The sequence below is a fragment of the Lagopus leucura genome, unplaced genomic scaffold (assembly GCF_019238085.1).
Source record: "Lagopus leucura isolate 7727_CA_CO unplaced genomic scaffold, USGS_WTPT01 Super-Scaffold_100038, whole genome shotgun sequence".
Classification (NCBI taxonomy): domain Eukaryota; kingdom Metazoa; phylum Chordata; class Aves; order Galliformes; family Phasianidae; genus Lagopus; species Lagopus leucura.
Genome location: NW_024962287.1, coordinates 2,991,025 through 3,102,251, shown reverse-complemented (window position 1 = coordinate 3,102,251; position 111,227 = coordinate 2,991,025). Strand labels below are relative to the sequence as shown.

At 42.5% G+C, this 111,227-nt stretch overlaps 1 protein-coding gene across 1 annotated transcript; it reads left to right on the top strand.

Moving 5' to 3' along the window:
* Positions 1–9,156: 9,156 nt before the first annotated feature.
* On the top strand, positions 9,157–96,694 carry PKHD1 (PKHD1 ciliary IPT domain containing fibrocystin/polyductin). Its single transcript, XM_042883475.1, has 25 exons — positions 9,157–9,211; positions 15,235–15,447; positions 26,013–26,220; positions 27,283–27,440; positions 28,987–29,181; positions 30,173–30,298; positions 33,013–33,146; positions 39,802–39,914; positions 40,700–40,799; positions 41,389–41,523; positions 44,283–44,418; positions 45,999–46,245; positions 55,660–55,837; positions 56,317–56,512; positions 64,866–64,931; positions 66,980–67,099; positions 75,835–75,972; positions 84,864–84,977; positions 86,553–86,640; positions 88,452–88,606; positions 89,526–89,678; positions 90,042–90,920; positions 92,024–92,186; positions 94,468–94,619; positions 96,651–96,694. The coding sequence occupies exons 1-25, from the start codon at positions 9,157–9,159 to the stop codon at positions 96,692–96,694; spliced, it is 4,266 nt and encodes a 1,421-aa protein (XP_042739409.1).
* Positions 96,695–111,227: the final 14,533 nt, after the last annotated feature.

Below are 111,227 nucleotides of genomic sequence, written 5' to 3'. Positions count from 1 at the left end.
GTATTTTGATGGAGGGCAGTTAAAGCTCACCAGCTGCTGTGTTGTGCTATTAGAGTGCTTGTAATTCACAACAGTTCAGATCAAAAACTGAAGGTATGACGACTTATGGTCCCTTCTGTTTGTGACTTGTCTGCCAGCCCGTGTTGGAATGCAAACATATCTCTATTTTTTTTCCACTTGTTGCAGTTGCTGCTGCTGTTTGCGGGCCCTGGTAGTCACAAGCTGAGAAATGGGCACTCAGAGCTGGTGTTCCCAAGGTTGACATGCAGGCAACTCAGGGCTGGCTGACAGCAGCAGCCGCCAGCAATAGGAAGTGGAAAGAAATGTGCCTTAGAATGGAAAAACGAGGTGCAAGAGGAAAGCAGAGGATAGTGTGCTGAACTGCAAGGAGCCTGTGCATCTTCTGTTTTATACTACTGAAATATTATTTTATCATTAAATGAGTCACTCTTTGGGAGCTTTGATGGGAGGGGAGCTATTTTGCAGGCTTGGTTGTCAGAACGGGTTTCCTATGGAGAAATGTGAGGGTGCATCCTTCAACATTCTGGAGTCCAGTTTAAAAGTTCAGTTTGTGTTATACGTATGTCCTTGGGGAGGACACCAGAAGAGTCTCTTGCCTCAGCCTATCTACTGATCTTACTGAACTCTGCAGGAATACGGCAGCTTTGAGGTCTCGCTGAAAAAACTGATCCTGAACTGAATTGAATGTGGGGCTGGGAGCTGTACAGGGCCTTTATCATTAACTGAGAACTTTTTCAAGACAATGTGTGTCACCCTGAACCAACCATTCAGATCAGAATGGAGGCCTGGTTGTATTCAGAGTAGTCTTTGCCTAAATCACCCCTGTGTGTACAAAAGAAGGGTTTGAGGCAGCTCTGAGGATATATTTCTCACTTGTCCCAGGCTGGGATGGAGTGTGAAGCCACCACCTTGATGCCACAATCAGCTCCGGCCTCATCATTCAGAGCTTCTTTCATTCCAGTTCCTCTTTCTCCCATCCTGGCTTTCTGTCTGCCTGCCATTTGTCATGCTCCATGCTGCAAATGATAAAAGCACGGGAGGAAAGTGCCCACTGCTGGCCACTGGCAGGCAGCTTTCCTGGCTCTGCAGGCTCATTGTGCTTCGTTCAACACACAGGTGGGATGGGCACTCAGCCATCACTCCGGTGCTTGCAGCTGCTGCTGCCCTTCAGTCTTCTGTATAAGTGTTTAAATAACCATAGGTTGGATGCTGAGTGCCAAGCAGTGCAAAAGAACTGGAAAAAGAAGCAGTATTGAGTCCATGAAAAATCTAATGGGGAAGGATGTTTTTATCCTGCTCAGCTGTGGGCAGAAGAAGCTGGAATCTCTGCACAATGGAGATGTTTTAGATGTGGTCTTCAACAGATGAAGTGGCTGTCTCACTGTTTTGCCTTTAGAGTCTTAGGTGAGCCAGTATGTCCCAGCAGTCCTGAGAACATGCTCAGGGCAGCTGGACAAGAACAGTGTGATAAGTGAGGAGGATCCCCAAGATCACTGGGACAGACCAGAGCGCGGATTTCCAGAGCTGTGAGTCTGTTACCCACTCTGCTTGATGAGGAATGTACAGTTAGTCTGCGTGTATTTCAGTTTGTATTATTTGACCATGGGCTGCTTAATAGGACCTGGACTGGATGATCTTAGAGGTCTTTTCCAACCATAATCACACAATCACAGGATGGTTGGGTTGGAACGGACCTCAAGGATCATGAAGCTCCAACCCCCCACCACAGGCAGGGCCACCAACCTCCACGTTTAATACCAGCCCAGGCTGCCCAGGGCCCCATCCAACCTGGCCTTGAACACCTCCAGGGATGGACGGGGCATCACAGCCTCTCTGGGCAGCTGTGCCAGCACCTCACCACTCTCTCTGTAAAGAACTTCCCCCTGACATCCAACCTAAATCATCCCTCACTCAGCTTAAACCATTTCCCGTTGTCCTGCTGTTATCTACCCTTTCAAAGTGTTGATTCCCCTCCTGTTTGTAGGCTCCCTTTAGGTACTGAAGGCTGCAATGAGGTCACCCTGCAGCCTTCTTTCCTTCAGGCTGAACAAGCCCAGCTCCCTCAGCCTGTCTTCGTAGTGGAGGTGCTCCAATCCCCTGATCATCTCTGTGGCTCTCCTCTGGACCCTCTCCAACATCCATAGTGATTCTACATTTCTGTAACCACCATTTATCCAAGGCTGTAACGAGAGACTGCATTGTCCTCAAAGATTTTCTATAAATATTCTTTCATCTTAGGGAAGGCAGTGGGGCTACAAGAGAAGGGTCACCAAGTAAAAGCTTCAGCTGTCTGGTTTTCCTCCATTGGTCGGATGCCTTCCCTTGATTTCTGTGGAGCTGCTTTCCCAGTAGCCCCTCTACACTCTCTTCTGTGCTGTGGCAATTCTAAGTGCTTCGAGCAAAATCCCTTTTCTCCTTTCAGGCAGGTTCATAGAATCATAGAATGGTTTGAGTTGGAAGGGCCCCTTAAAGTCGCACTCCCTGCACTGAGCAGGGACACCCACAGCTCCATCAGTGCACATAGCTTATCCAGGCTGTCTGCAGGGATGGGGCACCACCACCTCTCTGGGCAACCTGTGCCACTGCCTCACTACTGTAACTGTAAACAACTTTTTCCTTTTATCCAATCTAAATCTCCCCTCTTTTAGTTTGAAACCATTTCCCTCATCTTATCACAGCAGGCCCTCCTAAAGAGTCTGTCCCCTTGTTTCTTACACCCCCCCTTCAGATACTGACTGGCCACTCTCAGCTCTCCCCAGCACTTTCTCTTCTCCAGGCTGCACAGCCCCAGCTCTCTCAGCCTGTCCTCATAGCAGAGGTGTTCCATCCCAGGGAGCATTCTGTGGTCTAGAATAGCCTAGCTAGAAAGAGGAACTATCATTAAAAGCAAACAACACTCTTGTTAGACAGCTACCGATCAGGTTACTAAGTCCACGGTGCTAGCAAGAATAACCTGCTGTATTCCTCAGACCCCTGTTCTCCCACTAGTGTTAACTGGGGCATCTGAGCGGCTTGGGAAGTACAGGGGGATGTCAGAGTGACTTCAAGCCATGTTCAGATGAATCCCACTGTTCCATAGCTGTGTCTTGCAGTGTTTTGCTAGTGTTGGTTGAGGTTGGGCCAGATAGGAATTTGTGGCATCTGCAATTCCGTGCTACAGCTGAGTTGATAAGCAGCGTGTCTGGAAAATGTGTGCCTTTCTTCCTCTGCTGTAGAATCATGGAATGGCATGGGTTGAAATGGACCACAGCGCTCATCCACTTCCAACATCTGCTGTGTGCAGGGTCACCAACCAGCAGACCAGGCTGCCCGGAGCCACATCCAGCCTGGCTCTGGACAGAGAAAAGACCTGTTCCTTGTTTTCTGCAGAACTGCTGCTTACAAATGTGAAGGTTTATCCACCTGGGGACCCGCAGACTGGAAGAGAACGAGCTCTGAACCTCTCCCTCTCTTTTCCCTCAGCCCGCCCTCCAGCTGTGCGGTCGCTGGGCCGAGGCTTCCAGCTGGCCCGCTGGCCGCCCGCCGCAAGATGGCGCCAACGTCACGGTGGAAGCGGGCAGGACGCTGCTGCTGGGCGCCGCCACCGCCGTGCTGCACCTGCTGCACCTCGGAGGGGGGGGGGGGGGGGGGGGGGGGGGGCGAGGGCGGGCTGTGCAAAGGGCCGGGGGAGAGTTTAATTCGTATGTATGTATGCAAATGGTATCGTTTATGCTGTTTGGATCCTGGAGCTGGTGGAAGGGTGTGGGAGTGCGCGGGGGGGGAACCCAGGGCAAGTTGCGGTAGGATGGGGGAAATGACTTCAAGCTAAAGGAGGGGAGATTTGAGCTGGATGTAAGGAACAAATTTCTATGATAAAGGTTGTGAAGTGCTGGCACAGGTTGCACAGAGAGGCGGTGGTGCCCCGTCCCTGCAGACAGCCCGGGGCAGGCTGGATGAGCACTGATGGAGCTGTGGGTGTCCCTGCTCAGTGGGGCAGGTGGCCTCGAAGGGTCCCTTCCTGCTCAAACCATTCTATAACACAGGATGCTCATCCCTAAAATTAAGCCCTGGTGGTGAAAGTTGTGGTGCACGTATTAAGTGAATGAGTTGTTGTGGTGCAGCTGCTTGCTCAAAGTTAAGCCTGTATGCAAGATTAAGCTGAAGTGAACCTTGACAACGGAAAGAGGCTTTAGGAGCTAGGACTACTCCACTGATAATAATAATTCAATACTGTAAGGATGTTAAAGGGACTGGTTTTCCACTGAGGTGATAGTGGAAAACACGTATCTGACAGCTATACAGGGATATTATTTTGAATGATCATTCTACAGAGATAATCTTTAACAGGTTTTATCCATACTGCATGAATATTTCCAATGAAGCTTGAACTTGATCAGTCTCGATTGCCAAGAACTGCTACACTGGGCATCGTTCCTGCTGAAAGCAAAGAAACAGGAACACCGAAAAATATACTAACAATTTATGATTGAATCATAGAATCATAGAATCATAGAATCACCAAGGTTGGAAAAGACCTTCAAGATCATTCAGTAAGGATGAAAAAGTAAGGAACGCTTTAGTATGATTTTTTTCCCTTCTCTGCCCCATTGAAGATGGTGAAGCTTGGTGTTGCAAGGTGCTTCTTAACCCCAGTGTGATTAGGGTGTGAAGTTGAAGAGATAGATCAGAGCTCAGATTTTCTGAGACTTTTGGCTGGCAATCCACATAGGAATTTGGGAGCTCATCCTCTGTCTTCTCTAAGAAGTGGGTCACAGCCTTGCAGCAGAAGCCTGTTGAGCTTTGGGCCTACTTGAAGGCAGATTTATCACTGAGATAGGGCTGGGGAAACCTTGTTTAAATACAGAATCAAGATATCCTGAGGTCTGTTTGGTGTGAGACCAAGCTGGAGTCATCTTTCCTTACCTTTCTTTAAGTTGCCCAGCTCTGGGGAGTTGTTTAGGTTCCTGTATTGATCTAGAGAAACACACATCACCAAAGACATGCTCATCTTAGCTACGATAGATATCCATCTTAAGAAGGATCTCAGTTAGGTGATCCCCTTAGAGTAACAACTCCTGAGTCTCTGAACTTGTCAAATAATTGCCGAGTTTCCCCAGCTGCAAAATGGGCATGACAATAAACCCCAGGCCTGCGGGCGAGTGTAGAAGCGCACTTTGATTGAAGCCTGAGCTGAAGTGTTTCTGTAGCTGGAGCTGGAGAATGGGATTAAATTGTAGTTCTGCTCCCTTTGGCTTTCTTGACTCAGCACCAGGCTTCCTGTGCACTCAACCTGAAACAGACTTTATGGATGAAAAAAGCCTGTAAAGCTACAGAGTCTGCTCTTTTGCAAAGACGCTGTTGCGTCCTACCCTCCAGGTGGTGTATCCAGCAAACACATCCCAAACATGTAGGCCCACTTCTGGAGATTTCTCATTTTTAAGACGCCACGAGGATTTCAGATACAGTTTGTGTAGGGTGACGTCACGATCGTTTCAACAGTGTAGAAATTGCTTAAAGATTGTTATAACAAGGACATCAGCTGCACGTGCATCCTTTGGGTGACCCTGCTTTGGCTTTATTAGCACCCAGACAAATGCATGTAGAGGTATTGGTAGTGACCAGATTGTCTTCACAGAAGATCTGGAGGCTAAAGCAATAGTTTTTAAGCATTTAGAATTAATGTAAGCAGCTGGATCCTGCCCACTACCATGAGGACCACCAGTTTCTGCCTCCCCTGTGACAAGCAGAGCATGGACACGTGATTATCAGCAGTGGAATGTTTAATATCCAGACTGCAAAACTGCTCAGACAGTACTGATTGGGGAAGAGATACAGGATAGACAGATTGTAGCTAACTAGTAAATTCAGCAGATTGCAGTTATTGTTGTGATCTCGGCATCACAAGTATGGTAATATTTATGATAACCCAGGACAGATGGAAATTTCCCTTACACAGAGTTTCCACTGGAGCAACTGATTTGTCTTTGGTGGGTTGATGCCTCAGACATATTACTACCTTTATCTGAAGTTTTAGTACTGAATAGGACAGCCTCGAGGGAATGCTGGAGACTGGAAAAGCTGGCTGTTCTTCCAGGGTTAGCTTGGCGGTGAGTTCTGGTGCGATGTTGCAGGTATTTTCTGGTGGGGTTGAAGGTCTCAGGCGTTCAGCAATACATTTGTTTTGCAGTGGCAACCTTGAGATGGCCAGCATTGTAGGAAAAAGGGAAAATGTTACTTCAGTCAATCATAGAATCATAGAATGGTTTGAGCTGGAAGGAACCCTTCAAGGCCATCTGTCCCTGCACTGAGCAGGGACACCCACAGCTCCATCAGTGCTCACAGCCCGTCCAGCCTGACCTTGGCTGTCTGCAGGGGCAGAGCACCCACTCTGGGCAATGGGTGCTGCATGCAGACCTGAGGAGGAAGGAAATACTGATTTTGCTTGACTTTTTCCTAGAGTTTGATGCTATTAGCAAAAAGCATCAAGTATTAGCTGATACATCTGCATGCATACATGTCAGATAAGTAGTGCTTCACTAGTTCTTCAGCTTCAGTGCTGATAAAGACTAGGTATGAATTCACTGAAAGATGGAATAACATCTTTCCTCTGTTTTTCTGTCCTTAAACCTATTTTAAAATCCCTTGTCCGTAGCCAAGGTTAGAAAATATTTTCTCTGTGGTGTTTTCTGTGCCATTTACTCAACCCATTTGGAATATGCATTGTGATAGTTTTTGCAGGCAGTTTCTAGTTCATATTTTCTTTTTTTAATCAGGCAGAGACATTACAATTAAAATACCGTAAAAGCGATTCTGGCAGTATTGCAATAAGCATGTTTTTTAATTAAAGAAAGAACATGGGATGTACAAATAGTACCAGCTAATGGGAAATTTCATCCAATGTATTTTTTAATTGAGATTTAAAAGGAAGAGTAGTTAGCCCTGTTTCTCCCTGCCGCTGTGATATTTTTCTGTGTTGTTACAGTGAGGTGCACCAAATCTGCAAGAATTACAGTCTCAGAACCTTAAAGTCTCTGTTGTTTTGATGGGAAAAAAAAAAATGCAAGGCATTAGTTCTTTAGAATGTTAGTGCCATTTTAGCAGGAATTCAATGTTATTCATTAGAATTCAAGCCACAGAGCTGGACGTTCCCCAGAGAAAGGATTTTAAGGCCCATCTGTAGCAACTTGAGGGGTTTTTTGGGTTCTTTCTCAGCTATAAACCCTGGTTTGTGTTTGGCCATGGGCTGCAGGTCTTCCTTTCCCGTTCTGTTTAGGATGGGATTATAGACAGCATGCACACCAGACTCCCAGGGCTCATGCTTGTTGGTGAAATAGATTTTTTTGCATCTTCAGTAGCTCCTGAGACTCCTCCAAGGTGTTGCGGGAGGAGCGGACTGGAAAAAAACTTGTTCTGAGCATGCTGGTCTGGGCTGAAAGCTGTTTTCTGCCATGGGAAAGGGGAATGTGTCCCTGTTGGAGAAGTAGATGGTGCTTCTAAGTATAAGATGGAAAGGTCCTGCATCTGTCTGCATCTGCCCTAGATGCTAAGCAGGCCCCCCCCCCAATGACATTGTCCCATTAATAGTTCCATCCTTACACACCCATATGTAGTACAGAAATATCCCATGCAGCAGGGATCTAAGCCTTTGGATGTGGCTCTGGGCAGCCTGGTCTGGTGGTTGGCACATAGCAGTGGGTTGAAACTAGATGATCATTGTGGTCCTTTTCAACCCAGGCCATTCTGATGGTTTTTAAAGCTCTTAAATGCAAATAAATATCTTCAAAGGCATAAGTGTGTATTGTAAGCACAGAAGTACTGATGAAGAGTAATGTGTAGCAGGGCACTGCATGAAGATTTCAATTTCACTGTATCTCCTCTTCTTCTGATGCCTTAACAAACTGTGCATTGAGATAGCTCTTCTGTGAGAACAGGCTTCCATTAAGAAGAACAAGTTCCAGCAGCAAATCAGTGATGTGTTTAAATGTAAGTGCCAGAAATCAGCTTGAGATAAGTGTGGGTGGAGTATAGCAAGTGGAAACACACTGGTCTGATGGTCACCCAGATAGACCATAATAATAATTCTACTCCCTACAACTGTTCTTTCCCTGATGTCCCCCTCTTTTGCTGAGGGTGGAGGACTCAACAGGTGTCCATCACCTGTAGACTTGAAATAAGAGCCTGAGGACTGATTTTTTTCTTGCATTTTCGTGCTTAGTGTGATGCCTTCTCAAGGCTTACATGACAGCTTAGTCATAAACTCACCAAGGTTGGAATAGACCTCCAAAATCACCCAGTCCAACCATCCGCCTAGCACCAGTTCTTCCCCACTAAGCCATGTCCCTTAGTGCCCACAGCTAAATGTTTCTTGAACACCTCCAGGGACAGTGAGTGACTTCACCACCTCTCAGGTCAGGCCATTCTATCTGAGAGCGCTCAAGCAGCTGCTGGTTCCTCACGCACGGACAGATGAAGGCCTCCATCTAACAAAGTGTTGGAATATGTGTTTATCTTTGTAGCATTATTGATGTTCTGGTGGAAAAACATAGCTGGTTTTGATCTGCACCTGTATATCACGAGAGTGAAGGAACCTATATAGGGAGGTTTGGTCTTGTGGTTCAGGCAGCCTTGGGATGGAGCCAGTAGGACAAACTTCTTCACATCTTGCTCGACACTGGTCCAGCTTGCAGTAAACTGTTATGGCTCATCCAAATGCCACGTGAGCCTGTCGACAGGTCTGTGAAATAGTCTGTTGTTCCCACTGAAGGCCTGTAAACTCTGTATTTCTCTTCCCATGCAGAGGAGGATCTATGTTTTGTGTTGTTGTTGCTTTTTTTTTTTTCTTTTTCTTGCAACAAGGATGCACCAGACGTAACATTTAAGGTCATACATAGTTCTTTACAGAGAGAGTGGTGAGGTGCTGGAACAGCTGCCCAGAGAGGCTGCGGATGCCCCATCCATCCCTGGAGGTGTTCAAGGCCAGGTTGGATGGGGCCCTGGGCAGCCTGGGCTGCTATGAAATGTGGAGGTTGGTGGCCCTGCACATGTGGAGGAGGGTTGGAGCTTCATGATCCTTGAGGTCCCTTCCAACCCAACCATTCTGTGATTCTGTGATGCTGTGATTCTGTGGTGCTGGGAGGGAGTAGTCCTCTTGAGGAGATGGCCTTTCAGCCAGCATATCCTCTTCTGCAGGGGTTTTCTGCTAATCGAAGTGGTACGACACACTCTTGACATGCAGGACAATTTTTCCGTCGTTATTTCCCTAACACTTTCTGTTACTGATTTAAAACAAATCTCTGGAGACTCTCCAGCACCTTCCTTACAATTTGCTTGCTTTAACGCTTCTGCAAATGCTGTGATAGCACATGCTGAGGTGTTGCCTCAAAAGCTAACGGTAAAGAAGCCCAACCTCCATGTAAAGATGCCTTTTGGAATGGGGACTTTGCTTCCCACCAAGTTCAGTAAATCCCTGGAGCATTCTGAATCTCAGCCTAAAAAATAATGAGAAAGTCAACGTCTCCCTTACGCGCTATGAAAATGTGAATAGTAGAAGAATTTTTTTTTTGGTAAGGACGTTTTTGAGAAGAGTTATAAACCCCCGTGTCTGAAAGCATGAATCAGTCTCTGTGTCACTGTGACACTCTGCGAGGCAAGGAGAAACTTGGACGTGGGACAGCCTTGTTCCAAGGTTAAGTGCTCTGGGTACCAGGATGGTGAATTTGACCCAACTTGGTACTGCATGAGCCAGCTGGGGCTGCGTGACAACTAAGTGGTGATACATTAACTTCCCACTTCCTACCATGTGTGCCTTCTACCATTTCCCAGTGAGTTCAGAAGATAAGACTCTTGGTACAACCATTGATACGCTGGTGGAGCACTTATTCACATGGCAGATAATGCTCCCCTTACCATTATTATTACTATTATTATTATATTACCATTTTTTGTTATTTGGTCCAGATGTTTCTCCCTTTCTCCGAGGCTGCCTCCAGTTTTTTCCTTGTTTTTTGCTTTTTTTCTTTCCCCTCCTCTTTTTCTTTTGAGTAAAGACAGATAAAGAAAGATTTCTTTTCCAGGCGGAGAGGTGGAGGCTAATTGCTGGGTTAATTGAGAAGAATGGTGCTTCTGATGTTCTCACAAAGTATCAAATAACCCCAACAGATTCCGCCCCCTCTCTCCCTCACTCCACCTAAAGAGACCCATTGAATTTGCACATTACTGTACAGAAGTGATTATGGCTTTAATTGTATTTATTTTGCTTGGCGGGGAGGCCATCATAACAGTAGTTGATTGATTTTTATAAAATCACCCTCAAGGTCATATGTAGGACTTTGCTTTCCCGTGCAGCCATAACAAACAATTTGAGGGTCACAGCCAAAGGCTCAGCTGAGCAATATTCTTCCTTTCTGCTTTCAGAGAAGGGGTCAAGTGCAATAAAAGAAGGAAGCATAACTTTTATTTTCTTTTAAAAAAGGGGAAGACAATCTTGTAAAGCAGCAGCTGTATATTTATTTTGACCTGATGAAAAGCAAAGAAGTATGGAGAGCTGAGTGTTGGAAGGACCGTGTATAAATTTTTGACACAGGTATTTGTAAGTTTGGCTGGAGTTTATTTTACATATTTTACACTTGGACTTGTTTAATGACTAAATGAATCCCTACTAATGTTTTCTTTTCCTTTGTCTGATATTGCTTTCTTTTTCTTTTTTTTTTTTTTTTAGATCTTCAGCAGTTGAATTTTTCTTTTTACACTTTTTTCCCATCAGTGCCTTGTGTTTTGTTCTGGAGGAGTTCAGAAGCTTCAGAAGCTGCATGAAGTTGTGGCCATCACTTGGAGCTGATGCACTCAGCTCCTGTGATTACACAGGGATCTGTCTGCTGCTGCTAAGGGACAGCCAAAGCATCCCATACAGCAAATCTCCTTTGGTGGTCACGATCTGACAAATCTTTGCCCCATTGCTAAGTGTGCTTTGGATTGTCATTGCACTTGGGGAAGGAGAATCTCAAGAGCCAGGCAACAGCTCCCAGCTTGAAATCCAGCTCTTTTTGTTCCAGCGCAACCAAATCTTCACCCAGAAAGGGAAAGCCAATAGGATGTGCCCCAGAAAGGGTCAGAACTGCAGGCCAAGCACAGCAGAATTAGTGCTTGCAACTGAGATGCTGCTACTGAGAAGTGCTGGAACAACACGTGTGCAGGGCCGTCACAGAGCGTCCAATTGCCAAGCTCACCAGACACCTGTAAATCCACAAAGGAGATAGAAAATATTTGAATAGATGCAGGGGCCCATTGCTCAGGATAGCTGACGTGTAGTGAGCCTAATGCTATGGAACAGTGGACTTCCTGAGGAAAGGAAAGAAAGGATTTAGAGGACTGTTCATTCGTGAGGAGCTGTATAAGGATGGGCAACTCTTGACATGCCAAAGCCACGCTGTACACAAAAGTGCCCATCAGAACCTCTAGAGCCAGGGTAGGTAGGGAAAAAGGAAGGTAAATCCCAGACCTTATGGGAAACAGGTATTTTCAAACAGCTGCCTTGGGATGTGCTGAAAAGGCTGCAGACAGGAAAGAACTCGGGAGTCTTACAGGAGGAGATGCTCCCCCATCTCTCCCATCCAACAGAGAGGATCTAGAAAGGGTTGTAGGAGGAATTGAATATTTCTAAGCTGCCTTATGGACAGCTTGAAAATTTTAAATGGACAGCGTGTGCCTGAAGCGTATGGAAACTTTTGGGAAGGTCATTTGAGGCAGAAGTGTGATTTTGCAATCAGAAGACAGGACAGCTCTGGCTACCAGCCTTCCCAGTTCAGTGGTGCAGCATAGCAACAATTAAAATATTCATTAAAAATCACACGAAGAGAAGTGGAAACAGAAATGACTATATTTCAGTGGGAATAGTGCATAGGAAGTCAATAAAGACCTTGGGGAAGATGTCTTTTTTATGTTAGGAATAAAATAAATCGCAGTGATTTATAGTTCCATTTCTCGATCGCAGTGATAAAATTATTAACGCTGCTGCTATAAGGCAAATATATTTAATAAATATTTCTGTTCTCAGCGTGGGAAGGAACAGGATGGTAAATTATATCACAAGAGGAAGATGGAACAGCAATCCATTTATTACCGAAGAAGATGTTAAATAGTATCTTTCAGGAATACACATTCTTTAAGCACCAGGGCCAGTTTTATTCTGGTAGAGGCATTCTGTGGTCTGTGAATATTAATTTCAGTGTACGTGGGAAAGTACAGAACAGAAAAGTTTCCCCTCAGAAAGGCGAAAAAATTTTAAATCATCTTCTAAGAAAATCACAAATTTGTTCAAATGTAGTTTTGTTCAAATGTAGTAGTGTGATCACCTGGAAGAAGTAAATCACCTGCAAGTAGATGGAGATCCATCACCGATCACATCTGTGAGTGCCATTCAAACTAAGCACAGATTTACACTGTGGAGTACACAGCTGGGCAGAAAGGAACAAAAACTGTGGGTACTCAGTAAGGGACTGCGTGAGAGAGAACTGTATCTATGAAAACCATCAGGAGCTGAGGTGGCCAAGGAAGCTGCTGAAATGAAGTAACAAAAGGAGGTCGTATAGTTTTTTGTGTGATGAGGAAGGTACAGAAGGTGGGGATAAAGAAGAATTGCCTCTGTGGAGACTACCAAGGAGAATAATAAAGAGATGGAAGGATTAAGAAATCTGGCTTCCCCATTTCAGGAGGAGTGTTCATAGAATCACAGAATAGCTTCGTTGGAAGGGACCTCAAGGATCATCAAGCTCCAACCCCCTGCTGCAGGAAGGCCACCAACCTCCATATCCAATACTAGACCAGGCTGCCCAGCCTGAGTGTTCAGGCTATGGGAGAGGATACAGATGATTCCTTGCAGCAAGAATCTTAGAAACTTTATAACCAGCCTGATCAAGGGCTGAGGTTTGATTTAATTGCTGTTTGCATGCTGACACCTTTGCAGGAAGTGCTGTTTTGTAGACCTCTCTGCAGTGCAACGCAGGAGGCCGTAAAGGCAACCGCTGTCTGAGAGCTCATCTGTGGTTGGAAATAAAACAGAAATTGTGACCAGTAAGGGAGATTAGCCACTGGAAAAAAAATGATCTTAGAAAATGGTAGAATGATGTCACCAATCACTTAATTGATTGTCTGCATTTCTGGAGGGCATCCAGCAGTCAAACACAGAGTCTCCGCTTCCTTCAGTTTGTCAGTAGTGTGATGTGCACAGACCAGCAGGAGGTAGGATCTAATGGTCCCTCCAGTCTGTGAATGCATACCATTTCAGCAGAGCACGCTTCTGTACTGCCAACACTTCATTTTTCTAGAAGTGTCAGGTGTACCTCAGAATAAGTCAGAAACCTTCCATCATTTTAAATGAAACAAGCTGAATTTCATGCTGCTGTATCAGTGTTTACTCAGTACAGTTTGTGAAAATACAACATGGCTGTAACAAAGCAAGCTTAACAGAAATGCATTTGTGTGTAGAAAAGTATGTCTAGGGAAACAGGCAGCTTATATACCAGGAATCTGGTGTTTGTGGGAGGAATCCCATGGTTCGTAGTGCTTATTTGCAAGAAAATGTGAGGTTTATCTCTTCTCTGCATGCCCTGTATAAACTTATCTGGAACCTACTTAAGTCTCCAAAGGAAATACTGAATGGGGAGCTCTTATTCAAATACTAGCTTTGTTGTGAGAGTGAGAAATTAAGCTCAACAATTAAAGCCCATCAATGCAAGAATAAATAGAGTATGGAGAATGTGCTCAGCAAGAGTGGATGCAATGGAATGGGAAAGGCAGAGAAGTGCTGTGCAGCTCCCATATCTCTGTGACTCGTAGTATCTTATGGGGAAGCCAACAGTTTGATGGGTATGAAGATCAACATTGAAGCTTGCTAACAACAGTAGGATTCTGGCCATGGTATGAGATTCCTTAACTGCTGCTTTGTAAAGGGAAAGATTGGGAGGCTCACAGACCCTTTGTAAGGAGATATGATGTGAGGCTTTGGGACAAGCTCCAGGGATGCATGGTTTGACCTAGGAAGACCTATCCCAACTGCAGAAGGATGAGTTGTCTGAGAGCCTACTCTGTGCAAATACACCGTAAAGATAGCAGAAGTGTCCTTTATAGGAGGGAAGCTGTGAAAGGATGTCAGAGTGAACTGCTCTGAAATGATAGACTGGGATTACCAGCTCACACCAGGCAAGAACAAAGGAGGCATTTGATAGAATGAAAAGAGACTTGAGTTGAAACCAAAGGATGAAAATGCCTTTTCATGTGTTGTGTAGTATGTAGACCACAGAATTCAAGGCTTCAAGAAGTTATTGAGATGAGTATTAAAAAGATTTGAAGGATCAGATATACATTACTGACAAAACCTGTCCAGTTTTACTAATAGACTGTACAAGGAAAATGTTGGCAGGAAGATGAGTGAAACCTTATGCTTTGGGGCAAAACTAACCTTTAATTAGGGATTCAAATGAGGCTTTTATGGAATGAGGAGATCTTTTCGCATCCAGCTAACAAGGAGAAGTTTCTTGTATTGTATTTGGAAGCATCTGGTTTTGAACAGCAACTGGAAGAGTTGAATTGAACTAAGCAAGTTGCCAATTCCTGTGTTCCTAAGCTTTGCTCTCGCCTCCCTCTGTCACAAGCAGTTTGTAATCTGCAAAGTAATCCACAAATTAAGTAATATTATCCCCTTCTAACAGTTAGAGAGTGAGTGAGTTAAGACTGGGAGTTTCCAAACTTAACTCCCTTGGACTGGAAGTGGAGAGACTTAGATATTTGCCCAGATTTAATGGTGGTTTTGCTCGGTCTAGAAAGATGCTGCCTGTGGCAGAAGTGAAAGACGGTCTAAGTTAACTAAGATCTTCATTACTAAAAGAGTTCTATAAAGAACTGATCAGTCCAAAGGGAGAAGGACTGACTACGGTTGGATTTTTGTAGGAAGCAGTATTGTTATCTTCATCCTTAATCTCATATCTTTAACCTCATTAGGATAGAAGCAATTTCGTCTCAGAAAGAGAAGCAGTTCCACTGCCCAGAGAGGTGGTGGAGTCACTGTCCCTGGAGGTATTTGAGAACTGCAGAGATATGGGCATGGTGGGAGTGGGATGAGGTTGGATTTGGGGACCTTTGGAGTCTTTACCAACTTCAGTGATTCTGCAGTTCTGTGATTCAATGATCATGACTGACCATGTGGTCAGTGGTTGCATTTTACTCTTCTGTTGTCTTCAGGTGGCAAACTCGTGTTTACTGGTCCAGGACCTGTGGAACTACATGCTCATTACATTCTGATATCTGATGGAGGAGAGCTCCGGGTGGGATCTTCCACAGCCCGTTTCCATCACAGAGCACGCATCTATCTCTATGGAAGCCTCCACTCCCCACCACTGTTTCCATATGGGGCCAAGTTCCTGGCAGTGAGAAATGGGACCCTTTCCATCCATGGTGAGTACATTTTTCCTTCTCTTTAAAAGTGCTGTATTTCCATAAGAGCTGCCATACTGGGAGCTGAGTCATTTTGAAAATTTCAGCCCAAAGAAGAAGCTAGATGGTATCAAGTATTGTTTGATTCCATGATTCTGTGGTTCTGTGATTCCAAGTAGTTATGAAACCTTAGCACTCACTTAGGTGCTTGAAAGAGGCCTGGATTTATGCATTTAAATGAAAGTATCCATCCCTTGGATGTTCATTTCTCTGCTGTGTATCGCATGGGTTTGCTCTGCTACCAGAATGGGATATCCTTTTCTCCTTATCTCTCTCCATAACAGTTAGGAAGTTTCCTTCTCTTGGGGCTGCCAATAGCAAGTACTCTACCAGGTAGGTCCTGTGCTAAAGCCAGTGACAAGCTTTGCCAGCTGGTATGGGAACACTGCTTCTCTTCACAGCAGCAGCAGCAGCAGCACAGAACTCCCAGCAGTGTGTTTTCCTGTTCTCCTCCATCCTCCAGCCGTGCTTCTTCCTGATCTCCTGGCATTCCACGCAGTCACACCTGTTCTGCACAGGTTGTGGTCACAAGTGACAAGCCCAGAGCTATGCAGAAGAACTGTGGCAGTGCTAAAAACTTCAGTCCTCTTCTTCATGCCCAGTCCTCTGCTATAACCACCATATTTACTCTGAAAGAAAACCCCACGGAGCAAAAGTGTGCATTCCTATCATGTAGAATAGACAAGGGGCCTAGAAGGACTGACACTGGCATGGGTTTGTGGATGAATACAGGTTCATATCATGGGGTAGAAGAATTTGGACACACAGATTTTTTTAAAGGGCTGTGAAAAACTGATATTAAATAGACATTTCTAGTTGCTGTAGTCAGGATGTGGAATTCAGGTCCCAACAGCATGAATTAGAGTATTAGTGAAATGCACACATTTAGCTCTCAACTAACGGGCTGTTTTTAAAGGCAGTGCATGTCTTAGAAAGGAGAAAGGGGAAAAAAAAGCCAACGTGTCTGAACGCCTCATCTCCCTCCCTTCTGTTCTTGCATGTCAACATTCATGTCAGTAGGCATCCGTATCCTCCAGCAGGGCTTGAACTTCCACCCTCCAGGCCCACGGGCAGAAATGTTGCCATCTGAGCGTTACTGACACGTATGGCTCTCAGTCAAAAAATAATGTAAGGCACCGAGGGGTACAATCTGAGCACACAGAGGGAGAGAGCCGTGCTGTGTGAGGTGATCCTGTCAGTGCCCAGCAGCTCAGGGAGGTCGGGTGAGGTTGGCTGTTGGAGGGCAGTCCTCCAGCAGATGCCTTTCTGAAGCAGAAGAGGGGAGTGGAAGCTGGGGGTGGCAGGGGATGCACCTGGACGTGTGTTGAAAGCCACACCGTGTGCTCTTGACCCTTTAGTTGAGTCACAGTAGGGCTGAAATATTTCGTGCTTGCCATTGGCTTAAATAATTTCAGTCAACTGGCTTTAGCAGAAGGGCAGAGTGTTTCTATCCCATTTCCTAGGGGGGCTCCGTGAAGAAGTGCTATTAGATCACCCAAGCTGAATTGACTGTCCTTTACTGGCCATTGAGTTTCACACAGTTATCCCAGCTTTGGGTTTGGTAACTCGCATTAGATTAAAGCATGCCTTCCAGAAAGGCTTGGTCTTTGTCTGAGGACGTCAAGGGAATCAGAAGCCAGCATTTTCTGTGGAAGCTTGTTCCAGGGGATTTGGTTAATCATCCATGTTTTTATTTTATTTTTTAAGAGACATATTAAGATGTCTGATTTGAATTTGCCTGGTAATGGTTTTCAGTATGTCGTTTTCTGTGTCTTCTTCTGCTAGCTTCAAGCATCCTTCTTAATTTGACCTCTGTAAGAAAGTCAGAACTTTGTCCTTACGTAGTCAGTGCACTACAAAAGCTTTGACTTCTCCATGCTGTTTTGCTGTCTAGCAATTTGGGAAAGAGAGCACAGTATCTCCTTGCTGCTGGGCTGCTTGTCCTGCTTCTCATTTCCCTTCTCAGCCTGCCCTATGCCTGGCTTTTGGGACTCCCCAGTGAGCAGCCCCCGCTGCTCTCTGCTCCCTGTGCCAATGCTCTGGCACCCGCCCAGCACAGCAGTGCTGCTGATGGCAGCTCCTCACATCCAGGCTGTGCCCTGTGCCCCTGGGCTGCCCCAAGCATTGTGGAGCAGAGCTCCATCCCCTTGCATGTCTTGCGGGGATTTACAGCTGCAGTGGGACCCCCCTGAGCTGCCCCAGCTCTGGGCTGAGCAGCCCCAGCTCTCACAGCCTCTCCTTCCCCTTATTGAACTGCAGGAGGTTCCTGCCTGCCCATTTCTCCAGCCTGTCCAGGTCCCTCTGCACAGCTGCATTTCCGACGATGTTTTACACCCTTGGTGTACCCTGCAGTGAACAGCTCAAAGACCAGCCACGAAGCCACTCCTAAGCTCTGCATGACATACTATCCCAGTGCCTGGCTGCAATTAAGATTGATTCTGACCATGTAATCCACAATTTAGCACTGAAGCAGTAGCAGCTCAGTAGAAAATAAGACCAAAAGAAGTGTATTCTTTTGCTGGCTTCACATTGCTCACATCAAACAGAAATACGTTGTTCTGGCTCCAATTTAGCACCAGTCTGGCCCGTGGTATAGAACAAACTGTTGAGCATGTCAGCCTCTTTCATATCACACGTGTATATGAAAGAAACTGACGTGCTCAGCAATGTATGTGATATATATATACATCTACACGTACACGTATGTTATCGCAGATCAAAATCGTTAAACAAGCAGGCTTTCAAATTCAGAGCTGTCGTGGTGAAGACAGGGCTGAGTGCATTTTAATTCCTGTTCTCCTTCAGACGGGGAAGTTTGGGGGATGCTCTGCAGCTATGGTTGAGTTCAGATTGTTTAGTAAGCGCTGTCAGCTTCTTACTTTGATATGTTAATATGACTCAGGGTTTCCCACAATCCCCTGGCGAGCAGCAGTCCTTTGCTCCGGTGGTTGTAGCAGACTGGGAAATTTCAGTGTTGCCTTTGGCTTTAGCCAACTCCCCTGCCAGTCAGATCGTGCCACCCATAAACTGCCTGTCAATCACACGTCAGGCTTACAGGGGGGTTCGGTCAGCTGGGGCAACTCCACTTTTTGACAATGTAATTATGGCCCTCGTATCCGCAGTAGGGGCCTGAGCGGAGCTGGGAGACTTTTATTGATTGTTCAGAAGGGAAATTTATCACTGTCTCCAGCTCTGTTCACACTTTATTCCCTCAGAAGTGCTTCTGACAAGCTTTGGGAGAGAAGTTCGCGTGGTGGCCTTGGCTGTTCTTGCACCTTTGTCCTTTCCAGGGAAACTGGGTTGCAGGCAGCAGCTGTGCTGAGCATTGGCAGGGATGGGGTGGGGATGCAGCGTAGGTGTGGATGTCAACTCTTTGAAAGGGGAGATAACAGCAGGACAAGGGGAAATGGTTTGAAGTTGAGAGAGGGAAGATTGAGGTTGGATGTCTGGGGGAAGTCCTTTCCTATGAGAGTGGTGAGGTGCTGGAACAGCTGCCCGGAGAGGCTGTGATGCCCCGTCCATCCCTGGAGGTGTTCAAGGCCAGGATGGGGCCCTGGGCAGCCTGGGCTGCTGTGAAATGTGGAGGTTGGTGGCCCTGCACATGGCAGAGGATTTAAGATTCATGATCCTTGAGGTCCCTTCCAACCCGGGCCATTCTGTGATTCTGTGATGTTGCATCAGTGGCTGAGGACATCTAACGTTTGTGATAGCTCAATTTCCTGTTCCCAACACTCTCATTGCCATGGGAGGCAAAAATGTTAAAGGTGTTTCCCATTCTGTTCCATTTCTTATCCCATGAGGTCATGATTGCACTGTGTGAAGCAGACTGTGCCTCATCCCAAAGAGTAGCATTCTTGCTATTTACCTAAAACCTTATCAGTACCAAGGTTGTGAAGATACGGGGCATGAATATATGAACCTGTTCTCTGCGTGTTGCCTAACAACATATTCCTCCCCAACTAGATGGAAGATGCTACGCTTTGGATTTGATAATATGCTGCATACACTTTGTTTAAAGCCTTAAGCCATCCCATGGCAGGGATTGGAACTGTGTGGGCTTTAAGGTCCCTTCCAACCCAACCATTATGTGATTCTATGACACTATGATTTCAGTCCCTTAAAGTCATTGGAAAGTCCTGCTGCAAAGATGCAAGTGGATGCTGCTGGTAGAAGATGGTAGTAGGTAATTCTTCACTTCTTAAATCTCGAGCTCCTTAAAACCAAAGAAATCTTAAGCATTTCCAGGATTATTTCAGACAAAAATTGTTTTTAATCAGTTGAGCTGATTATTCACTTTAATCACATTTAATCAATAATAAAACACAAAGCATCTGTGAGCTGTGCACTGTTCACCAGAGCCTGTTCATCCCTCAGGAAAGCAATCATTTAATCAAATGGTTCTTGTTTTTCCTCCATTAAGTATGGGTGTATCTGTGTTGAGTTTAAGAGATCATAGACAACATGAGAGAATTTGTTCAAATCCTCTTTCCCTTTCTGTGGTCACTTCCATGGGTTAGTTTTCCTCAGATGTTAGTTATTTCGTGTGGTTGCAGGAGGCTTTCTGCTTTCCAAAATAGCATTTTTCCTTTCAAGACGTTGATTCGCACATGATGCATTAAAGCAGATGGCTCCTGAACAGAAGGCTAAAGCTGCCTTGGATCCCCTGTGTTCACCGGGGGTAGGAGACTTCACTTAGGCACTTCCCATGGAGTAACTAATGTACAATGACTTCTGCCTTCACTTTCTTATTCATAAATGTAAGTTGACCGTTAGATTTTAAAGACCCAGTAGACGGGGGCTGGGGGGGAAAACAACAGATTGTGTAAAACTGAGTTCAGAGAGAGGTGCTGTGTCTTTCATAGCTTGCCTTTCATTCTAGCAGAAACACATCTCTCTTTAATTTAAACTTGAACCACACACTACATCTTTTAGTGCTAATCTTAAAGAAGAAGACAATGTGGGGATATGTGAAGGGGACTGAGAAATGGGCAGTGAGTATAACTTGTGTATAACTTGTGTTTTTTGCCAGAAGAAAGGGGAAGCTGTAGATTAGTGCAAATGTGGAATCTTTCTATGCCACGAAATAGTTGCATTTTTAAGACCTTTGAATGTAATGTTGAAACTTTCCCTCCAAATCTGCCTCTCAGTATTCAGCTGGAAGGAAGAAGAACAAACAAAACACATTCAAAATCCTGCAGGCATTGGCATTCAGCAGGACGAGGTCATTTTCAAGGGTATTTCCTACAGAAAAAAATCAGAATGCTATGCAGGACTCTGTGGATATGAAAGGAGATCTCTCTCTTCCAGAGCACAGATGATCCTTGCCTTTCAGAGCTGCATAGCAGGAAGTAAAACACGATCCTCTAACTGCAAAACAGAGTGAAACAGCTCTCCTTCTTCACTTCTAGATTCTGTTCACTTTACGTCCATTGCCTGGACTAGTCACTGCTAGGGATCCGGCAAGTGGAATGTTTTTAAAGAAAATCTTCATTAAGGCCAGAATAGGCTTCTTATATTGAAATGGGCTTCGTAGGGAGGTGATTGATGCCCCATGGCTGTCAGTGTGCAAGAGGCACTGGTACATTGCCCTCAGTAACGTGCTTTAACTTTTGGGTAGCCCTGAAGTGGTGGGGCAGTTGGGCTCGATGGTCTTTGTACATCCCTTCCAACTGAGTGATTCTATCCTGTGCTGTTCTGTTCTACTCCATTCCATCCCGTTCCACTCCATCTACCCTATCTTACCTGTCCTGTGATTCTTGACATGATTTCATCACTCCACGTCCCTAACTTAAAGATAGGTCCAACTGAAAGAAAGGTTCAACTTAAAGATAAAGTCCATAGGGAACTGTAGCAACACAGACCAAGGAGGCTTTCTGAAAAATATGTCCTATTCTTTTTAATGTAAGGAAGGTTTTATGTTATTTTTATGGCTTTAATTTTTATTAACTGTGAAGCAGCAACAACAGAAAGTCTCTTTTCTGGATCTCAAAATATTTTTTAAAAATCTGTTTCCTGAAGCAACTCTTCCCAATGGCTGCACTGCCATTTATTGCTTTGACATTTGGAAATTTCAGGAATGGCCAGGCTAAGTTTGAAAGGGCAGTTCAATTTGGATAAGGAAAAGTTTTTTAATATGAGGTTATGACAGTGGAGATGAAGCTGGATTCCTTAGGCAGTTTGACACCTGAAATGCTGCAGTAAATTGTCTTTTGCTGCCAAAGACTGTACTGTGGGTTTTGTTTTTTCTTTTTTTTTTTGCCTTTTTTTTTTTGGCTATAATTTATTGAATTATATTTTTACCTCCATCTCCTGCAACATTCCTTTGTTTGAGGAAAATGTGAACTGCCTGTTTCTTTTCACTTTATTCATGGAAATGGAAAGATCTTATTCTCATTTACACTACAGATCTGCACTGTAGCTGCAAGAGATTGACAGTCTGTCAGCACTATGACTTGTATAGTCATGGTAAGTAGATTGCGTGTCTGAGCCCTGCAATTCTTGTAAATTCCTTTTGTGGTATCACAAGACCTCATTAGCTCAACTTTAAAGCACCAGTAAACTGTCCAGAGGTGTAAAGAGCTCTCTAGTTTGTCACCACTACAGACAGTTTGTTTGTAACTAAGTTGATTGATTTGTGGTAGATGGAAGTGAAGATGAGATCCTGACCTGTGACACTGTAGGAGAAGGGCTCAGAACCTGCAGTCCCATGCAGTATGAGCAGGAAAAAATGATTGTTTGAAACATTTTAACTGCTTCTGGGAGAAATGCCATTGGTCTCATGGCAGGCTTAGGGATGGAGCCAGTCCTCATTTAAACTAATTTAAATAGTCTGTTTTCTACCAGTATGCCAATGCAGGATACAGCTTTGCCTGAATCTGGCTGGACCTCATATTGGTTGCTCTCAGGCTTGGTTAGGAGATTGGGTCCCTAGAATTAGGAGGTTTGCTCCTTGCATACCTAAAGTTGGGTGACAATGCCTGCCACAGGAAGTCTTGTTTCCTGGGCAGGAGCATCTGTTTTCCAATAAATCACAAGGCAGTGAGATCTAAGGTTTATAAATATCTACAGGGAGGTGAGAGGCAAATGGATGAGGCCAGGCTCTTGGTGTGTAGCGATAGGGCAAGGAGCAATGGCCTAAAACTTGAGCACAGGAGGTTCCGTACGAACAAGAAGAGCTTCTTTTCAATAAGGATGATGGAGCACTGGAACAGGCTGCCCAGAGAGGTGGTAGAGTCTTCTATGGAGACATTCCAGACCCATCTGGACTCCCAGCTGTGTGATCTACTGTAGGCAACTGCTTTAGCAGGGGGCTTGGACTTGATGACCTCTTCAGTTCCCTTCCAATTCCTGTGATTCTGTGTGAGATGCCTTCTGGTTGCCAGTGGCGTAAAGAACATGAGTGTGTTGTCTGTGGATGCAAACTGCAAGAGAATAAATGAGATGCAGAAGAGCAACTGTGCTGAATGTACTCCTGTGCCTGTACTAGCACAGAGACACGTTTACCTATATTTGGAATTATTGGAGATGAAAGTTGCAATGTTGCACTTTGGAATATGGAAGATAGAGAAGGAGGCTTAAGAAACATAATAATAAGTCAAATAAAAAAAAAAAAGAAGAAAAAATTTTGAATACGTTTAATACTCTTCCTTCTGGAGAAGAAGACTTGGAAAAAATCTCCTTAGTGATTTTTAATTCTGAGCCTGGGAATGGAAAAGCCTGAAGGAGACCTTTTCCATTGGAGTTCGTTTTGAATGCAGAACAGTGATTTGCACCAGCAGTATTTTTATAATGGTTGCTGTAGTATGTGTGTGACAGATGTATGCAATGGGAAGCAATTGTGTGTCTGGCCACAGATGCACACAGATGCACACAAATGCACACTAACACGTGAACATGAGCAAAATGTCCAGAACTAGAGAAAAAAATAGTCTGCTGCTCAACATGCAGATGGCTGCTGTCAGTTGTTGGTTTTTATGCAGGCCCTAAAAATTCACGAGGTTCACTCAATAAAAGAAGGTAAATGAATAACAATGATGGGACTGCTGCTAGTAAAAAGATGCATGTCAGCTGATGGCAAGAGCATTTCTCTGCACCAGCTATGCTTGCTCAAAAGGGCGATGTACAAAGTGCTGCTCTTTGTGCAGAGGGGAAAAAATGTGCTACCTTTTGTTTCTTAGAAACTTGCATTCTCTGTGTAGCGGCATAAATAGAGGGAGCTGATGAAAAAGGGATCCTCCAACAGTGTACAGCTCTCCTTGAATTGATGACTACTATACTGACTCCTCTTGCATGTGCCTAAGGTGCCACTAGAACTTTATGAAGGGTGGGATATGCACCTACCTGTATTTTCTCTGATATTCTCCTCTTATCTCGGGTGGTGATGGCATATAAGCACGAGTTTATTCTAAAAAATACACTGAAGCTATTTCAGTGTGATTGATTGGTAGGCCTCTTCTATGGAACATCCTCATCCAGTGCTTACAATCCCAGGATGTTTGGTGGAAGGGAGATGAGTGCTTTCCTCAAGATCATCAGAAGGGGTCATCAAGGAGGCACCTTTCAAAGCATCACAACTGTTTGACCAGACAGTGATCAGTGGCAAACAGAACAGCTGTTGTGCTGAAAGATGGCTATTTTTTCTCATTCGTCATCTTATTTGAGTTCACACATTCTCACCACTTTAAATGTCCTTTTTCACTGCTTTAAATATTCTACCTCTTCCCTTTGTATCAGTATCCTCCAAGTCTTTATACTGCATCAACACTGGACTGGAAGAAGGGATGTTTGGGAAATTTACTTAGCTGTAAGTGGAGAAATTCCAATTCTACTTTAAGAAAAAGGAAAAATAATCAACTAGAGATATCTCAGCTACGTTTAGATGTGTTTCATCTCGTTGACACACACAGCAGGTACTCAAAAATTCTTCAGGTTCACAGAGTATGAAGGCTTGATTCTATCTTCTCTCATTCTGCTGTGAATTCATTGACTTGGGGTGCTACCTGTTATTTCCACCTTCATTAAAGAAAGAGGAATTGGGACACTAGAGTGAAAGCAACCAGAACATGAAACAGGAAATGGAGAGAGAGAGAGAGAGAGAGAAGCTTGCTTAAAATAATTTGAAAATGACTTATTGGATGCAACCTCTACCCTTAGTGGTTTCTGGTGTTATTACTTTTCTATAGTACAACCAGGGAGGACAGTAACTTGCTGAGGGCTAAAGGTAAATTATGATCTATTGCAAAGGAGGGAAGGAAAAATATACTAAAGGAGAGTGTGTGAGGCTCACGCTTTCTCCCCTGATGGTGTTCAGTTGCTGGATCTCACTGGAACAATCCGCTCCAAAGCCCGCTAGGTAAGAGTTAAAGCAAACCTCATGAAACAAAGAAGGGAGGTTAAAATGTCCTGAAGTTTCATTGCTGGGTCTTGTTGTGCCCAAGTTTGGTAGAATGTCCAGTGAAGAGAAGGAGATTTGGGAATCTGTAGTTGTTACCTTTCTGTTGCCTTTCAAAGCTGACTTATGGCTGCTCATGCAAGGGGCTCTTCTTCACCCTGAAGTCCTACTGACTTGTGCACTCGTACTATGTGTCTGCTTTGCAGACTGCCTGTGGAGAAGGCTTTTCCCATGGAGGCCTGTGTGTGATCTCAGCTGGAAACAGATTGAGATACACTTCTAAGCAGTTGCAGAATCCTGTTCATCACATTATTTCATGCTGGGCCAATCAGATTGCCAATCTCCACCATAGCTACCAAGTGGAAAAAAAAGACAATCAGCACTTTTTTTTTGTTTGATTTTTTATTTTTATTTTGGTCAGCTGTTTGAAAGCAGGCTTGCTGCATGCCACACATATGAGCTGTGTGCTTCATTTTGCAGCCAACTGGTTGCACTGTATGACACAGTCAGATGGTTAAGGCAGGTTCTCAAGCAGTGAGCCCTTGCTTTGGGTTCTCCAGAGAGACAATGTGAAAATGACCTGGTGTTGCTAGCTGAGCCATCCTCAGTGAGTCTTGCAAGTTCTTAAAAGCAGAGGTAGTCATCTTTCACTATGCACTTCTGTGAATGCAAGTTATTTGTAGGCCCTGACTCGTTGCATCTCATTTTGGATACCTGACAGAGGAATCTGATAATTTGAAATAGTTTTTGTCCCTGCAAAAAGTGCTTTCCTCTGTTCTTTGTAATAGAAGGAGCTTTAGAAGTGTTTCTTGCCTTCAGATGGAATGAAACAACCTCAGCTCCGCAACCTTTTGAGCAGACTCCTTCCTAACATGTTTTTCTACTGTTCAGGACTGATAAAGACAAAAAGATATGAAATGAAGATACTGTTTGGAAAATGCAACATTTCTGATTCAAAAGAATGTGCACATATCATGTTTTATAGCATTACTCCCATCTCTCTGACACGGAGTCAAAGAGAAGTGAATAATCCAAGTGAAGCAGTGTTTTCTAAGAAGGCAAATCCTTTTTCTGTTTTGTTTTTATATATCTGTATATATATTGAGTTTTTCTTTTTCTTTTTTTTTTTTTCCAGGCTGGGTGCCCAAAGTCACTTTCACATACTTGAAGTCATCAGCTCTTGCTAACGACTTACGATTAGTGCTCCAGAAACCTGTTGATTGGGAACCTGGTGATGAAATTGTGGTGGGAAGGACAGGTCTTGGAGATGCACAGCAGCAAGAAGAAGTGGCCATTATTGAGTCTATCAATAACACTGAGCTCTACCTTAGGTCACCACTCAGGTATCTTTTCAAGGAGAAACGGGGTTTCAATAGCAAAAAGTGAAACCAGGAGAAAATATGGTCTAGGTGAGGATTTGCAGTTTCCTGTGGGACTTAGTAACTATATGTAAGTCCTTTTAACAGAAGCGGTCAGAGATATTTCAGTTCTTTGCTCACCTCAAAGCTAGCAGACATTAAATATTGAATGCATTCTCACTGGTGGCTCTAAGGGACATGATTTAGTGGGCAGTTTTGGTGGTAGGTGAGTGGTTGGACTGGATGATCTTAGAGGTCTTTTCCAAGCTTAATTATTCTATGATTCTATGTTTAAATCCTGTATCATAACCATGGACCTTTGTATCAGAAAACACCAATGGTTAGTTCAGTCCAGTGGCCTTAGCACAGAATGGGCTAAGAATTTTCCTGAAAAGTTATTTTCTTGAGTAATTGCTTTTTTTTTTTTTTTTTTTCCACAGAAAGTGTCTGATTTTGTTTTAAAAAAAAAAATCCTTCCCTTCTCTACTGAATTGCTTAAGTTAATTAACAAAATACTCAAAGTGAATTACTTCAGTTTGGAAATACTGCTTCTTTGTTTCTACTGAACATTAGTTTAGCTCTTTACGCTCTCTTCATTTTCTACACATGAAGGCTTTGGCCAAACTATACTTCTTGCATTGTAACTTGGAGTCCCAGTGTTGAAATATCTTCTCTATGTTGATGGCACCCTAATTCCAGTACCCATAAATGCCAATGGTATCATTTCTGTGTAAAAATATTTGGGGCTTGAGGAAGAAAATACTGACAGTATGTTTTCAGAAGATGAAGGAAATTCAAATGTTGAAATATTTTGGTGTATAAGTACCAAATGTAAAGAGAATTTGTGAACTTGTGAGACAAGATGAAAATAAATGTCAACCAAGGAAAAATATATCTAGCCCGTATATGCTGATGTAACAGATAGAGGTAATTCTTGATGTCAGCAGTGAGACAGGGGCTGAAGTTGGATTTGGATGCTTAGGGTCAACATCATTCCTGCCATCTGTCAGCTGCAGGTGCTTCTGTACTTTTGTTGTCTTTCCCTAGGTACTCCCACAACGTTGGAGAGGAAAGAGTGAATGGCCAGAGCCTGCCTTTGACTGCTGTGGTGGCACTGCTTAGCAGAAGGGTTGTTGTTCAAGGGAATGTCACGAAGGAGAGGATCTCCCACGTCAGAGAGTGTGCAGAAGCAGGTGGCACAAGAGGTGAGGAGGTCTTAAGAGGTACTCAAGAGTAAAATTTCTTCTCTAAAATCACACTGTGGTATCACTGTGCGTTAGAAATGCTTCTTAATAGAGTAAAGCGGAGACATATCGGTGCCAGGAAAACAGTTTTATCTTTCCAAACATCATTTGACATTGAAGTATGAAGTCTTGGGAGTTGAAGTGCATTTCATTGTAACATCTCAGATGTACTGTTTTTGCATTATTGTTTCAAGCCATCTTGGGAAAGACCCTTTAGTTTTGCCTGAGCCTAAGGGTACAGCAAAGAAAGTATCTTCTGAAAGCATACTTCAGTGTACATAATATATTAAATTTTTAATTGTGTTTACTATTTAGAAACTTTTAGAAGAAAGAAAAACAAAGCACCCTGATGCTTATTGTACTCTGTAGTGTAAAAAATTATGATGTTATTTGGGGATCCTGAGGAAAAAAAAACAGGTGACAGCGTCTTGTAGCATTTAGTAGCAGTGGTGAAACAATAGGTATCTCAATTCTCCTTTGGTTTTATGTTTGTAAGGCACAGTGAAGTTTGACGGATGGCTTCCTGATTTACACCTGCAGGTGAGGAAATGCAGTCCGACACAGCGATTATAATTTAAGGAGAGTTAGGTTATCTGGCAACCCAGGTATAAGGCTCCCTTTAAAAATAAAATGCCTTGGGCACTCAGACTGTGACACAAGACTTCATTTGATATCCAGCAGCCAACTGCTTATATTACTCATGGATTTATGGTCCATTTTGTGTGGAACTCATAAATATAGTCTCTGAAATGTGCTAACTGTTTGAGGTTTTTATTTGCATTAAAGTAGAGGAGGATTTCTCAGAGGAGTCACCAGAAGATGAGTGGGCAGTGTTTCTTGTGGTTAATTTACCGTCTTTAAAAGAAAAATGAGCATTGCTGAGTGTAAGCAGGACCGATTTACACATTCATAGCCTGAATCCCCCTGAACCAAAATATCCTGAGCACAGACCTGGGGAAAGGACACCTTTGAGGAATGTCGATTCCTTCCGCAGCCCTATCATCTCCTTTCCTTATCTTCTGTCTGTGGGTACGAATGTTTCCTCACATGTCTGTGGGGGCAGTTGGGAGGGAGAGGGTTTTAAAGAAATTTCAAAATGTTCTCATTTCAGCTCAGTTCAGTACAGCCGTGCCCAATCCCCTTTTCAGGAACCTCACCCAAGGTAAATCAATGTCAAATCCATCATCCCTGTGCGTAGGCCTATTTAAAATTGAACACAAGGAACTTTCCTAAGCATAAAACTAGCACAGCTTCCTGCTGGTTTTAATACACCTTCCTCTAAAAATGTCCAGACTCTGAGGTGAGAAACTGTGGAAGTACTTAGGGGAGTATCATGCAAGCTTGCCTGTGGCTGTTTGTCTTTGGGCATGTGTTTAAGATCGCTGCAGGAAACAGGAGTTCTCTGAGTCGGTGTGATGGGCCTCATGAGTTGCCTCAAAGGACTCTGCATGTCCCACTGTCACAGCAGATATGTAAAACTGATAGTTCCTACTGTGTTGTCTTGTAGGTGGCTCCAGGTGTCTGTACAAGCGAAGTGAGAGGCAGCTGGGGTCTCGGGACCTGGGAGCTGTTGTCATTGTGGAAGCCTTCCAGGGAGCAACGAGTCAGCTGCAAGTGGAGGGGGTCCAGTTCTACCACATGGGCCAAGCATTTTGGCAGCAACGCAGTGCCCTTACAGTTGCTGGCAATGCACAGATGGCAGGTGAGACAGCTGCTCTGGACATGAGCCCAAACAATCTCACAGATCCATCTTTCCAACTGGGAAAGATATTCTCAAAACCCTGCTTAGCTCTGGAGTCAGTTAACACCATAGGACTGTAAACGTGAGAAAAGTGAGAGAGCTTCACCTGTAGACTAAGACCAAGTAACACTTGATGGAGTCCTTTAAATTGTTTTGGTTCCTTTGTGGTTTTTGACAGCTCCTTTCTAAATAGTATTTCATTTTTATGGTACGTCTTCGAGTCGCTGTGCTGCTTCTAGTTCTGGAAATGAAAGCCATAATATACCATGAGTGAGTCCTGAGCTGACTCAGGGATGTTCCATAGCGTAAACCAATATTTAGTTATATCACCTGAAAGTTAAGGAACACTTGTTTTGACTGGGTGATTGGTAAGCACAAAATTAATCTCTGTGGAAGTGGCAACAAGGTCTCTGAAGACTGGTGGAGGTGGGAGCGAGTTAGATGGGCTCAAATGTTTGAAAGACTCTGGATTGGATCTTCCCCTTCAGTTAACTCACAGCTTTGTCTTCCCTATGCCAGCTTCATTATTTAATGATGATCTAGGCTTTCTGGTGTCAGAAGGCAGTTCTGGCTATGATCCTGAAGTACATTAAGGTGGTCATCATGCCTGGCTACCCAAGGTGGATAAGATACCCAGCCTTCTGCTACATTCTTCCTTTCATTCAGTCCCACTTCAATCCCCCAGTTACCTCAGCTCATAATGTAGCTCACTCACATGATCCTTTCATTTGGATCTTCTCCCCCCACATAACACGAGATGCCTCGAGTAACCTGTTTCTGTGCTTGGGGCCCCTCTCTTCTACTGCAGCTATTTCATCAATGCCCACTTGTTGGCAAAGATGAGCCAATTTCAGCTTCAACTGGTCAGTCTCATGGAAGCAAAAAGGATTAACTGCATAGCATCATAGGAGTAGGAGCTAATATTAAATTCTCCAACCTCTTTTCTTTCCAGACTCTTACATACATGGTTGCTGTTTTTTGGACTCCTTTGGCCAAGGGCTCCATCTGACTGGGATCTCAAACCTTAGTGTAGACAGTAATGTCTTCTTTAACATTTCAGGACATGGGCTTCTACTGGGTAAGTGAAGCAGGAAAGTATCTATCCTACATGTAATAGCAGCGTTTGCTTATGATCATTTCCTTGAAAATGTCTTTGGAGGAAAGGATCCTTAACTACACACTCATGATTTTAATCACATCTTCCACATTTTCTCTTATTAGTGAATCTGGAGTAAATCTCTCAGTCTTCTTCCTCATGCAACTCCTAGCAACTATTTCTGTTTGGCCATATTCTCTATGTTTGTTCAGATCAGTCTTCACTTGCTCTGTATCCTTTTATTTCACTGAATACAAATGGAAAGAAATTTCTTTTCAGGGAACTGGTGTATCTCTCTGTGGAAGAGCACCATTATGCAATATTTAAGACCCCAGTTCAGTGAGGCATTTAAGAGCATACTTACCTTTAACTCCAGTCATTTGACATCAAAGATAATGGAGTGAAAGCATATGTTAAAAGTTAAGCAGAGGATTTAGCACTTAAATAAATTGGAGCTTGGAGCAACAAAACTGTTAAACAACAAAATATTTCTCTGATCTAACTGTCAGGAGCCTCACTCGCAGCATCTTCCGCTGGGATCTCACGTTGCCTGAATCCCTAAAGATGCAGCATGAGTTTTGTTTTCTGTCAGGAACAGGATAAAAAATGATCAATTTCAGGAGAAAGAGAGGTTAAAAAAGAGCCTTCAGTCCTGATCCTGCAGTTCCACACACACACAGAGTCCCTATGCTCGATCCCATATATAAATATAATAGGATGTGATAGATCACGATTTAAACAGAAGAGACCCATAAAAGAAGAGCTACTGTACACATCTTGCAGAAGAGGAGAGCTGGTGCAGAGAGATGTGGTCACTCATCACACACAGCAGCTCTTGAGGCCGTGGGAAGCAGAATGAGATCTCCATCCTGCTGGGCTGCCATGGCTCCCTTGTGCTAGGACAGGACACACGTCTGACTGAAAGGACTCTGGGCTGAACATTTCCTCTGAAGTTTCAGCCTGAATACACCTTATCCCCAAGATGTCTTTAATGGCTTCACTGCCAGCAGCTCCAGAGGGTCTGATGGATGAATTTATGTATCATTTTGTTGCCTGTGAAGGAATATTTATTATAGCTGGCTGTTTGCAGCTCCAGAATTGGACTCCCTCAGTGATTTCATCTAAAACCCTTATTTTCAGGGGTTTTGCAAGACAGTCATAAAAAGTTGCTCTGGGCTTAGAATTAATTGACATACCAGGGCTCAGCTTGGAAGCCCAAACCTTTTTTGCCACCTCACAAAACTGTATGGCTTTCAAAAGGACTGCTTTAGGACCCTGCTTAGTAGTAGCATTGTTTGTAGTAAGCACAACCTGAAAAGGAAATATTTCCAAAATGGATGTTGTTCAAAAATGGAGAAATGTTCAGAAGACTGAGAAAGACTGAAAACGATTACTCCCTTCCCACAGCCAAAATCCCTAATGTACTTCTGTTGTTTACATTTAGGGTAGTAATGACTGGGATAAACCAGAGCAGGTAAAGTGAATCATTTCAGTTCAACAGAACAAAACTAAATAGATGTTATTTGCTCCTGATGTGGGTCAAGTAGAAATGACTCACTTTTTATTCTGCTTCCAGACCAGAGAGACATGTGCTGATGCGTCATTACTGGAAGTTGACCCGTACGTAGGACTGTCCACTATTCCCCATTGGGTGGCACGTTTCTTTGTGGTGTAGTTCAGATGGAAATGTGAATATTTTCCTTGCTGTGTCAGTACCGATGTGGTGCACGCTGTCACTGTGAGCTGTGTGATCACTGAGTGATCAACTTCTCCTTCTCACGTTTCACTTTTGTGGGTAGGGGACCTCCACTGATGTGTAGGGTAGCAGTGGTGCTTTTAGGGTCTGTTTAAATTTTTACTTATATACATATGGGGCAATGGATGGAGACACAGGAGAGATAACTTTTAATTTTAGCACTGCCAGAAGCATTGCCTGTGTGTCCACAAGTGGAATGACTTGGAATCTCTTTTTTTTTTCTTTTTTTTTTCCAAGCTGTAAAATATGATTTATCATACTCTTTTTATTCATTTTCTCCATAAACCTGGCTTAAAGCATGGCTGCAGTGATAATATATAAAACTTTATCAGGTATTTTCTGCAGCTCAAATTGTGGAATTGTGATCTTCGTTGCATTTTGGTAGAATATGACATTATTTCTTTCCCTGACTGTATCTGTCTGATTAGAATGCAAGTTCTTTTTTATTTTTTTTTAATATTTATGATGTTGGACAAATCTTGGTGAGATCATTAATGGAGTCGATATCAGTGTTGGCAGTTGGACTAGATAATCTTTGAAGAACCCTTCCAACAAAACTATTCTATTTTATCTTGCTTGTGGCCTTCTGACATTTCTGAAGCAGACAGCCATCCCCTTGCCATTGCTGGCTTTAGTCATGGCAGTCTCTGAATGTGTCACAGCCATTTTTTGCCATGTGTTAAACACAGATGCGACCATGACTTACCGAGGGACAGTCAAACAAAGCTGATTCTCAGGTGTACCATGCCAGCAAAGCAGGCAAGTTCTCTGATATATACTGTAGAGGGTGTCCAGGTATATATATTTTTCTCCATTTATTTATTATCGTAGAATGGTTGGGTTGGAAGGGAGCCTAAGGATCATCAAGCTCCAACCTCCCTGCCACAGGCAGGGCTGCCAACCTCCACATCTAATACTACTATTGTATTTTATTTTTAAGGAAGTGGCCTGGAGAAGGGGAACAGAATCAGAAACAACATAGTGATTGGCCTTTCTGCAACGGATGGTTTATCCAACATTGAGACTCTGTCACCAGCAGGGATCTACATCAGAGCTCCTGCCAACCACATTGAGGTAAGAGGTTCTGGTATAAAACATAGCATTTCTATTCAAAAATATCAGGAAAATATGGAACTTTTTACCTTACCTTCTCTTCAGCTCCCTGAGAGGAGGTTGTGGTAAGGTGGGGCTTGGCCTCTTCTCCCAGGTGACAGCAATAGGACGAGAGGGGATGGCCTCAAGTTTGCCAGGTGAGGGTCAGGTCGGATATTAGAAAAAAACTCCTCCCAGGAGGAGTGGTGATGCATTGGAAGAGGCTGCCCAGGGAGGTGATGGGGTCAGCATCCCTGGACGTGTATAGGGAGAGGGTAGGTGTAGTTCTAAGGGGCATGGTTAGCGGGCAACACTGGGGGTAGGTGGATGGTTGGACTGGATAATCTTTGTGGTCTCTTCCAACCTTAATGATTCCATGATTCTGTGATCATGCACACAATATTTGCTTCTTGTCTGAGCCTTCAAAAGCCATGCTTGTGGTGGGATACTGAAATGAACATATTACAAACTCAAGAATATTCATGAACAAGTTTATGGTTATTGAAAATTATGATGCATTTGATTTGAGTGTTTCTTTGTTTTTGTTTTTGTTTGTTTTTTTTTTTTTCTAGGATACTTTTTAAAGTTTTGTTTTATTTTATTATAATTTATTTTACTCTGTGATTCCTAGAAAAAAATGGGAAAAAATGTTTAGGAATAGATCCTCTCAATTTTTTTTTTCTACTACTGTCAATATAATGTCAATTTTAATGAACTGAAGATAAACATAGTAAAATTCAGCAATATCAAATGCAGCTTTGCCTGGTTTTAAAATGACAGCTTATGCAGAGCCTGAGATTTCCATTCCAGGGTGAGAAGAATGCTTTCCTTTTCCCACGAAAATGACATTGATTTTAAAAGCAAGTAAATTTCATTGGTCTAAATAGTGACAAAAGATTGAAATTTTAAGCAGCTTTCTAACAGCCTTCCCACCACAAAGCTGGGCTCTGTAAGTTTCTTTTCATTGTCTAATTCTGAGATGCTTTCTTTTAATATATGCATTTATTTTTTGTCTTGTTTCATGGAACAAAAAACCAAAATTTTTTTTCAGTGATTTCAAACCATTTTTGCTTTTCAACTGTTTCAAGTCTGGAATTTCATTGAAACTGACCTTTCTTACCACAGCTTCAGTTGTGACAAATGCACATTCTCATTAAAAAATATTTCTGACCTGTCCTGTTGCTAACCCACAGAAACTAAGCCAATTACTAAGCATCTGTGAAGACCCAATCGCCCCCTGGGCTTCTGTTCCAGGAGGAAAGGATTGCACCTAAATTTGAAGGTGAAAAAGACACCAACACATTTCCTACGTGAGTCTGAAGCCAGTAGTACTTAAGAAGAAGGAGAGGACTTTCCTGCAATTCCCTCGAGGGTGCATTTATCATTTTTGAGACCATCAAATATGGTTAAAAAAAATACAACGAGGCAGAATCACGTGAATTTCAGCTCCACTAAGCACAGTGCTGTGTTATCACGCACTGACTTTCCCTGGAGCTGTCTGTTGGATTGCCAGTGGCTCAGCTTTTGCAAAGGATTGCTGCAATTATCTTTGTGGGTACGTGTGAACCGACTGTAGTTGAGTTTTCAGCGCATTTGCTGAGCTCTCTCCACTCATGTGTCTTCTGAGATGTGCCCAAAGCTGCATCTGTTGGTGTGCAGCCCAACATCAGGGTTCAGCCTGCTCTCCAAAGCTCTGCTACTCGGGGCAGAACAGCAGATGGCCCTTGTAGGGTTGCTGATATGCCTCAATGTCAGCAGTTCCTCAGACTGGGCTATCTGAGGCCGTGCAGCAGCAACAGAGTTGGCTCTGAGGCAAACAGAAAGAAATTGCCCAGCTTGAAATTATTATTAGGAGTGCTTACTGTTCTACAATACGTATAGCATTCAGTAGAAGACATGGGAGCATGTGGAGGATGTGAGGTCTCATTGCAGCCTTGCAGTATTTGAAGAGAGCTTACAAACAGGAAGGGAATAACTTTTTACACACTCTGATAGTGATAGGACAAGGGGGAATGACTTTAAACTAAAAGGGGAGATTTAGGTTAGGTGTTAGGATGAAATTGTTGAATCAGAGGGCGTTGCTGCCCTGGCACTGCTGCCCAGAGCTGTGGTGTCCCATCCCTGGAGGTGCCCAAGGCCATGGATGGGCTGGTGGAGGCACCCAGCCCACAGCAGGGGTTGGAACTTCAAGAAGGATCCTTTCAAACAAATCCATTCTAGAATTCTTTGATTCTATGTGCATATTAAGAGAACCAGCCACAGTTTTTCCAATCAAAGCACTTTAGTCCAATGTGTGGTATGATACTTATGTATGATAATAGTATGATAATGATCACTAAATCCAAACAGTGCTGGTCCAGCACCAGGATCATGTTGTACACAGTTAGGCACTTTTTATCTGCTCAGATGGCTCACCGACTACATATTGCTTTTTGGATAGCTATAATTTTAACTAAACAGAGAGGTTCAAAGAATATAATGAGCAAAATTCATCCTCAAAGTGCCATGACGTAGAACAGAAACTTGCCTTCTATATTTCAGCGTTAGGATTTGGTTGTTTTGCTGTTTTATTTTATTTTATTTTATTTTATTTTATTTTATTTTATTTTATTTTATTTTATTTATTTCTCAGATTTTCATCTTTAAATTTCTGCTTTTAAAAGTACGGGCAAAGATTACAGCTACAGTAGACAGAGAGCTCTAGGTGCAGACTGCGTTACAGCCTCTGTGTGTGATGGGTTAAGCTTTCTGCAGTGAGTGGAATAATATTTTAATATCTGCTCAGTTTACTCCGGAGCCTAAATTTGCATTGGTGACTGAAGAACAGAAATTTACTTGAAAATCAGCGGTCTCCTAAATGGTGTTGAAATTGGGACACAGCAGTCACTCAAACCTGAGCCTACAAAGATGTTCGGAGACCCAATTCCCACAGGTTTCCATTTGGCTTAAGCTCTTAAGTGCATTTGTGAATCAGGGTGTTAGATAAAACTTCGTACTCATGCAGCATAAACGCAGAATGGTTATGACAAGATGAGCAATTTTATTTTTAAATAAAATATGGAAGCCCTGGTTGTCACTTTTGAGTGATGTAAGACAGTTTCATTAGCAAGCTGGTTTCTTGCCTTTTAAATGATCAGCAAGAGGAAAGGAAGATGCCCCTCTTTCATATTGGCTGTTTTGTCCCTGAAGAAAAATGGCAAAAAACAGCTTTTTATCTTCTGTTGGTTTTCTTGGGTCCAATGTTTTTGGACTTTTTGTAATAATTTTCTGTTCATAAACATTCAGTACCCTTAAATCTCAGCACCACTGTGCAGTGCTCAAGCAAAACCTGGGTGTAAGAGAGCAGCCTCCCTCTCCTTTCTTGCCATGACATTGAAGAGTCGGAAGCAGCTTACCAGAATGAGCAGGGCTGAGATCAACCTGTGCTTCTGTGTCAGAGTGGTGACCAATGGCCATGCTGGTATGTGTGATTTATTGCCCAGTGTTGCCCAACCCCACGTTCCCTACCGTATCAAAGAGGTGGGGCTGTATCTGTTTGGCACTGATTGTTTCCCACCATTTTGTTCTTACTTTTCTGAAGCCTTCTACAAATTATGTATATGTTGAAGCAAACCCATTGGGGATACTCCTTGCATCCAACCAGGCTCTTAAATTGGGGGGAGTGGTGCTGGGCATGCTCTCCGGAGCTTTTATGTCACTTTTAAGGTCAACAGTTTGAGCCCTGGTCATCTAAAAGAAATTCATGAAATATTTCCATTTGCAGGGCTGTACAGTTAAGAGACACTTTAAACGTCAGCCACTTATTTTACTGACTTGCAATTCATACCTCCAGGTATTTGGCATGCTCGGGGAGGTAATTTCTCTCTGGAATTTTGGTTGCATGGACATTCATAATATATTGACTTCCACAAAGAATTGATTTCCACACAAAATTCCCTCCTTGCCTAAAACCCCTGCCCTCCAGCCACTAGCTGGCTGAATAAATATGCAGTTTTTCCTTATGAATCATCTGCAGAACGCACGATTGGGGTCGCAAGTAAAAGATCCTGGAAATAATGTGACTGGACTGCAGAAGCATTTTGTTAAAGGAAAAGGGACTCTGGCTGCACTTTCGGAAAAAGCAGCAGTTTTACCAGGGGATGGAGAGATGTGCTTTGGTTATTGATATCTCTTTGCTGCTTGGCAGATGTCAGAAATCACGACTGCGGGGGGCACCCTTGGAAGGGTCAAGAAAAAGTAATTGGAATATGGAGGCTTCCACCTCTGGGTCATTGGGTTTGGCTTTGATTTGGGCCATCGGGGACCAAAAAGCCATTAATATTTTAGCACTGTCCAGTGACCTCTGAAGTCAGTGAGTGTCAGCTCTTCTTGCAAGAAGTTGCGAGAAAGCTCATCTTAGACTCCCCTTAGAGAACTAATTACCTCCAGAGAGCAATTAATGTTATCTAAGGGTAGGCAGGATGACCTGCCCTCCAGACATGCCTATGCCTTACTTAGTTCCTGGAAAGGAAGCATACATCTACCAGCCTGGACCTTCAGCATCAAATTTGAGCAACACATTTGAGACAGTTGAGAAGGATCATGCCCAGATGTGCGCATGAATGTGATTCTGTATGGGCACCATCCAAAAACAGCTCAGTTTGGGTACTGTCCAAAATGAAGCAGACAAGAGCAGGTTTCTGCCCTGGAGTAGAAATACTCCTAACTCCCTATGTCTCCCCCTGCAAAACTGACTTGCCACAGACTCTGCAAGTCAGAAGCTCCTAATCATAAGGCCAGGAAGGCCTTACGTTCTCTTCTTTTTTCATGTTTCACAATGAACGCAACTCCATAATTTCTTCATTAAGTGATATTAACAATAATTTATAACACATCTGAGAAGGTGAGGGACAGTGTATCCTTGTCTCTGCTTGGAGCAGAAGTAGGAGTCCAAAGTGCCCCTACACAACAGGGGTGCCCAGATTTGCGGCTGGAAAAAGGGAGTGTGAGTAATGGTCAAGACCCTGGAATGGACAGCTGTACAAAACTGATCCAGCCAACCACCTATATTAGAACCTGTGCCACCAAAAGGAACAGAGAAGGTGTTAGTAATGGAAGATTACTCACTGAAAGCCCTGAAGCACTCATCTGCCATCCAGACAATCTTCCTAGACAGGTTTGTTGCCTGCTGGGGACCCACATGTACAGTATCATGGCAGGGTTACCAAACATGGTTAAACCATTCCTCCTCTTTTATGAAGAGTTGAAGGAGGCTGCAACGAAGGAGATGAGAATTATCAGAATCATAGAATGATTTTCTTTCTTAGAGGAAGGGTCACCTTCCTCTAGAATAGGTTGCTCACAGCCCCATCCAGCCTGGGCTTGAGTGCCTCCAGGGAGGGGTTATCCACAGCCTGCCTGGAAGAAGAGACTTTATGTACCTCAGAAAGATATCGAAGGAATTGGGAGGGCAGGTGGTATTTTCCTCTACCTCCCAGTTGGAGACCCAAAAAGGAGATGAATGAGACACATGAACAATTAGCTGTGTGACTGGTGCCATGCTCAGGACTTTGAGTTCTGTGATCTCAGATGCACCTTTGAGAGACTGGGCTCTTAGGAGACGGAGAGCTTGTGGGTAAAAATTAAGGACCAGACCAGTGAAGGACATCTGGAGCCTGTTGATGAGGTCTTGCTTCAGCTACAAGAAGCATTGCTCTTGCAAGCTCTCATTCTGGTGAAGGATATGACTTCCCAGATGTCTGCCAGGAAAGCAACATGGCATGCTGTAAGCAATCCTGGAGACTGCTGGAGTGTGTTGAGGATAACATCCTGATCCAGATATTAGTCAAACAAACTGGAGGAGAAACATTACTGAACCTGGTGCTCACCTGTGCAGATGAGGTCGTTAATAGAAATTAAGATTGGAGGCAGTCTGGGCTGCAGCAACCATGCCCTTGTTGAGTTCATGATCTCGAGGAATATGGGCCTGGCAAAGAGCAGAGTCAGGAACTTGAAGTTCAGGAGGGCAAACTGTGGTTTATGGAATTAGTGGAAGAGATCTCCTGGGAAGCTGTGCTTAGGGACAAAGGAAGGGAACAGAGCTAAATGAAGTCACAGATCTGAATGAGTTTTACTGTTCAGACACTGGCATATCATGAAGATGTAGTTCTTTGGTTTATCTTGTCTTTTCAGAATCTCAGTTTTTCAGTGTCAGAATTACTTTAGGAGGCATAAGAAAGATGCAGACTTGGAATTATACCAATAAAATGAAGTAGTTATTCACCTTTCTTCCATGACGTGGCCTTCTTACTTAGAAAGGATTTTAAGAAGTCTTCCACACTGTTTTTGGGGTTTTTTTCTTACATACTTCTTGAAGAATTGTGGCAGTACCATTTTGCTGTCATGAGTTCCAGTTATTTGGCCAACCCTTGTTGCCTGATTGGAGAGCAGGTTTTTGTGGGACTGACCCAAGGAAAGAGCAAGAATGGAATGAGAGCATGAATACACAACAAGGTACCAGCTTCCGCCAACCAGATGTGCCGGAATTATCATTAACATCAACTGGGATTGGATTTTATTTATTCATTTATTTTTCTTTTCTTTTATTTAGCAGAGGTTTGTGGTAATTTTTTTCACAATTGTGTGTGTTTCTCTGCAGGGTAACACCGTGTGTGCTGCTGGATATGGGTATTTCTTTCATCTCTCTCCTGAGGGACCATCCAAAATGCCTCTCCTGTCCTTCAGTGAGAACACAGCCCACTCCTGCACCAGGTATTAGGGGACCTTTGGTTAAAGAAACTTTCCTTCTGTGCATGGTAATGCTAACTATAACTGCAGCAGTGAGCAGAAATGGCTTTGTCCCTTCCTTCAGGATTTTGTTATTGCTGGTAATTGTTTCTCAATTTTGCACCCTTGTAAGTGCTTTTTTTCTTCTTGTTGGCTCAGTAGTGGAGCAGAGCCCATGACAGACTGGTGTGTAGTTGAGCTATTTTTCAGGGTCTGACTGCAAGTGGTTTCCTAGTAGTTTCAATATATTCCATTCTTCTTCATTCACCACCTCCATTTGTTAACTTGCTGTGCTTTCCTGTGCTGGCAGCAAGCACCTCCATCTTACTCCCTTGTTTTAATGATCCTGACTTAGTTTATAGTGCCACGTTTAGCACATTTCTTCATCAAACATTTAACAGCAGAGCACAGAAGCTTGTACTCGTGTTGAAATTAAAGCTAATTTTGAAGCATTCCAGACAGTTTGAGCAGAGGAGGATGGCGTACAAGAGGACAGATACACAATTTCATTCTTACACTCTTTGACATGCGTTGCAGGCCAACAGTAGAGATATGATGCTGGCTTCCGTGGCTTGGAGGGGCATTTCTTACCTCCAGACGCTTTGTGCAATAGCAGCATGAATACTCAGCTTTTAGAGTTTATCTCTGATTAAGTAGGTTGAAATGGAGACTAAGTACAGGCCTAAAGATGATGTTTTATGTCCAGTAATGCATGCAAGGAAACTTTGTTTTCTTTTTTTGTTTTTTCCTTTGCTTTCTTTCCTAAACAGGCATGGGTTGCTTGTCTACCCAGAATATTTGCCAGACAGCCCAAACGGCCCCGTTCAGTTTGACAGCTTCACAGTTTGGAGCAGCCAAGGTGGAGCCCAGGTATGTTTGTCTCAGATGTCCTCCATGGTGCTCAGGAAATGCTACTTCATCTCTTTATCATCTCTGTAGTGATTTTGCCTTTTCAGGCTGCAGATAGGCCACAGCTGCTGTGGAACCTCTCGTACCTTTATGTCCTTGTCCCTCAGCTGGAGGCCCCTGTTTTGGTAATGGTTTGTGTGAGTTCTCCTTATAGTTCAGTGCAGACTCAGCATTACTGTTAATGACAGCCCTGTTGGCCTATCTAACCATCTAATCTACATTTGCCACTACAGGACAACCAAAAAGGTTCTCCCAGTGGATGTGAGGTAGTTACAGAATCACAGAATCCTTACAGTTGGGAGGAACCCATCAAAGCCATCTGTCCCACTCCGTGCACTGAGCAGGGACACCCACAGCTCCATCAGTGCTCACAGCCCATCCAGCCTGACCTTTTCCCCTGAAAATAAGGGAAAATTCTTAAATAAATACAAGATCAAAACTTTTATCATTTTGCACTCTCCTGTTTTTTTACTGTACTTTTAGAAAAACGTGGTTATAAACCACACTTTTTAAATTGTCCACTCTATTCCTCTATTATGTTTTTATACAGATTTTCAGTAGCAGCAACCTCAAACTCCAAAATTTCCGAATCTATGCTTGCACGGATTTTGGCATTGACATCATGGAAAGCCTGGGAAACACAGCTGTAGCTAATAGTGTTTTAGTTGGACACATTGGGCAAAAGGTAAGCACTGCAGTTGCACAAACTGTAAAATGGAAAAATAAAAGAGCAATCAGAAGAACAGCCCCTGTTTATGTAAAGTTTGGCTTTCAAATTGTCTGTAAGGAGAAATGAAGGCATAGATGCAGCTTCAGGATGAGTTTGAGAGACGTGCAGCTCAGCTTAGTGATTTGAAAATGGAGAATCATAGAATCACAGAATGGCCTGGGTTGCAAAGGCCCACAGTGCTCATCCAGTTCCAACCCCCTGCTGTGTGCAGGTCGCCAACCAGCAGACCAGGCTGCCCAGAGCCACATCCAGCCTGGCCTTGAATGCCTGCAGGGATGGGGCATCCACAGCCTCCTTGGGCAACCTGTTCCAGTGCCTCACCACCCTCTGGGCGAAAAACTTCCTCCTCATATCCAACCTAAACCTCCCCTGCCTCAGTTTAAAACCATTCCCCTTGCCCCATCACCATCCACCCTCACAAACAGCCGTTCCCCCTCCTGTTTATACTCTCCCTTCAAGCACTGGAAGGCCACAATGAGGTCCCCCTGGAGCCTTCTCTTGTCCAAGCTAAACAAGCCCAGTTCCCTCAGCCTTTCTTCATAGGAGAACGGTAGGTTTGATTTCTATTCTAGACAACATTCTGATTTCCTCTTCTCCCTCATACCATCCCTGGTTCACTGAGAACACACAGTGCTGCTTATTTACTTGAGAATGGTCAATGCCACCAGAATATAACAATTTTTAATGCAATAAATACAATCTTCTATTATTTCTGCAGGCAGCCAGACAAAGTCATTTGGGTGCTACCAGCTTGTTAACAGATTAATAACACAGATGATGATGAAATTTTAGCTACAGCTGGCCATGGCAGCTTGTTTGTGATTTTGAGGTCTTTTCTGCACTGCTTAGGTTGCTGCTGCTTTTTATGAATTTAATTTTCTTTCTGACCAAGCAGAAAAGAATTCTAAATGAGTTTTCTTCAGAACCTTGCAGAAGATATTTCTGCTGTAACTCTGTTGAAGCACATGGTTTGGACACAATCCTGGTCTCTCTTGTCCAGTCCTACAGTGGCTCAATGACACAATGGATTTCTCTCAGGGATGAAAGAGTGGTGTCTTTGTTTTTGCTTTGCAGGATCCACGGTAGAACTCTGATGCTGTACTTGTTAAGAGATTTAGAGGCGCTCAGCTGTGCCTTGTTTCTTCCCACACCCCAGGGGGGTGATTATCTTTGATTATCTCATGATAAGAGCCTCCTTGTCATAATTTACATCTTAATTTATGTAATTCTCCCTTTAATAATGATGTCTCTTTAATATCAATTAAAACTTTATGACACTAATTTAATGGGAACAGTGGATATTTCTCTCTGCTCCCCCAACAGTTTTTGAATGTGGTGCTTTAAACCAGTGGGCTCTGGAAATACCAGGGCATTTCAGTACTGGGGCTTTGATCATTTAACACATTATGAGCAGGGCCAGATCCAGGGTCTGTAGAAAGGGAAAAAGGGAAAGACTTCAAATAGCCTCTTGCATGCTTTCATAAAGAAACTCAGTGCTGGTGTGGGGCTCTTTGAGGAACAGCATCTCTTTTTGAAAACATGGTAGGTTTGAGATGTGATGCACACTAAGGGAAGAATTACCATCTCATACCCTTATTCTATATACTGATCATGAAAAACCATAGAAATGGTGGAAGAACAGGCAAGTACAAGCTAAAAACCTACAAATCTGATTTGTTACCAGCAGCAAGGTGATTTCTGTTTAGCAGTGATGTAGAAGGAGGTGGCACAAAGACCAGGACCACTACACCGGGTGTTTTGCTCTAAGAGAAGTGATGAAGACGCTGTCTCTTAATTAGACTAAAGATAACAACACCCCTTTGAAGTGACAAACTGTTTCTAAAAGTCTGTTCCGTTCTAAATTTTGCATTCTAGAGGATGCTTTCACACTGGACTGATTGCTCCCTTGATTCTCTGTCATAACTTCTGTGAGTTGTTTTCCTAAACTGTTTACTGGCCTCAGAAATGGCATCACATGCTCCTGACAGCTTTCTCCTCCAGAATACCCCCTGGCTTTAAATACTTCTTTCTTCCCAGCCTGTCTCTAGAATAAATGGACAGAGGATGCACTCACCCCCTCTGTCATGGACCACAGCCACCATGAAATCTAGTTTCTGTTTTATGTTCCTCATCACTTGTGGTTTTGCTCTTCCTTTTCACGTGTTATGCTTTTTCCTGTCTCTTGCTGATCTACTTAATTTCTTATTGTTCTGATACACCCTGAATTCAACCAGAGCTTTGAAGAGTGTCCAGCTTAAACTCTCCCCACCCCCGATCACAGGAAATATTCTGTGTCTCAGCAGTCAGATTTTTCTTGTAACATCAATTAGGATAATTGGCTTTATAAAGTATGGAAATCTCCTGCCTGATGGACAAACCAAGGTAAAGCCAAGGAGGCAGTACAGTGTATTCTCCCTTGAAAAGTCCAATTTTTCCTAGTAGCCAATAGCCTGACAGAGCAAACGAAGTCATTGCTGCCCTGAAAGAAACACTACTGCATACTATACTTGGTGAATTAGACTGATGTTATTTATTGAATTATTAGAAGTTGTGACACAATAGCTAATGCATGTCCTTCAAATAGCACACGCTACCCCAGAACCAGAGGCCTGAGTGCAGTCATCTTGTATCGCAGCTACTGCATGCTGAACTCATCAGGCTTGGGCATCCACATGTTGACTTGTTTCCCAGTGTTCTTCATTTCTTCATGGCAGGATAACACCTGCATGTCAGCAGGACTGAAAACTCCCAAAAGATTCCAGCTATTCATCTCCAACACAGCTTTTAGAAACTTTGATATGAGCACTTGCACAGCTATCAGGACCTGCTCGGGCTGTTACCAAGGGCAGGGTGAGTATAACTTGCACCCATTTAGCAGTGTTCGCACAGTTGTTGCATTTCAGATTAATCTATTTAGGAATTCTTAGCTTCCATAACCACTGATAGACGTTTCAGCTGAATCCTGGAACGAGTATTGTGCAATGACGAAGAATACCTGTTTGGTTTCAGCCATCTTATCACCATGTTTACCTGTAGGTAACTTATCCAGGACTAGGTTTTGGTTTGTATGTGTGTTTCCCCTATGTTTCAATGCAGTAGTTTTCAGAATCATTGCTCTCTAAGCTTCACTTCCTCAGTGGGGATACCAGCCTAACAGCTCTTGCTGTTGGAGGTGGGCCATAGGATGGTGATACGTAGCTGCAGGATGAATAATGTGCATGTTGTGCAGCACAGATGAACTGAGAAACTTTATCATGTGATGATATGCATAGCAACCATCCATCAATAATATTTAACCCTCCGCATTTTGCTGACTTTGCTGGACTGCTCTGCTTTATGTGCACTTAGGGTCAGGTTGCTAGTTATCCAAATTATCTGCCAGTGAAATAGCTTCATCATTTAGTTGGAACCACGTATCACGTGGTTTTTTGAGACAAAGGTAGCCTTATTTTTGAACTGATTTCATTTCCTCAATGGGACGTAGAAATGGGTTTTTACACTCTGACTTGTTGCTTCTTCATTTTGGGAGGTAACATTTCAAAAGTGAGGATTTTTTAATAGCTATGACACATCCTTGCAGAATTTTACCAAGCTACTACCTCAGGCCAGCCTAAACCTTAGGTGAATTTGCCTAAGATAACGTATGTAAACTAAGCATCCTTCTGAGCTTTGAAGAAGTACCCAAAGGCTCTTTGAAGAGCGTTCCAACTGCAATTACCTCTTAAATATATTTATATATAAACGTATACTGCCCTACAATAACATAAGAGAGAAAAAGACTTCAGGAGCCGAGATCAAAGGACAGGAGGAATAGTAAAATCTGACTCAGAGAAGCTACAACTGACAGTATGCTAGGTAAATAGTAACCAAATGAGGCACATGGACACTCCTGGCAAAACTGACCTGTTCTGGTTGATAGGACAATAATTTTCTGTCATTTCTGGAAATATTCATGTGTTCAGAACCTTTCTGTGCTTTAGCTCACATGAATATTTCTCCTTGCTGAATCTATCTGTATCAACAGTAGAGTAAACATACTCCAGCCACACTTTTCAGCCAAGGCTTTACTGTGCCTGGTGCTGTATATGAACGTGTTATTTACACGCATACATACGCAGCCCTTATCTCTGAATAACTTGTTTTATAAAGGGAGCAGAAAGGATGTGTAAGAATCACTGTTTTGGGGACACTAGCTTTTGGCACTTAGACTTACGAAGATATATTTGGAGTCACTCAGGAGACGCTGGTAGAGCAGCACCTGGATCAGACAACAGAATCCTGGCCAGAACATGGCAAGCATCTTTTTTGTTTCTCTAATCTATTTATCATTTTTCTCTTTTTGAACCAGTAGTCACACTTCCAAAGTGATGATAAAGCAAAGCTAATCTCTTTTTCTTCTGTGTTTCTAAACCGCTGTTTTCTCCTCGCAGGTGGGTTTACAGTGAGCCTTGAACATCTGACGTTCACCAACTCACCCTTCCAAGTGTCCTTCCCCTTTCCACATGCTGCCATTCTTGAGGATCTTGATGGCTCTGTCACTGGGAAGGAAGGAAGTCGTATTCTCCCTTTTACAGACATCCTTGTGGCTTCCTGCACAACCAGTGCCAATTTCAGCCAAGCTTTGGGTGGCAGTGTATGCAGCAAGGACCTTGTTTTCCACCGTATGTCTCTTTACTTGTAAGTAAGAAAGCTACATTTCAAAATTTGGCATGGACATCACTTGTTATGTTCTATATTGCATTATATATATATAGAAGGTGATTGCAGCGAGCGCAAAGTTGGTCTCTTCTCACTGGTGACAGGACGAGGGGAAATGGCCTCAAGTTGTGCCAGGGGAGGTTTAGGTTGGATGTCAGGAAACACTTCTTTACAGAAAGGATTGTTAAGCACTGCAATAGGTCCCCCAGGGAGGTGGTTGAGTCACCATCCCTGCATTTGATTAAAAACCATTTGGATGTGGTGCTCAGGGACATGATTTAGTGGTACGTTGTTACTTAGGGCGCTATGGTTAGGTCGTGGTTGGACTTGATGATCTTTAAGGTCTTTTCCAACCAGAGCAATTCTATGATTCTGTATTGACTTAAGATAGACTCTGCTGCTGTCTGCACGATCTCTTTGCTGAGGCTACTTGTTTTTGCCCAGACAGTTCCCATGGCATGGCTTGAGAGAGAGGATAGGACCATTTCCAATGGGCAATTTGGGTGTAGTCATCATGGCTTTGAGGAGGAGAACTCGCCTGTATGGACAACTACAGAGAGTATAAACATCCCTTGGCCTCCAGGCCAGAGAGCTCTCTTTTGTTTAATTGATTTACTAATTTAGAAATGGCCTGCTCATATTTAATTTGTTTTTCTGAGGTTCTCAGCAAGCTGCTCACCCCATGTTACCTTGGTTTTCCACCTATAATCTCATCCTGGAGACAGGACATCACATCATTCTTTGTACAGCATCACACTGACCTTTAAGTGGAGGTTGTGGTGTATTGCTATTCTGTTTTTCTTCAGCTTACCAGAGGGATATAAACGGGCATTTGTAGAACTGGGAATGTGGCTCAGTGTGGTCAGGGTGAAACTGATGGCTGAGCCTCAGCCACAATCAGAAATTTAGTGGGTGAGCTGGAAACATTGCCAAGATCTTCTGACCGCTGAAATATAAAATAGCCACAGATTATGAGAACACCGCCCCTGATGAGCAGATGCAGTCTTAAAATAACAAAAATGATTTTAATTTAATTAGAGTCTAAGTCATGGTCTGAATGTTTCCTCTTATGCTCACTGTGAGAGAGTTCCCCCCAAATTCCCAAAGAATGGGTGGTCATGAATAGATTCTTCAGCAGAATATTTCTGGTATCGTATTTCATTTCTGTGTTAGTTTCATGAAAAGCTGGGTTTGTGTATTATATTTTCTACTAAAACTAGATTCAGCGTTTTATTATTTCCCAGTCCCATCTCTCATACAATAAGTAGCCATATGGTACGGAATGTAGAATAACTTCATGATATATTTAGTTAAAAGACTTTCTGTCATTCTGTTCTGGCCTTGTCTTTCTTACCTACCTCAAAAGGTCTTTGTGGTCTTTCATTTTGCTTTTATTTGTTTTCTGTGAGGTAAATGTAGACAATTCACATCAGCAAACCTTATTAAGACTGACCCAGATCACAACATAAGCATATTTTTCGATATGATTATAGATTACCATCAATATTATGGCATCAGAAAGTGGTAGAAGGGAGATAGGAAATTCAAGAGTCAGCTTTTGTGATTGTGAGAGACAGAGCTTTATTGGCAACTAGATAATTGCTCTTCTGAATTAGATGAGATACTGGTTTACACTTGACTGTGATAACACCTCTGTTTATATCCTGAAATAAAAATAACATTTTTTTTTTGTCTTGGAACCCAAAGCATAAATGAATGAATCACTTTACAGATGAGAGCAACTGCAGTAAAACAGTCATGTAGCTCCCAGAGCTCATTCAGCACTCAAAAATTACTAGAATGATTTGGCAGGTGAACCAAAAACTCATATGAGCAAATTCCAATTGAGTCAAAGCCATACACACTTAGATATCATCCTGAAGTACATGTGGTCACCATGTGGGCACTAATGTGTCCTAGTGCAGGTAGTTCCTTTCTGCATCAAAAGGTAGTTGAGGAGCAAATGTAAATACGGGTTTGAGTCCTGATCTACACTTTATTTCCCTATAAATTTCTTCAGAGTTTTGGGTAAATCATATCAAGGGAATCAGGCACTTCTCAGCCAACCTTTCTTTCCTTTTATAATTATTCATGTGCATGAACTGAGAGTCAACCTAAGTCAAAGATAATCAGCAGTCTGGGTAGCAGAGATCAGCGTTAAGCCTGGAAGACAGAGCATCCTGTCTGTGCTGCTTCCAGATCCTCTTTCCTGAGCAGCTCCTACCAGCCAAGTCACTGTCATATTTAGGTGACTGTATGAACAGAAACAGCAGCTGTTCTGAGCAGTGAGTAAGGGATGCCTTGCTCCAAAAAGGAGTTGGTGGAGAAGCAAGGTGGAAAGTGAAAGGAGCTGGAAAGTCTGAAGGATGCAGGTCAGTTAGTGAACTATGACATGGCTGTGAAAGGAAGGAGAGGAGAGGAGGGGAGGGGAAAGGGAAAGGGAAAGGGAAAGGGAAAGGGAAAGGGAAAGGGAGAATTTTGTCCAGATGTATTTGAAGAGTGTTTGCAATAAAAAGGGAATTGTTTGGGATTAGTATAACAAAACATGACTGGGAGCAATTGGCAGCAGTTGAGCAGACAGAAGAAGAAAGATAGGCTGGGTGACAGGAAGGTTTTCCTAGCAATGCAGTCTCTTGGACTCCTCTCAGTAAAAGGATGAAAGTACTGTTGCTTGGATTTCTTTAGTTTCTGATGAGCAAAGAATTAAATGTAGCTCTGGAAGTAATCTTTCCACGGTGCTTTACCAGCCCAGGAGTACAAAAAACCTGTCAACTCTGCAGCCTGCTAGTTCCTGGTTGTGCTTCGTTAGGCTCCTAGTTGTTCCTCACCATTTGTGCAAAGTCCCTACAGCTGGGAAGATGGGGACTGTGAAAACCATGGATGAAAAAATGGGATGTGAGCCTCATAGTCCAGGCTTTAAGATTGGGAAACACATTTGTTGACCATCAGACTGAAGTGTCAACATAACAGCATCCTCACTTTGATATGAACTTACTCTGAGCAAGGAGATGATTTCAGGCAATAGCAATTAAATAATTGCTTGGTAGCTCTCTCTTGGTGCAGGTCTTTGTGCTCCTGGGTAAAAAGCGTGAGGGACTTGGTGTGTTTATTTGCTTCCCCCTGAGGACTGGATCCAGATCTAAAAATCTTAAAGTCTGAGGGAGGATTTTGCGGGAGAAGTCCTGGTATGGCAAGGTGGTTGGTCAGAGAACCAAACAGCATCTGATGGTCCTGTTTGGGAAGGAGTTTGGACCAGATGACCCCTCGGGATTCATCCCAAGTTCAACCATTCTGTGGTTTACTCACACAGGAGGGAGACGGCTTGGCACAGCGTAGTTACCATTATCTCAGCAGCCTCAAGCTCATTTCCTGACTTTGAGGACAGCCAGCAAGGCTTGGCCACAGCTGCATTATGCACCTTCTTAGCCTTCAAAAGATCAGGGAAGTTGTATCAGTGCTGCCTTTTAGCAAAGTTCCCATTTGGGATTTGTCTGGGGGAGGATCGGTTGACACAAGCCCAAAGCACGTCCAGTTACAGTGTGGTCAATTGAATGTAGGCACCCCACTGTCTGTCTGTCTATTCTGTTTAATTTACCAGGGTACAATAGCATGTTGGCACCATCTTTTCCACAAGATGTGTCTGGAAAATGTCTGAGTTTTTTATTTCATTTTATTTTTTGAGGAAAACCTTGGGAACCCATTTTTGTTGTTATAGAAAACAAGAATGTTAAGCAGTTGCTGACTCCCGTCTTAAATTACTGCACTCAACAACTTCCAGAGCAACAGGGATCCATTTCCAAATCTGCATTGCTGTAACAATGCCTTCTCCACGAAGTCCAGTTGAAAGTTAAACTAATGTGTCACTTAAACACTCTTTAAAGAGGGTTTTTATGTCTTTTAAAAATGTAATTGAAGCTTATAAAAGTCTTTATAAATTTATATGTGGGAAAGTTATTGAGTAATCTGAAGAACAGCTTATGCCATGGCACAGTGCAGCATGGCTGCAGGCTAGATACGGCTGCTCCAAATGCCACCGCTACCCATATTATGGAGAAAATATGAGTCTCTATTAATATTAAAACAAATTTTCATTAAAAAATTGTCATAACGTGATTAAGTGACTTTTAAAGTTTCTTCACATTATGCATAATTTTTACAAGAGGAGTGCATTAGAATAATCGGCAGCCACGCAGCACCTCGTGGCCAAGGGGATTCCAAACACTGCAACCTCGTGTACCAGGAGGAAGTTTGCCTCTTGTTCCCTTTCATTGGCTTTTCCCTTCTCCCTGTAGAAAGCTGGGTCTTGCTCAGCACCAGTCATGTCGTTTGAGCCTTTTATTGTTTCCCTCTTCTTCGTCTGCTGCAGAGGAAAAGATTGACTTCTTCTTTATAGCCTTAATTCTTAAATCTGGTCTAATATCCTCTCCTGTAGTGCATGCATTCAGTTGCTGCACACCCAGCCGTTGCTGATGGGTTAGACTGAAAAGAATAGCATACCCCCTACGTCTGGGTCTTTGAGTCTTGAAGAGAGTTCAAACAGTTACTCTCGTTTTGCTTTTCCTTTGATATTTACTTACTGTGGTGCCTCCAGATGAACACCCGCCTGCTGTGAAACACCCTGACTGTCACTGTTGTTTTTTACTCAATGTGTACGTGCTCAGTTGCTCTCTGGTAGTATAACCTCCCTGCATACATGATGGGATTCACACATGGGGCAGCATGAGTGCTCACTTGGCCTCATGGACTTTCTCAGTGGCATCACATAGAAGCAAATATTTAAGGGTTGGCTTTTGAGTGTTCAGTCCACAAGAGCATCAGCTGAGCTTCAGAGCTTCATCTGTGCCAGCTCACCAAAGAGAGATTTGCTTCCCAGTGCAGGACCTCTTGACATTTGTCTTACACCTTAGAGTATTTGCAATAAAGCTGTATCCTGTACAGGCTTATGAGTATGCAAGATGTGTCCTTGAGCCTAGCCCTCAGCTTGGCTATTGGCTCCAGTGTTCCTAGGTGCAGAGGGAGGTATTTAGCATCGAGGCAGAGTTTGATAGTCCTGTGCTTTCTTTGCCTTCAATGAAAAGCTATTTGGATGCTTCTTATGGGCTGAATAGATTCAGGCCACGTCTACCAGCTGGGCATGCTATCATAACCAAAGAATTATTAGTCCAAAAATTGCATTAATTTTTACAGGATTGAGTGGGCAATGAGAGTGCTGTAAAAACATGCTCCAAGTACATGCATCCAAATGTTAAGATTCTTGTTGGGTGCTTCAGAACTCCACCTGATGTGGGATAAGTGGAGTGACTAAGCTGCCATCTGCAGGTCTTTGCTGTGCTTACACTGCAGTTGTTTGAGCTGCTTGCTTACTGGCCATATTCCAGCTCAGAATGCATTCCTAATTTTAGTTCTGCTTAAAATACCAGCCTGTAAATTGTAGAAGCTGGGGAACTGATCCTAGAACAGGAATAAGTTAGGAAGACAGATGCAGGTAGCTTGAAAGCTACCTCGAAAGGTGCCCTCTTAGCTTGTCGTTCACAACCCTTCCAGTTGCTGACATCATCTTAGTTCTTCTGCACTGCAAAGTCTAAAGGCCTATCCCATAATAGCCGCTCAGGACTGGGGACAGCAATCTTGTTAGTTTCCTGAAGATCTCTGCCTACAAAAGCCCACTGATGATAAGGATTCACAGTACAAATCTGGCTTGAAGCAAGGTATTTCTCGACAAAGATACGTACATTTATTGAAAGCAGATGAAAATTCAGATTCTTGGCAATTGAAGTAAAATGTAAAGCAAAAGTAAAGTAAAGTAAAGTTCTTGGGCCTAGCATCAAACATGTAGAGGGTTTGCTGTGGCCATAATTTGGGATTAGCCTCCACTTGGCCAACAATAAATGGGACTGTTGCTATAAACATTTGGCGTCCTGTTTGAAGTGAGATGCTGTATTGTTTCCTGTTTTAGGAAAGGGATAATCATAAGGGATTATTACGCAGATCTATCAAACAGAAAGCAGTTAGAGCTGAGCACAGCGTCTGCCTTCGTACGCACGGATATGGACCCTTAGGATAAGAAAGCTAATGGTAAACATAAACAGGAGAGTTAATATTTGTTCTCCTTGATGTTGTGGATTGGTTTCACAAATCCTTGGAGGGCCATCTATGCCGAGCAGTTGTGCACAATGCACTTGAGCTGTATTACGTAACCGTTTATGTGATTACCATTGGTAAACTGTTGCTCAGACTGTAAAGTCTTATCTAGCAATCCTGCCATATTTCTAGAGAAAATTGCTCCTTAATTGAAACCTGCTTCTATATAAAAATACAGCCTTTTCAATGAGTCATCCTTTTTTTTTTTTTTTTTTTTTTTTTTTGCCTCTTACAGTTTGTGAAGGCTTCCAGCGGTTTAAAGTGAGGGTTAATTTTGCATTAAGACCATTGCCTCCTAGTTTCTTTCAAATAAAGCCAGAGGAAGTTCGGGGGAAGGCTCTTTCCTCTGATAATGAAGCTCTCCATGTTAATGATGCGTGCAGGCTCCCTCAGATCCTCTGAATTAGAAATACTTGTGTGTGCGAGCACTACTCTGCTCCATTAACATTAAGGAGAGGTAGATTGGTGGCTATTTAGGGCACAGTGAAATCGCTGGCTATTTAGGGCAAATGGAAATGGTGCTAATTGTGGCTGGTAATTCCATTAGTAAAGTACTTCCATTTTGGTGTCTGTTTGGCAGATAGGTGAACAAACAAGCACAATCCTTTCAAGGGGAGTGTAGTGTCAAGCTCATTATTTCCTTGTACGAATGTTCTGTGCAGAATTGCATTTTTCATGTTCCTTCCAATTTTTTTGGTGTGTGTGTTGACTCTATGTCAGGAGTGGAACGTGAAAAGCAAGAACGTGATGTGCCATGTCAAGAAAATCCCAGATGTTTCTGGCCATGAGATGCCAGGCAGTCTTTCTCTCCTGCTCCCTTTCCTTCCAGGTCGTGAACAAACTTCCCAGTGAAAGTCAGGGAACCCAGACTACCTTGCTATATGCATGGAAAGTGTTTTCTTGTGAAAAGTGGTTCAAGCAGTCTGATCAGGCTTTTCCAGCAATCATAGCATGGCTTGGGTTGGAAGGGACCCCAAGGATCATCAAGTTGCAGACCCCCATCAATGAAAAATAAAGAGCAAAATGGCAAGGATTTACATGGCACAGGGGACGTGTCAGACTCTGTCTCTTGCTGTGGCACTGTGTACCTTGGTAACTCGATAAGACAATGCTGATGTACAACATAGTTTAATGTTGCACCACACCATGTTTGGCGTGCTACTGCTGCTAAAAATGTACTCCTGAATACCTGTGCGGGTGCTGATAGCTGTGGCAGTAATGTGCTTGTTGTCATTTACTTGCTTAATTAGCAGCCTAATATCCTGGTCTAGCTAATGCCTATAAGAGGAGGTTTATTAGTAGTACGAAAGCAGTTTAAGCCTTATAAACTCCTTCCAGTCAGTTTCATTGGTCTGCCAATATCTTCTGGTTGAGTGATTCTTCGCTGATTCACACTTCCCCTGTTTACCACTGCTGTTTCTCAGCTGAATGTTTCTGGGTAATCAGAAAGCCCTTTGCCAACGTGACAGGCACCAGAATAGCAAAGCAAAATTGGAAATGATTTTAAAAGAGGAAAAAACAAAACAATCTGCAGGCAACCCACCTTCAAGGTGCTTGCTACTGTAATTATTGTCCCCTTAGAGAGGAGGAACAAAAGAGCCCCCAAAATTACAGATACAGTAAATCACAATAAGAGATGACATCTACTTCAGTGTTGTCTGTCTTGAGAAAGAGGCCTGCATCCAGTCTGGAACACTGAGTAACGTTCTGAGATACCTCGTTTTGGTATAGTACTCTGAGAATGAGAAATACTCCTTCAGATATGCTAAAAGGATTTTTTATTTTTAGCTCGGTGTCAGCTCAAATGCCAAAACGAAGTGGACTAAAGGTGAAACGGCCAACTTGCCTTGATTCTGCAGCAGCATTTGATTCATTCATAAATCTGCTGCGTTCATCATGGCAGACTCACGGCCCCAAGGTATCTTGGCAAGCCAGCGAGGCTTCTCCACAGCTGAGAATGAGATCTGAAGTCCTGGGACATTTATCTCTAGCAATTCCCTTTGCACAAAATGTAGAAGAGGCAGGTACGACCTTAGTTCAGTGCCTAAAATTAAGAGCTAAAATTCCAGCTGCTGTTATGTCACTCTTCCTACATCTTTCACACATCGCATGGACCTGGGTGTTGTGTACATTTTGACTGAAACAATATTTTAGCACCTTCAGTCTTGAAGATTAATCATCACTTTTCTGTTGACATTTAATGGAAGTGGCATGATTCTCTTACAGAATAAGACTGTCCAGGTTGCTTTACGTGTCAACAGGGCCCTCTGTGGTGTCTTCTATGGTATGAAAACACAAAGACATTCTCAGTCTTAATTCCAGAGCTAAAGCAGTAGCACAGTGTAGCCAACCAGAGCATAATTTCAGCCATAGTTTCCCTCAGTTTCGAGAGCTGTTGCAGAAATGCAAGATGTTGAGGACTAGAATATAGGTCCTTGTATTGAAGCAGTTTCTAATCAGATGATGAATCAAATGTGGATATTCAATGTCTGAATATCAAAAGGGTTAAATGCCTTTCATCTTTATCACAGAATCATTCAGGTTAGAAAAGACCTCCAAGATCACCAAGCCCAACCCCAGCCCACTGACCACGTCTCTCAGTGTCACATCTCCACAGTTCTGAAACATCTCCAAGGTGACCCCACCACCTCCCTGGCAGCTGTGCCACTGCATCACCGCTCTTCTAAGGAGCAATGTTCCCTGATATCCAACCTTATCCTTTCCTTTGTGTAGTTCGTTGGTTTCAACAAGCCAGTTCCTGAAAGCTGCGTGTTCTGTATTTTTAGGCATTACGATACACAACCTGGCATCTTGGGGAAATTAGCAGTCTTCCTAATAAGAATCTCAAAAAATCAAGGTCAGTTTAGCATAATTTGAAAAAAAAGTCCATGTGCAGGAAAATGGTGGAGTTTGCCCCTGAAGAGAAAGCACTGTAAAATTTTTGCCATACTCAAGACTGGTAGTTATGCTCATTTCAGCCTCAATTCATGATATTATTAATACTGCTGATGGATACTACTATCATTGATAGTGTTGAGTTTTTTCCTCTGAGTAATTCAAGCATGGAAAGTACTAGTGAAAAACAGAAACAGTGTTAAGTTCTCATCTGGATGCTGAGAGAAAGCGTATACTTACTACAGTATTCAAATAAAAATTAAACTGTAAAGGTTTATTGTTGTAAATTAAAATGTAAAGGTTGCAAAATGACAAAGATGAGTAACAAAAAGGGATTATATTCTATTTTTCCTCCAGAAGAGAGGCTCCAGAGACTCCCTACAATTTAACTGTGATTGACAGTAGGAATAAGACAACCACAGTCAATTATGTCCCTGACACTCTCTCAGACCTGCATGGCTGGATGTGTCTGCTCCTGGATAAAGAGACCTACACACTGACATTTGACAGCCCTTCGGTCATCAAGCAGCTCCAGGTAACACAACATTTTTTGTAATTTCTACATTATATTTAAACAAGATAATCGTGCATTCTTCTTTCTGGGTGGGCAGAGAGAAAATCTCTTTACATTTGTAAGCAGAGCTCAAATACGGTGACCTAACTCTGAAGCCCTCAGAAGTAACCTGGAGTAGGAATAAGGTTTTGAATGTAGTAGATTAAAGTGTGGTGTGAAGAAATTAACAGAATTCATATTATCTTAAAACATCACAAAGCATAGTTTTCTGAAGGTATTATTCCTCTGTATCTTTTAAGGTGACAAAGGGAGATGATTTTATCTGCATTCATCATTACCTCCTGCTTAATTTTACCTACTCAGTTCCAGAGATCTCAATACGTATTGCTCAGAAAAGTCTTTTGCCCATGTGGAACACCATCCCCTTTATTCCTCTTATACTACAATCTGTAGAACTCTAATCACAGAGACAGACATGTTTATTTTGGCTCTTCCTCTAGTATTCAGTCACATTTAGCAACTTCACAACTGGAAATTACTTGCTGGTGGAACACAAGGATCTTCCTGCCCAGCCTGAGGTTGTGGTGTCCTGTGGGAAAAGGACTGGACAGCCACTCCAATCTCTGCCTTCCTATGGTCATCACAGGAGCTGTGACTGGTATCTCGACAGCACACTGAGGAAGCTAACCTACTTGGGTAAGTATGATGGCAGAGCTGAATCTTTTCAGTTAAAGCCACTGGACGCTATGGAGCCTTAGCCATTAGGTTTTGCAGTGGCCTTTCAGTAAGTGAGCAGTCCTTCAGTAAGACCAGTGAAATGGGTAAGTGTGTGCACATCAGGTCAGTATCCATCTGTTCTAACAACAACTGGAATGTGTCATTAACAGTGCCTGATGTGGCATCAGTTGAATTTCAATTGGTCTTCTGGAGTGGAAAAAGCATTAAATTCCACTAATGATCTCTGGTGACAGCTGGTCCCATATCACACATATCATTTATAAACCAGGTGCAGTTTATCCAGGATGGAGCCCACTGAAGGCAAAAGGATTTCGCTGTGTGAGGCTTTTTCCTGTGATTGTAAACTTTCAAAAGCAACACAAACTTTTGAGTGTCACATTTGTACATTGGATCATGAAATGTGGTGGTCTCTCCTTCAGAAAGTTCAGGTATTTGATGATATTTAATGGAATTGCCAGCATCTTCAAATTTAATTTATTCTTTTATAATGCAAACAGTTTCCATAACTCCTGTTCTCAAGTCACTTTTTTTAAAAAGGTCTAAGTTCTGTATGTGGAAGGAAAAATAATGATGGTTGCAATCAATAATTGCAGAATCTGGAATCACAAAGGCACTTGAGTGAAGTGGAGTTCACTTCATGAAGCACAGCTTCTTGATCATCATACAGGAAAACTGAAGTATCAAGATGGCTGAAATTCACAGGAACAGAACATTTTGTCACTGATCTGATGAATTTCTTTCATAAATTGTTCTTGGTTTATACTGTTGAGATGGCGTGCAAATGACTTTCTCTTGTGGGGTCTATAGGGAAACACAGCTGGAATGAAGGCAGGTAATCCTCTAAGCTTGGTCTTTAGTGTCAATGAAATAATTCAGTGTACATTTCAAGAGACGTGAAGAGGCCTATCCCTTAACATCAGTTTGAAGGCTCACACTAGCTGCATCTATCTCTGGTCCTGAGGCCAACTGGCACCGCACAGCTTGTGTCCATACAGCTTAACATTTTCTCTCTTAAAACAGGCTGGATGCACCCAGGCTTCAAATTAGGAAAGATCCCTGTCCTGTGCTAACTCTCAAATCATAATGGCCACCATCTGGGAAAGTGCATTGGTCTGGGCCAAAGCTCTGCCAGGAGCTTGGCCAGCAATATAACCTTATAGAATACAGGGAGCCAGCTCTTAGTTCCATAACTTGGCTTTATTTAGTCTGCTAGTACAGCTGTTGAGCCTAACTCTGGTCCAAAATCATGTTAGATATCCACTACAAAACAAACAAACAAACAAAAAAATCTTTGTTTTGTTTTAATTGTTTCAGTTTTCTAACAGCACAGATTCGTTCTTTCAAATATGAAAGTCAACCACATTCAGTTTGGGTATCTTGAGCTGCACTTTCATAAACAGAGCAGCATGGGAAAGCTCAGAAGATATTTATTGACCTCTTACAATTGCTGGGGAAAGGGATGGGCTTGAGAAGACCAGGAAAAAATGATCAGGCCAGCACATATCACTTTTGCATGTTGGATACATTCTTGTTCCTCATCTGCTTTCCTTTCATTTGATTCATTTGATATGAAGAGCTCAATGCTGTTTCTCATTTTGATATACAGAGAAACAATCAGAATACACCAAGGAAAATTTATGGTAATGCCTAACATGTATAAGTCATGCAATGAACATTTTCAGCTTTGGCTAGCACTGAGATCAATAATTCAGTGTTGGGTAACTAATACCTACCGCTGTTGGTAGAGTAAAAGTGTGAAAGAAAGTGTGTGGATTCCTAGCCCTGGTGTGCTGTTTAATTTCTCTCCTAATCTCGTGTGTGCAGGATGAGGGTGAGGATAATTAGCCATCAGAGCAGCCTCGTGGCATGTGGCATTCCGATCACTCAAGGTCCTTAGATGATGGTCAGGCGTCCTTTCAGAGAGGTGTGCTCCAGCTCTGTGAGAAGCTATTAGAATCCTCGTGGGCTGGGATTCGTGCTCCATAGGAGGTTGGAGAAGTCGACCACAGTCCCTTCTGGCACTGGTATCCTACAAGGTCCACGCAGCGACCTGGAGAGGACAGCACTTGGGGCTCTGGCCTTCAGAACGCTTTCCCACCCCGCTCTGCGAGCTGTTTTTATTTTTTAGTTACATTTAACTATATGAAATAATTGGCCAGCTAATTAATCCCGTTTACAAGCTTTGTCGGATTCTTCAGCTGTCAGTCATGCCCGAGCCCGCGGCCGGCGTTTAGTCTCAGCTCCCTCCTTCATGTGACTTGGTCTCCATGGCTACAGGCTGCATCTGCTGACACCCCACTCTCTATTTACTGCTTAATTAAGAATTTCACGCTCAGCCCTTATCTGCTGCTAAGAACAAGAACACACTGTTAAGAAACTCCAAATTTAGGTCTGCGGCACAAGGAAAGCATTTCTTGTAGCCCTGCCTGTGTGGAGCCTCTTTAACTACCCTCTTGGCAACCGCGCTGCCACCCTTCAATCAAAAATCATTAAATGGGGCAGAGATAATGAGCATGTAGCATATCAAAAGGAGGATGTTTGCTCGGGCTAAGGAGGAAAAGCTGTAAGGGCCCATAAGCAGCCGCCACTTCAAAGGGAGCAGGGGCTGATAAAGAGTCATTTGTTCCTGTTTGACTTATGTAAAAGGTCTGGTATGTTGGAGGCCCGTCTCGCAGACGCGGGTCCCCCCTCTCGCTGCTCGTGTGTCAGCAGCCGGGCAGCTGGGCCCAAACGCCATCAGCCCAAGCATGTAATCACCCGACCCCGCGCCCACAATGGGCACTTGTAGGGGGTGGACGGGGGACAATGGGGACACAATTATTGCAGCTGCTTCGGGAGGGCCATCATTCTTCCTGCAGAACGGCGTAGGCCCTGGCAGGGCGGAGGGGAGAGCTCCGGCGTATTATTCATACTCTGACTTTGGGAAGCACATCGCCGCACCGGTGGGGTTTCGACAGCTGCTTGTGTCCCGCTTCGTCCTAATAATTGTACATTCTGTCAGGGGTCAGCTTACTTTTGACCCTCTGCCTTTGTGCCCGCCGGGACGCCTTTTAGGGCGAACGGCGGGGAAGTGGCAGGGCTGCGTTACATCCAAAATTAACGTCAGTAAATACGGATCAGATGCCAGCTCATTCATGGGCAGGCTCCCGAATTCACACAAGGGGGAGGGGGGGAAAAAAAGAGGAGGAGAAGGGGAGGGAAGACCCTGTGGAGGAGGAGATATTGTTATTCTAATGAAGAGGGCAGCTGAGCAAGGCCACCTTGGCTCATGGATGACTTGGGCGTTGTGCACGCTCCCCCTGTCCAGAATTGCCCAGTGACATGCAAGTGTTTCTCTATGGGGAAGAAAAAAAAAAGCCTGATACAAAAGGCAAGAAAACATACCGTATGGAGGGGATTAAAGGAGTTAAGTTGCCTTGATGCGTTGCTTGCTCACACTTTTGTAAATGAGGCGCAGGCGTGGGACCATATTGGGGGTGCTGAATGGGAAGAAATCACTGTGATGGGGGAGCACTGCTGTGATGTGGGGCACCTGTGCTGAGATCCTGCTAACAAAGGTGCTTGCTGCTACCTATATATGTCACCTCTGTTTACCAGTTCCCTTTAGAAATAATCTTTTCAGACCAAGAAGAATTGGCATTCAAGGAGGGAGAGCCCCATTTCCCCGCTAGTGCTGAATGAGGGGAAGTGAGGACTCGGACCATCTTGGTCTGAGGAATCTGGGGAGAATCCAGTCTCTTTGACACCATCAGCTTTGCTCTGATGCTTCTCAGTCTTTGTAGCATCCCCTTTTGTTTCTCTGGGGCACGCCATGTTGTCATAGAGGTGCTCCTCAGTGACAGGCTTTGAATTGATGTGTGGTTTCCGTCTAGGGGCAGGGGAGGTTTAGGTTAGATATGAGGAGGAAGTTTTTCCCCCAGAGGGTGGTGAGGCACTGGAACAGGTTGCCCAAGGAGGCTGTGGATGCCCCATCCCTGCAGGCATTCAAGGCCAGGCTGGATGTGGCTCTGGGCAGCCTGGTCTGCTGGTTGGTGACCTGCACACAGCAGGGGGTTGGCACTGGATGAGCACTGTGGGCCTTTCCAACCCAGGCCGTTCTATGTTTCCCAAACGCTGTTTCAGGAGGGCAGCCTTCATATGGAATGACCACATTGTACCAGAAAAACCCTTCTTGTAACAGGAGAGGTGGAAAGAAACATCACACTGTGGGACATCTGGGATATTTTTAGGAGAAATGTCCTGTGTAAATGACAGTAATAACGTTATGAGCTTTTTTAAGTCTGTTACAAATACGAGCATATGGTGCCACAGCGTGGGATTGCTCCTTGGTTAAGGTCTCTGGGCAATAGTGGAATTGGCTGCAAACCAGAGAGATGTTGCTTCCTTTTTGTTCACTTCTGAAGTGTTTAAACTATTTTCTTTTGGAATAAAACAAAGCATTGGCTTGCTCCATCTCTCCATCCAACATGGCTTTTTTTTTTTTTTTTCTGAAATGCAAGCACTTGTCATGGGCAATATTGTGAACATCTCTGGAAGGATTATCAAACTTTTTCTTGACCCCAAATGCATTTTTTTCCTTAGACACAGCTTTTACGGAGACAGGTCACCCTGCTGACTTTGCTCAGGCTGCTCATGTGTGAGCTGTTAAGAGGGCCTGAGGCCGGATCTCATGTTACTGCTGTGTCAGAAGCAGGTCTGCAGTTTCCGTGGTTGTTCAAAAAAAGATATAATTTGATTACACTTATTGTCTTTCTAAATTCCTAGAGAATGATCTCACTTCCAGTTTGCTCCACGGGTTGTTGTAGTTGCTTCGTGTAGGAGGAAAACAGGCCCTTAAGACAGTTTGGTTCTAATATTAAAATACAGAGAATAAATGTATTTTTCTTCAGCCTTATTGCTCAGGGACAAAGGGGAATCCTAGGTGAAAAGCTTGAAAATTGCATTAATATTTCTTTGAAGGCACTGATATCCATCCTGATAAAATTCACCCTACATCCATTGTTTTGGGTGGTCAGAAATGCTTCCATCATCCTTTCAGCAATGGTCTTGTGTGTGTGTGATGTCTGCAGCAGGAATTTCATTGCTTCATCTCCATCACTAATATGCTGCAGGCAGGAATCAGTCTCTACTTGCCCAGATACTTTTTTACATCATTTCTTAGTGCAGTATCCCCGGGATACCATATTTCTGGGCACCTCCTTGAATGGTCCCAAGCAGAGGAAGGGCAAAAAATCCCATCCCAGGTTCTCCAGCTTCTAGAGGTGTGTCGTACCACATTGTTGATTGTGATGTCTAAAAGTTTTGATTTCCCTGTGATATATGTTAGCCCAATTGATGTTAAACAGCACAGAGGCGCTTGTTATTTGTTAGTCAGGCTATTGGAGCCATTTATCCTGGTTTCAGCCCTTCCTAATATCCACAGGCAAAATTCCCTGTCACTGCAAAGCTGATAAAAGACCAGGTTGCTCCTCCTTCATGTTCACTCAAGGAGCCCTAAACCAGAAAAAAGTTAGTCAGGAAGGCCTATATTTATGATTCACAGCCCAAGCATCCAGGAAGAGCTGTAATAAGGCAGAAAATTGATGAGCCTTATAAAGGTTTTATACAACTAAACCCTGGAGCCTTATAACTGCATTTTGTGAAGAGACACCTTAATTCAATGTTTACTAATGACGTCCTTTGCCTGTATTGCCTATATCTCTTCCTGTCCTGTACAGAAACAATGATAACGTACTCGATAGCAAAACAAAACAACCAGGATAACTATGTCACCATGGTCCTGATGATTCTCAAGGCCCGTAACCTGCTTTGATCACTTCTCAGGCAACGGAATGCGACAGGTTCATGCTCGTTGCACTTCATCCTGAATCAACATTAATAATTGTGATAGCAGCTGGGCTGGGGAGAATTCAGCCCCACATTCCTGAGCTGATGTGGAGGGTACAGATGGCCTATCGTGGTTTGAGTTGTCATGCCGTGTGGTTGGATGACACCTCAAACGTGGGAAGTTTTTGTTCTTTTCTCAGAAAATGGCTGTACCTAGTTAACCCTTAACAGGTCCTTTCGTCGCTGGGTGCAGGATCTGAACGCCTGTATAAGGTCTTTAGAACACTGAGCAGATTTTTTGTCCCCTGAGGATTTAATTAGGAGAACAGAACTTTTCTCTGAACAATGAAAACATCTCTGATTAGACAATTGCACTGTAGTGTCGGAAAAACCAAGCAAAACCTATCCATCAAGAAATAGGATAGTGTCAGGCTTGGTTCTCTCACTTGTCCTGACACTACTGTGAATTGATGTAACACCTTTGGCTCCAGATTTGCTCTCTGAAAAGTGAGAGGAGAAGGAAGGACATCTTAAAAGAGGATCAAAAATGGCCCTCCAAGGCAGTCGTTTCTTAGTAGTCTCCCAGTCAGACTGTTGCTCTGAAGGTGTGATTTTCTTTCCCTTGCTAGTCTGTGTAGCCTAGAGGAGGAGCTCTGCCAGGGAGATTAATTTCTCCTGATACAGATATCTTACATGAGTTGTCTAAGCCTACCCTGGTTATCCTTTATAGTCTACAGAGAGAGAAAGGTCTCTCTCTACAGCGTATCTCATCCCTAAGGAGTATAATAACATGGATGGATAGTTCTTTTGAGATACCTCCAGTGACACCATGAGGGTCCAAGCTGACTAATTAGTCATCATTTCAAATTAGGTGAGATGTATGCCCTCTGCAAGGGTTAATGTCGGAGGAGGCAAGTGCCCATAGAAGGGTGTTGTCTAAAAGCCAGATTAACTGTATGCCAAAGACTTTAAATGAGTATTAGATCCAGCAGGTGGCAACCCTGCCCATGGCAGGGGGTTTGGAACTAGATGATCTTTAAGGTCCTTTCCAACCCAAGTCATTCCATGGTTCTATGTTCCTATGTCCTCCATATGTCATTTTTCAGCTTCAGGCCACCCGAGGACATGGTGTTGTTCATTTTGAGCACCGTGTGATGGTTTGGGGCAGATTGGCTTGAGTGAACACGAGTTAGACCACAGCTACTGCTGGGAGAGAAGGTGTCGCTGAGGAACAGGGCTAAGGCACCTGATTACTAATTAATCAGATATGAGAAAAACCTCATGGAATCAGTTTCTATTTAATTATGGAAGCCTCATTTGGCATAGGAGCATATGCTGCTAACTCAATCGAGTGCTTTCAACTGACATCAAATAGTAATTATCGGAAAGAATCAAGTTTTTTGATTATTCATACTAATTTATTGAACACTTAAAATTAATGAACCTCAGTTATTTTAAATTTGCTCAGCTGCACTGGGAGAAAAAGAGGGAGGTAGGGAAGGGTGATTCTCACAATTTAAAAGTACAGAGACTTGTTTAAAGATAAAATAAGTAAATTACAATACGGCATGAAATCCCTTCGGTGGGTTGATACGTGTGTAGGAAAGTTCTGACAGAACTGAGGAAAGTTCTGACAATGGCTTTATTTATACAATTCTTCTACCCCAGAATTCTTCCAATGGCATTTTAGGGTCACCAGAAGGGGTTGGGCAGTGTAAAGGAGATTTATCTGTTTGGCAGAGCGTTTCTATTTTAACCTACGATTGTTCCAGTCTGGTGATTGAAAGGAAGTGCCTTTATATGCCACTGGAGATGAAGAAGAGGTAGCCTTTCAGCTGGCTCTGAAGCAGTTTTCTTCTGCTCCTCTTAGCTTGCTTTGCATTATCCTGACCCCTCTCCTGCTGACAGTATACTGGCAGAAAGGTTACAACTGTGATAATTGATTCTGACCTCTTTTCACAGTACAGAACACAGGGTCCCTGTCTTCAGTCTATAAAGTCTGACTAATTAAAGCATCTCTTTTAGATACCAGATTTGGTGGGGGGAGGAATCAAAACCAAACTACAAAACAAAAGCTGTAATTTGTTGCTTGATCCAGTTAATACATTATGCATTCAATGGTGTAATATTGCTTGTGTTAGTGGAACTGCTGTGGATTTATAGTGGGATAAATGAGATTCATGTTCCAGCCTAGAATTTCTGATTGTTGAATGTTTTCTTTTAGCTCTTTCTAATGAGTTGTCTTGAGACCCTTAGTATCTGCAAATTAAAATGTATTTGTTTACTCCCTTCTCAAAATACAAAAAAAAAAAAGACAAAAATGAGTTGGAAAAAACACACAGTCGTTCCTAAAAAATCTTGTCGTTGGAAATGTAAAATGTTGTCTGAGAGCCATGTGTAGCAATTCTCTCGCTGTGAATTTTTGTTGTTGATTTGGTGAATTTTTAAGGCCCTGCTGTAACTCCCTGCAATTCTCTGTGTTCAGTCACAGGAGCTGACTTAATTCAGCTGGAGCTGAAAGAGAAGGAAGGAGCCCCTTCACCTACATCAGGTGTGTGAGTCTGTGTCGGAAAGGTTCAGTCTGGGAGTCACACCATTTCCTTTTTACTACTTGTTCAGAGCTGTATTGCTGCATTTCACATCAGTGTTTTGTACATCTATCAACCCAACAGGGGCTCTTGGCATTCATTTAAGCATTTCATTGAGCCATATCTACCATTGCTCGTGATAAATGTGTGATTCCACATTATAAAAGACCATAAACTTTTGCTAAGAAATGCCACAGAAGATCAGGAAGGTCATGGGGAATGTGAGAGTACAGTGTGTTTTAGTGCTCTGCAGTCATCTTAGTGTAATAGGCTGACATTACTGCACAGTTACACACCGAGTCAGACAGCATAATACACCGGAGATTGGGGGAGACCTCCAAAACTGGATCTGAGTTTCATAGCCGCCCTGCTGTTTATTATCAACAATAATCATTTATGTAGCAGTAAGGCTTAGGTATTTTTTACAGAGCATTTTCCCCCTGAACCTATAAGTAAAAGAATACCCAGCCTTGAAGAGCTGATGCTGAGCTTCATTTCACTGTATGCTGGCAGCACAGTTTTTCTTCTCAGCAGCGCTCTTGAGTGATTTCTAGTCCACTGCACGTAGGCATGAGTTTGCCCTGTGTTTTCAGTGATGTCTGGTGAAGCTCCCCTCATGAAAAAAAACAGTTTCAGTCAGAGGTAGGTGCTTGCACAGGCCTCCAGAGGGAGGCCCAGTCTGCATTAGTCTGGGACAGGAGAAACCGTGTGTGTGCAGGACTTCCCTCAAGGCTTTCCTTCCTCTGCTGATGGCACAGCAAGCTTAAGCAATTAATTTGTAAGACTGGCTCATTAGCTGTCTAAAATGCAAGCACAAGTACCTACACTTTGTGCATTTTATTTCTCCCAATGTTTTCCTGATGCTGCTGAGACTCAAAAGTTTCCCTTTGGATTAAGCTGAACATTAAAATTAAAACTTTGTAGGAGTTGCTACGTGTCCCAGTTAAGCTGGTGTTTCACCACAGGTCTTCGTTACCACGTGCACAGCATTGCTTTTCTATGGGCTAAAAATCTAGTGAGAGTTAATTACTCATTTTTAAAAAAACTTTCACAATTTAGCATACTCCAGGAATTCAATCTGTTTTCTAGAACACTGGTGAAGAAAAACATGTGAGAAGAGTTGACATTTTTTTGTTAATTTACTATTTTTGTCCTCTGGTTTTGCCACAAAAGAAAAGGTGACTGGCTTGTATCTTTGCTTCTTCATTTTAACGTTGTGTTCAGAGTGCTCAGAGCCTTGGATGATGTAAGTAAAAATAATCATAGAATCACCAAGGTTGGAAAAGACCTCTAATTAATCCAGTCCACCTGTCCACCTACCACCTGTATCTCCCCACTAAACCATGTCCCTTAGTACAACATCTAAATGCTTCTTGAACACCTCCAGGGACAGTGACTCAACCTCCTCCCTGGGCAGCCTGTTACAGTGCCTAAACACTCTTTTGGAGAAGAAATGTTTCCTAATGTGCAACCTGAACACCCCCTGATGCAACTTGTGGCCATTCCCTCTCATTCAGTCACTAGTTACATGGAGAAGAAGCCGTTCCCCACCTCACCACAACCTCCTTTTTGGTAGTTGTAGAGAGCTATAAGGTCTTCCCTGAGCCTCCTCCTCTTCTCCAGGCTGAACCATTCCAGTTCCCTCAGCTGCTTCTCATACCGCTTGTGCTTGAGACTCGTCACCATGAAGTTGTTGTTTGTGATGCATATTCACAAACCATAAGCCTCAAGATTTGCTTCGCTTTTCCTGGATCCCAAACAATTTGAATCTCTTTTTCAGCTATCTTCCTGAAGTTTAACTCCAAAAATACAGGTTTGGGAGAGAGAGGTGTTTTTGTTTCTCCTATTGGCAACTTCCTTTAAGAATGGAAGGCAACATAGAGCAGTTAGTGTTGCTTCATCATTGACAAAAGGAGGATGGTAATGCCACAGATGCTTAACTATCTCAGAAACAATAATGCTCTCAGCTACTGAAAACAATAATTCTCTCTTCATGCGTCCTATTTTGTAGATCCTTCTGATTCTGTTTTGAAATGGTCGCACCCAGAGACATGGAAGGATGTGGAAAAAGGCTGGGGTGGATTCAACTGCAGCATCCCAGGTCCAGGAGAAGATGTCATCATCTTACCCAGTAAGGATGGAAATGATGGTGTTTAATTTCTGTAATGGTGCTTAGATCTCTCTATGTTAGTACAGATACAGCATGTGTTCTTTGTCACCAGCCTCTACTCTAGTGTATGCAGGACCTGATCGTGTTGGTTTCTTGATCAACAAGTGTGATTTTTGGAACAGAATAATATTTTCTGTGTGCACGTAAACAGACAAAGTGTTACTCATGCTGATGTCCAGGCTTAAATGTATGCAGGGACTTTATTTTAGGAGCAGGATCGTGGGTCATAAAGGTCTCATCTCTGGGCCTACCTCTCTGTGTTTTGTGCAGGGAGGACATTTCACATTTCCACAGTTGTGCCACCTTCCATATTATTCTCCTATTGCAATTATTGGTATCAGTGATAACCTCTCAGTCCGTTTGCCATGAGTGCCTCCCAGATGTTTCAGTATCTGTCTGTATTTCAGCCTCAAACTTCAGTTACATTTAAATACTGATTCAGTTTACAGTTTTATTGCATGAACACCTTTCTGTATTCTAGCAAAGATATGATGGAGCTTGCAGCAACATTTGGAGGAGAAAACTTGTGATAACCTTTTTATGTAAAAGCTGACCCTGATCTGATCAAGAAGTTAGACTAAATGAGCATCTGAGGTTCCTTTCAGATTGAATTATCTTATGATCCTCTGAACGCTGTGAACCTGACGTACTCTGGGACCTGGTGCTTCTCCTCATTTCTGTGAAACTTCTAAGTCTGTGTGCCTACCACAGTTCCACATCTGGAAATAGGGGTAATGCTGCTTCTTGTCTCTTACTCTTCCATGCGTTTCTGGCATATGAAATCAATGTGGAAAAAAAGTTTCTGTTGTTGCGTGCTAGCATTTTAGTGTGGAGTGTAAATAGCAGTTTGGACTTAATTATCTATCATTAAAAATATGTCATCATTGTACTAAAAAACAGGCTAACAGCCTTTACACTTGTTTGTCTGGGAGCTAAGTGCTGGGAAAACTGGGAGGGAAGAGAAGAGGTCTCAATGTAATCAGTTTGGAGTTTCTCATTTGCTGAGACAGTTGGAAAGACAGACAGAAGGTCTGCTGATCTTTCCCTATACTGCAAGGTCAGCATCTTTGCTCAGACCTTCTCTGAGCAACTATCTGTCCTTTAGAGCTGGAAGTTTTTTGGAGAGATCTTCCAGATATGAGGGTGACTGACAATATCAGTGGTCACAAGTTATGCCAGATGAGGTTTAGGTTGGTTATTAGGAAGAATTTTTTCATGGAGAATGTGGTCAAGCACTGAAATGGGGTGCCCATTACTGGAGGTATGTGGACATGATGCTGAGGGACATGATTTAATGATGGGCCTCAGTAGGTCACGCTGGTGGTTGGTTGGGATCATCTTGAAGGTCTCTTCCAGTGAAGATAATTCTGTGATTCTGTAACTGTTGAGTTGGATTTTATTTTGTTTTCCTTGTTATGCTTCCAGGACGTGTTCTTAGCATCAAATCTTCTACAGAAATAACTGGGAAAAGCCGTATGCATGTAGCAAGAAATACTTCATATTCAGAAAAGATAAGTCACACTGCCCCCTCACTCAGCTTCTTGGAGACAGTTTGCATTGACTTGAAGGCTGGATAAAAGATTTTTGTCTGAAACATTCCCATCCTTGAAATTTCTGTTAAGTTTGACAGAATTTCAGATTTACTGAAACACTTTATGAAGTTATTTTAATTTCAGCAAATAGCTTTTCTAAAAATAAAAGGCCTTAAATACAAAGTTCACAAAATACAAATTCACAAAATTAAAATATTTTATGCTGTTATTTTTCTTATCAGAGAGAGGATATTTTAATGTTTTCAAACCACAATACTGCAATATTTATTTTGAAATATACTTATTATTTGGTTTTCTAAAGCTAAAAATTGTGTCCCCGATGACGTATTTGCCAGTTCTGTAGTGTGGAGGTCTCAAATATCCAAGGACATTTCAGATGGGGCTAAATGTCTAAACTAATTTACTATGATTGACATTTAGGCACCTTGTTCTTATCAGATGACTTAGTTCAGGCATCATAAAGTGCATCCTGAACAGCATTTCTACAGACCACATTCAGGAGTGCCTGGAGAGAAAGCACAGCTTGCCATTAATGTATGTCTCTAAACCATTCTGTGACGGTGTGTATTTATTTCCCTTGTGTGTATACACAGCACCATGTAAAGGCCTGGCCAGAGGGAATCTGTACCAGAAAAGTGGTTGACCCTAATCTACAAAGTCCAAGCGTGGCACCCTAAACAGTGGGCTTGCTTTTCTCTTCCCACAGCAGTACTCCACATGTTGAACTTGCACCTGTTTGCTAGTGAGAAAAAGTGTCCTTTCTTCCTGGTTCCTGTGCCACTCTCACCTCTGTTGTACCTGAACCCTTATGTAGGCATGAAGCAGCGATGCATTTCTTGCGTGCTTTGCTCTCTGTCTAGTCCTCTTGCTATGGATGAATTTTGCATTTTGTCCTTCCTTGATCTCAAAGAACAAGACAAGGGAACTACAACAGATCACGTTTCAACTTCTTGTGTATCACATTATACCCAGATCAACAAACATCCCAGCTTAGAACCCATGACCAAAGCATTTCAGCCTTCAAAAACTATAACTACGTGTCAGAGACAGACAAGAGTGCCAGTGGTAGTGGAGGCCTCTGTACTGACATTAATAAATTATATAGAGTGTGTTCCTACAGTCTCAGGAAGCAAATTACAATCTACACAGAGACAGGAGGTAGTAATTAAAAAAGCTTGGCTAACGGTTTGGATTGTTCTGATTAGGTTAGGGAAGCTAAAACTGCTTGCTGAGGTTCTGGTGGTCCTTTGCTGCATTGCAAATTCACCCATGAACAAATCACCTCTGTGTTTCCTGCAAATGTCAGCGTAATCCTCCTCCTAACTGTCTCATTTTAAGCTGCTGCATGAGATATTGACTGCAGCCTTTGTGACACACCACAAGGCTCTGTCTACATGACTAAGCTGTGCCTGAAGCATCACGCACTGCCCACAGCCCAGCCCAACTGATCTAGTTCTAGAACTGGAAATAAGACTGCTGCATCAGCGTGCTGATATACCAGAACTAATTAGCTCTCCTGAGAGGCAAAGCTCGTTAGCTTAGGCCTATTGCTGTGCAATGTGGCCTCACAGTCTTTGGGGTCAGAATTTAGTGCCTGAGTGGGATTAGGCACTGGGAGCTTGCAATTCTGAATTGCAGTGTTCAGCTCCTCCACTGCAGGCAGTAAAACTGACTGTTCTTCAGAGGAGCTTTACTGAGTAGAAAAAACACAACTAAGTGTTTAACAGACAAAAAGAAGGAAACAGTATGTGAAAATGGTAGGACTGGTGGACAGGCCCATCTTATTCCTATCAGTGATAAAAAACACCTTGGCTTCTATCGCTAGAATTGAGATATATGATTAGCAGGTGTGCAGAAACCCTTCTCCTCACCCTTCCATTTCTGGAATTGTTCTTCTGTTTTAGCCCAAGAATAGCAACAAGAGTAAGAACACAAATTTGTCCATCACCTGAACTCTCTTGAGAAAGAACTGCTCGATTGCCCATCTGTCTCTTCTGATTACCCTCTCCTTGCTTCCTGCTTTCTTTTTCCTCTCCTCCTCATTCTTTTTGGCTTGGAGATGTTGAAACCTGTATTTATGGTGTGAGTTGACAGTGTGCAGTGTCTTAAATTGGAATCATAGCCATTATTAGTGTGACAAGTGTACCGTATGCTCAAATGAAAGCTAGGCAAGAAGACTGGGCAAGAAGAAATTTTGGTCCATTTTTCATACCTTGCTTTGCAGCCACAACTGTGTATATGAGTTTCTAGTTGCAAGAAATGCAAGGTCCTTGCTTGGATCCAGAATCTAGAATGAAATAATTAAGAGCTGTTTAGTCATGGCATTTTATTCATGTTTCCCTTCCCATTTCACAGAATCACAGAATCACAGAATGGCCTGGGTTGCAAAGGCCCACAGTGCTCATCCAGTTCCAACCCCTGCTGTGTGCAGGTCACCAACCAGCAGCCCAGGCTGCCCAGAGCCACATCCAGCCTGGCCTTGAATGCCTGCAGGGATGGGGCATCCACAGCCTCCTTGGGCAACCTGTGCCAGTGCCTCACCACCCTCTGGGGGAAAAACTTCCTCCTAAGATCCAACCTAAACCTCCCCTGTCTCAGTTTAAGACCATTTAAGACCAAGATCCACTCTGGATCCCTCTGTTTCCCCCTGCTCCAGCAGGGCCAACCAGATCAGGGTGCCCAGCACACGGCCAGGGGCTGTGGGGGATCTCTGTGAGTAGCCTATTTTAGCTACTCCTAATTACCTGTTCTGGAAGCTATCCACAGTGATTTTCAGCTTGAAAGCCAAGTTCTGGGCCTATCTCTGCCTTACTGTGTCAGTCCTCTCAGCCCTGAATGAAAAAAAAGCAAGTAATGGTTGTTCAGATCTTGTTTCTAGTGCAAAGAACTGCAGTGGGGGACTTTGATCCAGGCTTCACACAGTGCTGAAATCTCTGAGTGAATCTGGAGAGCTGGAAATAAGGATGAATATGAAGGTCTTCTGGTTTTGCCCTATTCGAAAGCATTGGTGAAACTCAGAAGTTCTTGCAGCAAAGGTGGGTCTCTCCTGTTAAATTAACTTTCAGTGCTGGAATGCTGCAAGTCTCCTTAGTGTCTGACTCCCCTGAAGGTCTAAGTCTCTTCCAGCTGGATAATTCTGGCTTCAGGAATATGCGTTGTTGTCTCTTAACCCTCCAGAGCTGCAGCCGTCCCGCAAGGACTTCTTGAATTCACCACACAGGCTTGAGCAGCTTCTGCACCTTGAAAAACAAGCTGGAGGAGTTTAGTCATGCTGGTCTGGCAGCATTAGCTTCTCAAGCCCTTGGATTTTCAGGGCTTTGCTTTATGGTTTTCAGTGTGACACACTCCTGACACAGCACGCTCAGGGTTGGGAGAACGTGTTATAATTCCAGCTGGTGGAATGCTGTTTTGAAGGGTACTGGTATGATATCATGTCGCCTCTGGCAATTTCTTTTTCTTCCTCTTCTGCTTCTTCTTCTTCTTCTTCTTTTTTTTTCAGTGGTGGAATTCACTTTGTTATTCATTTTCTGATTTTGATTTTCTTTGAACTTTTTCTGTTTGAAGAGATGAATGCTGGAGTACTGTATCTCATATAATAGCTCTTCTGTTGTGCCTGATTTCCATTCAATGGCATGCTATGGTGTTTTATAGTGCAATACAGTTGATCAAAGGCATTTTGTGTCAGTACTGGAGTCATTAGCGAGTTCTCAGTGTGGTACATCTGAACATTAAGACTGTAGCATACCTGCGAGCTTTTGTGTAGAAGAAAATATATGGATAATGAAATCTAGCCCTGTTTTCAGGCTTGAACTATCGCTTTCTAAAAGCAGTTGCTTGCTATTATGACAATGTCTTCATTGGAGAATAGCCACTCAATTCTGTCATTCTGTGAAAGTGAATCTCTTGAGCTCAGTGACTGAAGGTTTATGATTTTAACCCCTTTGTAGCCATCTCCTTAGAATATATGACTGAGCGTATTCTGTACAGGCTGTGTTCATCCTGAGGCCTCCCTTGAATCTGTCTTTCTCAAGTGCGCAAGAACCTGTTTGGCTGTGAAGGAGCCTTCTGTTGTCTCTACAGAGCAACATTTCCCCGTCTGAGAACTTCATACCCCAGGCATCACACCCTGTGGCTCTGTTCAACTGAGGAAACCCCAGGTTTGCAGAGATTCTCTGGGAGAATTTCATATAACTGTGTTCCAGGGCTCACATGTATGATGCTACAGTTACAGAGAGGCTGCAATTTCCTCCAGGAAACCTTTTTCTGAAGAACGTGCAACTCAGCAAAAAATACCTGTTCAAGACAGGAACCTGACATATAAATAGTATGCCTAGGAGCCCTTCTTTTCCTTGTAAAAATGTTTCAGTCTGTGTTTGATGAATATACTTATGGCCTTTGTCAGCTGCAGCTTTTTGCCACATTCTCGAGCTGTGATTTCACAAACTAGATACCCGTTCTGTCTGAGAGATATCATTTTAACAACATCTTTCCCCTTATTCTCTTCCCTCTGTTTCGTATCCTCACATACTGTGCCTAGCCTTCTCAGCTCTGCAGGGCATAGGACTACACCTGTCCTATAAAGAGATTATAGACAAGAGTTTCTTCATGCCTATGAAAATATACTGAGTACTGTCGGTATGAGATTTAGGGAAAAAAATGTTGCACTTGCATTTGCTCTGTAGAGACTTACTAAGTCGGAATGCTGTGAGAACGTCACATGTTTGAGTGATGCTTCAGCCCGAGAATGCAGGGATTTTTTTTGAGATGGGGGTGTTCTGAGTGACCATGGATAGCTGCAGTGCTTGGTGTACGCTTTGAGAACAGAGCAACCAGCGTGTCCTTTGCAGAGAAAGAAGGAAAAAAAATGGAAAGGAAGACTGGAAAGACTGAATTACAAGGACAGTGTATGAAGAAAGCATGAGCAAATCTGTAAGCAGACCCAGGCCCCCCGCGCAGGCAATGATTCCCTCTCCCTACACACCTGTGACGCATCAGGACTGCAAAACCAAAGGACCTGGGCATGCAGGCATTGAACCAACCTACTCATATCATTGCAGTCCCCTTCTGTGTGTGCTTTGTGTGGTTTTATGTTTCCTGCAGACAGTTTGAGAAGATTTAACAAACCTTCACAATGAATGGCTCACTAATTGCCTGTTCCTAGGAGAAGACTTTCCTGGAGCATTGCACGGTTCTGTTTTTGTCAAAGAGGGTGCTAATGGTGTTGGCAGAAGCAAAAGAGTTAACATAGAATCATAGAATCACTAAGGTTGGAAAAGACCTAAAAGATCACCCAGTCCAACCGTTCACCTATTCCCAATAGCTCCTACTAAACCATGTCCCTCAACGCAACATCCAGTCTTTCCTTGAACACCCCCAGGGTCGGTGATTCCACCACCTCCCTGGGCAGTCCATTCCAGTGCCTGACCACCCTTTCTGAAAAGTAATACTTCCTCATGTCCAGCCTGAATCTCCCCTGCCGTAGCTTGAAACCATTCCCCCTGGTCCTATCACTAATGACACAAGAGAAGAGGCCGACCCCCAGCTCACTACAACCTCCCTTCAGGAAGTTATAGAGAGCAATGAGGTCTCCCCTGAGCCTCCTCTTCTCCAGGCTGAACATTCCCAGCTCCTTCAGCCTCTCCTCATATGGCCTGTGTTCCAGACCCCTCACCAGCTTTGTTGCCCTCCTTTGAACACGTTCCAGGGCCTCAATGTCTTTCTTGCAGTGAGGGGCCCAAAACTGGACACAGTACTCGAGGTGCGGCCTCACTAGTGCTGAATATAGGGGAAGAATATAGGGGAACATCTCATTCACTTCTGAAGACATTGCATGTCAGTAGGAGTTTCAGGTGGCCCATTCACACTTCTGTGTCAAAGGCCACTGGAAAATGGGTGCTCCTTAATCCCTTCTGTTTTCTGTAGCTGTGCCTCACAATAAATACGCATGATATCAAAGGAAGGCCACAGGAAATCTCTGAGTAGGATTTGGCAACTGCCCTTATGTTGACAATAGACATTTTCTGCAAGTTATTTTTATGAAGGCCACAATCCTACAGGGGACTTCTGCTCCACATTAAGAGTCTGAATGGCAGCATCTCATCGAACCCTTTACAAGGTAAAATCGGTAAAAACAGGTACATCGAACGTCTTTACAGGCACGTCTGCTGTGTCTGAGATTCCATTCCAGGAAGCTGCTACTCTTGTTGATAAGGAAAGGAGCTGAACACTGCAATTCAAGGGTCTGAGGTGGTTTCCAGTGAAAACCTCCCAGTGACATTAAAGGACATTAGATGTGTCCTGAGGGGGGAATTCACCTCCGTGTGGTGGACTACCATTAAGATAAGCGCTGTTTAAGTCCTACTCATGCCCTAGAATGAAAGCTTTATTGGCATTTGGATGGCTCATCGACTGTAAATTTGCACATTTGGGGGGGGCAGCAGTGATGTCAGTGTGCTCAGCCAATGCCAGTCCAAAATTAACAGAAATAAGCTAGCCCAGGAAGTCATGAATTGATCTCCGGTGGTATCCAATGCTGTAATGCACTTCTAGTATCAGCCTGATTGAAGTGGGGATCAAGGAATTTGGAAATGGGGTCAGAAGTGACTCACGCTCCTTGCTTTATCCTCAAGTAGCTGAGGGAACAATGATTCCCCTGGTTTCTGTCAACCTACCAACTAACAGGGAATGCAGTAGTTTTTCACTTCATTCATTCTTGTTCTCTGCAATATCACGAGTGAAAAACATCATCTGGACAGCTTAAATTATTCACACTGTATTGTATTAGTTGATCAAGATTTATTTTCACAAATAGAACCAGACTCACCCAATGAGATCGACACGTCTCCAACTTGCTGCCATTCATATGCATTCTTCATGTTCATACGTGACATTTGATGAGACTTACGCATGCAAATATGAATATAATATTACAAATATGATGTTATTCATTTATCAGATTAAAGTCATGCCATGGATGCTCAGCTGCAGATGAAGCTCTGGCTGTGGAAGTGGCACAAACGCACAAGTCCTGTTCCACTGGTTCTAATTGAAAATTTAAATAATCTAATCTCAAGAAAACCAAACGTTTCAAGCTTCTCCACTTTCATGCTTACATTCCAAATCACTTTCTGCTTTCTTTCCCAGACCGGACCATCCTGGTGGACACAGATCTTCCTCCTCTAAGAGGTCTCTACATCCTTGGGACTCTTGAGTTCCCCACCAACTCCAGCAATGTCCTGAGTGCAGCCTGTATTGTGGTTGTGGGAGGTACACTGAACGTGGGTAAGTGAGCAGCCTGTCTTGGGGTTACCTGGAGATTTCTATTCTTGATGGACGAGGAAAGAAGGAAACCTTTTGGTTTAGAAACCTTCTAGTCATTCTGTTACCTCTTCCCAGGTAATAGCAATAGGAGAAGAGATGGGCTTTAAGTTGTACCAGAGGAGATTCATGTTGGACATTAGTGCATAGGCTGCTCAGGAAATGGTGGTGTCATCATCCCTGGAGGTGTTCAGGAACCCTGGAGATGTGGCACTGAGGGATGTGGTCCATGGGCATGATGAGGGTGGGCTGGGGTTGGACTTGATGATCTTAAATGTTTTTTCCAACCTGAATGATTGTATGATTCTACTGCTGCAGTATCTATCTGGGTGTCAGCAGTGTGGACCCTGAGAATCCACATTAACTATACAAGGATTATCTGCTGGAACTAATTACATGTTCATTTAATAGCATCATATTACAACTACTGCAGTCCTTGCTCCACTGAAGTCAATAGCAAAACTTCTCCTGATTTCATGGTGGCTGAGATTTCATCTGGAGCTTGTGAAAGTTCTCCCTACTTCACGTGGGGCTGCTTCATAAGACAGCAATTCCTCAGGGCAGGCTCTTATTCAAGCAGTGTTCAAGCAGTCCTTGATGTCTGTGAGGCTCTTAGTTGTTGTAACAGAGATATTCAAAGCCAACACAAGCAAAAGGTGGAAAAGCGTTTTGTCTGAAAATCTCTCCATGTTGTACGTTTGGCACAGCTGGATTCAGAACATTTGTTCTTCTCAACCCACTGTACAGCTGAGGTGCTGCCTGGCCCTAGTTCTAGTGCTTTCAGAGTCCCCAATATTACTGGGGCTGTTCCACATTACTTGCAATGGACAGCTCAGTGTTTTTCCGCACAGAAGTTATTAAGCAGTTCCCTTTAATTATCAAGGTTCTTAAAGCTGGGCATTGTATTTACTTACAGGAATCCTTAGGACTCTGGGATCACATTGTTGATCACTGTCTGACCTTTCTCAAGATTGGTTTCATGAACTTTAAAAAGATAATTTGTTTGTGATCTCCAGTATTTGTTTGCTGTTAATCTCAAGGGACTGTTTAGTTAATACAGCAGTGGCCAAAAGAGTTATTTTGCTGCCTTGTTTCCTATTGTAAAAAAAAGAAAAAGGGTTTAAAAGCTAAATCTGGGAGGTTAATGTATCTATATACTTAAAAGACTCTCAGTCATTTCTTACTTTCAATCTATGGTACTTTAAATGTGGTTTCATATTGGTTTTAAGAAAAAGCATGTGTTCACTGCTAAAAAGCTTATTAAAAAACATAGAAGCACTTAGCTGCACAAAGTCCCCTGCAGCATATCTGTGACTAGTCATGACATTAAAAGCCAAACAGGTATTTGCAGCTGTTGAATCATGGTCCAGCTTCTTCTGGAGAGATGCCCTTGCTCCAGCTTGAGCTGCAAAGATGATAGGTGGGTAGAAACCTCAAGTTTCCAACATCTTTCACTGGTTTCTGTGCTTACTTCTAAAATTGAGATTGCGTGTGTTTTCCCTTCCTCTTTCTCTTCTCATGTGTTCAAGGCCTAAAGGTAGCTTCTTGGAGCCCATCTGTCCAATCCTGGCTGTTCCGTGCCTGAAGGAAGGTTCTGAAGCCCATCTGTCCAATTCTACCCCACCCTAAAGAAATCCTGACACAAAGTAGATAATGAGACAGTTTAGTAAACAAATTTAATAGATGTGGACATCAACATTCAACACTGTCTGAGCAGGATCTGAGGTTGACATCATGTGATCCAATTTCCTCCCTGTTGTGTAACATCTCCATGCCCCGTTTTTGGCACAGGAATTTTTGGCCATGTAGTTGCTGCAAATCCAGTGGCCTGTGCCAAACCAACACTTCCAGGCAGTACGAGTATTTTGTTCACTTCAGCTGCTAGAGAATGATGATAAGCTCTGAAAATACAACTTACTTGTACTTTGGTACCCTTAAGAGCACTTGGCATCTTACTTTCAGGTAAAAATAAACTAAGTCAGGTGGTTAAAACATAATTGTAAGAAATTCAGTGACATTAGAAATATGTAACAAAGGAAAAATCACGGTAAAAGTGGAGTTTTTGAAACATCAACCAGATCCAAATGACTTTGCTAAAACAGTAATTTGTAGGGAAACTGAGATGGGAAGGTACAGCAAAAGCTGGGAGATCTGGGAGGCCTTTGATGTTGGAGGGTCCATCGTCTGTTCTTCAGTGTGTGGCATAATCCGTGGTCAGTGTCAGTTATGATCAGTAGAATCAGGGAGCTTTGAGATTATTCATGCTCTGGAACGGATTGAAAAACCTCTGTTTGAGCCCTCAGACAAACAAGAAGCAATGTGTGTTGGTCTATCCGCAAAGTGATCCTAGCTCCTCAGCATTGTTGCCTCAGGGTGATCTGATGATGATATCAGCAGTAACATTCTAGAAATACCATTTATTTTTACCTTTCTGAGCTGGCAATTGTTAAAAAAAACAATTATTTTTCCAATCTGTAATAGAAGAGATGGAGATTCAGAGAAAATAAGTGATTTGCTAAATACCCTCAGTGCACAGTTTTAGATGAAGAAAGGTAATGCTCATCTCAGTGTACCAGAGGTTCTTTTTATGTTCTGTCCTGGGATGGTTGCATTCATTTTAACCCAAGTCAGCAATAGAGAACAGACAGCACGCATAGAAATTGATCCCTTCCTGTGCTGAAAAAAGCTCTCAGTTCTTGATAAAGCTGTAGAAGATGTTGGAGAACCGTCTGTACACATCGATCTGTTGGATTCATCCTGATTTCTGCTATGCTCATCCAGGTTATTTTTTGCATTTTGTAGTAGAACCACTAACTAATTACCCAGATAGCATTTCTCTTTTCAGTCTCAACATCTCACATTCTTCTTTTTTTGCATATCTCGTGATGGCTGCTTGTCAATCTTGTCACTCATTTGAGGCAAGAGGCCATATTCCTGGCATTCAAGGCCAGGCTGGATGTGGCTCTGGGCAGCCTGGCCTGCTGGTTGGTGACCCTGCACATAGCAGGGGGTTGGAACTAGATAATCTTTGAAGTCCTTTTCAACCCAGGCCATTCTATGTATCTATGATATGTTAATGATGATTAATGCTCAGCCTCATATGGACAACTGAGGCTCAAGTGAGTCTTACCAAAGGACTTTCTTCTCCAGCTTCTCCACTACCTCAGTTGGGTGCCATATTCTTTAGTTGTGAGCTCAGAGTCCCATCAAACAGTCCCATTAGATCCCTGTGCAGCTACATGACTTCTGTTGAACATGGGATACTGCAAGAAGTTTTTCATCCCAAATAACAGGAAAAGCGTTTTGAAAAGTTCACTGCACCATCTGCATCTCCTTCGTTTCATCTCTCAGCTTTCATCTCTTTGTTCCTTGCCCTTTCCAAGCCATTGGTTTCTTTCAACTGATAGTATCAATCTGGGGTAGAGATTTGGTTTGCATGCTTAAGGCACTTATGTTTACTTGTTACATGTGGACATCAGCCTGTGAGCTGCTTCTGTGGGACTGCTTGATATGGTTATCTAGATTAAAATATAGCCTAAGCTGCTCTGTCTGATCTTTGTTATCTCACATGTTCAGGGAAGAAGGATTCACCTACATGAAGAAACCGCAGCATAGTCCATTGAATCATGGGATCATGAGATTTGGAAGGGACCTTTGAATACCATGTGGTCCCACTCCCTGCACTGAGCAGGGACACCCACAGCTCCATCAGTGCTCACAGCCCATCCAGACCTTAGCTGTCTGCAGGGATGAAGCATATGAATCTCCCTGGGAAAATAGTTCAGATGCCTAAAAATAGGGACTTTGAATCACTTAGGGCACACTCAGGAATCCCATCTGGCTCTGTTCTCTTGTTGATCCATGTCTCCTATCTGTCATCCTCACACGCTGGATTTGAAGTCGTCTAGAGCTCTCAAATGACTCTAGGTATCCATATTTTGGCAGCTGAATCTCATCTTTCATCTCGCTTATTCATCTCTCATTTCTGGCTGCTGGCTGCAGCTCTCTCTGTCTGCCTCTTATCTCTTCTGCTTGTTTGGCAGCAGCAGCTATAAGAGGCAACAACATGATGCCTCCTTCGTACAGCTTCACTGCAGAGTATATCCTGGACATGTGAAGAAATGCCTTGTGAAGGATAACCAACGCTGTGCACTGACCACAGATAAACATTCTGCAGGTCTTCTGGTGACAATACACCACTGTTATCAAAGTAGCTGGTCAGGCAGAGTCCAAGAAGTTTCAGATTTGGGAAACACAGAGCTTCTATTGGAGGAGGTCACAGCAAGATGCTTAGCAAAGTCTACTAATAGAAGGGAGGGAGCCTTATCTCAGAGAATTCCTTGCTCTTATATGCAACAGCTGTTGCAGAGTGTTATGTTGTAAATAAAAGAAAGGTTAGAAGACAGGAAACACCCGCTATTCTGAGAAGGAATTGAATGGGATTTGCTGTGGAAAAATAGAGAAAAAAAGCATTAAAAATTGTCAAGAACATCTGGAATCGGAGTAAAACACAAAAACAATGGAAAATTCTTTTGAAATGCAACAGAAAACCAAATCCAGAGCAAGTGAAAATCTGGGTTGAAAAAATATACCCTTCTCTCTGTTCTCTCTTTTTTTTTTTTCTTCTATTTTCCTATGACATACATGGTATTTTTTATGTATTGTGCCAATTTTTCCTGAAAGAGCATCAATTTAGACCCTCTGCGGAACTGCACACACCTACAGTGAGGCTGTGTGATGTGACATCAAGCACCAGGGAGACTGGGAAGGCACACTGTCACTGTGTTGTGCCTGTGCAGGCAGCCCAGCTCTCTGGCATCAACATGATTACTCCCATCTGCACCGAAGAAGGGGAAAAAATATTGCTTGGGAGCTTTGACCAGGCTGGTCTGGGCAAATTAGCAAACTTTGCATCCTAGCTGCAAGAAGATGTGTGTTTGAGAAGGTCTTGCCTACTTTGACAGGGTGAGGAAGCTGGGCTTGTTCAGCATGGAGAAAAGAAGGCTGTGGCGTCACCTCATTGCAGCCTTCTAGTACCTAAAGGGAGCCTACAGACAGGAAGGGAATCAGCTCTTTGAGAGGGTAGATAACAGCAGGTCAAGGGGAAATGGCTTTAAGCTCAAGGAGGGAAGACTGAGGTTGGATGTCAGGGGGAAGTTCTTTACAGAGAGAGTGGTGAGGTGCTGGAACAGCTGCCCAGAGAGGCTGTGGATGCCCCATCCATCCCTGGAGGTGTTCAAGGCCAGGTTGGATGGGGCCCTGGGCAGCCTGGGCTGGTATTAAATGTGCAGGTGGGTGGCCCTGCATGTGGTGGGGGTTTAAGATTCATGATCCTTGAGGTCCTTTCCAACCCAACCATTCTATGATTCTATGATTCAACACATGCTGGCACTGTTCCCTTCTGAACTTTTCTGCATTTCTCACCAACCAGTTCTGTTGGCTTCTGGTCGCAATTACCCTTTTCTCACCTCTCTGCCAGCTATGCTTTATCATCTCACCTTATGATCAACCAGGCTGTCGTCAAATTGGCAAGCCTATAAGGAGCACGGAATGGGATCCATTTCTCTGCGTCTGATGTGCAGGATGGGTAATTTGAGAGCTTTGTGACTTTCTGTAAGGCTTACTCACCACAATAAAGTGGTGCAAGTAACTTGAAGTTCTCACATCCAGAGTTCAAAGACAGCACTTAAACCCAGATCCTTCACATGTGTGTTGCAGAGATGACGATTCCCGTGTCTACAGCAACTCTTTTTTTTTTTTTTTACCAAAATGACTTATTACAAAAGCTGTGATTTCCTAGGACCGTTATTTCACATGATCATTAAAGTTATCCTGCCCGGTGACTTTTGTGCATTAACTATTTTGGATTTTCCTTTGAGTAAGCTGAGGGAGCTCTTCAAGACATGTTTTATCACATTTTGAACGTTCTTCACTTTCTTCCCTATATTCTTCTCTTCCAAACTATCGCTGTGTTGGCTTACCACTTACCTGTGTACTTCCAGTCCCTTGATACCCCTTTGGGGCACTGACAAATTGTCATATGCCACAGTGGTTGCAGGATCTCTTGACCTGCTTGAGCTGAAAGTCCTATTTCAGTCAGTCAGCCTGGAAACCAATGTGTGCCATATTCTAGTCATACCGATGTAGTTTGTTAATCAGAAAGTTTTGTGCTACCAACTCAAATGCTTTGGGGAAGCCAATTGTATCATATCTTTATCAACTGTAGTCTCATGAGAAGGTGATAACAAGGCAGTTTCACAGGACCTATTTTCTATTAAGCCATGTCGATTGGCATTAATTATATCATCCCCCCTTAACGATTTATTAATTGTGTTCAGGGTTGGACATTCCATTTTTATTTTTATTTTTTCCCCCTACAATCAGTGTCAAGTTGACAGGGCTGTAATTACCTGGTGCTCTTACTCTTATCTTTCTTTGAAATATTGGCACAGTCGTAGCTTTCTTCAAGAGCTCTGAGATATTGTCAGTGATCCGAACTTACTGAAGAGTCCACCTTAGTAGTTCAGTGAGTTCCCAGGCCAACTCTTTGGTATTCCTTGCATTCATGTTGCACTCGTTGACTTAAAACTATTAATAGAAATAAGCAATGCTGGGGTTATTTTTGTTCTAAATATTTAGAAAACAAGTCAATTTTTTTCTAGTCGCAGACACCTCCTGCATTCTTTTATGTAGTGTACTGTTAACAGTTTCCAGGCAACTAACCATTCTTATGAACATCATCTTCTCTTTTTGGGTTTCTTTTTAAAGGATTTAATACGGTGATGAGTAACCATGAATTTTTATTGTAGCTGCTTTGTTTCTCACTCTGATTTGAGAGAAAGAGAGATTTTAACAAGGGCAGCATTCCCTAAAATATTGCCATACTTTTTTGGGATTAAAAAAAAATAAAAAATCACAAATTTTAGCTAAATGTAGATATATTTCTTTTTAAAGAGTCATAACTTCCAATTCAAGCCTTTAAAGTTTTCACATTTCCAAACATTTCTCTGTGACTGTCAAGCCTGGAAGTCCACTTAAAAATTGTTTTAAAGTCGAGCTGAGAGTTGAATATATTACAAAGCTATTTTTAATTTACTTAATTAGAAAAAAATATTAAGCTCTTCGTAACCAGCAGTAAAATAATAACACTGGTGATAACACAAATAATAATTCATAATGATAAAAACACCCCAGTTGAAAGGGTTGTCATTATGATTAGGAAAAGGTAACTGTGAATACTTTCATAACAGCAGCATTAAGTTGCCTAAATATTTTCCTTGAGTCTTTCTTGGGTCATCATCGTAGCTGGTAACTTCATCACTGGGGGCAGGGTTGACCTGAGGACCGAGGAAGGTATGTTCAGGGTGAGTATTTCAAATCACATCTTGCTGGGAGGGTGAAGCCAGGAAAACAGTCACCCTGGGTACGAAAATAGACACAAACGTCTGCGTAACTCTTCTGCAGCTCTAGCTGGATGTTTGTTTAACCTAGTGCATCAGTGGTAAAAGTCCTTGTCGCATGCTTTCCCCTCTGAAACTAGAGTTTGTCTATGGGAGGTACGGGAGTTTAAACAAGAAAGTCAAGATGTGTTGGATGGATGATGGACACTGTATGCTTGAATTCCATCCCTGTTCCCAGAGCAGAAACAAGGGATGAGATTGGGATGAGATGTGCTGGATGGAGAGCGTGCGGGTCTTGAGCTTTTGGTCTTTTATCCTTATAAAACTGCACAGTGAATTTATATGCCCATAGATATCAGTCAGACAGTGCTGGGGAGCAAAGAATTTATTTATTGATTTCAATTAATTTAAAAGCACTCTTTAAAAGGAATGTTTCTTTAGGATACAAAATCAGCTATCTTTTCCAAACTAGTAATTTTTAAATATTAAAAGAAGATGACAGGCCAGCTAATTTTGTATGGATATGTATATATTTTTTAGTTCTACATCTGCTGCAGTTTTCTGTTGCATAATTGATTTAATCTCTAATTTTAAAGGAATGCTGAACTCTTTTACTGGACTCCGCATACATTTCTCCAGGGCAAAAACTGTCCTACTTTTTCCTCCCTAGTATCTGTTTAATGTTGGGCCATTTTCTTCTGAAACTGTAAACTACCCTTGGTGAAATAAATGAAGTCACAGTTGGAATACAGTTTACTGTACAGACTTATCACAAGATAAGAGCAACATCACACGCACCAAAACTTGTTGGGTATTTTCTTTTTCCCTCCACTAATAAAATCTTTCTGTTGGTTTGAAAGGCTGTTCTTAGCCATCCTGGCTGCAGAATGGGAACAGTTATCTCGGAATTGGTGAAATTTTAAATGAGCAGAAAGGAAAAGATGAGTGGGGGAAAGAAATGTTCAGTGATCAGAGATGAATGAGAACCTCCTGTCTTCACACACTCATTGCTTGACCTTGGGCAAACCCGCCTGGGACTCTAAATTTAGATTCAGCTCTCCATCCCCTTTTAATTTAAGCACTTAACTGAAATATCTGAGTTTGGAGCAGTCTCTCCAGGCTGCCTACAAAGTCAATGGAGAGGCTGCCACTTCCAAGGGGCAATTCAGGCCATATAGGATGTGTGTGAGTCACCCGATGAAGGAACTTTTCTTTCTCTCTGCTGACTCCAAGGAGAGCCTTGGGCGTGCATGATCCTAAGTTATGGGATGTGGACAAAATGTTTCCACAGACACGACTGGCATTCTTTATGTTCAGCTTAGCTCCTAGAGAGACCTCTGGCAGGGAGCAAGGTGCATGGGAACCATTTCCATGAGACAAGGGAGAGCACCATTTCAGCATCACAAAACCATTGATACCTCTGTGGTGGTTGTTGCTGTTTTCTCTTTATTTCAGGTTCTTTTCAACATCCTCTAGAAAGGGATTCAAAGCTACTGATCCTTCTTCGGGCATCTGAAGGGATTTACTGTGATCATCTGGAGGAAATAAATGTCCACCCAGGGAGTATTGGTATGAGACATGAGCATAACTCCTTATAGCATACCAGTCTTAGGCAATTGCCAAGTCTGCTTTTGTTGAGACTATTACTGTGCCACACAGAAGAAAAAAACATTTTACAAATGTACATCCATACTTTTGAGGTAAAACATTTACCAGGTCAGTTCCTAAAGTTTCTGTGGAGTTTTTGTTAGGACAGTAAGCAAAAAGATGTCCAGTTTGGAGGTCTTAACATGAGAAATTAGAGGGCACAATCATGATAAACATTAGCATGTCACAGTGCATCCAGTTCCATTTATAAATATAAAACATTTGTTTAAATGGTTGGTTTTACCGGGGTGGATGGTGATAGGACAAGGGGGAATGGTTTTAAACTGAGACAGGGGAGGTTTAGGTTGGATATGAGGAGGAAGATTTTCCCCCAGAGGGTGGTGAGGCACTGGAACAGGTTGCCCAAGGAGGCTGTGGATGCCCCATCCCTGCAGGCATTCAAGGCCAGGCTGGATGTGGCTCTGGGCAGCCTGGTCTGCTGGTTGGCGACCTGCACACAGCAGGGGGTTGAAACTAGATGATCTTTGATCTTGACCTCAAAGAATCATCTAGACCTTCAGCCCAGGCTGTTCTATGATTCTATGATTGAAAGACTTAATTCATTGGTGGACTTTTGTAGAAATTCAGTTCCATGATCAACAGCAATTTCTAGGATCTAGATTTGTAGACTACTACAGCAATTTGGAGAAAAGTGAATAATCCATCAAACCCCACAGTCTGCATGTAAGACACTAAGAAACTGTTTCACACTGATCAGGAAACTAAAAACCTAGCAGATGAGTAAGCGGAATGTTCAGAAGGCAAGATAGAAACTTAATTTACATAGGAAATTAATTCTGAAGGGTTTTTTAAACTCTTGGGGGGTTGGAACTACATGATCCTTGGGGTCCCTTCCAACCCGGGTGATTCTGTGATTCTGTGATTCTGTGATTCTAAAAACCTTAGGAGGTGAAGTTTAGCTGTGGCTAACAACATGACTTTCTATCATTTTTTAGGGCATCATCTTAGGGGTGAGAAAAGCAGACATATATTGCTGCCGTTTTACATGTTATCATAAATCAAATAAGACTTTGTAACTGTCCATCCTATCATCTTAAACCACTACAAATGGAAGGTCATAGGAGGTATTTCTTTGTGGGATAACCTGAGTTGCATTCCCAATACTTGCCACTGTCTTCTTTAGGACTGTCGTAACATGGGCTGTAGTGACTTAGTGAGCATGGTGGTCACGGGTTGACAGTCTGGTCTCTTCCAACCTTAATGATTCTATGATTCTGTGACATAGTATGTCATGAAAAAGTTGTCCAAGTGGGACATTAACCCAACCACTAAAACGGAGGCCAGCAAACCCTTTCTTGGCTTTATGTGCAACAGTCGTTTTAAAAGTTATTTATTTCTGCTTTACTCTCTATTTCAAGTTATGTGCTGTTCATACACTTCTTGTAAAACATAGGAAAATGCTGTAATATAGAGAAAGATTTCAGTATATTTATTTACTCAATATTTCCCTAACTTTTGCTTTCTATTTTTTTCCAGGGGTTTATGGGAAGGTGCAAATTTATAGCTCTTATCCTGGGAAGTCTTGGACACATCTTGGAGCTAGTGTTGCTCCTGGCAATGAAAGGTGATCTTTTGCCCAAATATGGCTCCAAACGAAATGAAAATTCCCGTTTCTGTGGCTTATACTAATATTTCTCTTTTCCTTTGTGATAGACACTGTTTAAACTATGTCTAGGTAGAAGAACAGTTACGTGTGGCTCCTTGCAAGAAAATTATACAATTTTTAGATTCAGTTCTAAAGAGGAACAAAGCTAAGATTTTTTCTTCCCTCTGTCCTTCCTTTCTTTCTTTTCTCTTTAATTCTATCCTTCTCTCTATCTTTCCCTTCCTCCTTCTCTCCCTCTGTTTTTCCTTTCTTTTTGGATGAAATCCTCAATGGCTGATATCTTGGTGATTAGGATGTTCATTTTGACTTGAGACTTACATATGTATTTCACCTCTGAATTAAACAAAACTCAGAAATCAGTACTTCAGTAAGTATTGTCTGCAAGTAAGCATCATTTATGTGAATCATAATTTCTCCTATCTGAGAAATCTTTTTTGTATAGGCAGTGAATTAGACCGGAGAATATGAGGTTGCTTGTACAACCCAAGGAGTAAGGTATTTGAGATGTGACCCTTTCAGGATATGTATTTTTCAGTTTTCTGATATAGTTTTGATTTCTACCTTCTCTCTCCCATTGCTGCACCTCCATAACTTATTATAGCTGGTGCAGCAGACATAACTACATGGGCCTATTTCAGTAGGGAGGCTTTGTCGAAACCACATCTTAAGGCAGATTAAGTGGAGCTACCACAGCTGCCTGTTAGATGAATATGTCTGCTGCCTGAAGTTCAAGCTTTTCACCCAAGCCAGGGAATGTGTTTGTGTAAGGATCTCCCCTGTAAGTGCCTTGAACACTCACTGTTAGCTATGTAGCATGGCCAAGCACCTGTCTCTCTGGAGTTCTTATTCCTGACTTTCTTACATGAAATTTTCACCAAGTTTTTCAGTAAGTCTTCCAAATGCTTAACTTCAACCATGTAGGAAAAAGAAAATACCTAACAGTTAGGCCTAATAAAAACTCATTGGAAGAGATCCCATCTAGGTAATGGTGAAATATCAGCATTTAGAAAGGAATTATTTGTAGACTCATTGTGGTGATTGACAGCAGAGGCACACAATCCTCAAAAACAGAATGTTTGTTGCTAGCTCTCACAGACTTGAATATCTAATATAAGGGGAGGGGAGGGGAGGGGAGGGGAGGAATTGATCTAGAAAAATCTTGGCCAATTTTTTTTTTTTTTCAGAACCTACTAATAACCGGGTAAAAGTCAATGTGGTTAGGTACAGGAAGTGGGCAAGTCAGTGCTAGGAAAGCTGATGGAAGTGGCTTTTTCTTGAGTGAGTGAAGATGTTGCATATATTTTCCAGTATGAGTTGACACGTGAGTCAGAGAAGGATTTATGCTTTCAAAAAATACATTATCATGACTAATCCTGTTTGTTAGATATCTTGGGACATCTCAAATAGCAGTAGGTATTCTTGCTTAGCGGTGAAATGCTTCTCTATGTGTCCAACACAGAGGGTGCAGAGAGCTGGATTGCCTTTCACTTGTTACTGACTGTACTGATTAAGTCTTAAGCAACGACGATCTGACACATCCTTGATAAGAAGCATAGTTGCACCCTACAACTGTACGTTGAAACTGGATACCTTGGTTATCAGTGGCAGGAATCAGGCAGTTCAGGATTAATCCCACTATTTCAAGACATCAGTTTTCGGATGCAGAAAGATTTTTTTTAGTGCATACCCTGCAGATTCTTGCCAATTTTTTTAGGAAATCTTTGAGCATTAACTCGCAGTGATATTGGTTTCGTATCTTGGCATTACAGGATTTTGGTGGAGGATGAAGTGGACTGGAGGCCTGAGGGAGATCTTGTGATCAGCTCTTCCTCCTATGAAGCCCACCAAGCTGAACTAGTTACACTTAAAGAAGTCAGTGGTCATATTATAACACTCCATGAACGCCTTATCCACAGGCATGTTGGTAGGAAACATATCTTTTCTATTTCAAAGTTTCCTTCTGAAGCATAGACCTTCTGTTTCAGGTCTCAGCAAGATCAATTCTACTTTACTGACGTATCTTTCTCTGCCTTTTTCAGCTGATTTGATAGTGTAAAATTGATGGTCCAAACTGTACTGAATAGCTCATTCTAGAAAGCATATCTGCAAAGAGTCAAAAAGGAAACTGATGGAAATATTAAGAGCTACATAATTACTGGGATTCGCCTAAACAAAAGTAGATATATACATGAGCAGTGCCTCAAAGCAGATAAATACATACTGCTCACTTAAAGCAGATGTATAAAGTAGATAATGAATTGCACTTGAGAATTGCCTGTTTCTCTCCACTACATAAAACCAGGCTGGATAACTGAGTCAAGTCTGGAGATTCCAAGAGTCACCAGAGATGAATTCCAGGCTAGATACCTACATTGGCTCTCTCAGAATTCTCATCAAACAACACTTTTTTTTTTAGGAGATGCCTGCAACCAGATCTCTGTAGGTAATTGCTATTTAATGCTGTCGTTGGTCTAATTCTAATAGCAATTCACGCAGTATTTCTGTACTGAAGAACATCTCTTGCGTGTAGAGCTTAAGCAAATCAGTGTGAATCTGTTCATTGATTTTGGCATCTCTGTACCGCAGGGAAAAGATTTAGCACCTTTTTCTAAAAGCAAAGTATGTTGGTAAAATATATATGCATGGTGAATATTTGATGGGCAGGTGGCCTTTCAGTTTTAGTGTTGATGTGTGTAGATTGTGCTGGAGGAAAAACCCACCTGAATGTCAGTGCAGATTCTACAGAGATGCTGTGCACAATCTGCTAGGCTGGATGTCCCCTGAAGCACTGGTATATAGGTATGATAGACACTTAGCACATTTTGTCTCCTGAAACTCCCCAGGGCATCCCCATGACATAGAAGATGGTAGAAGCATCCCTTTGTCTGCAGAAGTTGGACTCCTAACACGGAATATACAGATCAAGTCTGATGTGCCTTGCACTGGGAAGATACTGGTGGGACATTTTACGGATTCCAGTGGGAGAGAGTTTGAAGGTAGTAGAGATTCACCTACTCTCACTGACCAGGCCAGTTCTGCCCAAGAAAGAACTGCATAGCACAGGATATATCCATTTGCATATGCTTTGCAATTCTAAGCAAACTGTGACTGTGAGATATGTATGAAACATGAGCACACATATTTCATAATAATCTTGGAATATATTTAGATTGTTCTGGTTCTGTTGTTGGTTGTTTTTTACTGTAAGTGTTCAAATGTTTTTGAACAAATACCCTTTATTGGCAATACAACGGCAAAGGTTGCCTACTGTTATATGCCTGAGTGATGTTTGAATGGATGTCAACCAGGCCTCAGGTAGTTCTGGAAGCTTCTGTTTCATTGTAGTTATCTCATTACAGGTGTCCTTCAACTCTTAAATATTGAATTTTTGAACGTTGGGCCTCCTCAACTTTCTGCTATTGAATTCAGGAATGTAACTCAACGGTCCTCAGTGGTGTCATCCACCATTCATGGTAGCTGTGGAGTTGGCATTAAAGCAGTCATGAGCAATGGGATCTGCTTGCATGATAATATAGTGTTCAACACGGTCGGACCTGGCATTGATTTGGAAGGGAAAAACCATTCTCTCATCAGGAACCTCGTTATTCTAAGCAGGCAGCCAGAGGGTTTATTAAACTGGGTTGCTGGCATCAAGGTGAATCTTGTCATTGGTGTCTCCCTCTATGGCAATGTTGTGGCAGGATCTGAGAGGATTGGATTTCATATTAGAGGCCAAGAGTGTTTGCTGGATGTTGATTATTGCAGTGAAAATGTGGCCCATTCAAATCTCCACGGTATTCATCTGTACAGGGGAGATGGATTTCAGACCTGCACTAGAATAACAGGCTTTCTGTCTTACAAGAATTATGACTATGGTTTGATGTTCCACCTTGGAAGCAGCGTCATCATAGACAGTGTGGTGCTGGTGGACAACACTGTGGGTCTCATGCCAGTAATACACTGTCTGTATGCCAAGCAGTGCTACACGGGGAAAAGACTCCTTGAACTTAGAAACTCTACCATTGTTGCAACAAGCTCAACTTTTGACTGCATCAGAGACAGGATCAAACCTCAAGCAGCTGACCTAACTTCCAGGCATCGACCACCATACTACCTTCAAAGAGGCCGTGCTGGGATTTTATGGCCTAAATTTACCACTGTGACCAGCCAGAGGCCAGATAGCCCATGGCACAGAATTGTCCGCTGTCCAAAAGTGCTAGGACTCATGAAGCTGAAAGGTTGGTCTTCCACTTCTATTGGCGAGAATATCCTGTCCCTGTCTTGACTAATTATGGTTTTCCAGGGCTGAAACTTTGGCCTTCCACACCTACAAATGGTCATGGTAGGGAAACCCTTCTGAATGTGTCTTCAGGTTGATACAGTTAAAAACACATCACTTGGTAATTTTCACTTCCTGTATCAGCTGTAGGCAATTATGCTAATTTATGTATTTTACTTCAAACACACTTTTCCTTCTACACTATTTGTTTCCACCTGATGCATGTATGTGATCTGAAGTCATCTCTAACTAAATAGAGGTGTCAAGTTTGAGGAGTGGCGCATCTTGTCTAGAACTTGCAATAGAACATCATGACTATAGCTGCACAGAAACATGGCTTGGCTTTTATTGTCATGAGGAATTATAATTTTTAAAGTGTGCAAAAGTAGGATATATCAGTTAACTATCACTTGTCTTTGGCTCTAGTTAAATTTCTTGCTTCCAGAATAATATATGTGTAATAAAACCTGGCTGACTGGATGCTACGATGGGATCTAAATACCTCACAATTTTTCATGTCTTTATTCCTCACTGCTACCTACTTTTGCAAGACAATGCATTATGCTCTTTTTACTGAAGAGCACGGGAGGGAGAGAATGGCAAATAGACTTCCCAGGGTCTCAGAGAAAATCTGTGGCACAAAATGGATTTTGTAGCTACACAGCAGTTCAGTTCCAGAGCCAAGCATATGTCATCAGACGCCAATCATTTTATATTAACATTTGGTAAGTGGAGAAACCATCCATGGCAGCTTGTCTTTAAGCAGCTTCTGATTCCAATACAATCAATTAATCATTCTTCTCCATGTTTCTTTTTCACTTAATATTTGGTTTCATTTCCCATGAGCATGACTTGGTTTATGTTAACCTCAGATATAACTGCAGCTATGGGATATTCTAAAGCCAACTGAAGGTCTATGATAATGCAAGTAGTCTGATTTAAAAAGTGATTTTCACTACAGTTTCACATAGAACAATTCATAGAGCAAAGCTCTTTTCTCCATAGTTCTTGCATTTTCTGACTACTTTTCCTTGCTTGGTCTTTTTTTTTAATCCCTGGCAGACGTCACATTTACTGGTTTTACAAAGAGCTGCCACGGCGAAGACAGGGATGTCTGCATCATGTCAGATACTGACCATTCAGGCATCATGCCTCTGATCACATCAGAGAGATCGAGGATGTTACGTGTCAATGAAAAGGATGAGTTCTACTTTCATGCAGCAAGGTAATATGCCTCATTTCCAAGCGTCTTCTCTTGTTTCTGCAAAAAAAAATTAAAAATAAAAAATAAAATCACCTACAGTTCTAAGGCTACCCTCACCTCTGTATCAACTGTCTTTTTTGTGTTATCTTGATAAGAATTTAAGCAGTTAATTTAGACTGGAATTTTAGGTGCAGAGCAATCCCATCCTTTGTGCGTCTCTGCTCCTTTGCTGTTCCTGTCTGGCAAAAACTCAAATCCCCCCGAAAAAAAAACAAAGAAAAAAACCTCAACAAAACAACAGTTTAGGGCAATATTTGAAGATCTGAGGTTCAGATTGTATCAAGGTGCATCTCCAGACCGGTCCTCTTGGATTTCTTCTGTTACTGACATTTGTATAGCAAAACAAGTTTCATAAATCCTGTTTCTTAAAGCTCTGTCCTGAACATCTCTGAATTCTCAGCCTCAGGCTTCAGCAAATGTCAGGACCTTCAGCAAAAAACCCTGAGATAGGGGCTGTCCTTTTGGCTGGGGAAGCGGAGCTTGATTTTTGCCTGCGAGATCGCATCAGAAATGTTGATCAGTACCAGGCAGGCTGTGAGATGTCAAATGATTGCCAGAACTGCTCCTGCCCAGGGAGAATATCGGCTGTGTGTGGAGAAACACGGAGCAGAGAGGGAGAGAGCTTTGTCTGTAACCTTAAGTCACTGATGGTTGCAGCAATTCAAACATACCATGTCCAATGGAAACCACATGCCAAATTATTTATTACAACCGGTGAACACAATATAGAGGCTATGTCAGGAAAGCCTTGAAGTAGCAAAAATAATCCAGCACGGACTCCACTTGCCAGTCAAAAATAATTGGAGGTGTCCCACACTGCTATGTTTAGAGCCCCTCCAGCCTTCTGCCAGGATTTTTATTCTATTCTATATTTTTGCTTTGTGCTTTGGGCGTTAGTTTGCGTGTAGATTTCTGAGACCTGTCCAGCCTGTCAGCTCCCATTATGTTTCACTCTTGTATCCATCCCACAATATTATGCTACTAGTGAGCTGCTGAATTCGCAGTCCACTGCAAGAGCTGGTGATTTTCTAACATGATGAATGCATGTGGATTACAGAATGTTTTCTTAGTGGCATGGTAAACCTCTGAGGGAGATTACATCTCTCAGTGCTCCTCACGCATTATCTGCATGCATTTATTTGATCTACCTTTGCAAGCTGCTGAGCTTGATCCAGGCTGTGGCTGCATTGTTCGGCTTCAGCATCCTGAAGGGATATCTTGATGGATATCTCCTGTCAAGGGGAAGGTGAGCATTGCCTCAGAGCAAGAGAGGAAATAGAAACATCAGGGGATATGGCAAAAGCATGGAGTACTCTGCTTGTCCCTCCCGTAGACCCAGCCAGCTGAAATGCTGGACCTTCTGAGAGATGCTGGAGAATTGAACTAGCTGTCAGGATCAGAAGAGCTATCTTTGTTCTCCACTTCTTTCAAGTCGTGTGGATCAGAGGGGCTGGCCCATGTGATTGTTTTTTCTTTCTATGGATCATTATGTGTTCCTGTTGGCTGCACTCATAATGTAAATAAGTGTGTATTTTTCCAACTCAAGAAATTCTCTTTGTTCTCCAAGGCTTAAAAAATATCCATATGACAATCTGAAGATATTTCCACGGACTTTGCTGGGTACAACCTCTTGCATATCATTACAGTTTTTCTAAGAGGTGCAATTTGGCCAATTGTCTAGCTCCTTTGGACTGTGTTAAACAGTACTCAAAACACATCTAAAAGCATTTCAGATCCTCAGCATGTGGTTCAGCTCACTAAACTTTAGGGTGCTAAAAATTAGGCATATAATCTAAATATATACATTCAACTTACTGGGTATTTATTAGAGACCCTTGTCTAGGAAATGATTCAATCTAACTTAGATATATAACTCAGGTGAGGTGAGTTCCTCTCCAAAAAACCCGTTCTTCCTTTGTCTTTAATGATGTACAAAGAAATTTATGTGGCTTCTGTTTTTTTGGTTTTTGTTGTTTGTTTTTTTTTTTTAAATCTAAACTTACAATTTCCTCCTGAGAACGTACTGATGGTACAATGTTAATAAAACCACGATTTTCTGAGGTACATTATTTTTCATTTTATTTCTTTTCCAGGGAATACAAGTTCACCTAATAAATACCAAAGCATTATATATATATATATGTATGTATAGGTGCAGGAGTGTTTGTTGCCAGTAGAAATAAATTGCAGACATCAGTTCTTACTCTCTGCCTCATAATAACCCACCTCTTCTGCCTGCCAGCTCTGAAGACACTACATTCCCTGAAAAGAGCTGTGAAGGCTCAAGAAAGGCCCTTGTCAAGGATTTGGATGGAAATCTCCTGGACCTAGAACCACCTGTTTCTGTTTTCCCAAAGTCAGAATTTGAATGGACAAGGTTCTACTTGCAATCTGGTAAGTGCCTGTGCTGTCTGGAGTAGCTGCAAAGTCATGTGTGCATTTGACCTGTGAAATGTGTGTGTGTCCCAGGCTTCATTGACACAACTGAGGTCTGTGTGCTTGTGGTCCCAGACTGCGTGATGCATTTTTTGGGATGGAAATAGTGAATGACATTGGGCGAGTTTGGGAGATCTCATTGCACAGGTCTGTACCCATCTGTGCTTCTCTGCCTTCTTGCAGAATCGTGGCACCTGGTCATGTTTATCCTCTGTAAAGTTTAATTTAAATTAAATGAAAGAACTTACCTGCCCTTTGCAAAGTCTTCTGAATGTGTTGGGTAAGACGTGCCGTGTAACTGCCATGGGAGTGCAAAATAATAACAATAGTTGGCACAGCAAGGATTTCCATCCGTGCCCCACTGAGGAGACAATCAAGCTGATAAGCCAGTCCAGAAGTTTTAAGACTCTCTGTTGTTTAAAAGGGCCCATTCTGCTCTGTAACCACTTTCTGAAAGTTCACACAGCAAGGCTCCGTTCTCATCCTGATTAAAACTCTGCTTTGTGATTCCAAATAAGCTCTTTAATTACAATTAGTATTTCCTGCGCCTGCTGCTGACGGCGGCCATTTTGCTGAGCAGGCGCATCATTTGTGACTCCGGCGGTATGGGAGCCTGATGGAAGGGACTGTAATTAATCCCTTTTCCCATCCTACTCTAAAACTGATTAAACACGAGAAGAACTTTAATCTTTAAACAAAATGTCTAATGTGTACCCAGGAAAGACTTTTCCTCCAAGGATCCCACTCTGACTGGCTGCTTAGGGGGCTGATTAATATGTTGTCTAGATACAAACACACCAGTTTTTCTTTACCTTTTCTCCCTGATTACTATTCACAAGCAAGCATTAATATCCTAGCAGCATTACCACTTAACATCTGCATATTAAAGCACTTGCACTTTTGCATATGGTACCTATACTTTATTTAGCTTTGCACAGTTTTTAGCATACCCTGACACACAGTCGTACAAATGCCAGGAATCCCCAGCATCTCAACTGCACTGACAGTGCAACCTGAACTCCACAGGGTTTATCTTTTTGTGTAATGGAGACGACAGCATATGGTAAATGCTCCCTGCCTCCAAGGCTATAACAAAATTGCTATGTTTTCTTCTTGCTGCCCAAATACGAATGGGGATATTTTTCCCTCTTTTCTTTTGTGTTTAATTCCTCTGTATTTCTCATTCTGATCTGAGGTTTCTTTTATCTTGAGGCTGACATTTGAAAGGCACAGCTTGATGCTGAGGTGAATTCATGGTCCCTTCCCATTCCCTTTCCCCTTCTCCTTCCCTGGGGTGGGGATCAGCTTCTGCTCTCAGATAACAGAGATAGGATGAGAGGTGATGGTCTTAAGATGTGCCAGGGGAGGCTGAGGTTGGATATTAACAAGAGTTTCTTCTCAGAAGGAGTGGTTATATTCTGGCACAGGCTGCCTGGGGAGGTGATGGAGCCACCGTATTTGGAGATGTTGAAGAACCATGGGGATGTGGCACTGAGGGATGTGGTCAATGAGCATTGGAGTGGGGGGGCTGGGGTTGAACTTGGGGATCTTTAAGGTCTTTTCAATCTTAGCAATTCCATGATTCTGTGAATTCTGACTACCTCCAGCAGCTTGATCAGATAAACTGTTACCGTTCAACAGTTACCTGCTAGCCTTGCTGAAGGTAAAAAGAGAAGCTAGTCTTCTCAAGTTGCTATATTATGTTCTTTCTATTTCCACAGTTCAGAGACACACGTATTTGTCTCAACAGCTCTGGCTTTCCACATCCTTTGAATTGCATCCTCTCAGTGTTGCTGAATCCATATGATGTCTTCAGCTGAAGATAAAACTGATACAGAATATATATAATATATCATTTATATATATGTGTGTGTGTATACAATAGGTTGAATAAGGTCCACCTTACTTCCCAAATCCTGCCCACAGCAGATGAGCAGCAGGGAGCTCTGTAATGTATATTTAATTGTGTACCCACTTTTGTCTTACCAGGTGTCTCATCTTTAGCTTTCTCTGTTAGTGTTTTTGGGTCATAGAGCAGGCCTGTCTATTGTGGCTCTTCATAGAAACAGAGTAGTTCACATAAAGTTGAAGTTTTAGTTTTCTTGATAAGTCCCAAAAATTCAGAAAAAAAAACAACCAAAAAACAAAAGAGGGATCAACTCCAAGTTTTTGTTATTATTTCTTCTAGGGGAAAAAGAAGTGTCAACAACAGAAGTGCATTTGAATAAAACAAAGACTGATTATTCTTTAGCAAAAGCTACTTTCTTTCAGCTCTTTTCTTTCTTTTGAATATCATGCTGTAAAAGTTTAGAACAAAATGTTTTCCAACAAAAACCCTTGAAATCATTTATAAGGAACTTTCACAGTATCGTTTTTCAAATTACCCAAAACATTTTAATGAGTTTAACATGAATTTGTAATTATTTAAATCTCTTTGAGCTGCCCTTCTTGGATGACAAAATGTTTTTCTCCTAGAACTCATCTTTATACCAAACTTCTTACAAAAGAGCTTGGGGCCAGTCCTGGAGCACTAGATGGTACCAGGAAATACCAGAACACAAGCTGTACGGCAGAATGAGCTATAAACACGAGTCTAGTAGAGCAGGGAAGGATAAATGAACAGTTCATCTCTTCAACTGGTTTCTGTGTCCAGGTGAAAACCCCTGCGACAGGAAGGAAAGTTGATAGTACCATTGTTCTGTAGTTAAATTTCTAGCCATTTGCTGGCTGTCTGCAACATTTATATGGACTCTGGTATGAGACTGTGAGTTCTTTATGACATAATAGCCCAACATTTCCCAGGAGCATTGAAATTCATTGTGTCCCTCTTGTTCCTCTGCTGAGGAGCCGAGACTGGTACCGGGTTCATCTGAGCCCATGATCATAGCCTCAAGCGTTGGTGAACTAAGGGAGATTGGCAGAAGTTGCTGGGTTGATACATCCTTACCAAGGCCTCTCTTCATACCAGTACAGGATGACTGAGCTCCTGGTGAGGGCAAAGAATCAAGGAAACGCCTTGCTCAAGGAATTATCAATAAAGGTATCATATGGGAGTATGAGGAGGTGAATGCAGAAGGGAAATGGTCTGCAGTATCTAGACTTGTAGAACAGTTTTACATCTAAGCAAAACCCAAAGAATGCAATTTACCATCTTTAATCTCAGCAGATATTCATAGTTAGACGTTAGACTGAGAGTATTGCCCCTGTTCGTTACAGGGGGTTGGACCAGATGGTCTTTAAGGGTCCCTTCCAACTCAAACAATTCTATGATTCTATTTCTATGATTCTGCAGTTCTAGATGTCAGGATAATCCAACACAAATGCAGATAAGCATCCCAGAAGGTGCTGGACTCCTCAGGATGGTTTGTTGTTGTTTTTTTTTTGTTTTTTTTTTTTGACTGTTGACATTCATGCACAAACCCAAAAGTGAATCCATACAGTTCTTGTTCTCCTTTAGCAGGACTTCACATTTAAACAGAAGAATAGCCTCTTTTTATGTCTTATGAAACTTTTAACTATAATTCGGCTTCCCAAACAACTTCCATGCTTGTTTCTTGAACAGGTGCAGAAAGATCCTTGGGTTTGCTAGAGAGCAGTTTCTTTGCATATTGTATTTTGTGGCTCTGTATGATAGAGACCCTGTTCCAGTACCTTTTACTCAGCAGAGTAATTCTGTTGAGTACTAAAGGATTAGCAAGTTCAAGACTGCAGGATTTAGCTATCATGCAACTTCTTCTTTCTGTTATTAGCACGTGCTCCTTGCATTTCCTGCAGATAATTGCACTTATTTTCTACTTTATACAAATAAAACATAGCAAAACTTTTAACTTCTCCAGATACAGTGGAGGAATCAGTGAAATTCCTGTTATAATACCCTCTGGGATAGACATATATTTTGAAACTATTTTCCCGTGCACAGGGCAGAATTTGTGACTTGCCCAAGGTCAGTCACTGAATTCATGCATATCCTTCCAAAACTGACAGCCAGACTCTCAATCTAAAAGCACCCACCCTGCTTAGGCAGGTTGAAGAGTATGCTTGCATTAACAAGAATCAGCAGAAAATATGTTTTCTATTCTTTTTTTTTTTTAATTAAAAAGCTCTCTTGGAGCATGCTTTACTGAATACTTAAATTCTGACTTCGGTTTTAAGCAACAACAACAACAGAATCTCCAACTATTTTTTATTATTTAAATGTTGAAGAAATTTTGTATTGAAAAAAAAAAATGGAGTCAGCTTTAGTGGGAATCTATTTGTGCAAAGATTTCATCAGAAATAAGGTAAAATGTTTAAGTATAGATGTACACAGTCCTAAGCAAATTTAAGTAAGGATTTTAGTCTTCTGGTAATTTTTACTGCTGAATAATATTCACAAATAGGAGAATTATCATTTTGCCATGCAGACTGCTGATGTAATTCAGGGTTAAAGCTATCTGAAACTGTTGTCATGAATGAATATTTAACATTCCAAGGTGTGTGGTTAGCGATACCTGCTATGCTCAGTCATTTTTAGCACTTAAAGACATTTGAGAAGAGAATGCAGGTTTGGTAAATTTACAAGGAATGAAACAGCTGTGACATCAGCCTGAAACAATTAGTTTTTTCCATCCCTGTCCATCCCTGGAGGTGTTCAGGGCCAGGTTGGATGGGGCCCCGGGCAGCCTGGGCTGCTATGAAATGTGGAGGTTACTGGCTTTGCGTGTGGCAGGGGGTTGGAGCTTCATGATCCTTGGGTTCCCTTCTAACCCAACTATTTTATGCTTCTATGATTCTATGACAATTTCTACTTAAATTTCCTGAAAATACATCTCTGGTGAAGAATTCAGTGGGTCTCATTTGAGAAAGAACCTGAGAACAAAGTTGGGAGTTATTTTCAGTGGCCTTTGGAGAACAAGCTTTCAAGTAAGCAAGATGGGGATAGGTTACTTTTCTATCTTTATAAACTATGTGGTGGCTCATAAGGCACGAGGTGGTGAGCCTACTGAAATAAAGGATCAGCTCTTCTAAGTGGGGGCAATGTTGTGGAGTGAAGAGAATATTAGGGTAAAGAGGCCACTGGTTTGGAATTAAGTTTCAGAGTGCAACTGGATGCCACTGTGACACAATATCCTGATTGGAAGCTCTGGCAAGACAAAATACTCCTCTGTCTCCACAGCCAACTTCACAGCTGCATGGTGTTGGAGGTGCATCATAATTAATTTTTGGTACATTATGGAGGAACAAACCAGGGCTGGAGGTCTGGAAAGAGCAAACTAGGCCAGGACTGGGACCTATGAGAGCATGCAACATTTCCATTTTGAAATACTATGAATTCCTTTCACTTAAGCTCATCTGTGTCTCAGGCTCTAATAAGTCTTATAAGTCTAATAAGTTCCAATAAGTTCTAATAAGCTCTAATAAGTTTCTCTTTTCAGAGATGTCACTTCATTAACTCTGAAGTTAGGATGAGGTGAACAACACCATTCATTGCCTGCGTGTTCAATAGTGAGATCAGTATAGAGTGTGTATATATATATATGTACAACTATGTATGTCTGCAAAAATACAAAAGCCTATCAAACATTATCTTCTTGTTTTATTAGAGGATGGCAAATGCTTTTCTCATGAAGAATCCAAAGTACATTGGGTGAATTTGTCCATCTTGCACACTAACAGCAGTAAACAGAGTTCAACATTTTGTAGGAACTTAACTACTTGTTTCCTGAATTCTTCATGTACTTTCAAACTGACATTCACCAGTGTTCAGCTACGTAAAATGTCAAATGTGTGTCTGCATGCATTAGAAATGTTTAAATTCAGAAAAAAGTGAAAATAGGCCTTTAGCTACAAGAGCTAACCTTGGCACTTGGCATATCAGTCCGTTTTGAGGAGGTGGTAGCTAATAGTCTATGACTACCATTGCAATCAAGAATTCCTCTTCTTCTCCTCTTAGCATTAATCTCTGAGGATAAAACACGAGGTTTGCCATTTTCAAAGCAATTTAGAGAAATGACACCATTATTAGAGATTCTGAATTCTGGGAGAGCCCATTTATTTTCCTGCACACTAAAGAATAGCACAGTACCCCTGAAATACCACATCACCTTCATTTAGGAATCTAGTTATAGATTTGATATCAACCTCCCTACTCTTCTGTACAGAAATGTTGCATGCAAACTGTGCATAAGCATTTTTATCACGGACACGATGAGGCTAGTGTTTCAGGGTGTTTGTTCTTAAGAAGTGATTTATAAACCATTGGTAGTCCATGAAAGCCGAGTAACTGATGCACACATCACCCACAGATTAATTTAGGAGCCTGTCAGTTAAGGTTGACAAGAATCATTAGGCATCTGGAAAACAGAAACCATAAGGAATGGTTGAAAGAGTTGAGTGGCTCAATTGAGAGAAGAAGAGATGAATGAGACATTTAAGAACTGTCTTCAAATATATGGGAGAGCGCTGCAGAGGCGAGAGGAATAAATTGCTCCCTTAATCTATGGTATCAGAAGTAATGGGCTGAAATTTCAGCAAAGATCATTTCAGATGCTGGGAGGAAATGTCCTAAAAAAGCAAAAATCTGGTGTAACTTCCCTGAATGAGTTGTGGAATCTCTGTCACTGAAGGTTATACAAACATCTTTAGATGATCCAAGGAGAGCTCGTATCTTCCTCTGGAGGGAGGATGCATCAGATGACTCCAGAAGGTCTATATTCAGGAATTACTCATGATTTAAAGCTCAAGGAGTGAAGGCTCAGACTGGATGTCAGGGGGAAGTTCTTTGCTATGAGAGTGGTGAGGTGCTGGAACAGCTGCCCAGAGAGGCTGTGGATGCCCCATCCATCCCTGGAGGTGTTCAAGGCCAGGTTGGATGGGGCCCTGGGCAGCCTGGGCTGCTGTGAAATGTGGAGGTTGGTGGCCCTGCCTGTGGTGGGAGGTTGAAGCTTCGTGATCCTTGAGGTCCATTCCAACCCAACCATTCTGTGATTCTATGATGTTCAGTGGTCTGCATGAACCTTTGCAATCTGACAGTGATTTATTGGTATAAAGACCAAGGTGTTGTTGTGGTAAGATCTGGTAATTAGAATTTTCTAAATACTGCTGATGAACATTCAGAATGACTACTTAGGGATGTAATTAGTGCAGAGAGATTCTCTCTGAACCAAGTGCTTGGTTCCTCTCAGCCAAGCTGCCTTTTTTTGTAGGATAAGAATGCTCTTGAAGGGCTCTGAAATATGTGAGTGTAGGGGTTAGGTCCATGGAAAATAGTGTAGTAGAATGGAGGGGCGTTGAAAGCATCCAGATCTCTGAGGTTCCTCTCAAAGCTCAGGCACTCAGACATTATGGAGTCATAGAATTGGAAGGGGCCCTCAGTGATACCAGGGACAGAGCTGGGGGCAGCTGCCTACACCATACAGCCTTTCTAGGCTCGATGGCTGTTAGCTTTCAGGAGACCACATGCCTGCGTTTATGCAATTAGAAAAGAAATGTGCATCACATCCTGCAAGTACAACTAGGTTCTTTCCCTTAGATCTCAGAGGTGTATCTCTAATCCAGCCAAACTGCTGAGTGTTAGCTTGCAGAGCTTTACAAGGGAAGCAATGCATTTTGCAACAATTAATTTTGCAGAGGAAGCAGCCTGTTTAAAGACGCCTGCAGCACTCACTAAAATATGTGTTGTTTTTCAAGGCCACCAGACACACAGTTGGCTAGGTTGGCTAATAAACAAAACAACAATGCAAAAACCCGGCCTCGTGGGGTTTGCAGGGGGAAAGGATGAGAAATAAAATGAATAATGCTTACCTGCTAGGGGTGGGTGAAGACTATAATTGTTTAGCCCCCAGCAGATCCCTGCAAGGGTTAAAAATGACAAAGATATTAGTTGGTGACTGCTAAAATTGTTGGTTTTGAAGCTCTGGGCAAAACACAGAGTGTTATTTACCGGACTTGGTCGATTTACTTCTTAATGCAATAATGACCTGTGAAATGAAACGTGAGCTAGACAATTGTTCCTCATTGTTTCCAGTAAAACATCCTTTCATACCCCATTAAACCACCATTAATTCCATATGAAAGAGAAGCAGGCACAAACACCAAGAGGGATCTCTCTCTTTTCCTCTTTTCCCCTCTTCCTGTGCCTAATCAAGGCCTGTGGATAGCAAAACAGCTTTCTTATCAATTTTAGAAGGCATTGGGCAGGCCACAGGGGTGATATTTTTAAAAGAACACCACAGACATTTTCTAGATTGGCACCCAGTGGATCACCAGCTCAAGTTTTGGAGAAGAGCACATCTGATAGCATGGCAAATGCATTGATGTCAGTGCATCCTTTTTTTTCTCTTTTTATATTGTCTTCCATTAAGCATGAGATTTTTGTCATCACACACTGTATGTGTGTGCATGCACCTTTTCACACTCTTTAATTTTTAACTCACTTTCACCTTCAGTCAGAAGCAGATATGGATAAGTTCTCAAACTTACAGGTCTTTTAAAAATAGAGTCTGAGAAGAGAAATCCTATCAAGATACCTCTGTCCACGAAAGGGGGTGAGTTGGATCCCTTCTGTATGCCAAGAATATTCTCTGAAGAGCAACTCCATTTTTTTGTCCAAGCACAAACTAAAGAAGGGAAATCTGCACATTGGTGACACATGGCCATCCAGGCACAGCTCTGTAATCAGGTGCAGGACCCTTTTTGCATGAAACTGGTTTCTGTAACCCTAACTCCTCTCTGCTGTAGCAGACTACAAAGACAGGCTGAGGGAGCTGGGCTTGTTCAGCATGGAGAAAAGAAGGCTGCAGGGTGACCTCATGGCAGCCTTTCAGTACCTAAAGGGAGCCTACAAACAGGAGGTGAGTCCATTCTTTGAGAGGGCAGAAAACAGCAGGGCAAGGGGAAATGGTTTGAAGTTGAGGGAGGGAAGATTTAGGTTGGATGTCAGAGGGAAGTTCTTTCCTATGAGAGTGGTGAGGTGCTGGAACAGCTGCCCAGAGAGGCTATGATGCCCCGTCCATCCCTGGAGGTGTTCAAGGCCAGGTTGGATGGGGCCCTGGGCAGCCTGGGCTGCTGTGAAATGGGGAGGTTGGTGGCCCTGCATGGCACAGGAGGGTTGGAGCTCCATGATCCTTGAGGTCCCTTCCAACCCAACCATTCTGTGATTCTGTGATTCTATGATACTGTTGAGTGACTACCAACAAATGGCAAAAGAAAAATGGAACATATAAGATGGTCAGATATTATTTCCACCAAAATAATTTTGGTTTTCCTCTTCTTTCTCTCTGTGTTTTTTTTTGTTTTGTTTTGTTTTGTTTTTTGTTTTGTTTTTTGTTTTGTATTGTTTTGTTTTGTTTTCCCCCCAGGGCAATGAGCCTATGACTGAGTTTAGTCAAAATCCAGTTTCAGTTGTGCTTTCCCCCCACTCTTCTTGTTTTTTTGTTTTTTAATTCAACAGTAATGCAGAATGCAACTTCCCAAGTGAGTTTTCACTCAGCTCTTCTCAGTGTGAACAGCACAATGCAGTTGTATTTCAAGTTTCCCTCAACTATATTTACATAAATCTGGTTGACCCCTGCTCTTGTCTGGAGTTATAAAATTGGGATTATGATATTTTCCTCTCAAGCATGAGATGCTACCAGACCGAAAATATTTTGGGCAGTGAGGAATTATTTGATTTGTGATCCTCAGTAAAAAAAAAAAAAAAAGGAGACACTTTGGTGAGTACAGTCTTGGAAATCTTCGGTCTGTTAGCAGGAAGTGTGGCCAAATTTTCATTGGAAGCAATTCCAGTTTCCAATTGCCTGTATCTTTTGGTGTGTCTGATCTGTTAATTTCTTGATCTTTTGTACGCTTTACTCAGGAAAAAATTCCCTCTGAGGTTAGAGGAGAATTTTTCCTTAGCAGGGTTTTCAGGATTGAGTAACTGGGTGGGTGCCAAGTCTACTCCTTACTTCTGCAAAGGACAGGATGCTGTACGTAACCTGCAGACCTCACTAGAGTGGGATGTTGTGGTGCAGATGTTTTCATAGAATCATGCCCTAGAATCATAGAGTCATAGAATAGTAGAATGGCCTGGGTTGCAAAGGCCCACAATGCTCATCCAGCTCCAACCCCCTGCTGTGTGCAGGTCACCAACCAGCAGCCCAGGCTGCCCAGAGCCACATCCAGCCTGGCCTTGAATGCCTGCAGGGATGGGGCATCCACAGCCTTCTTGGGCAACCTGTTCCAGTGCCTCACCACCCTCTGGGGGAAAAACTTCCTCCTCATATCCAGCCTAAACCTCCCCTGTCTCAGTTTAAAACCATTCCATACCTTGTCCAATCACTAACCACTAACCACTGCGTGCTGCACAAATGCAAGAGGGAGATGTAGGGGCAGAAGTGGGGCAGCCCTGATGAAGCCCAGGATCTGACACAAGGAAGTTAATACCTGCTGGCATGAAGTCTGTTATGGTAAACAAGGACTGTTATCCTGAACTCCTTTCCTCTTCTTCTTTTTCCTTCCATCTGACCCATCCAAAACCCCCAGCCTCACCACAGTTTTCTGCCTCCACAAATGTCTGATAGAATCCCCAAACTCCTCCCATCTCCAATCCAAAACTGGCAATTTATTTCATCCTTTCTGCTACATTTTTCCACGTTGTCCATAAATCAGGATATAATAGTAAATTAATGCCAAACCTCTTACTCCACAGCCTTCCCAACTATTCACCAAACTCTCTCCTTCCTGCCTCAGAGCATCACCTGAAGCCCTGATCCTGGCATGCAATCAGTTCCTTGGCAGGCTCTGCCTACCTTCAGGGAGGTTACAGTGGCTCACTGAATCGCTGGCTTTTATCCAAGCATACCACTCCATTTCTTGCAAACCAGTTTGACAGTTTTGTAACATGTTCCAGTCTCATCCCTGTTTCTTGGTTGCTTCTACTTTTGTATTTTATTCTGATTTTTTGTTCTATTTTTATATATATATATAAATACTGCATTCTTTTATTTGCTACACTTGATGCTTTTCTCTTCCCATGCTAGATTTATGCCCGGGGTCAGATTTTGACTGTAAGTCTGATCAGAAATAGTTCAGCTGCAAAAGAAAAAAAAAACACAAAATGAAGCTCTTTTTAGTGTGTGTAAGAAAGCAAATCTTTAAACTCTCAAACCTATGGGGTTGCAGTAAAGGCTTGAAGGTCAGCAGGAAACAACTCTGAGGTCAGTGAAATACATTCTGTTAGCGGTGCTTGTGAAAAAAATCTGTTCAGGGCTATCTGTGAAAATAACATTTCAGTCTCTGTTGCGTTTTTTGAAGCACAGACATCAATGCTTTGCTCTTTTCAACCTTCTCCAAAATACCTGAGCTTTAAAATCCCACGCTGTAGTTTCCTTGCATTGCATCTGCTAATCAATGAAGGAATTCTGGGCACTTCATAACACTTGTTGCTGCCCATGGCACTGTGTCCCTGGAAAACACGTGTTACGCCCTACCTGTACGAGATGGGTTAGGAGCCAAGATTACACAGACATCTCTTATGGAACAGAGGAGAGACCTTGAATTTTAGCCATCAACAAGTAGGCGTCAACTGGGGACACACTGGTTAGGATTTCATGCATCAGCCTGGTCTGCAAAGCAGACACCAGCTTCCTCTGTAGAGCACTAAGGTGTTTTTTATTCATTGCCTCTACATTTCTCACTGATGGCGTGCAGAATTCAGTCTTGGTTGCAGAAAAATTGATCCTTGTGGAAGGATTCAAGCATAATTCTGAGAAGAGTTGGAGAATAAGAAGTGCAAAGTCCCTTGCTGCTCACATGAAGAGCAATAGCCTGGGAAAGCAAATCCCTTTATTCCATTCCCCTGTAACTCTTCTAGATAGTGGTATCCTGAATCAAAGAGAATCACGGCTGCGTGGCTGTGCGTATAAACACACACACACAGTCACTGTCCTCACAACAGTGCTTGGAAGCATTTCATCATTTTTTCCCTCTTATCTTCCAAATATTAGCATTTAATGAAATACACATTTACTTCATTTATTTTGAACCTACTCCAAGGCCAGCAAATACCAGAACCTCAAATGTTATGACAGGATAGATTCTTTATTGGTTTGTTTTCTTTTCATTCTTTCTGTTTGCACTGTGATTTTTTTATTTTTTTTTTTAAAGATTATAGACCCTTATGTTCTAACTCAGGGATCCTGGCTTCCAACTGAGGTAGACAAATATGTCCAAAAAATGTCCTTGTGACCTATCCAATGCAGACAGCTGTTCAGCAAACAGGAAATTGAGGAAGTCAGGTTCATCTGAGACACAGGATTTCCTTCATGGATGTTTCAGATGAAACATCTTTAATTTCTCAGTGCTGTGAAGGAACCAGGAGTAAAGCAGGGAGACTTGCCTTGTGCCTAGAAGACAGTGATACGAAAGCACAACCGAATGACATTTTCTCTCCTGGGCATCACTGCAGCTTGGACATGTTGCCATAACCTCTTCCAAAGTCTTCTGCTGACTCTGGCCCAGTCTGAGAGGACGTGAGCCAGCCCTGAACCAGAAGCTATGTCACGTAGCCACAGAAGGGCAGAAATCCCTAGGTTGGGCACAGCTCCCTGCTAACGTGCTTACACAGCTTCCTTTTCAAAATGGGCATAGTTTTCCAGATTGAATTCTGAACAGAATGATCTCGGGTTTATTTGTAAAGGGCAGTGAAAGTGTTTTCCTAATTCGTAACATGCCATGCTACGGGTTTTATTGTGGGCAGACTTTATCATGGTAGCCAGCAGGTTCAACTATCTGCATGTGAGCAGTGATGTAACGAGAGAGAGAGTGACAGGGAAATGTGGACTGGTGCTACAGAATGGTGCAGCAGGTGTGACTTCATTGCTGAACTCTGCTAAAATCTTCTGTGACAGAAAAAAAAACATCAACATTTGATTGTCCTGTGAAATAAGGTTACTCCTTTTTCTCCTCTCATTGCTTTGTCATGGCTCTTGACATTCCAGTGTTGGGGACGACAGATGTGTCAATGTATCATCTGCTATGATCTGATTCCAAACTCGTTTTGGTCTCCTATGAAACGCTGGAGAAAATTACACACCAGGAAGTGTCCATATGGCATTACTAAAGCAGGCAGACACACTTAGATGTTTGCCTGCTTGACCTTAGCTTGCCTTGCTCCCCTGTTTGTGCTGCTAGGTTGTGGTACAGTCTTGCATTATGTGATCACAGTAACACTGTGCAGTCCAAAATGGGATTGGTCTGAAGATGGCTCAGTGCTTTGTAGCACCACATGTTTGTATGCAAGAGCTGTGCCTTAACTCCTGGAGAAACTGGAACATGTGGGATGAATAAGGACTAGGGGAGAAGAAAGAAGGATCTTGCAGCACTGATGGTTTCTTAAAGCCATCTGAATAACAGAGCGGCTCCATACAAATCTCTTAAATGAAAACATTTGCCCATGACCTTGCTTGTGTCCCCATAGCATTTTACCTCTTGTTCGTGTCCCCATAGCGTTTTACCTCTTGTTTATGTCCTCATAGCATTTTACCTCTTGTCTTGATCCAGCTATGCCTGAGCATGGTGCTGGAGAATGCTCGTTGTCAGGGTTCAGAGATGCTCTGGGATAAGCACTAATGGTTGGCATGCATGAGATGACATTCAGGTACTATTTGCTTTAGAATCATAGAATCACCAAGGCTGGAAAAACCTCCAAGACCATCCTGTCCAACTGCCACCAACATTTCCCCACTAAACCACGTCCTTTAGTACCACATCCAAATGTTTCTTGAACACCTCCAGTGATTCCACCACCTCCCTTAGCAGCCCACTTGGCTGTTGGATGACATGCAGAGACAAAACCACTGAATGCAGAGGCCATCCATCTCAGCTGATGCAGAAATACACCCAGGGCAGGACTCAGTAGGGCCTCTTAATTACTAAAACTGCAAATGTTGATGAAGCTTGAACCGAAAGCTTTCTACAACCAAAACCAACTTTTCACAAGATAATTACTTGGGCCAAAATATGCAAAATAATCATTTCTAAAACACATCTTTGGTATAGATGTCATCATTGTACCAAGTTCAAAGCACTTGTCATTGATACAGTGAGTACCTTGGGGTATTCAGGGCATGTGATGTGACTATTAATGTAACTATTAATTAAAATAATTAGTTGAAAAGAACACGTGAAGTTCCTAATGTGTTTCTGTAGAAATAGATCAGTGCTTTAAGAAAACACTCAATTCACTGACACTATTGTGTGGTCAGAGTGAAACTTTGAAAAATAATCATTTGCATCTTAGGTAATTACATTAAATATTCAGTCTAAGATCATACCAGGAACATAGGTATTAACTCACCATAAATTATTACGCCCTTACTCTGTAAGGGGTGGTAATGGAGTTTGATACTGGCATCGCTTAGGATTTCATTGTCTTTGTTGTTTGTTTGCTTGTTTTGAAGTTGTATTTGCTGCTCTTTTTTACAGTTCTGGTTAGCTGCAAACTAATCTCAGCTTCAAGAGTCTCTGTTTTCTGGTTGCCTGGATAAAGCAAGTTGAATCAAAACTTTGGCATAGATCTTACTTGAGAGATTGACAGAGCGTTCAGCTTTTGGGTTGGACAAACTAATTGGCCAACGTTTAAAACCATCAGTTATGCAATAAAACAGTATGCAGTTAATTAAAGGAAGCTGATTATTTTCAGTCCAGCTCTGTTCCTGAAATGTCCTCCTGCTCACTAATACATTCTGTTCCTCTGGTGCTTTCTCTGAAATTAATAAACACTTTGCACTAGAGTGAGTCTGCCTCATTGTTTTCTTCCTATGCTCACTAGGATGCAACAGGTCCTGGACTGAAAATTAAGTTTTGTCCCTATAAGATCCATACTGCAAGCACACTTTTTCTTCCCCTGATGAGGTTGATAGGAGATTGTAGCATTAGTCTGATTCATGGTTGTGTCAAAAATAAAAGAATATAGAAGAAGTAGATGGTTCAGTTCCATTGGGTGTTCAGTTGTAAAAATTACTCAGTAAAAATAAGATACCCAAAGCTGGAGAGAATCCTTGGCTGTTCTGGCTCCTCTCATACTGATCTGCTGCGATTTGTGACCAATGACTTAAACTTTCTGTCTGCTTCCAACTCTGAGGAATGGCCACAATAAACACATAGCTCATGTTAGAGCAGGGCCAGGCTGTAACATCTCCAGTCTCTGTCCATTAGGAGTTGGGCATAGCTGCCTTTTTATCATTGCTGGAGAGTTAAGCAATATAGCAGCAGCAGGACCTGTCAGGAATGGGAATGTGTCCGGAATAAGAGCGAAGCTCAATGGAAGTCAATGACCAGACGTTACTAAAGTCATCCCTTGTACCTCAGAAAGAGGAACTCTGCGTACGCATCTGACTCTGTATGCCTGTAGAGCATGCAGGAAAGAATCCAAAACTGGTCAATGCTCATGGGCTGCCCCTTTGTGTAGGTGCAGTGCTGCCCACCATGTTATCGTGGAAGCAGCAGACCGGTCCCACAAACCAGCTTGAAAATCAGGGTCTGGGTTTATTGTGTTCCTGATGTCTTGCTGAAGGGTGTGGTTGCTTTGGGAAGAAGAATATTCAGAACACAGCATCACAGCATTTAAAGACTGACTCTATTCTCACAGCCACGTCTTCCAAACCAACCATTCAGAACAGTTTGCCCTCCAACTAGATCCAGTCCCTGAGCTGTTGGCTGGCATATCGTGTCTTCTCCCCTCTTTCAGCCACTCTAACCTCTAGTGACAAAGCATCTCAAAATTTAATTTTGTGATTGACAACTTCTGGGCATAGATTAGGAATTATTATTTATAGCAAACAACAGCCCCCACGCAATGAGAGACTCAACAAGTCACTCTTGTTCTCTGACACAATTGGATGGATGGAACAATTTGGGGTGTTTGCAGAGGTATTTTTCAACTTCTCTTTCTTGAAAGGGAGAAGACTATGGGGCCTGATTAGTAGAAGGCAGTATACAAGCTAACTTGTTTACTTTGACTGATTTTACTTGCAGACAATGTTTCCTAAAGAAGCCCTTTGTAGCTAATAACTCTTCATTGCAACCCTGAAGGGCTCACAAGTTATGGGATGCTGGATTATGGAAGAGGGTGGGTGGGAAAAGTCAATAATAATACCAATAAAAAAGTCATCTTTCTGATCAAAGCAGAAAATGCTTGAATAAAGATTATATTAAAAAAGAAAAATGTAGAGGTCTAGTTAAAACCTTTGGGTTACTGTCCAGTTATGTGGATTTTCCCTCTAGTGCTTATTCTGGCATTCGTTAAACCCTGATAAGTTACATAGGAACACTTGAAAGAATGATTAGAAATGCTATGTGTGAATAATAGAATGGCTTAAAGGGAAATGGAAATTCTTAAAGGAAAATGCATGCTGACATGGAAAGTGAACTTGTGTAATTTTCTCATTGTCCATGGTTATTCTCTTTATTCCTCTTTTTTTTTTTTTTTTTTTTTTGTAGGTGTTGAATTTATATGCTTTTACTTTCACAGTTTGGGGGCCCCTAGGAAATAATATTGCCTTTCTCTAAACTCCAGTGGGAGGCAGATGTGTTGAAGGTCCTTCA

What these genes read in the sequence shown, in the direction of transcription:
- PKHD1 (XM_042883475.1), top strand. Translation starts at nt 9,157, where the DNA reads ATGGCCTTTCAGCCAGCATATCCTCTTCTGCAGGGGTTTTCTGCTAAT. An exon ending in TGGGACCCTTTCCATCCATG is followed by an intron (nt 15,448 to 26,012) that starts GTGAGTACATTT and finishes TTTTTTTTCCAG; the next exon opens with GCTGGGTGCCCAAAGTCACT. An exon ending in CCTTATCCACAGGCATGTTG is followed by an intron (nt 88,607 to 89,525) that starts GTAGGAAACATA and finishes GAAACTCCCCAG; the next exon opens with GGCATCCCCATGACATAGAA.